We start from the raw sequence: 144,179 nt of genomic DNA, 5'->3' as shown, positions 1-144,179 counted from the left end.
AGATTACTACGTAAGTAACCAACGGCACTCCAGCTCCTCCAGAGTCTGTGACCACATGTGTAGCATCAGTTAAATAAACCAACACCGCCCCTGTGGCTGTGTATAGGCCTTTATCTCCTGTCCCGTCGGTGTCCAGGTGATGCTGCACCTCTCCATGTCTCTATGTCTGTCACTGAGGCTGCTCACACTGGCTTACATAACAAGCTTTGTTTTCGGCTCTTCACAGGAAGCCAACGATGAATTGGACACAGCGCTGCTAGACCAGACAGTGGAGAATTACTTTAAAGTAAGTATCTTTCAACTCTTAGTGAAGATCATTCATTATGTTCAGTCCCGTGCTGCTGAACAGATACACTAAGAGCGATGGTAGAATAGGCTGCACCAGGAGCATCATGCAAACCAATCAAACGAATACGGATATCACATAACTATGTTGGCTGTTTGCTCCTTCATTAGAGCTCATACGGCTGCCATGCCATAAACAGCATACTTGACTTCTACCTGAGGACGGTTTTGCCGACGGCCATGGCCGGAGTGACGGAGGGCAACAAGAGCTTCAAGCCTCACATGGAGTCCATACAGCAGATCTTCGACGAGCTCAAGGGTGATGTCATCAGATGTGTGAGTATCCTGGCAATACATTTACAGCTACTCCGGTAGAAAATAGATCTAAATAGGTGAGTAGATGCCGTTGACTTGCCGGTGTCTCGCTCAGCTCAAGGAAGGTTTCACAACTTTCTCTGCGCAGCGTGCAGTGTGGGGCGAAGCACCGCCGACGCAGCGCGTGACGAGATGGACACATGTGCCTGATCTCTGTTATGTGCAAAGTCGCTGCTATATTACAGAGTATAGTGTAGTTAGTACGGATTGCATTAGTGGCGATATTTAACATATAGCAGGATTGAAATGCACCAGGGCGTCAATTCACTAACCAATAATTAATAGTGAAGTCCCTGCATCTAATTAAACGAGATCGAGTAGGCTAAATCTGAGTTGAGAAGTAGAGCAGTGACGGATGACTAGCAGGATATTATTATTTGGTTAGTGTGACAAATTATTAAATCTGTCATGCCTTACACGTGATTAGGTGTCATTGGGTTAAACGCCCTCAGTGCAACCATCAGCTCCCTCACACCATTAGTGTGACTAATTTGGACTACATCCAAAAATTCCCCACACCTTCGAGGGACAAGAGGCAAACGACAGGCTGCGACCAAAAGGGGAAGAGTTATGTGATGGCTCAGAGGACAGGAAATGGCATTGCATTAATCAGTGATTCCTAAAGTGAAGCACAGTGCATAATGGCACATCATCTGGTTCTGCAAAAAGGGGAAGGCGTGCAGCTCCTCATGATGTGCTAATGAAAGAAGTTGTAATGCCAGGTAACCTCTCTGTATTTCACTAGTAACCTCTTATCTCTTTTTTCCTCCATATAGAAAAATTACTTCTCCTGCCAGAAGCCCTTTGACATCAAAGACTTCAACTCCACTTACACTCAGGTGAGTATCCAGGTCACAGAGTGGAGGGTTCAAGCCCAACTCACAGCATTATCTTTGAAAAAATAAACACAAGTATCATACTGTAGCTCCACTACAATATGTGCCAATTCATCAACTACAAAAAATGTGTGTTTGTACAGTGTACCGGTGTGCACGCTTCTATTGTCATGGATAATGTTAATAAACTGCATGGTGTGTTTGTCCACAGATGGAGAATAAAGGACTTTTCAAGGCCATGGGCGAGCTGGATCTGTTCTTCAACTACATCGAGACTTACCTGGCCTCCAAACGACGGAGGCATTGACCTGGTCGCCCCTCTAACACAGATCCTACCCAATGTGACCTTATTCATCTCAGGAAAAAAAGACCATAGTCTCACATACACCCTTACACTCCTTTGCATTCACAGTCCATTGTTCCCTTGTGTCCAACAGAGGAACATATTGGTATGAATGTTGCTCGACATTGGTTTGCTTCTATGAGCCTGTTGAACTGCTATTCTAATGCTTTGTTGTGCTGAGGCTTTGATTTACTTTTTGTCCTGAGGACAAGTTTCTATGTTGGGCTCATATTGAGTCCTATAAGCACAGTTACTATTTATAAATTGTTTGTGCGCTGATATCTTCAGCGATGAACTGAATGAGCTTAAAGTTTAATAGTTAAGTATGCAAACCATTGAAGCTGAAATAATCAGCTAGGAAATAATTTTGTGCCAGGCAGTCAATAGGTACAAGGCTACTGAAAAACACTCCATGGAGTTGTAGGCTATTACAGTTGTATTTGGACAGCTAAGATACCCTGTTTCATGTCATCATGTTTAGAAGAAAAAACCCTGTCATATTTATTTTTACCAGCTATACTAATTTAAAATACATATTTAGTATTTATTTGAACATGTTTTGTATTGTAACAGATGAATAAATTTCTTGTTAATGATCAATGATTCTTATGTTTTTTTTTATACCATGATATGGCAAAAACAAAATGACCTGCTGCAACCATAAACACTCACTCAGATCACTGCATACTCCTGACACAGTTTTGATGTCTCATCTATCAGGCCGGGGCAAGTGGTAGAGTATCGAATACATATCACATCCTGCAGTGCTGCCGTCTACACGTGGGGAACCACTAGAGTGTAAACTCAACAGGCTAACCTCAAACGTGACCCATATACATCACTTACCAGCAGAAGCCGTGTAGTCTCTAACTTACCGTAACTAGCCAGCCTCACCCTCATGGCATACACACGCGCACACACAGACAAAGATACACACACAAGCATAAAACAGAACTAACGCCCAGGATAAAATACAGCTGCTCTGAACCAAAGACGGTTGAAATTACTACTCTATATGTGTTTCATTTTGCTGGTGTGACCTTCTTGATCATGAGGCAGACAGAAGGGCCGGTTGCAGGTGTTTCAGGAGTTTTCTAATCATAATTAGATGTGCCACAGTAAATGGACATCTGAGCATTCTTACAGCATTCTTTCAACAAAAATGGCATAGTATAGTGACAATATACTATAGGATATGTGCATTACGCATAGACTTTATTGATGTCAATAGAGAACACATTAAAATTTCCATTCTGATATGTCTTATCTGCTACTTGAGTTTAGTGTCAAGTGTCTACCAGGTTATTCCTGAGTTGACTCACGCCACTGCATTGAAACTACTCTAACAGTTTTCACCAGCAACTTGCTTAGTCAATGTGTGATGTTCTGACACTAGTATCATGATAGCAATGACAGTAGAAGATGCCATTCATGACATTTGTCTGGTTAAGCATGATTATCCTTAAATTACTGCCCGATGATAATGGCTGTAGCCTATCTTTAAGAATAGATCATGTTTTTAAGTCAGTGTTGTGCTTCAAAACTCTTCAAAACAACATTTACAGCTTTGAATCTTCAATCTGGTAACGTGATAGTGTTGGTAAGAGCACGTCTGCCGGTCTGTCATGTAATGACTGGTTAGTTCTTATCACAGAGCAGTGCGTTAGAGACTGGGTGGGAAACTGGAGGAGGGAATCATTTTCATTATCATCATTAACCAACCTAGCGAAAACTGATCAGATTACACATTATTTCCCAATTACAATACATTTCTGCATTGTATTGAATCATAAAACTAGCCTATATTAATAACCTCCAAATAAAATATTTATTGTCTGTGTTCAAGAATTGACTATCAGTGAACAGTAGAAAAATAACAACTTTATTTACATAGCACTTTTCTACAAAGTCAACAAAGATTACGCAAACATTACTACAAAAAGACAACAACACAAGATTACAAACGAGAAACAATTATTTGTCTATAAAAGTGTCTTAAGAAGTGCTTTGAAAGGAGACACTGACTTTGCTAGCCTAATTTCCTAATTTCCTAATTTCCTAAAACAATCGGCCTATGCTCAGGATACTTATACCTGTCATACCACAGTGAGGGAGCTGTGCCAAATTGTAACCAAACAAAGCAGTCCACATTCAAATTGTATGACCTATGTCAAAAGACATGGTAAGTCTGCTGATATGTGGGATTTGAGATGGTTACTTACTGAAAACTGTGCATGAAAATAGCTGAAATTGTTGTCCTAAATTTGTGAGTCTCCAAGGAGTCCATAACTTTTGTTATACTTGTTTTGTTGTTCCTCTAGTCATTGCTCTCATCTACCGTCCTCCCAAACCCAACCCCTCTTTTCTGTCAGACCTCTCGGAATTAATTACACAACTGTCTTCAATTTTACCATCTGTTTTGCTCCTAGGTGATTTTAACACTCCTAGGTGATACACACTGACTCCCCAGACTGCAAAAGTACAATAGAATTTTTTGGATATACTCAACTGTTTCAACTTCACCCAACATGTTAATTTTCCCACGCACAGCCGTGGACACATTCTGGACCTGGTTTGCTCCACTGGCCTCCACATCAGAAATCTCTCCAACACTGACCTCACCATCTCCAACCATCTGGCCATCATCCTGGACATTGACATTCCCACCCCCCAACCCAAACAAAATCACATAACTTTCCGAAATCTCAAGTCCATCTGTCCCATCTCCTTCTCCACCTGTATATCCAACATCATATCGGACTTCACCCTCCCTGTAAACCCAGCTCCCACAGACCTTGTCAACTTCTACAGTCACACGCTGTCTACCTGCCTCGACCACCTTGCCCCCATGTAAACAAAAACTGTCACATTCACTCACTCTGCCCCCTGGTACACTCCTGAACTATGGAAACTCAAACAACAAGGAAGACAACTGGAACGACTTCACAAGAAAACTGGACTCACCGTACACGCCCTGGCCTACAAAGAGCACATTCACCAGTCTGCACTCAACACAGCCCGCTCCACTTCTACTCCGGCATCATACACTCTGGTTCCTCCAACCCCAACACTTTGTTCTCCACCATAAACAAGCTCCTCAAACCAATGGGCAATATCTCACACTCCTTCACCCTGGAAAAATGCAACAACTTCCTGTCATTCTTTCACTCCAAAATTGAAAATATACACAATCAGCTAGCCACCTCCTCTTCCATCCCTCCCGACCCGGAGCCTGTACCTCCCCCGCCAACAGACTATAGCCTTTCCCTCTTCTCCCCCATAACCGTATCTGACCTCTCCAAAATACTCACTGACATCAAGTCCTCCACCTGCCCCCTGGACCCCATCCCCTCCACCCTTGTCAAAGCTTGTCTCCCTTGTCTTAGCCCACTCATCACTGACATTATAAACTCCTCCCTCACCTCTGGCACCGTTCCCTCTCCTTTCAAGCTTGCTGCCATCACACCCATCCTCAAGAAGCCTGGCCTGGACTCTGACAACCCCAACAACTTCAGACCCAAACCTCCCATTTCTTTCTAAAATACTGGAACGTACCGTCGCTACTCAACTCAAACAATACCTCCACACCAACCAGATATATGAAACATTCCAATCAGGCTTTCGAACACACCACAGTACAGAAACTGCTCTTCTTAAAGTCACCAACGACCTCCTACTCTCCTCTGATTCCAGCTCCCTCAACATCCTCCTCCTCCTCGACCTCAGTGCAGCCTTCGACACCATCAACCACTCCATCCTCCTCAGTCGCCTGCAATCCTGCATTGGCATAACTGGTTCAGCACTCTCATGGTTCAGATCCTACCTTTCCGGAAGATTTTACTACATCTCCATCAATAACTGCAAATCCGACACCACGCCAGTCACCCATGGTGTCCCTCAAGGCTTGATGCTTGGTCCCCTCCTCTTCATCCTCGACAATATCCACCTAGGTCACATCATACGCCGCCACGGACTACAGTTCCATTGCTACGCCGACAACACCCAGCAACCCACTCCTGCCATTCTCTCCACCCTCACGAACTGCCTCACTGAAATAAAAACTTGGATGAACAGCAACTTCCTCAGACTCAACTGCAATAAATCGGAAATCATCATCATCGGCCCCAAATCCCTCCTCCCCTCCTCCCAGGACTTCTTTTTTTTTTTTTTGAATATTTTATTTTGCTTTTTCAAAACCAAACACAATAACAAACAGCAAATAACAAACAAATGACAGTACAAAGTCAACAAGACAGCAATCAATAAACAAATCAAAGTTAAAATCAAATAGACACCGTCCACAATAACAACAAAATAATATAACTAAACAAAACAAAACAAAACATTGAGAGACACAGGGCAACATCACACCTCAAGAATCACATGGTCAAGCACATCCTCAATACAGGAAGACTATACAGAGGCACAATCAATCTGGTGTGATGGGAGGTTTTCCATATAATCCACAAAGGGTTGCCATATCTTGTAAAATGTTTTACTCTTATTCCTCAACCAGTAAGTTATTTTCTCTAGGGGTATACAGCTATTAATTTCAGAGAGCCACATTCCAATTGGGAGGGGGGCATCCGATTTCCATTTTAACGCAATACATTTTTTAGCAATGGCCAGCAAAATTTCTGTGAGCCTTATAGCGTGGCTATTTTTAAGGTTGGAGTTAGTAAAGTTACCCAGTAAACAAACCTCCGGATCTAATGGAAAGATAACACCATGAATACTGGATAATACTGCCAAAACCCCTGAAGTTTAGGGCACTGCCATGTGGAATGTAGGAATGTTCCTTCATCTAGGCCACATCTAAAACAAAGGGGCGATATATTGGAGTTGTATTTGTGCAGTTTATATGGGGTAATATAGAGCTGATGCAGGAAGTTAAATTGTATCAATTTATATCTAGAGTTTAAAGTAGAGGTGACACCATCTCTGCACAAGTCACTCCATAGTTCCCCATCCAGATTAATTCCCAGGTCTTTCTCCCATCTAAGTCTGGATCTGTCCAGATCAGGTATCAATAAACTTGATATAAGAGCATCATACACTCTAGAGATAGTTTTAAATAATGGTTGGTCAGCATGGCACAGTCGTTCCACAGGTGTCATGGTAGGTAAATTCCACCGGCCTTTCTGGTTGACTCTGATAAAGTTGCGTAGCTGCAGATAGCTGAAGAAATCTTTATTCGTCAAGCAGTATTTCTGTTTAAACTGTTCAAAGGACATAAAGATGCCTTCCTCATAGCAGTGCTCTAGGTGACTAATGCCTTTCTCTGACCATAATCTGAAGTTACTATTCTGAAAGATCATTGGTAGTAGTCTATTTCTCCATAAAGGGGTTTTAGGGGAGAGGAATCCTTCTTGCTTGAACAGTTCATGCAGTTTGTACCAAATTTGAACTGACTGGATGATTAATGGGTTATCTGTTGCAGTTTTAATTGACTTTTTATTCCATTTATACAGCAAATCTGTTGATGTCTCCTCTTTCATCTCTATCTTTTCAATGTTGAGCCACGAAGGGGGAAGGCCATTATCAAACATCTGTGCCAAAAATCTGGATTGGGCGGCATAGTAATACATTCGAAAATTAGGGAGTTTCAGCCCTCCTTTGTCATAAGCCATAGTTAACTTGTCCATGCTGACTCTTGGAGTCTTACCATGCCAAATAAACTGTCTGATCAATTTGTTAAGGGAGGAAAAAAATGTTGGTGGGACATGTATCGGAAGTGATTGAAACATATACAGGAATTTAGGCAGGATATTCATTTTTATAACATTGATTCTGCCCAGTAAGGTGAGTGGCAAATCTATCCATTTTCTCAAATCCTCCCCAATCTTCTGCAACAAGCTGGCTAGATTGAGTTTGTAAAGATTTTTAAGGTTGCTATCCACAAAAATACCCAAATATTTGAAACCCATAGGTGACCACTTAAAAGGGAACTTATGTTTGACTTATGTTTGATTATAATCAAATACAGACAGTGGCAGAATTTCACTTTTGTCAAGGTTGACCTTATATCCAGAAAAAGAGCTGTATGATTTTAACAAATTCTGTAGATGAGAAAGGGAGCCTTCAGGATTAGTTAGATATAAGATAATGCCATCAGCGAAAAGTGATATCTTGTGCGTATCGGGGCCAACCTCAAAACCACCTATATTAGGGTTGCCTCTAATGGCCTCAGCCAATGGTTCGATGGCGAGCACGAAAAGGGCGGGGCTAGCCGGGCATCCCTGTCTGTTGCCCCTATAAAGATGGAAAGGATTAGAGGTAATCGCATTAGTAATAATCCTAGCTTTGGGAGATTTATAAAGTGATTTTATCAAGTCAATAAACACAGCGCCAAAACCAAATTTATCCTCCCAGGACTTCTCACTCAACATCGATGGTCACACAGTCACAGCTTCCCCCCTTGTCCGAAACCTTGGCGTCACTCACTTCAAGTCACACATCAACATCACCAAACGTCCTTTTTTTCATCTCCGTAATATTGCTCGACTTCGGCCCACCCTCTCCTTCTCAGCTGCTGAAACACTCATCCACGCCTTCATAACCTCCAGACTGGACTACTGCAACAGCATCCTGTATGGCCTCCCTTCCACCGTCCTCCAAAAACTACAATATGTTCAGAACTCAGCTGCCCGGTTGCTCACCCACTCCCACTCCAGAGAACACATAACACCCATCCTTCAACACCTTCACTGGCTCCCAATACAGCACCAAATCCACTTCAAGATCCTCCTCATCACATACAAAGCTCTCAATAATCTTGCCCCCTCATACCTGACAAACCCTCTCCATCGCCACTCCCCCACTTGCCATCTCAGACCAGCTGATGCCAACCTCCTGACCCGCATCACCAGGACCAAGCATCGCACCTTGGGGGACAGAGCATTTGCCATCGCTGCCCCGACCCTCTGGAACTCCCTCCCTTCACACATCAGAAACCCGGACTCACTCCCTTCATTCAAAAATAAACTCAAAACCCACCTTTTCAAAAAAGGTCTACAATATCTGACTCCCACTGCCTCTCCAGAACTGAAATGCACACTCTTGTCATTTTTACCATCTTCATTTATCATCATCACTTTGTATCAATGTTTTTTTTATGTATTTTATATTTATTTTACTTTCCCCTAGCTGTTGTAAAGTGTCTTTGAGTACTATATAAAGCGCTTACAAATACAATGTATTATTATTATTATTTTGAAGATGTGCTGTCCTGGAAGTATGCCTCTTGGTGTGTTTTTTTCCCTAGAGTACCGAGCATGCCTGTAAAGATCTTATGATTTAGGAGGGAATAAGTGGGAACAGTCAAGATACCTGGGGGACGCTTCTAAGAGCCTCAGTGGCCAGAGATGGAGAGATAGAGGAGTGATGAAATGTTAACCTTTCCAAAGCTGCCCAATACATCCATATTGATCCATCACAGAGACCCCTATACCAAAAATCTATTTAATTTGGAACACAGAATGACGAAGTGTGAAGAGATGATGAGAATGTAAGAAATAAGATGGCAGATAGGGCAGATGGTTGAGATCCCTTTCCATAATGTTGCTTCCGGGTGATTTTCATGTTTTGACTTAAGTTGAAGGATTACATGCTTCTCTATGAGCTGAGAAAATTCTCCGACCCTTGGGTTTATGGAACCCTTTCAAGACCAACAAACTCAAAAACGCCTGGTCATCAAGCTACAAACGAGGCTGCTTTCCTTCCTGAAAAGTTGACAAGGTTTCACTTGACAACAGCTATCAGTAAAACGGATGAGTCAAATACAAGATTAGGGCTCTGTCCAGTCAGGAGACTCCTGTACTGCAGACATATATAAAGCGGACGTTGCTTCAATGTAACGAAACACACCCATTCTAATCATGAACTGAGTCAGTTGATACAGAGCTACGTATAAGTCAGAAGCATGAGTCATTTCAGTCACTATAGTACACTAAGATTGGTTCCTTCTTTCTCTCATCCAGACCATTTTCAGTCAATTATCAGGGTGTTGAAAGGGTCCAGTTTGGCAATAACCTGTTCATATCACGTACAGTATGTACTTCACAGAGGCATTACATATAACAAACTCAGCTCCTCTGCGATACCAGTCTCCAATGTTTCTGTTTAATGGCTGCCACTCCTCACATCCTTCCTCTCTCTTTCACTGGAAAAGACGTGAAAGATATGATCACGCTGTGACAAAACAACATTTCATGAATATCGAATGTCCTTATGCAACAAGTAGGGCGTACTAGGGCGCTTCCTGAACGGACATGCCCATATTAAGGAGTTCCAAAAAAAGCACTGTTAGGCCCAGACCAGGGGAAACTAGGCGAAACTAGGAGCAACACATATTCAAATTTATTCAACAATTTAGAAAGTATAAAACTTCAGGGTGGCAAAGTAAACAAAACCACTCACTAGCTTCATGCTGATGCTGCTGTTTGCGACCCTTTGGATCTGTCTCCAAAGCATGCAAACGCTTTTTTAAGGCTGTAGTGGATGCACCTTCATCATCATCATCATCACACACCTACTACAAGGCCAAACCTGTACTGGAAATTCACAGTTAACGATAGCAATTAGCTTCATCAGTTTGCACATATCATGTACTGTATATGTGTGCATGGGAGTGAGTGTCACATTCTCACATGAGCTGAAAAATCTGCAGCAGCAGTGAATGAGCATCGCTCTCCTCTCCAACTGCCAGCAAAGTGCTTTTGAGAGCAGAAGAGCTGCTCAGTGTCCAGCAGTACTGTAACAGGCAGCTTTGTTTGTGTGATGTGTGTGTGTGTGTGTGTGTGTGTGTGACCTTCCCTTCTCCTGAAACTGCTCCTAGAGGCTGTAGGCTGCAATAAATAAGATTGTGTTCCTACTAAATTAGGGGCATCGGTTAGTGTTTGTCTGCGCATGTTGTTACAGTAGACTGGGAGCTGGCAAAAGAACAAGAAAAAAAAAAATCAAAGTAACCGCAGTCACCACAACATAGAGTTTTACTTGACAGTGGAACTAATGTTGTGATACAAAGATACAGTGAGAGGGGTTTCTACACAAAGGCCTGATCAGGCTTTTCCAACACGAACACCTTGCTGGCTACCTATTGCTAAGCAAGTATACTTTTCTTAGATTAGTTGACAAGGTCAGGGAGAAGTCACCAGTATGAAATTACACACCAAGCACAAAAACAAGTGGATTTCCAGCATGTTAAACAGCTTAGTGGCTATAAAATACCCAATGAGAGGCGTTCTGTTATGTTCTACTCATGTCTGAAAACCTTGCTAAGGTGCACTCTGTGCTGCATGTTTCTCACTGAGGTAAAGTGTGGCATCTCACTATTACTACCTGTCTGGGTCAGGTCCAGCAGCTCTGTCACATGTCTGAGAGGATGTGTGTTTGTGTGTGAGAATAAGGATGGCATGCCACTTCAAAGAACTCGGAGCTGTATGTGTGTCACCACCTCAGCTGAGAAGTCGCCATCCTCCACACCTAACCAATTTCTCACACCTTCAGAACGACACACACAAAAACATGTGTTTGTATCTGTGAATTGTTTTTTTTAGGTTTTGCCCCACTTTCTGTGGACTGGTGACATCTGTGGAGTGGAACTTGACTGTTTAAAGAGACAGTGATGCAGAGAGGACGACCTAGTGATTGTCTTCCCTATAGGGCTACTGTAAACCCTAATTAGCTTTACACCATATATTCCGTGTTTTCACTCTGGCCTGTTTACCTCTTGCTAATTAAAATGCTTAAGGGATGAGTGCCCATTCTCCTTTTTTTGTGTGGTGGGGTTTGTCTCGGGCGGTAAAGGGGTAAAACTTTAGCAGGGCTATTATTAACAGGGACTCTCCTGAAGCCCCATTTACCCCCATTCACACATACCTGACACAGACATACATGGCAGAGCGATATGACTGTTGGTTTCGTCAGACTCAGAGCTGGAAGCCGAGTGCCCGCCACTGCCTCGCACCTGAGGAGAAATACCCCCCTCTGCATGGGCGGGAAACACAAATATCAGTGCTGACTCAATACCACCAAAACTGCGTTGGTATGCAAATATGTGTATTCCAGGAGTCACTCATGCTCGCAAGGACTATTAGACGTTGTGTCACAGGTTGAGTCTGTACCCAGTGTCTCCAGGCCACAACGAAACTGCCTGATTCAAAACTGAAGGCGCCAGGCAATTATGGAAATGTGTTGAGATTAAATATCAAATATGGAGTAATATCCCCTTTCCTTCCCAAACACTGTTGTAGGGTTTCAATCAAGATGTTCAACTTAGGAACAATTTGATTAATAATGCAGAACAGGCAACATACGCACGCACACTACACACACTAGACACTATACAATTAAAAACCATTAAAGCCAATCTGGATATATAAGAAGCAGACTGTCATACACAGAATTTATTCAATTTCAATTTCATTTTAATTGCAAATATATAATATTTAGCTCAGTCTTGTGTCTTCAGCTCTATTATGTAACCATTTTCAAATCAGACTATAATAAGGATACTTTTAGTTATTTGGCACCAACATTGCCGTAACACTAATCAACCCAATAATAAAACCAATGATGTAATCCATCACTAATGCTTACAAAGTATTGTAAACATCAAGGTGGCGTTACTGTTGGGTCATATGATGGAAACACCAAAGACATTTGGCTAAAGATGTTTTTTCTATAAATGTCTACCACTGTGCCACAGTGACTTCCCTCATTTCAAAATGTTTTAGCTATCCAATAAATTATTTACCAATCTCATTTTGCTTGCTATAATTTAATACCAATTACATGCTAAAAACTTAAGTAAATTTCAAATAAACAGTATATGAAATATGAAAATTGCTGGCAGTCTTGTACTTTTCACATAAGGTTCTTGTGAAATGACATTTTGACCCTTGAGGTACTACACAGTGACATTGTACGTTCATAATTTTACATTTACAGGTAACACAGATGCAAAACCGGTTTTAACAGCAGTTGATAATTTTTTTAGGATAACTATATTTTGTCACTGTGTCTTACCTTATGATCAGACGGACAAGCAAATTTGCTTGCAGTTAATATACTTTGCATAAAGATCAAGTCTAGAAATTTGGAGTTATTTTAGTTTTCACAATGTATAAAACTAAAACATTCTTCATGTGACTTAGAGTTTTGAAAGAAACAAAATATATAGATATATATTTACTAGTAGCAAATGTGAGCTATCAACTTTACCAAATGCTTAAAAGTAAAGGATAGAATTTCTACCAAAGGAGTATCAGAAATATTTAACATTACATGTGAAACTGTACAAAAAATAAAAATAAAGGTTTGTATGTGAAGTTAGCTTGTTTTTTCATAACTTATGTATGGCGTCTTAAATTTTGACTGCAATTGTTTTCAAGCCATATTGTGCAACAAGGCCTGATAATTATTCCCGATTCAATTATGACACAGTGATTCTAAAGATTTGTTTTAGAGATGTACCGATCAGTTTTTCTATTTCTCTCACACTATGGAAATTATTTCCATATTCAGAAGAGGAGATAGAAGAGCAGGTTGTGTTTTATGTGTGTTTTAATCCAAAGCTGAAGCAGACAAAAGTACAGCAGTTGGACTTGAACAAAGTAATGACAGGAGAAAAAAAGATGGACGCGTCTGTGCTTCCACTACAAAAAGGTGTTGGGAGGGTCAAGAGAACAGAAACGGTCACAAACATTCAAAGAACATTCCCTTTACTGTGAGAGATTTGTGGGTGAGAAGGGACAGGAAACGTGATTTTACAAAGTGAGGTGAAATTAACTAAACTCAGCGACAAAATAAACAGACAAACAATAATTTCCCATGATCCCAGGTGAGCTGGGAGGTGTCCTGTTGTGTCAAGGTGTCAACAGAACGTTGTAGAGGAACCAACCATCACACCCTCTCCGAGTGCGATGACAGCTTGCTGGTGGTAGTTCTTAAGTACTCTCTACTTCCTATCGATCCTCCAGGAAGTGTGGAGGTGCTGTTCTCTACAAGAGAGCTGGAGAACAGAGGCTTTAAACCACATTAGTTCACAGTCCCATCGAGCTCTGCTGACTCTGAGCTGCAGGTGAGCTGGTGCCATCATGTCATCAGGCAGACCTCAGGAGCTGGACCAATCAGGTAGAACCATGTGTTCCCTAGTAGGTGCTGCTGCTTACATAAACACACGCATAAACATCCTACTGTTGCTACACATCTCTCCAACACAACATTTGCAAACAGAAATCAAAACATAAAAAAAAAGGTCCTAGAAGAATTTTAAGCTGACAAACACAATCTGCATAGCATTAACCTGAAACGTAATGTGGCAAAGTTATAAGTTCTAAAGCACAACATTGGTAAAAGCTTGAACCAAAAGGTGGGGGTTAAAAGTACTTTGTTGCTTTAGATAACAGCAACAACAAATAAGGCCTATGCTAAAATGTAAAGTCCCAGAAAAAAAAATACAGTATCAGTATGGCTCCCACTCTCCTATGAGCTACATGCAGGAGAAAGATTGGCCAGGTTCGTTTTGAAACATGGCTTCTTTCTCTGCCCTAAAACCTTGTACCTGAACCAAGCTGTGTGGATTAAGGTAGGAGAGAAGGGCCGTGAGTGAGGATGCTCCCTCAGAATGGGACATGGCCATCTTGTGAGTGCACAGGCCTCTGGTCGACATTCACTGGAGACAAACTTAATCTGACAGACACTCCCAGTCCCTGGCACAGAATGAGATTAACATCTATTTCCAGCTAAATCCAACAGTCAGCGACCGAGTCCTTACATTCCACTTGTCAGTTCAAAAATACATCTGCTTACTTTGCATGTATGAAATAGAAACATCTTTCCCTTGCTTTATTTTTGGGATTTAGCCATTTAATTTAACATTCACAGGTTTGGGGGCTAGAGCTAGAGCGGGGCTGAAGGGAGGAGGAGAACTACTGCTAATGCTAAGGCTCCAACATTCAAGCCCCTACGAGTACAACCTGATATTTGGGAAAGGAGAGGAGAGAGATCTCATTTTTTTCTCTCTCCTCCCCTTTTCTATAAGTAATAATCTCTTGACTGCTGTAAAAACATGGATTAACATCCTCTCTGTCACAGCAGAGTGGTGGGTTTGTTAAAATGGTTGAGTAATAAAAACAAAACACTCCTACAAAACATTAGAACTTGTCATGAAAAATAAAACACTGAGAAAATCCATGCAACGCGACTCCCATGTGTCGACAATTATTGCTTCCTTTTTACAACCTGTGTGTTTGTATGTGCGTGCATGCGTGCATTTTTCAGTGGGCAGGAGACTGTGTGTCCGCCATGGCATTATTGGCTTTCTTCCTCCTTTTCATTAGAAGTGGATTGGTCGAGTCCTCAATGGTCTTGATCTTGATTTGCTCATAGTCGACCCTCATCGTTGCCAAGGCACTGGTCATTTCCTCCTGAAAATAAATGCAGACAGGACGTTCATTAGAAAACTTGCAGTAGCCAGCCTGAGAACACCGTTTTCATCTTAATAGTTAGTCTTGTTTTGCCGGGCAGCTGTGCATAACATTATATGCCTACTGGAGACCAAGAGAACCAGGGGTCTAACCTTGACATCCTCCCATGCGTCCTTCTCCTCCTTCAGCACACGGCTGGTGTGGAGTGGCGTCTGGGGAACCTCCATCGACTGCTTCAGGGAAACAAAAACATCTCAATCATGCTCTGCTGCAGGGATTACAGCCAGAGTCAATGAGTTACACGGGTGGAGAGAAAGTGAGCTAGCTAAAGGGACGGTATGTGCTTACATTGATCCATGGGTTATTCATGAACTCTGTGATGGTCATCCTCTGGGTCGGCTCAGTCTTCAGGAGGGTCCTAATCAGTTGTTTAGCTACATACAAACCAAAAAAAAAAAAAACACAGTTTACCATTTACATCCTTAAAAATAAACTTGACTAATAAAAGTACCATTTCAACAACCTTCATTTTTACAGAGTGGCATCCTGGTATATAGGGGCAAATTAAAGTTTAACACTGAAATTCTACAGTACAATATAAATCAGAATAAACTACACAGAAGACTAGAATGTCTTCAGTCAAAAATGTAGCTTGCAAGCTGTAAATTCTTGCTGAATTACAAAGACATTTACTATAAAGAATGATCACACCTTTAAAGAGAGACACTGGGGTAATATTTTGGCCAAGCTCTCATTGCATTCAATAAACAAAGCTGGAGATACATGGCCCTGGCAGGTGTATGAAACTAGACACGAGGCAATTAAAACCAGTGTATTTCTCAGGAAATTGGACACATAACTTCTACCAGTTTCATTTTATTAATGAAAAAGAAAAGCAAGGCCAGAAAAGGTAGCTTCTTCCTCACACTTAGGAAGCATATTTTGTAAACGGTGCATGCAGGAGTTTCCAAAAAAGTTATACTATCATAAAACTTAATTCCTGAGTGATATAAGGCTGATGTTTTCATGTAAGGCCTACTTGTAGACAGCAAGTACTGTCCTATCAACAACAGTCAGACCAACCATTGACTCATGAGTTAATTTAGTTTTCATACATTACTTGTAAGGGGGGAGGAGTTTCTTTAAAAATTAATAAATAACATGTCCTCTGAATGGTTTTGTTTGACCTCAATTTCAGAAAGAAGAGTCAGCCTCAATGGTTTGCCACTTGCCACCCCATACCCTATTCCCACATTCTATATATTCATATCAACATCTCAGTGAATTTGTGCCCAGGCCAGTTTAGACATACAGCCTTACCTTCCTCCGATACATCAGACCATTCAGGGTTGGGAACTCATATTGGCCCATCCTGATCCTCCTCTTCATCCCAGGAGAGATGGCTAGACCATGGTTGGAATAAAACGGAGGGTACCCACATAACCTGGTCAGGGTTGGTGGGGAAATATTAGATATTGGACCCATTAAATAATGACAATATGTAGATGAGTGGGAGAGAGAGAGAGAGAGAGAGAGAGAGAGGAGAGAGAGAGAGAGAGAGAGAGAGAGAGAGAGAGAGAGAGAGAAGAGAGAGAGAGAGAGAGAGAGAGAGAGAGAGAGAGAGAGAGAGAGAGAGAGAGAGAGAGAGAGAGAGAGAGAGAGAGAGAGAGAGAGAAGAAGAGAGAGAGAGAGAGAGAGAGAGAGAGATGAGAGAGAGATTAAGAGAAGAGTCTGCAATGTAAGACTGACTTACAGGATATACATAATGACACCCAATGACCACATGTCACATGACTTGTCATATTTCTCTGGACCCAGAACCTCTGGAGCTGCAGGGAGAAAGAAAGGGATTAGGGGAAAGCAAATGAGAGAAGGGAGAGGAGGAGGGAAGGTAGTGTGTTATCGGTCTGTTCAAACTGTTTCTTAATAAGCTAGGAGAGGGAAGAAAGTGTGTGTGTGTGTGTGTACAAATAGATCCTTACCCACATAGTAGGGTGTGTAGCAGGGAGTGGCTAAGGAGTTGTGTGAGGTGGTCTCCTTGGCGAAGCCAAAGTCTGTGAGTTTGAGCAGTGCATTGGGCCTCTTGGAGGTATACAGTAGGTTCTCTGGCTGCAAGGAGGAGTCGGGAAGCCAGCCAGAAAAAAACACGAGGAAAGAAGAATACCCTGTTGGTTACTCCAGGTATGGAAATTGCTCTCTCTCTCTCTGATGACTTTCATTTCTCAACCAACAGTAGAGAAATTAGGTCTTCACCAGTGTATTAATGATATGACAATTCAAAGTTCACTCGTTGCTTTGAATGATGTAGGTGTTCTCCATTTAACACAAACCTTGACATCTCTGTGTGCAATGTTGATTGCATGCAGAAACTGGATGGCCTCTCCTATGCTCTTCATGATGTCAGATGCCTCTAAAGTAAAGAGACAAAAATCCCTTTTAACATAAATTAAATTCACAATTCAGACATTCTGCACATACTTACAGCAAACTAACATTTGTTGTGTTGGGTGTAGATAATCTGAAAACTTCTGGATCCACCGTGCTACACAACTGTTGGCCTAAATATCTCAAGGTGTACATACTTCTCATTGTTTTTAACTTTAATTCCCATTTTAATCTGCAAAACAAATCTGGGCAGCAGGGTGGTGTAGTGAATAGGGAGAGCAGCAGACCTGCTTCAAGCCCCAGTGTTGGCAAGCATACACCCTGGTAGGCATATTGATCATACATCTTGCCTTTGCACACAGAGCTGCAGATGCAAATGTATATGTGACAAATGTGGTTGGTTGATGCTTGGGGAACTTCAAAGGGATTTTTAGATTTCGCAGTTGTCAGTGCGTGCCACTTGTATGTGTCTGTGTAGATGCATGTGTATATCTGGGTTAGCATCGGCTGCGTCAGAGTGTGCTGTGTGATCAGATGAAAAAGGTACAGCAGTAATAAATGAAATGCCCCAAGTATTGCGGGTCAATATAAACTAGTTACCTCTCTCCGTGAAGGCCTGGTCTCCTCTGTCCTGGATTCGACTAAACAGCTCTCCCCCATCCATGCTGGAAAACACACAAAAAAATGGGGATCAGGCACGTATCGCTTGTTATGGATCTGATACTGTACTTGAATTTCAAAACACCTGAATGTTCATTTTTACCTAGTCTCTTAGTTCCTGGGAACATAAAGCTTTGATTTTGTACGGCCAGTGCACATGAAACTAAACAAGACTAAGACTCCAACAGCCACACAACATTGGACTTTGTGGAAGCGTCCCTGCAGGGAATCAATGCGGCACACTTTCACCCATGTGACCAAAAGTGGTGAACAGAGCGACCAACCGACAGACAATGCGGTCCATAGAGACCCTACTGTTGCAGGGCTAGAAAGTGAACAGGCTTTCAGTTCAGCAAGCGCAATTTATATTGGGTAAACAAACATCAAACAACATCATCTTTGCATCAAGGTGGAATTGAATCATGACTGAAGATTGATGGAAGTCATCGTGTGGTTGGTCTGTGGGCGGGGTAAGCAAAACACACATGTTGGTGGGTTGTAGTGACAAGAAATTAGACAGAGGGGAAATTGAGCCCAGTCTCATTCACTCAGAACAGGAAACTAAAATTGCAGAAGAAGGCACTGTGTAGTCTGAAATGTTGCTCTGTTGTACTTTCATTTAGTCCAGTTTGGAAACTTTCTGGCTCAGTCCTCCTGCTGCCACGAACCGCATAATATCAAATGCAAAAAATGTATTGGATTTGATTAATACCACAAAGATAATTTCCTATTCAACATTTGTATAGAAAATTGGATAAAATGTCAATATCAAGACAAGTACTTGCAAAAAACAAAACAAAAAAAACATTAGTACACAGTTACACAACAGGGGTAGAAAAATACTGAAACATGGTAATAGAAATTGTAAGTGCTGTAGAATGTAAAACTAATGATTACCTGGATTCAATTAGGTATGAGAAAATCTTACTTGAGTTACTTTAAAATCAGTTTCATTTCATCGCTTTCCTCAGTATGACTGTCAGTGGTTAGTTTCAGGTGCAATCATCAATGCCAATTTGTGTGTGTGACTAAACGTGCATGACAGCATAGACTATATGCTTCTTCAGGCATATGTGTGTGATAGGCTAGCAGGAGCTGCAGTCTTAGAGCCATGGGACAGCCCTGCTAAACCACAACACACTTCGAAGTTCTCAATATTAATCACTCACACTCCATGCTCACACACATCTGCATACTGAGCAACAGACATTAGCACAAGCCCTCACCATATTATGTTATTAAAACGATCTGCAGTGTGAGAAACCTTCCTCAGAAGTGAAGCCCTCACACATTATTCTGCTGATTGCTGCAACACTGCGGCCTGACGGGTACAAAAGTTCTTATGTGGTTAAATGTAAGCTTGCGCTCTCTCTCTCTCTCTCTCTGCCTCACCCTCTCCCTTTCATTGGTTCTGGAAATGTCCAGAGGTGAAGGTGTGAATTCTGAGCAGGACAGATACTTAAACAGTGATGATGATTTTGATGAGTATGGCAGTGTAAGGGTGTGTATATCACAGCAGCAACTCTCTGAAAAACCCTTTCACGTTTTCAGCCTACATCCTTTCACATCTTTGCTGCCTGCCTCACCCACATCACAGTTGTTGAGGGAGTGTACTGTACAATACTGTGATAAAATACCACATGCAGCTGTAACACCCACTATCGATGTAAATTGCAGCGTGCGAACAGAAAAGGTAGACAATAGGTCAAGCCATTTTCAATGGCTTCATCTACGGCAATGCAGTATGTGTGATGCATGGGGGCACAAGATCACAGACCAAAAAAAAAAAAAAAAAAACATATTTGGAATTTAACCACAAAATTGATTTCTTGTAATAAAAATCAGAACAACAAGTAAGTCTATCGAGAATATAGAAAGTTGCGTCTTTTTTTATTTTAGTTGGATGGGGAACGATGCTTTAGCCACTATAGAGAGTAGAGTGGAGGACAGCAGAGACATTCCTGATCCCTCTGAGCCATCAGACCGGCCTTCCCCCACTGAAATAACTGAAATGCACTGAAGGCCCACATCCCTGAACAGAAGAAAAGCAACAGGTGATTTTCTTAAGCTTATACTGTTTTCATTTATTATCCAGTGGGGAATGAGTTGAGCGTGACCGGTTAATGTAGTCAAATAAAACAAACAATGTCTATTACTTGGCATGCAAACCTGTGTGCTGTGTGCAAACATGTAACAAGTCCAACATTAACACCCGCCAAATGTGCCAAATGCTGGTAAAATTTGTCTTTGGTGGATAAATCAATAAGGGTCACTGTGGTTGGAAACTTTTTGAGACAACTTTTGAATGCCTTGGTTATATTTAATTCTGTTGCACTTCATTATGAATTACAAGCTTGATCTACTGTGTGAGATCGCAAATTTTAAATTAACACAGTACAGATCCTTCAATAAACTTAACAAATTCCCATGTTACATATTACCCATCACCCTCATTCACCCACATCACCTCGCTAGATAAAGTCTAAAAATGGCCCCAAACCTTTTCAAAGGAATCCTGTGTACCTCTAACAATGTATGTTATCTTTTCCATAGACAGACATGAGGTCATCTCTCTAAGCCTCTTTAGCTTGGTATTCACAGTCTGCGTTTAAGCCTGAGAACAGGCCATGCTCCATTCGTCTAACAAGTATGGATGTGCAAAAGTCTATTTTTTTAAGGTTGACTAGTCGGTGGGTTGTCTGGAAAAATTACTTAAAAAACAATTATTAACTAATATGAACCATAAAAAATGATCATGAACTGTATATTTTGATTCACGAAAAGGCATTTTGTTGCAGGAATAAGCAATAACAATTTAAAAGAATGCTATAGATGACATGGCAGAAACACATGGAACTGGTGAAGAGTTGGGACTTGTAGGTGAAAGATGGAAAAAGCTTAGTGCCAGACTATCCAAAAGATTTTTCAACATGTAACCAATAGACCTAAGAAACAATAAGGCTGAAACACAAACGTGCAAAAAAGTTGAAGTTACAAACAAATGTTGACATCCTTATGAATGAGGATAGGCACATAATAGGCACATCCCTATTAACAAGATGTCCTCATGTACATCTTCCTTCCAGGAGTTCAATTTGCACACAGATGATTCAGTTGAACCACAAACCAGCATGTCATATAGAATATAGATATTAATAATAATAATAATATGATATAATCTTATGTTCTAAAGTAGACAGTGGGGGCACTGACAAGAAACATGTATAGTGTATAAATTATTTTGGCCAATAAAAATTATTCCTGGCAGGTTATTTTTTAATCATTCCAGCCCTTGGCAAGGGAGCCATAAAATTAATTTCAGACACTTATTACACCACAGAGGGTGTAGCAGGACTCAAGTCCACAAGAGGGAAGTTGTACATAAGATTGAGAGTCACTACCACTGAATGGTCACTCAGCATCCACACCAAACAGAAGGTCCACTTTTGAGATGCACTTCTGTATTCGTTGATGAGAAAATGCAATTCAGCTTAGCAAGTGGCAATGTAGGAGAGGTATTCTGTGAAAGACTGGATAGAACAACCTACAACTCCTGTCCTGTCACCTTCACTAAATGTTCTAAACCTTGCTGTGTCTCAAAGTGTGATATTCTAGGAAACATCTTTGTTTCCTCAGAAGAACCATATCTATATTTGATTCGTAGCCCAAGCTGCACTCAGTCTGTCATGGAAATTAGTCATCAGCTACAGCATGTGTGCATGTGTGAGTGTGTGTGTGTGTGTAGGTGGACAGGTCCACTACTTCCTTGACACAAAAGCAACCACAGAATTAATGAGCACATGTGTGACAAGTTGATGGGGTTTGGTGGTTTAATGTCTTGCACATGGAAAGGTAAAGTATAGGAAACACTACTAAGCTCATTTAGATGAAATGGGTCATTTTCTACTAAAGTTATGCAAGCAGATTTACAATAACTAGCCTGGCTGAATACGTTTACAAAAATTGAGAAGGCAAGATGCTCATGACTTCACCTTAGTTCATGGCAATCAAGGCTTACTCACACCTGCTCTCATCAGTCCCTCTACAAAACATACATTTCTTTGGCAACATTTTTTGAGAGGTTTGAGCTTTTGAGAGGGATGGAGGATGAGGAGAACAATAAGCTGTAGTTTCATATGGGAGTTTTATTCACTCCTACAGGTGTAAGAAATTGAAGGCATTCTCTTTTTCATTTAACCTGCAATGTTATACTTTCCCTTTATCCTGAGCCTTTGGTTTGCATAGTCAGAAGAACACAAAGTCTACCTCAAACTTGTATCTTGATATCTGAACACTTCCCAGTGTTTCTTTGTTGGTGGTGTTAAACCAAAACATAATTCCACAGCCCAGTGTCAAAAAGGCAAAAGGTATCAAATACATAGGCCATCAGTGAAAAAATAAGAGATCTCCATTTTACCAATTTGTTTTGGCCATGTCAAACAAACATAGTAGCATTTCGGAAAAGTGGCGTTCATTGGAGCACATGCTAGGCCATGTCAAACAAACATGCAGGTGATGAGCACATGCTCTGGTGAAGGTCACTAAGCCAAAAGGTCAGCATGTTTGACGTCATGGTCAAAATTAACTGGTTAAATAGAGTCTATTTTGTATTGAGGACTTGTGTGAGTGCCACCTTTTGCCTGTTGTACCTCCAACTTGTATAATTGTGATCATACTGTATAATGGGGACTTTTTAAACTTAACTATAGAGCTCTCGTGAAAAATATTCAAAAGGACTGATTTTATTTGGTGCTTACTGTGCTGATGCTGAGTTGAAGGTATGTTTATAAAGACTGGAATCCAAGCGCCCATGTTTTTCTGTTCAGAAAGTAAAGAAGGATGACAACTTCAGCATTTGCAGCAGTTTCTGTGATATGCAGAATGCTTATTATCACAGGAAGCAATTATATATGGCTCTTCATGTGAGATAGCTTTGAAAAATCTCATTTTCAGGTGTCTCTTTAGTGCCACATTATGAATTTTTAACAATTCCTGACATTTGACAGCAGTAAACACCGAAAACTCACACTCTCTGCCGCATTTTGCCTCTGTCTTCCTAATCTGTGTTTCTGTTTTTCCATGCCACTGTCAATGTTCATGTTCTTGTCACTGTGTGTCTCGGTACCTATTGCACGCTCAGCTGTCCCGGTGGGGGATCCCTCTTTGACTTGGCCCGCCCAAAGTTTCTTTCTCTGTGTTTACCCCTATTTAAAAAAAACAACAACCTAGGAACGCCTCTGATTGACTAAACGCATAGGGATGAATCTGTCTGTCCAGAAAAGGTTTGGATGGAAATCTGACAGAGACAGACACATCATCAGCCATGTCCGGATAACGTACAGCTCTCATTGAAAATGAATTGAAATGAATGGAGACAGACAAACACAACGGATCAGTGAGGCTGTGGCCTTAGGCTGTTATGTCTTGCTAAAATCTGCTTTCGTGTGTCTCATGCTTTTCCTGATCTTTGTCCTATATCACTCTGTTCTATGGTTGATTGTTGATCAGTTAGATCTAGTTAGGCTCATTCTCCTTTGAGACATCTGTGTGATAAAAGGTATAGGCTATATAAATTAACAAACTTGAACTCTCCAATTTTAGACAAAAGTGCCACAAAATCAAGCATTTTTGGTTGCAATAGTAAAAAAAACCCTGCAAAATTCTGGAGGTATGTCTTTCTGTATCCCCCACATATCATCTCCTATTCACTCACAGTCAACAATGGAACTGGGGCCTGTAACAAAAGACTGAGTAGATCTGCCAATGTAAAATTGATTGTGTGTGTATATGCGCACATGTGGGCTGGGGGTTTGTGTGTGTGTGTGTGTGTGGACATGCACTCACCACTCCATGACAATAAGCAGGCACTTCCTGCCCTGATAGAGGTTCTCATAGACATCAATGATGCGCACAATGTTGGCACAGGGTGACGCCCTCCAGTGGAGCTCCACTTCCCTACGGGCCTTGGCACAGTCCTGCAGCATCTGGACAAAGGGACAGAGGCAGGGAGGGATCACAATTACTATCAGTTATAAACATGACTGCTCAAGGAAGTTAACACTGAGCACTGACTTACCTGTTCCATTTCCTAAACTAAGTTAACAATTAGTGGGCTGAAATGTGCACAAAATGGACCCCAGGTCAACATCTAAGACTAAGGGATTAATCAGGTATAAAGGTGTGACCTGAAATAATGTCTTGTACTGGATTACAGAAAACTAATTCCAGACCAGTTGGAAATCACTACTAATTCACTAAAGGAGTAAACATAAAATGTAGAAGTGCAGTGCTGCCATCAGCTGACAAAATGTTGAAAAGATGCTGTAGACTCTTCCCAGTCCAGTCTTGTGCGAATGTAGCGCCCTCTTTGTGCAACACTCTGCTACTGCACCAATCAAGAACAGAGCACTTGTAATTTAACAGATTGTTCTATTTATGCATGTGCTACTTTATTGATCCCTGATGGGGAAATTCAATTTTGCTTGTCCCCCTCCACAGGGGGGTCAGAGTGGAAGGTCAGATACAGAGCAGCATCTCTGGAGCGGGTAGGAATTCAGTGTCTTGCTCAAGGACACTTCAGCAGGGTGGATGCATGCTGTCTTGGGCCTTTGAACCCCGGCCTTCTTGTGGAAGGATGGACTAAGCCACACTGCAGGCAATATTGAATTTAAGTAATAGTCTCAACAGGGTAGTCCAGTAAGCTTGTTCTCTTTTATTATACCCGAGTGTACTATGCATCTCCTTCCCCAGGCAGGCCTACTGGGCCTCTAGCATATCTTTCTCCCAAAATCTAATGATATCTTATGCAAGAACCCAGCGAGGGGTAGTTAACCTACATGCCTCGACAGGATCAGTCGGGCAGCAGGAATACCGGCATCAGGTGTCAGTCTGGTAACACACTATCATACTTGTACTTGGTGAAAGCCACATATAGAGAAGAACTGAATATTTGGTCAGCAGAAAAAAAAAAGGTACTGGTGCACCTCTGGACTGGGTCATGTATTCTGACCTGGCCTGTTGTAAATCACACAGAAAATGCCATGGAGATTGTCACAGGAAACTCGCTGACTCCCTTACAGTAGTATAAGAGTTGCTAGGTCAAATTTAGGCCTGAACTACAAACTTCAGCCCATCTGAAAGGGAAAACATAGGCTAGAGTTCTCTGACTCCACCAAACAGAGGGAAGCTACTGATTAGACAACTCAGCCTAAATGACAAGAGAATTATCTAAATTGCTATGAATTTACAAATTCAAAATGTGAATACGATCCTTTTTTCCATCTAATTTAGCCTGGACACTGCTGTCACCCCATAATGCTATCAAGCATTGAGTTTCTTGTTGGCTCCAAGGACCAGAATCATAAATTTTTGGTACATCATCTGACAAGCCAGTAGAGAGCAGAGGCCACGGTGATGATCACATTTCTACCTACGGTGATGAAGTTTCCACCTGCGGTGATGACGTTTCTACTCTGCAGGTGGACACTTTCTCACTAATGCAAACACACCATACAGCTGACTCTGGCTGAGATCCGAGCTGATAATGCGAACCAGACCACCTCCGATCACAATCTAATCGCAATGTGTGCTTTGTGCATTTATATCTTGCATTAACATGTGTTTTTCCTTATACAGATAAGATATCCCAATACAAATCACATTTAAATACCAGGTGTAAATGCAGTGTAAGTTTTTTTTTTATTAAAGCAGAGGCTAGGCTCAGTGGCCTGGTCAGGTCCCTTGACCAAAAAAGTAGTTGGCCATTTACTGAATTGAATAGTAAATTTAATAGTGTTTATTTACACCAGTGTTTCCCACACGTAGACTTTACTTGGGCTGGCCGCCCAGGTATATTAAACGGCCACCAAAGTATATTCGGCGACCCATTTTAGCATTTTTTATTTTTATTATCCATCCGAGAGAACGACGCCATCCGCAATCGATTAACTAGTGGACAATCTCCCCTCGCTCTACCCCTCCAGGGTTTCCCACACATAGAAAACTTTGTGGCGGGCCGCCACAATATCAGCACTGACCGCCACAAGTTTTCTTTTTTTTCACTATTTAATTGTAGAACTGCGTGTAGCGCATTGATTCACTCAGCCCCTTATTCTCTCTCTCTCTCTCTCTCTCCATTTTTTCCATGCCAAGAAGACGGCCGACTGAATTGCACGCTGTATAGCCTAGCTGCTAGTCAGTATCCACTGAGTGGACTGATAACGTTAATATTAACTTTTTAACTCTGACTCTGAATGTTTGCTCCCTCAATCCAGCTTATTATTGAAAAATATTTTCAAAGGAGGAAAAGGACTCGTCCTGAGGAGGAGCAGGGACAGTCTGGACCAGAGGAGCTGCTGAGCAGTAAAACAGAGTAGATAATAATGTCAAAGGCTAGTAATTTAACGATACAGGTGAGACTGACAGTACAGGGAGATATAGCAGGGCAGAGGGGCAGAAAAGCAGATTTCTCTGTAAAAAGGGTCTCATTTCTATTCTTCATCTTGTAGACAAAAGCAAGCAACAAACAGAACAGCCTATATTAGCCTATATATTGACAATGTAAGAGAATACAAGAATAACTAGAAGGGTACTCTGAGAGCGCAGACCTCCGCCAAGGTTCGTGCTTTTATTGCTTGTTCGTGAGTCGGATCCGCTCCAAAATTTAATGGGTTCTTCCTACCAAGCACTGGGCCAACATGCCGTTTACCCCAAAGTCAAAAACCTGAGAAAATATTTGACAGACAACGGAAAGAATTCTGCCTAGTAGCCTTCACAATGAGCCATCGTCTGTCTATGTCGTTGTGTGTATAACATTCCAGCCCTGCCCACGGACGCGACACAACAGTGGGCCTGGTTCCAGCGGGCGATGAGAGCTGGGAGAGCCAGAGTATCCAGTCTGTCATCTGGCCCGTACCAGAGTACCAGACTCTTCGTCCCAGCTCTGGCCCCTCCACCCACCTCTAGCCAAGGTCAGATTGTGTCTCTTCACCCAGCCTACTGGAAGCACTACTCCACCCAGTTCAACCAGGACACACTTCAACCTGGAAAGTGCCTAAACTTTAACCCAACCCAGCTGAAACCAGCCAATGCCCAGTAGAGGCCCTGCTATAAAAGCCTTATGCTCTCTGTTGTCATGATTGCATCCACATAACTATTCCAGTTTTAAACAAGAGTGGTTTGGAATTTGAAACGGCTGGTCAATAAAGCTGTGTGCTATTATGGTTTGAATGCAAATTACACATTAAATGATGAAAACAATGAAATGGAATGTTTCTAAAAATAGAGTTTAAAAATTGAACCTAAACCGTTTCATTTTCTGTCTCACAATTACATTTGGCTTGAGGGCATACAGCAAGCTTCATAATTATCTGCATGTCAATTGTTACTTTAACTCCATATTCTTATTAAATGTATTTTAATTTTGTTTTTAGGAGGACAATATTCCTCTGCTTATTCTAACAGGCATAAGTCTTTCTTAATACCGTTCAAGTACAGTTGATTCCCTCACTGTCACTGAACTGTTGTGTTTGGCATCAATGTGTGGTGGTGTGTGTTTGAGACCATAGTGTGACTCTGACACTGACAAATGTCTTGTCAGTGTCAGAGTTATCTGTGTGTGTTTGTGTCCGTGTCCTATCTGTTCTCCATACAGGGAAATGTATGATCTGCCACATATCCTCTCAGACAGGCACGGCCACACATTATCAAACACAGTAACAGAGCCAGAGTTACAGTACATGCTGAACCCCATGCCGGAGTCGACAGTTCAACTGTCCGTGATATGATTTAGCAGGGCGTTGATGGAGAAGGGCATCCGTGCTCAACCAACCTGCCCTAGGTAAATAAAGGTTAAATAAAATAAATAAAATATGATTTAGTCACATCCCTGGGATCATTGGTTGGTTGGGAGGTAAAGGGCTGGAAAGACCCACTGAATCCAATATCACACTTATGTTATAGAAACACCACTTCAGCTATCAAATGTATCAAAATGCAAGATGGAAATTTCTATCATAATTACAAACTCATACTTCACCTTATTATTTGTTACCAGCATCGTTTGTGCTTTTAAATGGAGAGGAGTGAAAGAGATCATTTTTTGAATGAAGTTCTAACTGAGCACTTGGAGCGCTTCCTATGTTTTTCAACCAAGCTTCACCTTCGAATTCAAGATGGCATCCAGCTCAATAAGATCGACTGATCCTCACACAATAGGAACTGTTCCTTGAAGAAAGCAAAGACAGGCCTCTGGGCACATACCATGCATCAGACACAGAATCACATCTATTTACCAAGTAGCCTACATGTACATGGAATTTGATTTGGTGTTAAGCGGCGTTGAGATACATATCAAAAGTAACAAAGTTCCACCATACTGTCTGGCACACATGGCACAAAGACGTACAAGACCTCACTCAGCAAAAGACTGTGCAACACGACATTAGGCATCAGGACATCAGGCATCTTCCAAGTCAATACTGGAATGATGAATTGAGAATGCAGTCGTACCCAAGATAGTCAGGGAATGGCACGTTGATGAGGCTGACTAATCAATTTGCTGTTGATAATCTCAGATGATCACATTTTGCTTTTAGTTGGAAATAGTAAAAACTGTAGTACAATATGAATTAAATGCATTGCAGTATCACTAAGAATAAATGTAATGCACCTGGTTTTAATAACGGTTTTAGCAGTATGCAAGTTTTGTCAAAGTTGAAACGACAAGATTCGGTTTGATCACATCTTTGCTAGTTAATGCTCAGAATATTTTGCAACAACTAACATATGACCACATGACTTTGTTTATAAAGTTGTTTGTCAGTTGGCAATGAGAACCATATAAAAAGTGTAACAATGTCACTTCTGATTCAGATCAATTTAAAAGTATTGGTGAGATAATATATTAGTATATACACTCACCTAGCACTTTATTAGGAACACCTTACTAATACTGGGTAGGTATCAGCTTTCAGCTCAGTGTCAACCGGCTACCAAAGTGCCATCCGCCTCAAGGTTTGCTGTGTTGCATTCTGAGATGCTTTTCTGCTCACCACAGGTGTAAACTCTAGAGACTGTTGTGCGTGAAAATCCCAGGAGATCAGCAGTTTCAGAAATACAAAACAAGTTACATAAGCTTTAATACTGACATTCAAACGAGTGTTCAGTTGAGAAGTGAGTGAGTAAATGACCGGGGTAAAGTGACTGTCTTTGTTACCAGGAAGAGCTGGTATGGGATGGTGCTGTATTGCTCTCTGCTTTATCTCAGCGCTGAACACACAGCAGAGTTCAAGCACCCCTTGGGACAGAACAAACAGGGGTGGGTCCTACTGCCTGCGTCACAGCAGACATCTGAGTGAAAAAAACACCCAGATACTAACCAAAACATAAACCTGTGTACACACATACAGACTAGAAATGGGACGGACAATTGATCCAGTTTAATACTGTCACCCACTACAGCGTACTGACATGTTGTTGCCAAGTAGCAATATTTTGTTTACATTTTAAGGCCACATGAAATAACACATAATGTTGGTCCATCAAAATTATTTGGAAAATGAAAAAAAAGGTCATTGCAACATGCTTGAATCTATGCCATGAAATAAATCTAGTAATCTATTCATGGCAAAAGTGTACTATTTTACTACCCTAAAGTATATTACTATCACTTAAGATAAATTAAAGAAAAACTAGAATTGCATAATTCTTATCTATGGCTCAAACATCTTGCTGATTTAATATAATTCTCACCTGTATAGTACATGCCAGGCCATGATGCCCACACCCAAACTCATTTTCTCTGTACTGGCTGTTGCATAATGTCAATGAGTGACCTGTCCAATAAATTATGGGTGTAACTCCCAGTAGGGCCATAGCCAGAGATTGAGAGGGAAAATGGACCCTGCTAACCACCTTGCTGTAACTCTAAAGCACCGCACTAACTAGGGCTGCAACTAACGATTATTTTCATTGTCGATTAATCTGTCGATTATTGTCTCGATTAATCAATTAGTTGTTTGGTCTATAAAATGTCAGAAAACGGTGAAAAATGTGGATCAGTGTTTCCCAGAGCCCAAGATGACGTCCTCAAATGTCTTGTTTTGTCCACAACCCAAAGATATTCTGTTTACTGTCATAGAGGAGTAAAGAAACCAGAAAATATTCACATTTAAGAAGCTGGAATCAGAGAATTTTGACTTATTTTTCATAAAAAATGATTTAAAAAAAATTATCAAAATAGTTGGCGATTAATTTAATAGTTGACAACTAATCGATTAATCGATTAATCGTTGCAGCTCTAGCACTAACCACTGGTTCACAGCACTGCACTAGAGCGCTATGGACTATGTGTGACATTAACTTGCATCCCTCTTATTCTGTGTATAATGCAAAACTCACAAAGTCAGAAAATATGTGACTCTGAACTATAAAAAATGGCTAGTATGAGCTAAAAATACAGGAGTTAAGTCCCACATTTTTCCACATAAAAAGCATTGCTAACTTAACACCGTCTATATGGACATCACCAACTACTAAACAATAAGCTTGCATCTGGGATTGGTTCAGTTATGCAATGGCAATGTAAATGACAGGAATACTTGACAAATTTTACCCTGCTGTCCATCTGTCAAAGAGGAACTATGAAGTAGATCTATGTGCATGCATGTGTTGGAAAAATGGAAACTAATAATATCTCTTCCAGATATAGCAAACCTCCCTCCAAAAAAAACAAAGACCTCACTGTCTCCTTAGCATGCGCGCGCACACACACACACACACACACACACACACACACGCGCGCGCGCACGCACGCACGCGAGCACCCCATCTGTTGTGGGCCCTTTGAGGCTAAGCAGTGAGCCTTGTGGAGGAGGGAGATGAGGGGGGGCAGATGGGCATACAATGAGCCCCCTCTAGCCAAAACAAAAGCCCCAGAGCCTGGGGCAGGACCCAGGGAGGTGATGGGGGGTTGCCGGGCTGGAAGAGCATCCATCCTCCACCTGCTTCTTGGGACCCACAGAACGGGCCACGGCTGATTTACAGAAACTAGAATAGGATGCGAAATAGAGAAATGGATTGTTCAGTACAGGGTGATGGGGCAGTGTAATGTTGTGCAGGGGAGATTACAGAGGGTGATAGGGGTTAAGTTTGGGTCAGTCAGAAAAGCCTCTTAACCTGACACAAAAGGTTAAACAACAACCTACCAATAAAGCTGTGTGTGTGTGTGTGTGTGTGTGTGCGCCCATGTGTGTGAGAGAGATTTGCTCATTGTGTGCTGGCTTCTCTGTGAAGGAGCAAACATGTTTGTGTGTCAATGGGACATGATCTGATTAAAGACATCTGCCAGTCACATGACAATCAGATAAACATATGGGGGTGTGTGTGCGTGTGTGTGTGGAATGTGAATGAATATACACACCATGATGCAGGGATTCTGACTGTGTATGGTACCGTTTCTGATGCTTCAATGACGTTGTGGCCTGAGGTACCATGACCTCTAACCACGATCTGTGTGTTTGAGCTCTGTCAATCAGGCTCCCATGGTAACATTGTGTGTTTTCTTAGCAAACCCTCTATGCAAACTCACAGAACCACTGTGATCACTTCAGTTGAGTCAGTCATGGTGACATCCTGGTTCTCATCCAAGACAACTAGTTGCAGGCATGTATCTGTTTAGCCAGCAGGTGTCCTAGTGCACAACACATACAGAATCATCATTACAGAAAAAAAGAAATAAAATCACACACACCAAAACAGTGACAGACACTGGGGAGGGAGCCAGAGAGAATGAAATGCGTTCATTCAACAGAGAATGATTATGTCTGTAATGCATGAAGAAACAGCTGTCTCACTTGCTGACAGAGGCTGAGAGACCAAGGTGCAGAAAGAGGGACGGGTGTCTGATTAAAAGGAGGAACAAAAAGAAGGGAGTTGTTGAAGAGGGAGAGAGAAAGAGAGAGAGAGATGAAGAGATATCATATAGATCAGAGTGCTGAAGAGTAAATAAGTGACTGATGGTAGAATTGGATATTTTGGCATATTTTTGACAGACTGTGTCCCTCTCTTCGGCCAGCCTCAGCCCCTCCTCCCACCTGACATTTCCTGATTCATGGTGTGAATCCCCCCCTGCATCAGATGATACTTGCGGCTTCATCATAGAAATACACAACAGACTGGTGTGTTATCCGTCTGCTGCTTTAAAATGACAAGGTGGGGGGGTTTCCGTGTCCGTCTGGGGTTTGGTCCTGACCACTGGTGTGTATGTTTTCAGAAAAAAGGCCTGACACCAGGGAAAGTCCACTGATACATAATGCTGATAGTGCTTCCTATTCTCTTTTCCTCCATGTTAACAGTTGAAGACATGCTGCGTTAGTAACAGCTGATAGCTCTGATGAATCTTTGACTTAGGTGGATGCATTCAGTAAACAGGACAACTAGCCTGGCCCCAAGTTAGTGTAGTAATCTAATCTTTTGGTTGATATTCCTACAGAAGTATTGGTTTACCACAGTGTGATACCTCTTAGCAGTTGAGCTGAATGATGCTAACTTTGGAACAGAAAAAAAATAAAATTTCACTTCCCTTTACTGATAAGACCATTCAGCACCATTCAACCACTTTACTTCCTTATTAGGAACATATCACGAGGGAAGAAAGACTGGCACAGGCAGAGAAAAGATGCTCACAAAGAAAAACAAACTGAAGAAAATGGGAGTTGGGGGAACAAGGGGTACACAGAAAATACTAAAAGATTGGCCTCAAGTCTGCTGAGAGCTCATCAAGGAAGTATGTACCTCCATTCATAAAAGCCCTCCTTCAGCATCACTCTGGGTGTTACATCAGCTTGGAAATCACTCTGTACCAGAGTTAAGTTTGCGGAGAGCGAGTGGAGGCAGCTAGCTAGTCCTGGGTGTGTTTGTCACAACCACAATACCACATCCTGCCAAACACTCTCCCCCCAACAGAATGGGAGGTGACAGAAAGAAGAAGATGTGGTCCAAAGGGCTGGTGGTAAAAACAATATGAATGGGTACTCAACAGAATCCCAGAACGGCAACTCTGTAAATCACATTTGGCCAAAGGAGCTTACAAAACCAAGCTAAACCGTTACTAAAGAGCTTTTGCTGCAGCTAATCCGTCTGTTTTTGGCAAATATGTAAAACAAAGTCACAACAATAATCTGAAGGGTGAAATGAGATCTTATTGTGTTAAGTGACCTGTCAGTGTTGTACCATACCAGTGACAAACAACACAGACTTTAACACCAGAGGCTGTAACACAGATCCCTTCACTGATCACTGGTTAGAGCCAAATGCCGCTTTTCCACTGCATAGTACTGGCTCAACTCGCCTCGACTCGACTCTACTCGCTTTTGGTAGTACCACTTTGGTTTTCCACTGCAAATAGTACCCCCTCAATGTGCCCCACCCCCCAAACTGGTCGTCATAGCGACGCTGCGACACTGCATGAAACACGACACACAGCTACAATGGAGGATATCGAAGCGATGGTGTTCTTGATTCTCGGTATGTGGCTGTTAGTCACAGCAAGGAGACAGATTTTTATTTCAGAAGAGGCTGAAGGCAGCGAGACAGCAGACTGCTCTCTGGCTGCTCAAGGCGACGCAAGAGGGTAATCTAGCCTGGTAGCTAACGTTAACATATACGTCCCGTGTCGCGATGACGATTCTCTGACCAATCAGTGGTCTGCAGTGTTTTTACGTCACCTTTTGGTATCGCCTCAGCTCGCCTCAGCTCGCTTGGAACCTCGAGGGAGGTGCTATGAAAAAAAGTACCAGGTACTACGTAATATGGTACCTGGTACCTGGTACTTGGCCAGTGGAAAACCAAAAAAGGCGAGTAGAGTCGAGTCGAGTTGAGCCGGTACCATGCAGTGGAAAAGCGCCAAAAAACAAGTACTGGGCATAACCACAACAACCAGTGCACTAGGAAAAGGAAAGTACAGAGAAGGAGAATAAAAAGTCCATGTCCCTCAGCCAACCTGTATACAGGCCTGTTTGTCTCAATTCCTCATGTACAATCTGCATGGCTGTCAAACTCCTGGCCAAATACCTCTCTTCACCCTGACTGAAGATAAGACTCACATTCCTGTACAACACAAAGCACACACACACACACACATGTGCACAGTGCTTTCCGAATCTAAGCCTTGACACAAGGACATGGAATTGAGAAAACTGACTGGTAAGAGTGAATCCTTTATAGCGCACTTGGAATTCCTTGAACAGCTTACAACCAGAATGCAGCAAATGTACATTTGATGCTGCCATTTTTCCCACGGTGCAGCCGAGCCAATTTCAGGTCAGACAGTCAGTCAGACATCTGTTGCTTCGTTAGAAGTCGCTTCGTGAGATGGCCTCTAGAGAGCGTCTTTGACTAAAGGGCAGTTTATAGTACAATTTTATTTATTTTTTTATTTGTTGGTTTATTTAACAGGGACAGTGCACATTAATAAACATTGCTGTAAATGCGCCAGAGTTAGCCAAGAGGCTATTTTTCATCTGTAGTCCCTGGACCGATGTTACAGGGTCACCCTAAAAACAGAATATAATATAACATAATGTAATATAAGATAGAATTTACAAAATTATTGGTATCATTTATAAGCATGCAGAACAATAATAAAAAAAAGAGAGAATATTAATGTTAATCATAGACATAAAAAGCATGCATAGTGTATAAAATACATAAATCAGTCTGACATGATAAAAGCAAAAACCACAATAAGACAAGCAGGTACATGAGGGCAGACTGGCAATACCAAGATAGCAACAGGTGACAGCAGACAGCAAGGGAAGTTCAGCACAGACAGATTGAGGGCAGTGAGGTGCAATTGAGTGTTAGTGCTGACAGAGCTGAGTACTAATTAACCATGTCTTTAAATGAGCTCTAAATAAACCGTATGTGTCCAATTCTCTAATATTTGCTGGGATGGAGTTCCATTCTAGTGCAGCTTTAACAGAGAAAGCAGACTGACTGAAAGTACTTTTCCTGAGTGGAATAATGCAATCCCCTCGTGCTGCACCTCTGGTGAACCGATATGCAGTTGTTCTTATGTTGACAAACTGTCTGAGCGGAGGAGAAGTCAAGCCATGTATAATCTTGTACATAAGACAAACATTTACATATTTAATCATGTTTTCCCAACTCAGCAAGTTATATTTTTTTAATATTGGGCAATGATGAGAATATACCGATTTCTTGTCAAGGATTTTAAGTGTTCGTTTATACAAAGACTGTAATGGTTTTAGAGTAGTGATGCTAGCCTGTGACCAGGTTGTTAAACAGTAAATGATATGGGAAATTACCATAGAATGCATGTACATCTTAGCCGCCTCTGTTGCCATGCTGACAATGATTTATGATCGCCCGATGGACATCGCTACAAAGTCACCAACATTCCATCATCGCTCAACTTTGATTTTGGATGCTGTTGCTCATAAAAAGTATAAACACTAGAGCGATTATAGAACACATCGCAGAGGTTCAGTCATTTGCTCTCATCAAGTTACTTTACTTTGTTACTATAGTTCTAAATAGCAACTAGTTACTTTACTAAGTAAGTCTTTATTAAAAGTAACTCAGTCAAGTGCTTTCAAGTTTAAAAACTTAACAACTTTTATGTCTTCTGGTGATGTTCTCACTAGTAGGCTACAGAAATCATCACCAAGTACACTGCTGTTATCTAGGCTACTTAACAAGCAGCATTCATTTATTCGGGGTCTGATCGTCTTTATGGTAAACTAGTATGATCACAGAGGCAGCCTTGATTAATCATGTCTGGTCTAAAAAATAAACAGCGGATAGCGCTCACAACACATTGGCAAGTGCTTTCAGTTCTCAGATGTACAGGTAACAATAATGTTCTTACCCTTTTCTTCCATCAGTTCAAAGTAATGCAAATATTCCCAGGTTGTAAAGTTTATTGTTGTGTCCGTTCTGAAAGCGAGTCGGAGCCTAAAGACTCCACCGTGCGTCAACCAGCTGCTGCATTCTGCTTTTAATAACGCCATGTAACAAAATATATGTTCTTAATTGCACTAATTGAAAATGTAACCATTTGAAAGGAAAATAATAATAATAGTTAGTAAACCAGTCTGCAGGATAGCCTAATGTACCTACATGTTATGTAACTGCTTTTGCAATGTTATTTTTCACTCTTTCTTTTTAAATAAGAAGTTTCATTAAAGTAAATCTATTGTCTTTGTCCAGGTCTAGATAAACAGCATAAATTGTCTCCTCAGTGTACGTTTTATTCTACAGTGTATTACAAATCTACGGTCTTCCAGAGCTGTTGAGTACCGTTTAATTTGAGTTCAGAGAATTAATCAACGTTAGGATAAGAGAGTTCCATAATGCTGTCATGACAACTGAGCCATCGATGGGATCAAAGTTCAATCCAATTTAAGTCTCAGCGATGGGCGCAACAACCATCGCAACAATGACAGATCGCCTGTCGCTGGAAGTATAAACAACATGTCATTGCGACCGACGATAGAATATGATCATTGCCAGTGGTGACGATCATAAATCACTGGACTATAACCTGCCCTTAAGAGATGGCCTCTCGCCTATGGGCTAAATGCCACATTGACTCCCACTCTCCGCTGATTTACAGACATCCACGTCTTCTGCTGCCCTGCAAACCTTGACGTAGGTAATGTTATTGCCTTGTGGTATTTAAGTTGCGTTAATGGAATTAGGTAATTTAACCGTGGGGCAGTGCTTCAGTGCATAGAACTGAACCCACGCGCCGTGGGTCTGTACAGGATCTGTGCTTGTTTCCTCTACGGACCACTGAGGTCGCTTGAAGAGAGAAGCTGGCAGAGCCACACATATATTAACAACAATACATTCTCAATATTTACTTATAAGTGCACTGTATGATTGCCTACATTTCAAGGAGCTGGACTAGTTTCCAATATTTTTTGCCATATATGTAACTACAGTAACTGTCAGACCAGGGTCAAACAGTAAGTGAAGATTGAATCTGTGCTTTACTAAGCTTGCAGATACAGAAATGAAACCAGGAATCTTTCCAATGAAGTTGTTTTTGGTGCTTTCAGAAATCCAATCTGAAACTATATTTAAAAAAAGACAGCAGTCCGGAGTAGTCCTATAGATAAATACTCCAGTACTGATATATCTGAGTATAGATACATTACAGGAATTTACAAATGGCTTCAGATAGCACGTTATAACAAGAGGAAAATTAAGTGTCAGCTACTTTTATGCTCTGGCTAGTATACAAATTGAAAAGTTGGGCCTCAGAAAGTTGTGGAATGGTAACTAAGTTGCTACCAAGCGTAGCTGGTCAATTTGGCTCCCCTAATCCTACCCAGAATCCCACATTTGGCAATCAGAGTGCTAACATGGCTCGTACCCAGACATGATTGTGTCTGATAAGTGCACTTGTTTGTTGCTTTCAAATTAAACAATTGCAGAAAATCCTCAGCCAGAGGGCCCAGACCCCAGACCAGAGTGCCCAATTAGCTCCAGAGTGTTATCTTACAAATTCAAGAAATTAAACAGGACAAACAGAGAAAAAATGCCCGGCTGAAAAAACAGCAGTTGATTGAAAGTTGAAATCATGTTGTGCTTAGTAAAGAGAAGGGGTAGAGTTATGAGGGACAGCCACCAGAGAACCTCTTCCTTCCTCTCACGCCCCCTCTCTTCCTTCCTTCCTCTCACCATCTCATGACTGGGGTATGGGCCTGGTTCTTCCTCTGTATCTCTGTGTTAACCTTTAATCACACATGTTGACACTGGGTGAGCAGTCTGGCCTGGCTTTATGATGTGCATGGAGCAGTAAAAAGCTTGTCTCGAAAGCCATTGTTTATTGGGGGGTTTTTTGGGAGCTCAGTAGGGCTGAACGATTTTGAAAAAAATATCTAATTGCAATTATTTTGACTGATATTGCAATTGCGATATGATTTGCGATATTAGGGAATGATATTTTTACATCACTATTCTCATTTTCATTGAAAAACGTATTAAAATGATTATGGTGTGATTTTTGCGGGGATCTGTACCAAACAAAGATGCTTTCTTAAGTCTGTAGAATATGTGTAGGCCAGGACATCTCTGCAGCACAAAAATATTTAATTTAAAATGGTATTTTGACACACATTTCGCCTTTAACAAATATTGTGCCTCCTGCAATTTGAAAATTGCAGTAGGCCATATTGCGATTTCGATAAAATTTTGATTAATTGTTCAGCCCTAGAGCTCAGTAAGACTTTTAAACCACTTAGGAGCTGGAGTAAAGCCTAGGCTAAATCTTTGTTTTTCCATTACAAAGTCTAGACTTGCTATCAGATCACAGGTGAACAGGTATTTTCCCTTAAGGCCCCCTGCATTCTTAAATACAGCCTCTGTGTGACTTATCAAAACACAGAAAGGTGGGATGAAAAACTTCCACCATTCAGCTGGCAGAATGCATAGTTTACATTATCCTGCTGGCTCAGAGAGGTGTCATCCCATAGACAGAGAGGATCAAAAAAGAAGGATCATCCCATCAGAAGATGTCCAAGCAGCCTCACTCCAGGGCCTTTTCAGGCCAGCTAAACAGACCTCTCAAAGAACTCACACAAAAAAGAGCAACTGTGAACATGTGAACAGAGATTGGTCTACACACACACATACACAGAGGCATGCATGCAGACACCAAAAAAATGACTAACTGGGCCTGTTAATGACAATGACAGTCAGAGAAAGGGTGAGCTGAGCTACAAGTCACAGCAAGGAAATCAGAGTATAAATCCTAATGTCAACACACACACACCCACACACATGCACAGACACAAATAAAGCCAAGTTCAACCAGGCAGCATACAGGGGAGCTAATTTTATGCCATTTCCTAAACAGCTCAAAACAGCAAAAGCTACAGCCTTATGTCTGATTTTGTTATAGCAAAACCCAAGGCCCCCTGCACAGACCACCAATATTGGATTTCTCTTTCTCTCAAAAAACACATATTGCTGCACGTCACTTCTTGTAATATTTAGGCTACCTCCTTTAAAATTCACTGTAAAATTCACCTCTCACTCTCCTGCCACAAGTATCCTGACAATCCATTTTTGGCAAGTGCATTTCCAAGGTGCCTGCCACCTGATTGATTTGCAAGTGCTTCCAGGTTGGATCCACGCCTGAAAGTTTATTTTCTTTTAAGTAGTCAATGTATGTTTGGAGACGCACTGCATTTTCATTACTAGATTAACAACAGTTTGTTGTTGATTAACAACAGTTTGTTGTTAATGTAGCCGAATGCTGCACCTCCAGAAGTGGCTTGGGTTTGGTTTGCTTTGTTGCTGGTTATTTTCATTAAGTGTAAACACATCTTTGAGTGCCAGTCTAATGACAGTATGAAAAAGTTTTACTAGGTAGTATTTTGTCGTGTCTGCACACAAATACTGCATGTACCTCACCTTGTTAACTTTGCAACACGGTTTTGACAAGCGTGACAATGAAATGGATAGTTTAGATAATCTCTTCTGAAAAGTATTAAAAGTTGGAATGGAATATCTTCATTTATTAGTGCTCTGCACTAATTATGCATTTTGGTAGTGCTCTGCACTAATTATGCATTTTGGTAGGACTCCTGCTAATGCCAGCTGTGAAATGGATGTAAAGTGTGTATCAAACACTGAATTTCTGCACTCAGTGCTACAAGCACACAAGCACAATATCATCAGCCTTCAATTAGGGGAAAGGTCATACTCTGCCCTTATTCTAGACTGGGTTAAACAGAAAGGGATGTAGACTGAGTGACTAATGCCTAGTTCATACTTTCTGTGTGGCATGATATGTGTATGCTCTGTATGAACGCAGAAACACCGTCCATGTACATAGGCATTTTTGCTTCTTCCACTTTAATGACGACTGTGCGCCTGGATACTCCAGTACTTAAGTGGTGCTGTAGGAAAATCCAGCTATCCAAATTCCCCCAACAAAAACCCCACTGGGATTGGCCAGTGGCCCCGGTTCCTCTTTGCTCAGCCAATCCTTAACGGAGCTCATTTACAAAACTGCAGTGCTGTCCGCGTCATTTCAAATTTCAGATATTGTACAAGCTCTTGCGTGACTCACAAATGTGGGCAACACCTCGAGTCATTCTGATTGATAAAATCACTTAGGCCACACACACCGGTTGTTTCCGCATGAAGCATGAATCAGTCTAAAGGAGGTCAGCGGCAAAGAAGTCTGAAGGTTCAGATGTGTTGAAATAAATTGGGTTAACTTTTCACAGGTGTGCCAAGCACTGTTGTCATGAATGTCAGTGCATTGCTTGAACAAGCTGCTTGCCAGTCCATTCTCAGTGACTTTTTGAACAACTTGTCTGAACGTGCTTAACTTGATAGAGACACTGACTTGTCACAAACCGAAAATGTTATTTTAAAACTACCCAGTATGATTAGAATATTATTCTAATTCAATATAGATTTATTCATATAATTTATAATATAGTTTATCAAAAACAAAACAATTCCCCTATCAAAAGACCAGTCCTGTGGTGATATAACCACCTCCTCTCATCCTGCATCTTGTCCTGTGGTTGGGGATGGGGGTGGACAGTTGAAGGTGACTGAGAGTCCAACAGCTGTTTCACCCTCTCCCTCTCCCTCTCCCACTGATTCAGCTGCAATGTTAGCACAAAACTTGGGTCAGGAGACAGGCAAAAGTTCTGGGAGGTGATGTCACCTTGGGATAGACAGGCAGATTCCAAGCTCTTACGTCTACAGCAAACTAATGAATGGGATAGATGGGAAGGGGCTGACTCAGCTGACGTCAGGGACAGAATAGCCAGGACATTAGCTCATGCAGCAGTCAGCTAAGTCATCAACCTATAAGGCTACAGTTTGAACCTTCTACTCCAGCATGGGGAGCAGTGGCTGAAATTAACATTTTGAATCACCTGCCAAGGGCTGGTAAACAAAAACAAATGAACTGCCAAGTAGGACTGAACGATATTCACAAAAAGATCGAATTGCAATTATTTGACAGAACATTGCAATTGCGATTTAAACTGCGATTCATATTTATCACAAGTTTTTCTTGTCATACATTTTATAGAACTTTAAAATTGTTTAAAGAAAAAAATAGATGTCAGTGTGCAGGATTTACTGAGTTTGAGTATGATGAAAGGTTTTCACTAATACTGAACTTGATCCATGGACCAAAGATTACCTGCAGCACTGAAATAACTTCTTTAGAAGTCCATTTTGGACTTAAGCAATTAATTGCAGCCTCTGTGATTTGAACATTAATTGCAGAAGTTCATATTGCGATTTCAATTTTTTTTTTCGATTAATTGTTCAGCTCTACTGCCAAGAATACTTTTTTCCAGCCAAAATAATTCATATACATTTTATACAGAATTATGTCACCCTACACATTTTCATTTCTATTTTGTGTATAGAATCAGAGGATACATAATTGGCAGGTCCCTTCTCTCATTCTCCATGATGATGAAGCTGACCCACATCAGCTCAATTTCAAAAGGCTGCATATTCCTGTGCAACAAATACTAAGAGTAAGAGCAACAAAGCTCTCCAAAAATAGATAAACAACCTGTGGAGAGTATAAGAAACAACAGACAACTTGTGGAGAGTTTTAGAGACAATAGACAACCTGTGGACAGTGCCAGAAACATTTCCTTGATACAAATGCCAACTTAAAAATTGTGTGAACTATTGAGGCTCTCCAATGTACAATGGGCTGTCTGCTGATATCCAGTCAAAGCAGCTTTGGACACCACTGCGGGTCTGCAAGCCACATTGGTGCATAAAAAATGATGGCAAATGTTTAACAAATATTTAAGTCTTTCCTAAAGCCAAGAGAGATACATGAAACCTCCTCTTGTTCCAAGTCTGGCTTAGCAAAAATTCACAGTACCTTACTGACCTAGATCAAAACTGTTACAACAGAAAAAGAACCAGCTGTGATACACTACGCTTTATTAAGGCAATTGTCAGACAACTCAACATATTCAACTGAACACATATACATATAGCTTTGTATGCACAGCCCTGCTCTAATTGTGTTACAGTGATGTTTAAATTTGTCTCAGTTCATTTTTTTCATGTTACTACTTAGGCTACAAGAATACTACTATTACAGTTTTCTGAACAATACATCCAATAGAACCCTAAATAAGACCCAATATATAAAAATAGTTGGCGATTCATTTAATAGTTGACAACTAATCAATTAATCGATTAATTGTTGCAGCTCCAGTTGTAGCGTAACCTATGCTCAGTTTGCATTAGTTATTTCTTCATTCTGAGCGTTGTTGTATTGCCAGCCTTTAGGAATATCATTAATTAATTTTACTTCAGTCACAGATGCTGAAACCCTTGCCTTAATAAAGGCCTGTATCAGCCATAACAACTTCAAAGCACAATCAAGTCAACATTTCAAGGTGTTTACGGAGTTGTGTGGTGGTTCTTAAGCTATTATATACATAGGCTTATAATCAGATCATAATCAGCATATTAACCATAACACAGAAGTCTGTCTTTCAAGAAAAAGGGATATGAGACGTTTTTAGCCAGATGATGTTTTTAATTCAACATGTTTTAAACTTAAGAATGATGATATGTACAGTAGTAGATTTGTAGGCCTAACATGCCTATCTTGCATGAATTTAACAATTATTTTCATACAATCATACTAATTGGGATTCATGTCGATAAATATGAGTGGACAGGAGGGTGAGCGTGAGCAACCATTCTCAATGTGACAACCATTTCCTTTCACTTTTGTGACTAGTAGCCTATATTCCTTTTTTATTTCAATTCCAACCTTGGTGATGAAGCAATATTTTTCACCGGGTCGTCCACGCTTATATAGCCTGCATGAAACAACACGGTAAGAACGCACAGGGCAAAGTATCTAAGATGCGCTTTTAGTAGTCCATCTTCGGAACATTGTAGTTTCACACGGCAGACCCACGTCATTAACATCCACCGTCACATAATTACGTACCCTAATGTAAGTGCAGTCGGATTCTCTTAGCACCGCGGTTGTCTTTTCCTAAGCCCTTATGAATTCTCCTTCACATCTTTCCTTGACCTCATGACGTTTTCCAACGAGGTCAAGGAAAAGTGGTTAGGACATATTTTTTTGACTATTCGACCGCAGCCCCTGACTCTCTACCTCACTCATTTCACATCCCACACAGACTAGCTAACTAGGGATGTAAACCATTATCCAGGTGCTCAGTTACCCGTTTGAAATTAAAAACTCAGATGATGCAAACAAGTACCAAATAGCTAATTTCCATAAAATTATTATTCCCATGTGTTAACACTGCACCACTGTTGTGTCTAGCATTGGTATCTATGTTGGCTAGCCTATTACCAGTCTGTCTACTAACCACACACAAAATGCAGAGAAACCAACGTAGTGTTTCACACAGTCCAACGACACTGCAAAGTGCAAATTTTGCAGTATTGTTTTAAAATACGCGTGACAACCTAAAAGTAAAGCATCTTACTGTCCTCACCCATTGCTGCTCTCTTTAACTCAGACTGAACCCTCACACACCGGAAAAAATATGTAATTGAAAACTATTCGGTTAGAGAAAATTAGTACTCACTAAATTACTCATCGGTTATTGTGTCTATTTGAATAATTCTACTATACACCTTGATGTACACCAGGGCCCCTCCCCCCCATGCTTCTGAGAAAAACCCAGTCAGTGGTATGCCAAGGGAAACAAAAAAGTCACAGGGGGGCAAACAAGGTCACTTTCCTTAGCCAGCTCCCAGCACGTCATGGTAGGACCCCTCTTGACTCACTCGGAGGTAGGAGGTAAGTACGCTATTGGCTATTTGCAAGGGATTTAAGGATGCAAGTTTGGTGGCTCAATAGCAGAATGTGTCATGGAGAAAAAACAGTGTCACCCATATCTTCAACTATATCTATCTGAATTCATGACAAGACTTGCAATGTGACGTTCAATGCAGCCACTTCAAGCGGTTGCAAGCGTTCGACATACCTAAGCGCTGATACAGTGTCTAATCTTCAAAGAACCACAGAAATCATATGACAAGCCACTTCACAGGGAGCAGTGATTTGATGTATCCTGTAAAGAGACTTCCTAAGTTTCACGCTAATTATCCAAGGCTTACCAACACATGGCTCAACAACACAGCGTAACACCAATCAGGTTTGAGTAGGAGTGTGTGTCCATGTCTGATACATACACACACAAACACTCTCGCTCTCACTCACACACAAAGCTGTGACCCTGTATCTAGTGTGAATGTAGGCTAGGCTCTGATTCACTTGGCAGAGATATTGTGCAATAGCTTGTGACTTATCTACAGAGTGTCACAAACAGGTTTAGCATTACAATCCCATCTATAATGAAAAAATACTTAAGAAGCCTATAGTAATAGTTTAATTTGGCTGTGTGTAGGTCACATGTCTGTCTGTGAAAAGGTTGACGAGTGACGTTTGTCCTTTATCAATCATTGACCAATAGAGAAAATGATCTCTAGAGATAGTTCCTGAAACCGCAGTGTCATTTTACGGCCCCATATTGTCTTTGTCTAATTCCCAGGATGTCTGGGGAGTACCTAAATTCCACAAATATTATCTGCCTGTCTACTAAAGACTGAATAGTCATCATCAAATAGGATCTCATGGTAAAAATGAGTAATTATGGTCAGTGACAGGTTAACATAGAAAGGTGGGTAAATCATCATCTCCAGTGTGACCATCACTAGACACAGAACCACCAATCAAAAAGTACTTTCAGAAAAGCGTTCATTCATGTTTGTCCCTTAATGCATCCCATCTTCATATAACTCACACTTCTTTACCATATGAATTTATTTCAGAAAGAATGATTTATGTCACGATCAAAAGGTGGGTAGACTGAGTCGAGATGGTTTACCCTGCACTACATTCTTTATTATGAACCAGTTGACTAGTTTACGTGCCAAATTTAGCCTACCTTCAACGCGTACTTGTCTCCACTCTTCTTCTGGAAGATCTCCAGCACCTTGCCATTTATTCCCAGACCCAGCACCTGACTGGTGACCTTGTAATCGTCTGTTATGGCGTTCTTCTTGATCTGTAGGCTGGGTCTGACATGGAAGGGTAGGAACTGGCCGGCGGGGTTCTGCTGCCCGGCGGGGTTCTGTTGCCCCGTCGGGTTGGGGAACAGCGGCTGGTTCTGTGCGTTGGACAACATGCTCCGACTGAGAGATGAACAACAGCCACCTCTCAACAACACTCTACTCGTTACTTATAATTCACACCGACTCCTCTTCCTGGGTTAGCTGGTCTCTAATAAGTTGTTCAACATATAACAACCAAGTCCAGTGATTAAACAACGGTGGTTCTGACGTTATAGTTTAGTAAATTACTAGGCTAGCTGATAGTGTGCTACATTAGCGGTTAGCATGCTAGCTCGATCCTATTCTTGACCTGTGATTTTCGGCTAGCAACTCAGCTATCGGTTAGCTTCTCCATCTCAGGGGGTGTCCGTCGTCCACCGGTTCCTCAAAGAGTGTTTCAGGAAGTTTACTAAAACATTCCATAAAGCAGCTATAGCGCGGACTTTTAAAAAATTATGTAAAACTTCGCGACTGGGGTTAAAAATGACAGAAACACTTAAGACACAGACAACAGAGACAAACTCTGACGCCAATAGCTCGCCAAACACTTCACTTTCCGACGGCCAGTCCCCGAGCCGGAGCAGGTTTTACTGTTGACGTCATGGCTGGGGCTTCACGGCGATGCTTAAAGGAGAAGCACGATGGAGGAAACGCTGGATTTATAACATGGGGTCATTATGCTTTTAAATTGAGGAGGTGACGTAGAGATAAATGAAAAAGGTGGTTAAACTGCGGCATCCAGTCAGTGGTCACTTTAAAGCAAAACGCCACCAATATATATGTATTTATATGTATGTATTTTCAGGAAATCTTTTTTAAAACATTTTCATATTTAGGCCTACATTTATTTGCATTTATGTCAAAAAGATTTATGCTAGCCTGAAAGGTGGGTAAACTCTATTCGGCAAATAAAGTGGCTAATTTGACTTTAGGTGGGTTGACACTCCACTACATACCTGGAAGACCCATGTTCAGTGTTGTGATGGTCTAAAAAAAGATCAGGGGCAAAAATAGGCCCAATAATCTCTAACCAGAGCCCTTTACCCTGGGTCTAAGGAGTTTCTTTGATGTAGCCCAGTGGTTTACAACCAGCCCCCATAAAAATTCAATTTAGACATTTAGCTATGCTCTGGTTACTTTATTGGTGACCAAAATGCAAAGGGGAACAGTATTCATAATTTAACAATTCATATATTGTGTAGTCGCATTCCATTAAATTGAATGTTGTTCCCCTTTAAATCTTTGGTAGAGTAAACTGCTCATACTTGAGATTTTCTATATATAAAATCAGCTCATGGAGCCATAAAGCTGCCCCATTGACAATGAATTCTCACTTTGTGAAAGTCTTCTACAGTTTGTCTAAACATTAATATTGAAATGAGTTTTATATTTTAGTAGTGTCATCAGATCCAAATTATAAAATGAATAGTCACCTTTTACAGCCATCTTTTCCAAATATCCCAAAATGTCTGGTTCCTGTGGTCCTAACCCTACAATTGAAATGGAGATATCATTTCTGTCAGGTTGAGATGCACACACACACCTCTGATATTCTTTCACTCTATTTTCAGTCACACCCATGTTGCTGTTTCTAAATGTATTACTCACACTGCACAGTATATTGCTCATTGTTAAGTATGTCTAGCTGTAGTAAATGCAGCACCTCTTCCAACCACTAGATGGAGGACCAGCCTAAATTTTCATTGCACTGCCCAATTCAGTGTCCTTGATGGACAATCAGAGATCTGCAAATCATCTGCAATCAATCATGGGTTTTTTTAAACCTGCTTGGAGTAGCAGATGAATAAGGTTTGCTACATAGGACAATACATTGAGTGCCAGAAAGTTTAGACAATCACAGTAAAGTATTTGAAAGTACAGTAGCCTACACTCTATTGTTGTTAACCACTTGTCTGACTGAATCTGATATGAATTGCCCTGCTGCAATAAACACCACCCCTCTGTTACTCCGGCCAGGTCAAAACAAATGGTGAGATTGATTGATCCAGCAGGCTACTGTTTTCCCCAGCTTTGAGGGACATTGGTTGATACATTTTCACTGTCTTGACTGTGTAAAGCATAGGCCTATTTGAAATGACTCAGTGTGACGCCTAATTAAGCAGTTATGTAGGGAAAGGTATTTGACTAAATCTCCAACAACGTGACAAATGTGTGCAGCCTCATTCTCTGAGCATGCATCAATGCAGTTTGGTTTAGTTTGTGGTTTAGGCAAAGCACTCAGGTAAGTCAAGTCAGGACTATTTGTTGGTTAACCCTTCATCTCAGTTACAGTCTCAAAGGGTTTCATAACCCACACATTATGAAACCATTATGCCATTATGAAAATGCCAGAACCTCAACTCCTCCTCCTCCACCTATGGGAAAACATTCCACTCCACTCCTTATCTTTCTTCTTGACCGCTAAATTGTGAAATTTCATGTCCGCAATATTTCTAAAATGTGGTCATCCCAATAAACTACAAATTTCAACTAGATCATTCAACGAACACAGTTTTGAAAGAAGCTGATATAATATATTGTATATCTAAAGTAGTGACTCCAGCACATTTTTAGAAAGCTTTTGGTTAAGGTCAAGATGACTAGAGGCTCTTTATTTTGTATTCTTTATAGCCTACTATTGATATACTTCACTCCATCTTCACTCCCTCTCCTCTACAGTTTGCTTCACTTGGTTTACTTCATTTCAAAAGCACACTGTTACCAGTGTTGTTTATTCACACAATGCATTGATTCTCTCTCTTATCAAACTGAACAAAATGTCTTATATCAAAATGTTGTCATTTTGATATAAGACATGAATCTAAAAGTGCGATCCAGTGAGCAAGCTCATAGCCTAGGGTTTTTGTCTCAACAACAACTTGGTACATTGTTTTAAGAGTAAATGCTCCTGAAATATGTTGTCTGTCAGCAAGAAAAACAAAGAATCTGGTCTGTACCAAGATATCTTGTGTATTTCTAACAAAGCAGGGATTGCTGGCTCTATCTGGATGTGGTACCATTAGGCTTACTCAATAACATTACTTATTACACACACACACACACACACACACACACACACACACACGCAAACACACACACACACACACACACACACACACACACACCATTTATACTCAATAACATGACCTGATGACTTTCAATACTGTTCTGTGACCCTAGTTAGAATAAGATTTTTCTAAAGTATTTGTAATTTGAAGACTCTAAGCTTTATCCCAAATTATAACAAGTTACAAATTCGTTGTTTTTTTTTATATCAATTAGTTTACTGTAATATAGTATGTAATTCATGACTTCCAAACCTCCCCTGCCCATATATGAGATATATAAACCATACTGGCTGAGGGTGATTCTTCATCGCCTGACCACCTGAGCACTAGATGAGGAACACAGTCCTTTCCCCTGGTTTCCCATTGGACACATTTCACTGTTGTTATCATCACAGTTACGTAACGGGGACATCACGTCCTGGTGGGTCCCATATATACACGCGCCTGAGCACACCTTTCAGAACACCCATGCACTAATACACACACATACACACATACATTCATGAACATGCATATCCCTTACACATACTCGTACATGCACAAACACACACACACACACACGATGAAAGGGGTCTGAAATTGGAAACTGTAGCCTGAGGTTTGACAGCTTTCTGCTGATGAATTAACACTAGCGCCAGTTACGGTTACTTTGCATAGCTCTCGGCTTGCTTATAGCTGCTCCCCAGATACTCAGGACGACCTGTTCATTACACTGCTCTCCCTGGGGAGGATTAGGGTTATGGCTCTGTGGGGCTCTGACAACCATTATCCTCTGTGTTTCTGTAGCAGGGAAACCAGCACACTCCTGTCACACCACCTATACGCAGGGGTTCCCATCAATAACCGATGGGCTTCTCGCCAAGGTCCCAATGTTTGTCTCGATGTGGAAGGATGTATGTAGGATCAGGAATGTGCGGCCTGTGCACCCAGCCATAGAATCCGGCATGCTGACATTTTCTTTTTTCCACTCCTCCTCCTTATCCCTCGCTTCCCGGAACGCTCCCCGGCACCCTCTCCTGTTTCAGTGCACTTCTTTTAACTTCCTGACAGGAAGGAAATCTCAGGGGCAGGAGGTGCATCTCCCTCTCTCCTGTCCATCTTCCCTCTCTCTGTTCTCCATTAGTGTGAGAAAGTCAGGGCCGGTTTGGATCGGTTATTTTGGGCTGGCCAGAACCCGTCTCTCTCAGAATAATCCTCCATCGCCGCCTGGGGCTGAAACTCTAGCCGGGTCTTGATATAGAACCATGGTCAGCACTGGCTCTGATATAGGATTCTAGCACCTGAACACTCACAAGCCTCCCGCCCAACATGGGACCTGTTGAACCTGCTCACCCTGCTGATGCACGTACTCCGACACACACACACACACACGCGCATACACACACACCACTATCATCCCCTGCGATAATCTCTCACTCTCTCGTTGCTCGTTCCTCTTTGTCTCTGTGTCTCTCCCTAATTGCCATGTAGAGTCCCAAGAACCCTTATTTACATATGATCTCATTCTGCCTTGCTTTATCTGCCTCCTTCAACCACTAAAATGTGTTTGTTTACATGGCCTTTCTTAGCACAGCCTTAAAAGAGACTCAGAAACTAGACTTTGTCTGTCTGCCTGTGTACTTGTTGGTCTATTTGTGCTGTGGCTTGCTCCTGTCCTGCTTCACCTCAGCTGAGGCAGATAAAGCTCTCTGAGGAGGGGAGAGGCAATTTCCCTGTTCTGGTTTCATAGGAGACGCGTGTACGGTTCCTCAGAGACTACAGCTCCAAAGGACAGTGGCTGAATACGCTCCCTCTGTCTCCATCTTCCGTTCTCTTCTCTCGCTCTCTCCCTCTCTTGCTCATTTTCACACACACATACACAAGGTCGTAAAATCCCAGCTCTGTGTCATGAACGCTGTCGGCTCCATGGCAATCCGACGTTGTGATAGAGTGATACAGAGTGCACCTCCAATCTGAGCTCCGCAACACACGCCTCTGGAGGTGGAATTTCACTATGGAGATGATGGTGGTCTGTGTGTGTGTGTGTGTGTGTGTGTTGTGGGAGTATGTTGAATTCATCCTTTATTTATGCAGCTCATATATATTTAATTATGAGAGCAATGGCGGTTCTTTCACATTATTCAGATGGAATGCTTTTAGGCTTTATGTGCATTCTGCTAAAAAGCATTGAGGACTCTAGTGGCTTAAGTACAAACATAAATTACTCTCTCTCTCTCTCTCTCTCTCTCTCTCTCTCTCTCTCTCACACACACACACACACAAACACATGTGAAACCCAATGTGAAAATGCATACATAAACCTCAGGTTGCCTATAACAGTAGAAGTGCACAATGTGCCATAGAAATCTGCACATGCATCCACACAAAAGAAACCATGTAGGGTTTGTCATCCATGAAATGGCTGGCGTGCTCTATAGCCCTGCTGGGAGCATGTGACCGCCACTGGAATCTCCCTTTCATCTGCGAACAGAGCCAGGGCCACACAGGTCCCTGCAGAGGGGTGAGGGCCTGCGGTGGTCGCGTGTGCTGGCCTTTTCACACCGGCCCCGGGCCTGTGGAGCCGAGGAGAAAGGGAGAGAATGGGGTGAGGTGAGTGAGAGAGAGAGAGAGAGAGAGAGAGACACACACACACACACACACACACACAGAGACACACACAAACACACACAGTCTTACTTATGTCACTTTTGGGGTATTTACATAGACTTACATTCATTTCCTGGAGACTTACCCTAACCATAACCATAACCACTACTTGCCTAAACCTAAACCTTACCCTAACCTTAACCTAACCCCAACCTTAACCACTGACCCAAAAATCAGCTTTTTACCAATTGGGGACACGGCTTTTGTCCCTAATTGCACAACCAACTGGTCTTAAGTCTGGTGTGTGTCCCTGAAAGTGACTTAAGTCACACCCACACACACACACACACACACACACTCTGTACCTTTGGCAACATTGTTTGTAAACTTTCATGCCAATAAAGCAAATTGAATTGAATTGAATTGAATTGAATTGAGAGAGAGAGAGAGAGAGAGAGAGAGAGAGAGAGAGAGAGAGAGAGAGAGAGAGAGAGAGAGAGAGAGGGACATAGGGGAGCAAAGTAAAAAGAAACAGAAGACTTTGAAAACAACAGAAACAAAAACATTAGTTGGAGTGATTAACACTGTCCCTCCCTTCTCTGATGTCTTTCTCTGTCTGTTTGTTTGTTTGTTTCTGCCTTTCCCTTTGCCTCCCAGTATCTCCAATAATGGTCATCTTGTGGTGGAACCCTATTAGCGAGGTTAGTGGGACAACAAGTTGATTGCTTGTGTGTGTGTGTGTGTGTGTATATCAGAGTTGAGAGCAGTTGCTCTCACGTTTTAGTCACATGGGCATTCCTGTTCCCCTCTCTTGGCCTCCATTAAACAAGGGGCTGTTTGATGATGGGACGGTTATTTAGCCTACTTCTGTCGCCAGCTCCTCTTCTGCCCTACTCAGCTGGAAGGAATGCCCTAATTTCAATTTCACCCCCCCAACAAACAAACACACACACACACACACACACACACACACACACACACACACTTCTCTCTTTCACTCGCATACTTACAGCGCTCTCTTGTTTCTCTCATTTGCACACGTGCACACACACACACACTCACACATACATGCACACACACCCAGGTCGGATTCTGCTGACCCAGTGACACAGGCTGCAGGATGCTCCAGTTGTCCCACACAGAGAGAGTCTCTGGTCCTGAATGGAGTTAGTGGTGCTTTGGCACAGGACCTGCTTCCTCACAGACACAACAATGTCACACTGCTTTCTCTCCCCATGATTCACTCCAGGCCACTGACCCAGTCCTGGACACACACACACACTCACTCATACATACACTAGGATGTGTCAGTTGCTGTAAAACAGGCACACAGACTCACACAGAGAATATGAGGCCTGAGCTCTACTGAAAATAGTGTCTTCCATGTCTATGTACAGTACATACATGCACAGTGGATCTGGCATCGTAATATGGTTTTGTGTGTGTGTATGTGTGTGTGCATGTGTTCTATGTTTGATGAGTGACAGTGGAAATGAAATGAAGGCCAGTCTGTAAAAAGAGTCTAAAATGAGCATGTACATATAATGGATGCAGCTCTGTGTGTCCTTGACGGATTGACAAAGATCACAGTGAATGTTTATGTTTGGTAATGCAATCCAACTGGCTTCCTCTGTCTGCCTGTCAGCGCGGTGATGTCTCCATGACAACACACCTGTTCCACTCCTCCACTCGCTAGTCAAGTCCAGGTAGAATGCTGGTACTTCACTATCTATGTCAACTTCTCATGGCTCCCTATTCTCCTCTCTGTCCCTCTCTTCATTTCTCCTGCTTTCCTCCTGCTTTCCTTCTGCCAATCTTTAAATTCCACCTATCCTTCCTTGGAGATATTCTCTCTCTCTCTCTCTCTCTCTCTCTCTCTCTCTCTCTCTTTCTCTCTCTCTCTCTCTCTCTCTCTCTGTCTCTCGCTCTCTGTCTCTCTTTCCCTCTCTCTCCCTCTCTGTGGAGGACCTCCTAATCCAGTAATCCATCTTAATCCAAACTCAGATTATGTGAGGTGAAAGAGCCACTTTGTGTACAAGATTACCTTCCAATTTAAATCACTTACATAGTTTATGTTTGTGTGTTTGTGTGTGTGTATGTGTGTTATTGCATTTTTTTTGTATGTGCATGCATGCATGTGTTTTTCCGCACGTGTATGTATGTGACTGTGAGTGTGTGTGTGTGTGTGTGTGTGTGTGTGTGCGCGTGCGTGTGTGTGTACACAGGGAGGTATTATACCGTGCTGGGCCACCACTAATGAGCAGCTGTTCATCCTGACTCTCCTAGGTTCTCCACCCCTCCCTCTCCTCTGTACATTACAGGTCAGTCCAGTGCTCTTTAATCCTGCCAGTCTGATCCCTGTCACGTTTCACCTGCCCACACACACTACTGCCCCACTGCCCCTGCATGGCTGCAGCGTGGCCGCCCGGCTCCACCGCCGACTCTGACCCCTCTGGACTCCGCAGCCTACTGGCCCTGTGACACCTATCCAGCTTGTACCTGACATACTGCCCCCACCCCAGACCTGCATCCAGCTCAGCTCTCCCTCCCGGCTTCCCACCTTGTCCCACATTATAGACAGACAGCGCTCCGATAGGGTCCTTGGCCTCATCGCCATCCACTCTAGTCTCATCAGTCGTCACAAAGCCGAGAGAAATGAGATGTGAATTACTATTGGACTAGCGGTCATGTGCTCCTAGAATCCCGTGCAGTTGCAATCCTCCACTCCGGACTATTTTTAAGCTGTCCAGCTGGCATTACTGCCCCTCCCCCTCCCCCTCACCACCACCACCACAGATGCACACACTCACACACACATACACACACACACATGTAGATGTGAGTGCGCGTGCAGGCATGGTATGATCATCGTCTGCCTCCACTATGCCCTTGTACGGTTGTATGACCCACAGACCAGCATGCCCCCGCTGGTGTGTATTTCCATTCCTGGAGCCCACTCCTCAAACATATACCCCCCCCCCCCCCACACACACACACACACACACACACACACACCATACCCTCAGGCACTACCATGTCCCTTCACCCCTCATGCCCACTAGCTGCCCTACTCCCAATATGTAAGTACAGTGGCACACACACACACACACACCTGCTTATCTACAAGAAATGAACCCATGCCATTTTCACTGAAGAGACATAAATAGACTCCATTATGGACCCTCAGTGTATACTGCCCATATATACATAATATTCCATCCCAGCCACTGCCTGCCTCACGTTTCCAGTGTACATTTCACCAACCACCACAGGATTAGAAACATTAAGCCCTGAACCCTTGAACTCAGGACTCTTGCACTCAGAACACATATAGGATCGACATTGGCTACCACTGTTCAATCAGTGAGGCCCCACAAGGTTTTGTTGTGTGTGTGTGAGTGTGTGTGTGTGTGTGTGTGTATGTGTGTCTGAGCCAAGTCTCGACTCTGTCCTTGACCCTGTGCACCAACCACCATCAGCCAGCTAAGTTTCACCCTCACGGTATTTCCCAGAAGTGACAGTGTACACAGGTGTACAGGAATCTGTGGGACAAACAATGATGGGTGTTAACACTGGTGGCTGGAAAGTAAAAAAGAGAGAACAAAAAAAGCTATTTTGCACCCCAAATGTGTCTCTTATTCACTTAGCACTTCCAAAACATCTTGTAATACTCTCAGCAGCTCTGTCATGTTTTAAAAAGCAGGCAGCTTGCCTCTCCTCAACACCACTCTTCAGGTCTTAATATAGAGCAGACTTTCTGTGTGAAGCCACCAACGAAACATAAACATTAACGCAGTGCAGAATGGCTGAATTATTCATTCCCAGCTGATGGGCTGTGTTCAAACGTTTCCTCCCTCTTTCTCAGTGTACATGTAGGTGCGCATGTCAGAGAGAAACAGAGAAAGAGAGAGAGACTGATAGAGAGTGTTGGTAGCCCTCTGTGCAAAATGTGGTGAGCATCTTGGCCACAATTGAATATACAATGGCAAACTCTCCTCTTCCCTCCTCTCCTCTCCTCTCCTCTCTTCTCCTCTCCTCTCCTCTCCTCTCCTCTCCTTGGTAGGTCAGCTTGGTTCCTGTCAGAAGCAGACGAATACAGCCTCTTCAATCTGTTCCCGTCTCGCTCTGCCGTGGAAAAACTCTTAGCACAACAACTCACCCAGCAGCTGCTACAAAGGAGAGAGAGGGATGGATGAGAGAAAGAGGACGAAGGAGGGGACGAGGCAAGAGTGCACAGCTTTCTCAGGCAAAGGATGTATTGAAGATTTGACAGCCCCCAACACAGACACACACACACACACACACACACACACACACACACACACACACACATACAGACATATACGCAGAACTCTATTTTCTGCCCCATACACTCCTGATGCTATCTTATGCAAGTGAACATTGCCATGTAATGTGGTTCAGGGAACATTTCAATGGAGCTTTTATTCCTAATGACAAAGTACGGCAGTGTGTCATCTTCAAACTAGATTTACTATAATCAGCATTGAATTGACTTACCAAGTAGCCACTGCTTTAGGAGAACTGGCTGTTATGAGAGGACAAAAAGTACAGACGGCCTGACTGCAGCACAAAAAGGCGATTTCACAGAATGCGTTGTTGTTGTTTAATAGCAGTAGCGTATATTGGGTTTTGTACTTGGAGAGCAGTTTCAGCCAGAGTATAAACAAGATGGAGCATGTGACAGAAACTGTCGTCGGGTGTGTGTTTACTCTATGCATCCACTGATGCAAACACAGGCAGGAGTGCACGTGCTTGGGCCATGCACATACACACACACACACACACACACACACACAGTCTTACTTATGTCACTTTTGGGGTATTTACACAGACTTACATTCATTTCCTGGAGACTTACCCTAACCATAACCATAACCATAACCACTACTTGCCTAAACCTAACCCTTACCCTAACCTTAACCTAACCCTAACCTTAACCACTGACCCAAAAATCAGCTTTTTACTAATTGGGGACACGGCTTTTGTCCCCAGTTGCACAAGCCGTCCCCAATCAACTGGTCCTAAGTCTGGTGTGTGTCCCCGAAAGTGACTTAAGTCATACCCACACACACACACACACACACACACAACCACAACCTTGGAGGAACAGGCTAGTACCAGCCATTTACAACTTTTCGCTTTGGGTTTTTCCTTTACAAAGGCCCGCACTGCCCTGAACCGAAGTGAGCTAAAGTGAACTGAACTGAACTGTAGTGACCTGAGACCCAGAGAGAGAGAGAAAAATAAAACAAAGGTGATCAGATGATCAGAGGCACTGTCAGACGAGCAACCGGGGCCAAGGTTCACACCCATGGATGACTGTCTCCCAACCTCCAAAAATTCCCTGCTAGAGGTTGTCCTGTCTCCCCATGAAACCCGACACCAACCAGAAATATCCTGTTTACCCAGCAACAGAAGGTCCTGACAACAGCCTCCAGAGTGGAGGTGCCTTCCCAGACAATAGCAGTCCACCTCCCCCCAGACACAGACCAGCCCATACAGCTTCCCCACGGACACGCTACAAGTCCCAGTCTGTGTTTAGTGCAGTCACACATCTAGGACAACTCACTCCCGGTAGCATCCTACAGCCGCTGTAGCATCAGACTGACAGATTACAGGTGGACAGTCTGGTCGTCCCACTCACAGCATCAGAACAAAACCGTGGCAGTGTGTGAGTGTATGTGTGAAAAAGAGAGGGAGGGAGACAGACAGGGGGCTGGATGACAGGGAAACAGGGAGAGGGGGTGGGGTAATACCATACAGTAAATTGTGTTTTATGCAGTCTTGTGTGGATGGTAGTTTGGCGCTGCAGGGTGGAGGAGCTGTTTATGGCTTCCAGTGGTGACGGTGTACATATAAGGACACACGGCGACTCTGTCTCCAGCTTCCATTCTCTCACAGAGGTAGATCGGTATTGGCACATAGAAATACAACGACGACACACACCCAGCGCTAGTTAGTTCTTCTGACTCCCTAGTCCTACCTTATACTGCAATGGATGGAATACATAAGGAGGAATAGAGAGTATGACGTAGTAGGGGAGAGAGAGAGAGAGAGAGAGGTAAAGTGGTAGCAGATGTTAAGTTATTTATGAGAATTCCAGCTATAAAACTATAAAACTATTGCACATTTCCATGTTTTTACCTCAGTGTTTGTGCCTCAGCTTATAGCTTGAGCAGGAGAGAAAGACATGCAAAGATCATGGCTGCGTTGTTTTTCTACAGTATATTGATCAGGGCAGGTGAAAAAATGTAATGATACTAGCCATGGGTTATTGTGAAAGAATATCTTAGTCAATCACGAGGAACACTCTGAACTACCCGTTTTATAATGAATGTATTCATCTCTCCGTTTGTGCCTCTCCATGTATACAGGCAAGGAAGAACCGAACACGGCAAAAACTGTCAGCAGAGCGTTTGAGTGGGTGGGTTAACACAGATATTGCGAAATGATTGCTTTGATGTGCCCTAGGAGCTCTGTGAATCTTTCTTCCAAGAGTGTTGCTGTGCAGATCTACTACCTTGAGGCTATAAGAGAACAGGCCTGACACAAACATAAAAACACATACACACGTATATACAGAGAAACAGACAGTTTCTCAGACAGTCAGATTCATCTCCGCAGACAGGGGGTGAGTGAGTCATCCTCTATTCCAGTCCCAACTGTGACCCAGTCAGGCCATGTAAACAAGACAAGGAAACAGAATACCATGATATGGGAACCGTGGATACAGGCAGCAAATACAGTGGCAGTGGGGACTGACACGCAGCTAAGGTTAGAACATGCCAAGTAAAGGAAAAGCTCACAAAAACTAAAAGGTGACAAAAAAAACAAAACCTCGCTGTCATATGCATGCACACGTGCAAAGCTGCTCTACTCTGCAGCCTGTGTGGAATGCAGATTGGTGGGTTGGGTGGGCAAATGTTCCTGGAGCACAACCCCACCTCTCCCAACGATCTGCATCTGTTCAGCCTGTATAGACATGTGCTCAGCTGTGCATTTGTGTGTGTGACTGGTGTGAGCTCAGCTGTGAGTGTGTGTCATTGTGTGCATGAGTAAGAAACAGTGGGCCGTAGTCTGCCTTTGTGCATGTGGGGGCATGTGTTGTCTCACTCTGTGTGTGTGTGTGTGTGTGTTTGTGTGTTTGTGTGTGTGTGTGAATGCAGGAAGGGGACTAATGTGGCATTCTGCTGCTGCCTCCATTGCCTGGTTCATACCACAGTCAGCTGTCCCAGTGGACCATCGCCAGACGACACACATAGCTCTGGTGTGTGTCTGTGTACTCTGTGACCCAGGGCCGTGTGTGTTTATATCTGTGTGTGTGTGTGTCGTCCCCGCATGAGAAACTTTCCAGCATCAGAGAAAAAAAGGCTTGTATAAATGGAGGAGTGAAGTAGAGAGGAACCTGCGTCGGAGCAGTGAGTCATTGTTCTGGTTGAAGCTCCAGTCTAGAAGACACGAGTTCCTCTGGTGTATCACGACTCTCGCTGTGACATCACCACCACCGCATAGAGAATATCAAAAAAATGTAAATATGTGTGAAAGGTGAACAAATGGAACATTGTATACACACTGCTTTGGAAACAAGCCCTCATTGCAGCACTTCAAGCTCGCTAAGAGATATCAATCAAAGTGTTTTGTTCCTGAATGCAGCTTGAGTGAAGTTATCATTCATAGAGAATTTACAGGAAGAATGAAGAAAAATTATTTTGGGTTGTTTTGAGTGCAAATTTCTATTTTTGTGATTTTTGACAAGGATCCTCGCCTTCAAGTCGGACACTTCATTTAAAAACTCAAAAAAGATTTTTCAAACATTTAAAGGGACAATCAGTAATATTTTACTGGCTTGTTGCACAAAATGGGGGTTCGCAACTGTTGTTGATCAATTCCAGCCACTCTACTGTTTCCTCAATGGCTCCTGAGATTTCAGGCTTTCTTCTTTCTGTTGCTTAAGCGGCTAAAGGGTATTGGGTAAAGTTGGTTAGTGTTAGCTACAGCTTGGCCTGCTGACCTCTGGGTTGGCTGACAGCATCGCTAGCAACTGATTGCATCTTTTACTTGACTTGCTGTATAATAGTAACTGTAACTCTGTGGGATATTCTAAACATATGTTTGCAATGGGATATCTAGACAGTAACTTGGCAGCTCTCAACTGTAAGGCTACTTGGCTAGGTGGTGTCTCAAAACGTCACATAATGTCAATTTCAGGCCACCGTAGCTCATGGAGGGGTGAGAGGTTGGGGCTGAGCTGACGGCTTTGGCTGAGACTTGTGGACAAGGACACGTTTGCCGATGTTGTTGTAGTTCCTTTGGCTGCCGTTAGATGTTACTTAAGAGTCCATATTACTGATTGTTCCTTTAAAACAATATGAGTGTAACAATCTTTTAGATTTATTTTCTTAAAGTGTAAGATTTGGCCCTTGTTTTGTTTCCAGTCTGCTAAAAGACTAAATAGCAAAATTGAGAACCAATGAATTAGATAAACTTGGTAGAACATAGAATCAGCTAACTGAAAACAGGCTTTTTGTTATCTAACATGATGGTCCATGATTCACCACAAACACAATGAGCAGCTGGCTCCAGGTATCTGACTAATCACAACTAATCACAGGTATCCACATCACATGACATCATCATCAAAAGGCAAGAGAGACTCTGGAGAGAGAAAGAGAGAGATGCTTATGATGTTCTTTGAGCCAATCATGCAGCACCTTACAGATCAAGATGTCTCAACCCACATAGTGAGCACTGATCAGAGAGCTGTCACCAACCTGCCCCTCCTTGTCCACACACACACACACAGCTTGAAATCCCGCTGTGGCTCCATATGGTCTGCAGGCTTAGACTCTTCTAAACCTTCTCACATAAAGGAGAGAAGAGACACGGGGAGGGGAGAGGAGAAGGGAGGAGAGGAGAGGAGAGAGGAGAAGACAGGAGAGGAGGACAGAGGAGAGGAGAGGAGAGGAGAGGAGAGGAGAGGAGAGGAGAGGAGAGGAGAGGAGAGGAGAGGATAAGACATCTATTGTGTGTGGGTAAGGTTTGGTTTAGGGAATAGAAGTCAGTGTGCCAATGGGGGAGGTGGGAGCGTCAGTCCATATGGTCAGAAGGTGACTGGGTTGGTTTCTAATGGGATTGATCTAATCTGCTTTTACATTAATAGAGAGAGAGAGAGAGAGAGAGAGAGAGAGAGAGAGAGAGAGAAAGAGAGAGAGATTAAAAGAGGAACGTAAAGTCAAACTACTTAAACCAAGCAGAGTGCTTCAACGCTCCAGTCCCATGAAGCTCACCAGAATAGGTTCACATCTCGTCTCCCCACTTAAGCTGACTGTCTCCTTGTTCAAACTGATCTCATAGTAATGTGAATGATCACAATAATGAAGGCATGTTGACTTGTTGATGGAAAGACTGAGCCCCGCCCAGCACATGGCTGACGGCTATCCAAATTATTTAACCACCAGGTGTTTTTCTTTCTGTGTAAATCAGGTGACTGGAGATACCTGAGCGAATCTCTCCTACACATACCCAACCACCCACTTCACAAACTCAGCCGCCTCTCTCATCTCGTCTTCTGAATGATCTCGCCCAACCGGTTCCTCCTCTCTGTTATGTGCGTGCCTGGGTATTTCTCCCCTCCGGGCATCAGCCTTCAAGTGTAAACATCCATGAATCATCAGTGTCACAGGAGATGATCCGTCCATCGTCATTATCGCCGTTGGCATCATCATCTTCTTCTCCCACTCTTGTCTTCACAGGAGTATTTCTGGTAGTGTACCCACAGCTACGCATCTGCTGCTCCACCATACAGCTGGGAGAGAGAAGAGGTGGGGTTAGATGGGCGAGAGGGGGGGAGCAGAAGCCTATGGTGAGAAGAGGAGGTGGGGAAGTGTAGAAGTACTTTGACAGATAGGAACTAAAATAGCCTTGGTGAAAACAAGATCAAATTGGCTAACCAAACCCACATGCTCTGACTGATCTGGACTGATTTGATTACATTTTTAACACATACACAGACACACACAGATCATTACATAGTGCACCAGAAGAAAAATAATACCTAGTCTATGCAATGACACACAAAATGGCCCATTTAAAACCTTAGTCCATGTTGTAAAATGTTTATGGTATGGTTTTAGCAAACACAAAGTACAAAGCGGGCCTTAGATGTTAGGTGTCAAACAAAAACAAAATAACTTGGTTCTTGTCTCTATACCACTGGTTCCCAAACAGAGGTCCAGGTGCTGCCACAGTAGGGGTCTTGGAAAAATGGGAGCGCAATTTGATTCCATCCAATAGAAGTTTGGTGAGAATGTGGAAGAATGATTACTCTGAACCAAAGTTTTACTTTCTCCATTGTCTCTCGCCATCTCCCCACTTACGGTACAGGCAGCTATCAAGTTCTGTACTAAATAACATCCAACAAGTCTCAACTGATAGAGCATCCACGGAACAAAATCTTATCGTCTCGCTGGCTGGATTTGTGGGTTCTTGACATGAAAAAGTTTGGGAATCCTTGCTCTATGCCATGCTTCACATGGATGAAATACACGTATGTTTTTCTGATGCAACTTACCCGTTTAAACACTTTGGTCAATGTGTGTAGCAAACCAGAAATCACTCCGGGACAGAACATTTCAATTAATAATCATTTTTATTTTCTTTAGAAAAAGAAACTATCACAAGTTCATTTGGTTACTGTACAGTTTCTCTTCTCATAGTCACTCAGTCTGTATAACAGGTTGTGATCTCATGCTGGAACACCAAACACCCTCCTACTAACTCACACCACTAGTACAACATGACAGCATACAACTTTCTCTTTTTCAGCTTCTGCATTTACATCCTCTGATCTTCTTGAGCGAATAGCAATAGAAACCACTTCTATAAAAAAAAAAAAAAAAAAACGGAGACAGAGTAGAAATCCCTGACAGTTTCCCGTGGAGAACGAGAGGGACGAGAGAAAGAACAGAGGGGTGGCTTGAGGTTTTACCCTGAACTCTTTGAGTGGTGTGGTCCATACAACATGCACCTAGTGTGTTAGTGTGTGTCTGTGTGTGTCTGTGTGTGCGTTTGGACAGCACCATAATTCACGATGTGTGAGTTTAAGAGATTCCCCGCCCTACATGACAGAGTGAGGAAACAAGAGAGAGAGAACGGGTGGGGGAGGAGAGAGAATCTAGGTCACATTGTGGAGCATGCAGACCCCCTTTTTGCATTCTCTCGCTCTCAGTGGGCAGAAATGCATGCATGTTCATCCGCAGTCAGGACAGAGGACTGCAAGTAGAAGAGAGCTAATATAAGGGTAGGGGATGTATCAAGTATGTCTCCCTGAGAAACACCTCTTTCTTCAGTACCATAAAAACCTCATGCTCCACCTGTCACTGGCCTGTCCTACCAACTCCTTTACACCCCACCCACCTCCAAATCCTGGCTCATATTTGACTCATACTGCTCTTCATATTATCCCATGATCTTTCTAGCCTTGCACTTTTCCTCCAGTAGCTTTAATGAAAACATTGCCAACATCATAGCAGCCAATAGCGGGCAATGAAAGGGTGGCATGCGTTCACACTTTACCCCTCACTTTCCAGCGCCAACTTTCCTTGCAATCATCCCACAGGTGTGTGTGCGCAACGACTTGCAAATCTGTATGAGTTTATGTGTGAGCCAACCTCACACAGCAGTCTCATGCAAACCACTTTGTGAAGTACAGAGAGTGAGGGCGACACCTTTGTGACAGAGTTAGAGTGGAGTTACTGTCCCTTCCCCCACTCTTCTCACTCAAATGGTGGAGGGGGCTGTAACAGGCCGTCCCATACCCTCTCTATGACTCGCACAGTAGCACCACATACCAAAAATACGCACACAGACACACCAACGCCACATACTGAGCTGACATGCAAGCACCAGGGATCAGGAAAGGTAGAAAAAGAGCGCAAATAGAAAAAATGAGGAAGTGCAGGCTTAATTTATTGCTAAAAAATATTTTCCTAATCATTCACTACACAATGCCAATCCCTCATTATCTGTGTAAAGGCGTGTATGTTGTATGTATGAGTGATAATTATGTTTGTGTGTGCAGGGCCTAAAACTAGAGCATGATTCGTTCTCTATGAAATCAAGGTGGGTGAACAGATCTTTGCTACCTGATACATGAGTCATCTCTGTAGCCCTTTTCAAGTTTCACTCTTAAAGATAAACACTGCCCGAGAAGGGTGGTGAAATATGAGTGTTGAGAGTGTATGAAAGAGAGACAAGTGACAGTGCAGGTGTGCTTGAGTGTGTGTAACTCAAACACTCACGTGAGAAAACACACAGGTAAAAACATTTGCTCATGTACAGAGCTATCCACTCACACAAAGAGTTTTTAAAAAGCAATGTCTAAATCAAACCTTATCAATGGCTGTAGACAGAAATCACACAGCCGCTCAAGGAAACTGCTGTATAAAAACTTGTAGAGCGTTTTTTTTATTGTCTCTCTCTCAGTTCAGCTAATATTAAAAACCAGGACCTGGGGTGTCGACACCGCTCAGTATAAAACAAATAAAAGAACAACCAAACGAGTTTTAAAACCTAGGCTCCACTCATGTCCATACTCCTACCCCTCCTGAGGAGTGGAGAGGGGATGAAGTGGAGGGAAAGAGGAGAATAGAGGGTCTCTCTCTCTCTAGGAGACAAGTTTGGGTAGGACCGTGCGGAGAGGTATGGCCTCTCCTGAGTCTCCCATCATGTTGCTCCTCAGTTTGTTGTTGGTGGCTGTGGTGCCCAAGCCAGGCCCCCCCTTGGCCAGGATGGAGGGGAAGGAGGTGCTGTGGTGCTCGGGGAGCCTCTTCACCGTGGCCCCCTGGCTCTTCTCGGCGCCGGGCAGGGGCTTGGGCAGCCGACGGTACAGCCAGGGGTGCCTGAGGGCTTGGCTGGGGGTGAGGCGAGACGAGGGGTCCCAGTCCAGACACTTCTTTATGAAGTCAGTAAAGGTGGGGTCCTCGCAGCCCTTGAGCGCAGCACTCCACTCCTTGCTACCTGGAGGGCCTCTCATCTTGCCGCGGCGGGAGCGAGACCCTGTCAGCACAGTGGCCCCCGTGGGCAGGGTGTTGGCTCCGCAGTAGCGCGGGTGGCCCTTGGAGTTGATGAAGTTCTTTGCCCGTTTGGCCTGTTCCAGAACCTTCTGTGGAGGCATGCCCAGCAGCTCCATGACACAGGCCAGCTGGTCACCCTCGTCCTCCCCGGGGAACAGGGGGTACCCAGTCAGCAGCTCAGCCAGTATGCAGCCGAAGCTCCACATGTCGATGGGCAGGCCGTAGCGCGAGCCAAGGATCACCTCTGGAGCACGGTAGAAACGAGACTGGATGTAGGTGTACACCCGCTGGTGTTCAAAACAGCTGGAGCCAAAGTCTATCACCTGGCAGAGACAGGGTGCAGAAAGCAACAGTCAGTGAGTGTTTGAGTGAGCATGCTCATCAGATGTACATGACTTATTGTAAGGCTTGTACACAATAGGGCAAAGCCATAGTCTAACCTCTGCATGGATAACACACCATCATGAATGTGTCGCATGTCCTACCTTGATGCCGCTGCGTCCCTGCTGTTTGAGCAGGATGTTCTCTGGCTTCAGGTCACAGTGGATGATTCTGTGTCTGCTCAGGGCCTCCAGACACTGCAGGATTGAGTGGGCAAACTTCCTGACCAGCGGCAGGCTGAAGCCCTGGAACTTGTTCCGCTTGATCAGCTCGTACAGGTTCATGCTCAGCAGCTCAAAGGTCATACAGATATGGTTGCGGAAGGTGAAGTTCTCAAGCATGTGCACAACGTTCATGGTGCCGTTGCGATCCTGCTTGCGCAGGTGCTCCAGGATGCGGATCTCCTCCTGCGCCTGCCTGTGGAAGCGTTTCTCGTTGCGCACCATCTTCAGGGCCAGGTGCTGCTGCAGTTTGTGGTCGTATACCTTGGCCACCTGGCCGAAGCTACCTTTACCGATTACCTGAAGAGGGAGAGAAAGAGAGAGGGAGGATACTGGGTTAGCTAAAACCAAGAGAACCAAGGTCATTGGTTTCACAGACCCATGACTGTAAATATGTTGGTCAACAAACACCAAGGAACAGCAAGATAACTATGTGACCGACCTTGAGGAACTCATAGCGGTAAGCCAGGTGGTCATGGGGTACGTGGATGTAGCCCCCCTGCTCGTCATCATAGCCGCAGTTGTTGTTGCCCCCAGCAACGGCGGGCCTCTTCTTGGCGTTGGGTCCCAGGAAGTAGATGTCTGGGTATGAGTGGATTTCCGTCTGCTCCAGGGTGGTCAGTTGGGAACGGTACTGTCTCAGAGCCTGCTCAGGAGTGAGGGGGCCACACAGCTTGCCACTGCCTGTACCGTTCCCTCCAGTCCCAGTTCCCTGTGGGCCAGACGATTCGCTGGAGCCCTTACTGGAGCCCGTGCTGTGGCCAACAAGCATATTATTAGAACCAACCTGGAAACAATCTTAATAGGATTAATGATAAAAGTACTGAACAAATGAACTGGACAACAGAAGCAGTGTCTTTCTAGATTATCTTGAGTTTTTGTGCAGTTTAATTACGCATATATACACAGTTGAGAGGTAGTAACTGCAGATGGAAATACATTTTTCCCAGCATTATTAATGATAAATATTTAGCTGTCATGGGCCATTAGCAAGGTATTCTTCTACCAGTCTCAGAATGACAAAAAAAACATTTATGTAGCTGGCCACCCTTTACATTTATGCTTAAATTACAGACTGGGCCATTGAGTGTGCTTATACACATGCACTTCTAACCTGTCCACACTGCGCTCCTTGGACAGGCTGGAGGCTGGGGCAGGTCTACCGGGCGCCTGACCAGTGGTCCCGCTGTTCTGAGTGGTTGCTGTGCTAACAGCATTGATCTTCCGATTGTAAGTGGAGTCTTCATACAGGTACTTGACCTTCAGCTGACCACCTCGTACAGTCACCTGATCCCTCATTACACCCTTGTTACTGACCACCTATGAAAGAAAGGCAGAAACAGACAGTAGACAGAAAGAGATGGGCATTAGAAAATGAACTGGTAAACACTGGCCTGTAGCTTCTATACAGTCTATGATTGGGTGTAATTATTGCAGTTCATTGTGTAGAAGACATGTAGTCCATTGTGTTGTGTGAATGTGTTCAATAGAGCGAAGAGAGGACCTCTGTGTGGATATGCGTGTCTGTGTGTGCTTGACCAGTGGTACTAGGTCTGACTACAGACTAGTGGCACATTGTGCAGAATAGGGGCCACTTGTAACCTGCAAAAGACTTAAACTGAGAGGCAAAACATTCATGTACAAAACATTTCCTTGATGCCTTCAAACATGTCAATATTATACAAAAACTATAGTACAGAGCTAACCAGTCTGGCAAGCGCATTTTGCAAGCAAAGCGGAGTGCTGATGGCAAATGTTCAAGAGGTTGACTGTGAAAACAACTGTATCAAGGTGGCCCCAGGCTAAATCTATTCACATAGCACTGCAACACACCCACAGATGGATCAGTGGCAGTGAATCTGGATCAGGCTGGAGCAGAGACATCACTTAAGACATCACTTAAGGAGTGTGTGGCTAGCTAGCAGATCTAGCTCAAGCTTTCGTATCACAACATCCAAGCCCAAATATCAACAGCTGTAACTTCTGAGTCAGGGCTGGTGAGCCACTAGCAGAGATGCAGCTAGCTGTGGGTGAACCAGCACAACAGGATCTAGATCCTGTTAGGGAGAAAAGCCTGGGGACTGAGGCTAAGGCTGTGTTCACATTGCGGAGCTGTTTCTGCTTGAAATCCGCGATCCGCTACAGTTTTGAAAAAAGTGGCAGAAACTAAGCAGAGCGGTAATGGGTGGCGCTCAGTTTGTTGCCAGGCAACCAACGTAGCGCCGAGCGTGATCACGGTAAAATCTGAGATCTCCCTAGCAGCCGGTGGTGAGTGCGGAATCCGCGCCCTTCCAGAGGAAATAATGGCATTTTAGCGGTCACCGCATGCGTGTGCATATGCACGTGTACACACACACATGCACATACACAGACAGACACACTCTGACCCCCCAACCAATACACATGCATGTGTGACCCACATCCCTGTCTGGCTACTATTTTGTTAACCAGCTGTTTAAAATCAAGTACAGTTATAGGCAAGCTTTGTCTCAAGATTCCTATACATTTTCCATTTCTAAAAATTCCAGCATTTATCTTCTTGAAAGGATTTAAAGATTTTGGTTGGGGTTCATTCTGATGAATACAACAAATATCACGTTATATGAAATGACAGTGGGGTCTACAACTGCAATTAAATGTTGTGTCATGGGGATTGTATGTGTATTTAAACGAATCTAACTAAACAATTACATTGCGTCATACTTGTCCAGAATATTTGTCCAATTCCCAAGTTTTAACACCTGGAAATGATCAAATTAATTTTTCCATTTTTGCGTAGAAACCCTGTTGTCTAGTCAAGCCTAGTCTGCTAGTGTTTCTGCGATCTTTGAATAAGGCCACCTCTGCTTGGGAGGATGAGAAAGCAGGCTAGACGTGTTAGAGGAAAACTCTACAGTCTGGCTCTGGGCTGCCAGTAAACAGCTTCGTTTCAGCAACCCCAGGAATTCATTCCTCCTCCCTCCCTCTCTCTCCCTCTCTTCTTTCTCTTACCAGCGGAAAGAACCTTCCACAAGATTATGGAGCAGAAGGGAAATGACAGTCATTAAAGTTAGATTATACTCTCAAGCTCCTGAAGCAGTGTGGCTGTTAATAAGACACACGGTCATACACTTCGCCTGAGCTTCTCGTGCAGATATGCAACAGAGGCATAAATATTAAAAGCGTCGTTCTCTCACTCTCTCTCGTTCACATAAACACTCCTTATTTTAGTGGTAGAGTGGTTTCAACCAGCTGAGGGAGGGAACATCTGGACACTAATGTTTTCTTTTTTTCCCATTGCTGAGCGTGAAGATTGCTAGGCTGTCCTGTGGAGCCTCTGCCGATCTAGGGGCAGAAACCAGGTCAGCTGATAAAGACAACACAACAAGGAAACATACTCTTAAAGTAGGTGTTGATATGTTCCACTGACAGAGGACCTGACTTGGTGTGTGTGTGTGTGTGTGTGTGTGTGTGTGTGTCTGTGTGTTGCAGGCATGATCCTAAAATAGAGGTGGCATGCAGGATGAGTTTCCATACATGTAACCATATAGTCTTAACTTATCACAAAAGCCCCATTGCAGACCCAGGGTCATATGCAGCTGTTGCCCTGAATGTTGTACTACAAACACAGTGGACTACATTGATTGAGTCCCTTCACCCACACACACACACACACACACACACACACACACACATACAAATGCAGGCATAAAAATCAAAAGCTTTCAACATGTGGAGTTCCAACCGTACTGGATTATTGATTGCCTGGGCTGGGGTGTGATCAGGATAACACATAAAACAAGTGACAATTAATGGGAAGAGAAGCAGGAGAGTGTGAATCTTATCTACTGAGGGTGGAGAGTCCTCTGTGTGCAAATCTACACAGTGCAACAGATGGAGAAGAGCTAATCTCTTTGCCGTCAGAGAAACACCTAAGCATGCTTTTCTCCTTCTGTCAAACACACACACACACACCTCTCTAGCACACCTCAACACATGTAGCATACACACAGACTTTTGTCACACACACCTCAGGAAATCCTGGTCATCAAGATATAAATGCTGGGTCATAACTATCAGAATTGATGTTGCTGGTGGTGTTGATCTCTCTCCATATCTCTCACTCACTCTCACTGATTAAAAATGTAGGAAAAAACAGAACTGAATGCTACTATATGCTGTTAATTTCATTTGTCTGCCTCTCCCTCGCACAAGGACCAGGAACGACTTTATTTAAATGGTGTAGAGCACAAGACAACTCGATGTGTACTGTATACACAAAGACACACGGGACTGGGATGAGCTACTGGCAGTCACATTCAATTGAGGATATTACCTCTGTGAGGGATGGAGGGAGTGCAAGAGAGAAAATACAAAGGAGGAACAGGACTAGAAAACTAGGCCTAAGCTCTGTGTAGGCGAGGCGAGGAGAGGGAGAATTGTTGATTGGTGATTTTGTTTGTGGGTCAGATTTTCAAGCCCAATAAATCTTTACAATCTATCAGACCAGAATATCCTGTGCTACATGTATTTTCTGCCAAAGGGGCTATTCAGAGAGGCAACCTATGCGGCAAGGTATTCTGCTAATCCTTTGTGGCATATTTATGTGCATCTACAACCCCTGCATCTATTGATCAGCAAAAAAAACAAGGCAAATGACAACAATATATGTGGGTCAATCCACTGAAGCCTATGACCTCCACCTTACAAATGAGTCTCATTGGTCTAATGGTATCCTCACAAATATTCATAACTATGGGTGGGCTTACAGGTCACAATGGCTTGTGGCACTTCTGAATTACAAACATTCCCAGGGCTGGTTATACCTCAGCTCTCTTCCTTATGTATTCACTTTGGCTGGAGGAAAACAATGGCCACTTCACTGGTTACCAGCCAATCAGAGACAGTTATGGAGGATTACCTGCTGCGACACACACATTCTTGCATATCCTCTGGCACAATATTAGTCATCACATCTTATTCCCCTTGAGCGCTATGACGTCTTAGCTGAATTACATAAGTTGAAGATAAGCTCACCTATCCTGTCATGCAATACTGGAGGCTGGATTGAGGAAAGGAGGAGGGGCGCAAACGGGATGAATAGAAACAGGGCATGAGTAGGGAGTATCTCTCTTTGGAACAGGATGTCTGGACACAGTGTGTTTCAGCACAGGAAATAGGGCTTTAGTGACTCTGTATGTGTGTATGCATGTATACACTTACCGTGTGTTTGGGCATCGGGGGCAGCCCAGAGGGACTGTTTGTATCCGCTTCGTCTTTCAGGATGTGGTCTGTCCTCATGTACGAGTCATACAATCCATCGCCATGGCGTGCTAAAGGAAGTAAACAAAACCAAAAATATAAAAATCAGTGGAACCATCAAATCTACACAAACACACACTCAGTGAGGATGGGGTTCAGAGGACAAGTCTCAGGAATGCAATCTAATCTCCTCCACAGAGATGGACAATCACCCCGGTTCTTCAAACCAGTCAAAGCCCCATCGATTATTTCATCAATCAACCTATCCATTCCAGTAACTCCCCAAAGACCAAAACAAATAATTTGATGTGACCACACAATTCCCCAGAGCTAACCTCAGCAAGCTAGCCCAAGTCCACTGCTCTCAGTAGGTGAGTGGAGCTCCTACTACCACAGCAACATAGCTAGGGATGCAAATTTTCAGAACTTTCCTTAATCGATCGTCGGTCACGTTAATGACCAATTAATCATTATGTAAAAAACAGCTTTTGACATAGAAAATACAACATGTGTGTTTTTACACCTGTCTTTAGGCCTACTCAACAAGTTACTCAACCAAGCATAATTCAAAAGAGTCTGAACCCCCGACAACGGACGTCAGTGTTTCCCACAGGCTGAAAATTTACTTTCTTTAGGGTTAATTACTTTTTGGGTGTCCAACGGAACCCAACTGGCGGAATATGCAATGAAGTCTCTGCACTGCACTCGTGTTAACTTTCTCAGTGTTGAGCAGCGCTAGAATTGTCCTATTGAAAAGTATCAAGTAATGCGAAGTGAATTTTTCGCACAGCGCAAGTACATACAAAGTCAATGCAAAGATGCGAACAGACGTGATTTTGCACCGGGCGACACGTATGATACGTGTCGTATTTTGTGACGGCGAAATTCACCTCAGACGCGTATTCGCGCAAGTTGAAATTTTTCAACTTGAGCAGAAAATTTGCGTGACGCTGTGTCGCGAAAGCCTATCAGCGTTGAGATTCTCCCAACGTCACTGATGTCCCGATGTCCTGACGTTGAATCACAAAATGGAGGATACGCTAATAGCAGCCGTCTGTGGGCTCCTGGAGCTGTATGACACAAGTCTCCTGGCATACAGAGACCATAACAAAAAGGAGAGGGCTTGAAGAAAAGTCAGCGAGGAAGTTGGACTACCTGGTAAGTTCTGAAAATATGTGTCTGTTACTTTATTCCAGCTATCGGTTGTACTTTACTATGAACCAAGTTAGCACAAGCATTAGCCCCAGTTAGCACAACTGTTAGCACAGCTGGCTTTCCCGGCATAATGTTACTTGAATATTCATGGGTTGGGTACTCGCGTTACTCGAGTACGCGAGTAAACACATGATCCCGCGGTCAAACTCGCGCGAGTAACGTGAGGCAAAGATTCGCTTCGCGTTTGGTGTGAACGCACCTTTACAACACATACGAGTTCGGAGAAAATGTGGAATTTTATTCTTTTTTTAAGAAGGTTTTCAGAACGGGAGACGGACTGTCAGGTTGAGTACAGAGCTACTGCATCACCAAATGACAGACATGATGTGATGAGCAGTTTATGTATTGGAAACAATGGCACGACAATCTACTGGTTTATTTAAGAATAAGAGCGTATCTACGTGGTCAGGGGTGAGTCCAGTGCGCAGACTGGTGTCAGTCAGTCCATCCACTGAAACACACACTCCGGGGGAACAGCTGTCCCGGGTCGGGAGGCACAAATAGTGTTGCACCAACTTCGCCAGCCGGGAGAATGCATTCTCTTTCATTGTGCTTGTAGAGGTGCTGTATTTCAACTTTGTATTACAATGTTTACAATGAACACTGTTGTCTTTTCGGGTGTAATGCTTCCACCCGCTTGCTTGGCTTTCTTCTTCCTCTGTTTAGGCGGTGAAAGTTAAATTGCGCCCTTGTGGCGATAAATCATTTCCGGAAAAAAATGAGAAATAGCACATAACATACATTATCGATTAATATATGCTTGATCGATCAAATTGTTAACAGTGATTAATCGATCATCGATTAATCTAGCCCAAATTTGCTGGCGCAAAAGGCCAGTATTAACAGACCCAATACATTGTACCCAAGGCCAGGGCTCAGAACTGACCAGCTTAGACAGGGCTTAGGGTCTCAGAGCGCTAGCGTTGCAAGTGGTATTATTGGCCTAATGGGAGTAACAGATGCCTCTATGACGACAGCATCTTTCCGTCTGCCCATCTGTCCATTCAGGCCGAGTCATGTACTGGACACACCAGGTGTGTTCAGAAATAGAGCCGAGATGGAAGGATGAGGATGCTTGTCATTCAGTAATGCTGTACGCTCTCACCTCAGTGGCAGGCCGCCAAACACATAATGCAAGATGATACAGAATGGGTGAAAGAAGATGTCTGTGGGAGGAACCCAGTTACTCAAATGACAAACCCCATCACCCAGCTGTTCATCTCAACAATCATTTTAGTTTACACACTGGTTGCTTCTGCTACTTGCTGATGCAAGTCAATAGAAATAAACTGCTGGTATTAATCTCTCTGATAGCTTGTAATGGGGTTGAGTAGCCTGTTGGCACAAGCCATGTGTAGGGATTTTGGGCTGGGTTAGCTTGTTAGCAAAAGCCCAAAAGAGTGATAGGTTTGGTGTTGGCTGTGGCTAGCCCAAGAGAGTGTTGTAACCATGTGCAGGTGCGTCAGAGCCCTTGTCCCTAGTGCTAGGCTGTCAACAGACTGGCTCCAGGACAGATTAGACCTGCTGCCTGGATACAGAGGCATTAGACCTGCACAGCACAGCAAACAGAGGCATTAAGGCTCCACACACATTATTAGGCAAGCACATACCCCATTAGTCCTCTACGAACTCCTAATCACACACTGGGGGCTCAGCACTTTCTGCACAGTATCTGGCTCCATTGCCCAAGCAAACCTTCCAAGAACATTAACAGAACAGAATCCAAACCTATACGCAACCAAACATCTAGCCTACTACACTCAGCTGGCTTTCAACTCTCCACACTGAGAAAATCCTCAATGAAGGACACACAGCAGAGGGTAGAGAACAAAGTTCAGGCAAACAGACTTACAGCAGATCATATATCATAAAACGTGTGTGTATGCATGTGGTGGGGGAGGCAAAGTGACAGTTTCTTGTCCTCCTGTTCCCAGTATTCTGCACAAAGTGTCCCCTTACAGACAGAGGCTACTGCGATTGTCAATTTTTGGGCCAAATTTGATGTTGGGCGTATGGTAGTGAACAAAATGTACTTACATGTATGCAGTATATGCATAACTTAAAAGATCAGCTATTACCCCTAACATACAACACACATAAACCCAAAACAAACAGAACCTAAAAATGAATTCAATACCAAATAAATGTATAGTACCATTAAATTGATTGTGATAAGCTGTTATCAGCGATGACAATGCCTTGGCTGTGGTATTACAATTCAGTTGATCAATGAAAATAAACCAGCACGGGTTAGGAGGGCTTATCAAGCACTGATAAGACAACGCTTACTACAGAGAGTCGTCGAAACCTGGGCAGAGCTTTCCTGGGTGTCTTCCAAAGTACGCACAGATAGAGGAGTCTTGTGATTGACACGAAGTTGCAAGCAAAAGAAAACATGTTTACAACTCGCGTCTTGTAAAATGGCCGAGGCATTGTTACATTGCATGTCAGTCGTCTGTCCAGAGAATGACACGACGTGGCATTCAAGTCAGCACCAAATAACAATTTGTCAATCAAAGAGCTTTTAAGAGGGATCTACGACCGGCCCAAGATATTTCTGTAAATGCCAGAGTTCCTTGAGGGCGAAACCAATGCCCTGACATGACTGGCAGCTAGTATTTGTGTAACCTACAACTCGTCTTCATTCTGTAAAAAAGAACTGTGGCAAATGCATAAGCAGAGCATACATGTTTGGACAACATTATAATACAACAAACAAAGGGTAAAAATACAGTAAGACTTCGTTGTGGTTACCTGTTGCTATTGGGCCCTCTGGTTTTCTGCTTATTATCATCATGATTGCAATTTATATTTGATGCCAGCATCCGAAGTGTAAATATAAAAAAATCTCCAGAACAAGAAAGTAGGAAAAACAATGGTTGTAACGTGCGTTTACTAGCTTACTTAGCTATTAGCATAACTTTGCCCTAGTAACGTTAGTGTTAATAAATGCAGTCCAAGTGACCATTAGGTTGAACTGTCGATTTAACTAACTCGATTCTTATCTTTACCTTGGAGTTAACTTTTTTTGTGCCACCTACTTATCACTATGTAATCCCCCTTGTTCTTCAAAAAATATGCAGTTGTGTGTTCAGTGTGCTCTCACACTCGCCCTGGCTATCATTAGCCTTGGCTGCAATTTGAAAAAGTTGAGCAGGCGGTGGGGGTCGTTTCCCTACGCTAGCTAGCTAGCTCGCACAGCCACAAAAACACTCGTCCGCCTGGGCGCCGCTCCCTCTGTTAAAAATAGTTTGAGTCCGAAAATTATAGCTTGGTGGTCTAACCCGAGTGCCCCTCGCCTTTCTCTGTCGATGGAGAGTGTCGATCCAGAGCACCATCCCCGTGCTTATTCCCGGTTAGCTGGCTTGTAGCAAACAGCGATGCTACCACTCGTTAGCTGTGCTTGGCTCCGGATGAACCCGCAAGATTTTGTCCTCCGGTGGGACAGCTCGGGGCTGCTTCACTTGTCTTGAGGGATGGCTAGCCAAAACAGGCTAGCTCGCTAGCTGTACTCGGGCCAATCATGCCCCATGTTAACCGCAGACATAACAGCCGAGGGCATCCCCTTGGAAGAAAACCTTCACCTGCAGTCAGGACAATAAAGCGGCAGTGTTTAATCCGTCTTCTCTGCGGTAGGAGTATCTTATTCGACGTAGCTCGGTGTGTTGTTGCTAAGGGCGTCTTCTCTGTGCTCAGTGTGGTGGCGTCATCAGACAGACAGAGGGGGATGAAGGAGGGCGGTGCTTAGCGTCCATCTTTGCTCAAGGCAGAAGGGCGCCCCGCAGCGTCCAACTGGAGCTCTGCTTTGTGGTCACACGTGAGAACTGTGCGTGCTTAAGTAATGCAATTTTGCTCCTTATCTGAAACTCGCTATAGCATAAAGCCTGCATTTTGTGATTTATAAATCCAAATGCATTGTGCACGGCCCAATCATTTCGTAGGTTTTCACTGCACAAAGCTTGGGACAGAAGGGGATTATCTCTCCTCAGACACACAGTGCTCTTGGTCATTCACTTAGTTTGGCAAATATAGCTCACCCTTGCTGGCAAGTTGAACCATGGTCATGGATTGAAACAGGAGAGGGTATGGAGATATATACAGGGCTAGATATAGTAAGGGGCAGGGCAGAGGACAGGCCGAGTGAGACAGGGCAGGCATGAGATGGGGGACAGGCTAAATTCAGATAGTGATATGTGGTCCGGGCAGAGGGTGATGCTAATCTTAGCTCTTTCTCAGAGGTGAGAAGAGGGGTCTGTCTATATTTGCTGCCATAAATAAGCATACTGACACAGTTTCTGGCTGACCTCTGGGCAGCAGCCAGTCCCTAAGGCCAGCTTGGCAGTGCTGATTATTCTTAGATGGTGGTGTATAGAGAGAGTAGGGTGACAATACCTTTAAATTGATCTGCTTATTGCACTTTCCTCTCAAAATGGTCCAAGGTATTAGTGTGAGGAACAAGCCCAGGTCTAATCACTGCCAGTGAATTTACAGCCACAGCAAAGCTACCTATAGGTCCTTGTGGGGGTTGGGGGCTCCGTCTGTATTTGGTCTCAGATCCTGTGACAGACACTGACACCTGTGGGTTTATTGGTCTAACACTTCACTTTGGATGCCCTTTGAAATCAGAATCTGTCTGAAAACAACCATAGGAAAGATACAGTATTGTTGTGTAAAGCTGTTGGAGTCACAACAGAACTGAAATCATTTGTTCTCATATCAAGTATATCAGAGCTTCTATGACAATAAAATTACACAGACAGACATGCACAAACATGCATATGCACGTGCGCGCGCACACACACACACACACACACACACACACACACACAGTCTTACTTATGTCAGTTTTGGGGTGTTTACATAGACTTACATTCATTTCCTGGAGACTTACCCTAAACATAACCATAACCACTACTTGCCTAAACCTAACCCTTACCCTAACCTTAATCTAACCCCAACCTTAACCACTGACCCAAAAATCAGCTTTTTACCAATTGGGGACACGGCTTTTGTCCCCAGTTGCACAAGCCATCCCCAATCAATTGGTCTTAAGTCTGGTGTGTGTCCCTGAAAGTGACTTAAGTCATACCCACACACACACACACACACACACACACACACACACACACACACACACACACACAGTTGTTGCACTGACTGAATCATGTAAATGCAATTTAGATGAGGTGTTGCCACCTGCTGGTGACTTGAAAGCAATACAGTGGCTACTGTTGGAAAGCAGAGAACTCAGCGCTCACTCCCTGGACCACTACCAGACAAGGATGCTGCAAATCACTGCCCCTGCACCCCTGCCCCGCGCTCATAGTTATAATAGGAGGAAATTCTCGCTCCTAGAGCTGGTAGGAATTCTGTATCTTGCTCAAAGACACTTCAGCTGGGCGGACACATGCCAACCTGGGGACATGAACCCATGTTCTCCTTGCTCACTCTGCAACCCTGCCACACCCTATACTAAATAAATAAATAAAAACCTAGCCTATCAAGATATAACTGAGAGGCATCTCTTCAAGGCACCTCCTCTGCTAGGAGAAATCCTGTAGTTCTTTCCTGACTTAGAAACACAGTTCCTGTGAGTGCATGAAAACAACATGAAACACAACATTTTATATATGATCTAATTTACATGAAGTTAGCTTTCTATTCAATTTAGGGATGAAGACCCATACATTGGGAGCCATAGGTCTCATGAGTTATTGAGAGGAACACTGCAATTTTACAGACAGCTCAAAATGAGAAATAGGTATTTACTAAAACCATATAAGAACCAGGAACATGAGGACAAGAGAATTCCATAAAGGGATGACCTTTTTATTTTGATTATCTGTACAGTTCTACTGATATTTTTATACACACTTCTTCAAATAAAACAAAATAAATTGCAGAAAAGCATTAAGTATTCACATCCTTGACATATTACCATGTCGAGGGGGTGAACCATGAAATAAATTACACGCGCGCGCACACACACACACACACACACACACACACACTTCACGGAGGGTTGTAAGGACAAATGAGTGTTAAGGTTAGGGTACAGAAGGGGGAATTACATATATAACACCAACCCCAACCCCAACCCCAACACAGCACCCATACATGCAGCCAGGCACATGTGCACTGAAATACACACACACACACACATTCACACACACTGTACATACACAAGGGCGCATGGAACAAAAGGCACTGCCAGCAGGAACAGCATGGACACTGAATGGTGGCCTAGAGCAGAACAGATCTGAAGGTTTGTGTTTGGGAAGAACACTGAGAATCATGTGCTTATGGACAACGGGCCTCATTTATCAGTATTTCTCTATGGATCAGATGATGCAAGATGAAGGTGTGTGATGGTAAAATGCATTCAATATATGAAACATGCATGCCAAATGTTTTTCCAAGACTCATTACTATCTGATTTGCTGTTGAAATGTACTATATTACATGTGCGGTCCATCCATTTTCTGTGGATCTTACTTGATAAGTGAGGCCCAATGAGGGGGAGTTGATGACACACAGACTCTTTATCACACACTATTTACATTATCCTCACCGGTGAGCACACACACACACTAACCAGTGAGAACGATACCAAAACAATAAGGATATTTATATTCATAATAATAATAACAACAAAGTTAAACCTTTTCACTCTTTTTCCAATGTCTACATATATATACATATGCATCGCAAACACATCATTGGTACATCATAGTCATTATCATGAGTTCACTTGTTTGGGGAAAAATAAAAAAAACAGAAATGCATGCCCCTTTGTTTCTACAGAGCTGTGGGCCGTTCAGTGGCCTGCATCTATATGTGCAAAACAGAAGCTGGTTTAACTTTTAAATATGCCACCTTTAATTAGATACAGCTCCTAACGTCTCTCTTCCCTTTAAACCCCGCTCAATAGATCTGTCCCTTTATGCTTTGGTGTAAAAATCCTTTCACATTCAAATACAACCCATAGGTGATAACAGTGTATGTTAAAATGTATCCGTAAAGGTATGTGGAGTGCCACGCTCAGTAGGACAGCAGCTTCCTTTCAGGGTGGAGTTCATGCATTGGCTGGGTTGGTTAGGTCAGAGTTTAGGGAGGGAAAGTAAAGAGAAAGTCACAGTTAACATCCCCTTATATGTGAGAAAGGAAGGGGTTAGGTTTGTGTGTGGGTGTGTGTGTGTGTGTTTGGTGGGGGCTCTTATGTAGAACTGCAGTCAGGGAACAGTTGTCTGATTTGAAATCTTTATATCAGTGAAGCATCTGACAGCATCTCCATACCAGTGAAGTCTTCTAACGTGGCATTAAAGCAGGACACACCCTGTGATAGTAAGAGATAAACAAGGCAGAGATAATGGGACAAGGCGGGCTAAGATGGGAAGGGGGTGTCTCTCTCTCTTTCTCCTCCTTTAGGTTTCCTCTTAGCTCAACATGCTCCCTGAGAAAAATCAGAGAATGGATATCACTTTCTCTTCTTTCCATTCCCCCCTGTTCTAGCATCCAAAGCAAAACACAACCCTCTGCCTCCTACCATTGCGTCAGCATAAGCACTGACAGCCGGCACTCCGACCCTGCCCCTAAACACCTCCCTCAGCTTGAAGAGATACCAGCAATATAATGGAATATGTCAAGGTGACGCCTTATACATCAAGTTATCAAACACTCCAAAAGATACACTCAGTATGATTGTCCTTCCATCCCAGAAAGTTGCTGTGAAAAGTAATCATGTCTTCTGTTTTTAATTCTAACTGTATGTGCGGGGGCGGGACGAGCTGAGAGAGACTCATGCATAAGTAACACTTGCAGTAGCAGCAGCAGCAGTAGCAGAAGAAGAAGAAATCTTTAAAAACACCATCGGATCAGACCGTATCACATCAGTCCCGGATGAAATCTCAAAACCACAGTCACAGATCTTCATCTGTGCGCGTCCTTGGCGATGAAAACACACCATTTGTCCACTCCGCTATTAGACCACACACACCGTAGCCTTTCACATCTCTCTCAACCCCTGATTTCTCTCTTCAGAGGGCAGATGCATGGTTGGGGGGGGGGGGGGGCTGTATGTGTCCTGAGAAAAGGTGTGTGTCTGTGTATGAGTGTGTGAGCGTGTGTGTAGGTGTGTGGAGACTGGGAGGCAAGTTCAGCTCTGGCTCCGGTCTCTGAATAGATCCCGGGCCCATGAGGGGTCAGCGTTCAAAGGTCAGTCTGTCCCTGGGTCGGGGTCATAAGGTAACAGGTGAGGGGTCAGGGGTCGTGTTGTCGCAGCGCCTGCTGTAGTTTCTGTCGGTACGCGGCATATCTCTGCTCCACCGTCCGCACGCGCTCAGCTTCCTCCTTCCCCAGGATTACCAGGAAGTTCTGCAGCTCTGGGACCGAGAACGCATGCCACTGTTGGAGAGAGTGAGAGAGAATGAGAAAGAGAGAGGGAGTATTATACCACTGCTGATACTGACACTGACACTTACTGATTTTTGTTTAAAGTCACAGTGAATCACAATGCATTTTGAGAGCATCTTGCTTCCTTAATGTGATGTATTAATGTGATGTTGGGGCGGGACATAACACAGGGAGGGATCATTCAAAAGTGTAAAAAATGGGATAAATAGGATATCAGTTTGCAAGAGAAAGGTTTCAGTTTTCCAGGATGTAAAAGTAATGAGATTTTGATATAAAAATACAATTAAATGTCTTTTTTGGCATAAATTGTCAAATAGGTGTATGGTATGATAGTTAGAATGAGATAAAAAGGCAAAAAAAAGGAGTCATTTTTAATTTCAGCGTGACTTAAATTATTATGAGCCATCTGTGAATGTCTGCAATATTACATCTATTGAAATAGTATATTGCTTTGGCAGCGTCAATTATTTTCCTGTCATGCCAATAAAGCTTATAAAAATTGAATTGAGTGAATTGAGAGAGAAAGAGAGATAGCAAGTGCTTGGTAAGAATGACTCAGAATGTGCCTACATACCAAAAATGTGTGTGTGTGTGTGTGTGTGTGTGTGTGTGTGTATTTGTGTATTTTCTCACCTCTACCTCTCCAGTCTCATTCTCCTTGAGGACAAAGCTGAGTTGCTCTGGGTCTGGTCCTGCTATCAACCTCAGAAGAAGAGGACGCTCACACAGAGGAAGCTTCTGGAACAGATCTGCACACAGAGGAAAAACATGCTGTTTCAATGGCGGCTCTACATACAGTGTATTCAGTGAATGAGACAGTTCGTCCTTAAAACAATATTCCACTTAGTTTTAACATCGGGGTTATTTGGCACTTGACCACCATGAAAACCAGAATATAAACTAATCACCAAGATCGGATGCAGCTGGGACGAGTTTATAGCTTTCAGATTTTTACTTCCCATTCATTTGAATGAGGCCACGAAAATAGCCTGAAAACTGACATTTAACACGTTCGTGAACAGATTCAACAACAGATCCTGCTTTTCAGACAACAAAGCAGTCCTGGGTCCATCGTCATTTTGCATTTCTATTCTTGGTTTACACTAAAATTATTATTTAAAAAATAAAAGTAGATCCAATCTCCCAAACAGGAAGTATATCTCCTAAATGGTATCCCTCCGCTATGTTCTCATCAATCAATAAAAATGTTATTCGAGAAGAAATTCTAAAACATTGGACCCACACTCAGTTGAAAATCACAGCAGTGGGATCTGTTGTTGAATCTGTTCATGAACGTGTTAAATGTAAGTTTTCAGGCTATTTTCATGGCCTCATTTAAATGAATGGGAAGTAAAAATCTGAAAGCTACAAACTCGTCCAGCTGCATCCGATCTTGGTGGTTAGTTTATATTATTACATGCCGCTCAAGTTCCGAATAACCCCCATGTTAAAACCAAGTGGAGTATTGCTTTAATGTGCCATAAGCCATATTACGCATATTGGTGACTATTGTTATGTGGCCTTACACTGCCCGTCACGGTGTGTCTGCCTGTACAGGGCGAACTTGCGGGGATTGTCCAACACCATGAACTTCTTCAGCAAGCCCTGGATGACTTCTCTGGCTGTGGTCGCAGAGCTGATGTGGAGCTGCTTCACGCAGTCGCACGGCAGGTAGAAGGATGTTCTCTTTTCATTCTGCCCGCAGTCTGTCCCTTCCTGGCCTTCTGATGCTGGCCGACCGCGTCTGTCCGTCTGCCTGGACCCCCCCTCTGTGCCCGCCCCCTCCACAGCGGGGACCGTGACGGGTCGACTGAGCCTCAGGTTGACCTTGATGAAACCTGTGTAGGACCCATCTGAAGCCTGAGACGGAGAGAGAGTGGAGGGACACTTCAGTCTTTATATGTGCACTATAGTTGCTGTATGTGGATCCTTAACGTTATACAGTAGCCACCTACGACACATCTCTTGGAAACTCACCAGTTTCATGCCATTCTCAGAGACTTGAGAGTTGTAATCGTCTATCCTGGTCCGCACCTCTTCCTCTGACAGGGTTTTTGTCCTTCCCTCCTCTTCCTCCTTTGCCTCATTCTGCTGTAAGGTATAGATAGAGACATAGATACAGAAAGAGAGAAACAGAGAGAGAGAGAGAGAGAGAGAGAGAAGAGAAGTAACCGGTAAGTACTGGTAGTTTACTACTGTAACCAGCAGATGGTGCTGCTTCAAGCACAAGTTGCGTAAATAACAGATTCTCTCTCCTCCTCCTTTGCTCAAGTTAATGCATGGATATCTGAAGTGTAGCTGAATATCAGCCACTCAACACCAGAAGGATAAGACACTCAGCATACACCCCCCCACCGACACACACACACACACACACACACACATACATCCCCAAACTGTTGACTGACTCTAGAGCATCTCAGGTTGTACACTTGGTCAATGACGTGACTCGCGTGACCACTTCCTTTGATTTTTTCTGTCAGCACCTCAGCCAGATGTTGCTCTCTGTGGTCTCTCTACATGAGAAGTACTACTGTGACTGCACCTCCCTCTCCCATCCTCCATCTCTTCCTCCTCACTATGGTTGCACAACTCTGCCGCTCTTTTGCTCCACATGGGGACAGGAAATCTTGTGAATGGAGCAGGTGACACATTCAGCGTTACAGCATGGGCATATTGACAAGTACGGCTTCTCTCTCTTCATCTCTCTCTAGCTTATCGTAGGAGGGAGGGAAGAGGGATAGTAAGCGATGAATGGCGGTGAAGGAAGGAGGAGAGGGAGGTGAGGGGGTAAAGAGGGGAGGCAGTGAAGGGAGCGAGAAAGGGGTGAGGAATGATGAAAGAGCGGCTGCTGAGCCAGCCTTAGCAACACAGAGTTTGACTGGGTTATTTATAGCAGTGGGATGCATCCTCTCTATCGCACAATGGCGATTTTTTTCTGCCTCCTCCTGTTCATTTGCATTTTCTGGGGCAGAGAGAGAGAGAGAGGGAGAGAGAGAGAGAGAGGAGAGAGAGAGAGAGAGAGAGAGAGAGAGAGAGAGAGAGAGAGAGAGAGAGAGAGAATGCAGGGCAGGAATCATTTATGTATGGGAGTCCTCAGGTTGTGTGATAACAGAGTTAGCTGAGCTTCATTCAGCACAGATGTGGTAAGTGCATGTGTGTGTGGGTGTGTGTATGTGTTTGCATGGGCATATAGACTGAGGTGCCTGGTGGTAATAAACAACACACACACACACACACACACACACACACACACACACACACAGCCTGAGCATAGCTTAGCTCATCCTGGCTGGCATTCAGCAGTGGGACGTGATAACATTCAAAATTCAAGGCTGAAGTCTAGAGATAGAGATGCCAGGACTGAACCCACTATGCGTGTGTGTGTGTGTGTGTGTGTGTGTGTTTTTATGTGTGCATGCGCATGTTTATGTGTGTGTGAATGGAAACAGCAAGGACAGGATGTTGTGTCTGCTCTCCTCTCTTGTCTGTCATCACAGCTCATTCTCTTTCTCTCTGCTGCCTTTCTTTTCTCTTCCGTACTTGTCTTCTTCTCCACTGTGCAGTTAATAAGGCCCTATTACATCATGGCTAATGGTCATATTTGGGTGTTGCAGTGGAACAGCAGTTAATGACGCTGACGCTGCTGTCGGCACATAGGACTGAATGTCACAAACTCAAACAGCATGAAATCCCTCTTAATTAGGGTGCAAATACGAGTGTTTCTATTAATATTACTGTTAACAGCCTTGGTCTCGCCCAAAACCCATACAAACTATTAATTCATCTGGATTAAAAAAAATAGTTATTTTACTGACCTAACTGCGTTCATGTCAGAACACAATAAAAATCCATATATTTGAGCAAATACTCTGAAGCAAAGGAGGACAATCTGAGGGATAAACCCACATAACTACAGAAGTGAAAGTGTGTGGTACAACAGAGGGTCAAGAAGGGAGTCAGCGACGTGGGAGGAATTCATACATCTAGGATTCCTCCCAGTCTTTAAGCAACAAAGTGAAAAGAACCTCGCAGGAATTCCTGTGTTTGTATCCAAGCTGCTAAATATATCAGGCAGCGCCCTGCCCTCCCTTTCTGCATACCAGTGAGAGTGGTCAGAGGACAATACAGTGGGACAATAGTCCAGCTTCCGCCCCTGCTGGGTCCACAGGGCGCTGTGCTGGGCAACCGCCCTGACCGGACCAGACCATGGGGAGGCTATGAAATAGATAGACGTGAAATGTCTTGAACAGTGTGCCCAGAGAGAGCCGAGTGCTTAAAGGAATACGCAAATAATACGTTTTTGGAAGATTGGCCAGCTTACCTGTTAAGTGACAAGAACATAGACACCGAAATCATCCATGTGACCCCAGTATTGTTGGCTCCAATGCTCTATGCTAACTCTTTAGCATACAGTATGTTGAGTGATAGTTGGTGATTAGCATTATCTAAAGTAAGAAGACTAACCTTACAGTATAAACATATAAACATTACAGTTGCATAGTGATTTTTAGTTGTACAGTCTTCCATCACCCACCATATTCATTTCGTATGTAAACATGGAAACTACTCGCTGGTCGTACAAACAGTATGTTATTTCAGCATATTTTGTAAAGATTCTTCCAATCTCCTACACAAAACTGTCAGACATGGCGGTATCATATCATTTATGATTTCATTTACTTACTATTTAACTTTAGAGCTCCTACAAGTCCTCATTTTTTCTCACTTTTGAGAAAAAATGCTAGTCATCTGCTATCACTCAACGTGATAGCAGTGTATGCTAAAGTGCTAGCATGAAGCACAAACAATCTAAGAGGAACCCATGGATGAGGCAAGCGGTGTGTGTGTTCTCTTCACTTAATGGGTAAATTGAGCAAGGGCCATTCCCCCAGATTAATAAATAAATAAAGAAGATTTTAAAGGTGAGTGGATTGTGAAAAACAGCCCAAGAGAAAGGCAGAGAGAGAGAGAGGTGCAGGCCATGCCAACCAATCAAATGGTGTGATACAGATGGACGCAAGGCAGCTTGTGTGTATAAGATATCTAGAACTGTTACATAAGGATCACACACACATGTATACGTGCCATGCTTATACTCACACACACATAAACACTCACTCACACACACACACACACACATACCTCAGGGTGACATGGGTAAGTGTTGATGCTCTAACTCTGATGAGATCAGACAGGGGAGGTCATATGTCTACTTGTAATGTCTCTGCCAAGTAGAGAGTAATAAACCATGCGCCAAACTTTATGTGTGCGTGTGTGTGTATGTGTGTATGTGTGTGTGTGTGTATTACCTGACCACCTATCCTTAATTTGAACTGACTCTTCTGACTCTTAACTTTATTAGTCAAACCCGGGAGTGTGACCATTACGACAAAGAGGTTGCCTGCGTCTGTGTGTGTGTGTGTGTGTGTGAGACAGAGTGTGTACGTGTGTGAGAGAGAGAGAGCGTGTGTGTGTGTTTGTGTAATCGTAAGGTAACACTACACTCTGGGGTCTATTACCATTGGCCATCAAGGCTCAGGAAACTGGCTACAGACGGAAAAGAGACACCTCGTCCTAAACTGGGTAGTGAGAGAAAATATGTGAGAGAGAGAGAGAGAGGGAGAGAGAGAGAGACAGAGAGAGATAATGGCTTAGAATGACTACTAAAACCGCTGCCACCATTCCTATCTCACTGGGCCAGATCAGAATCTAGAGGGTATGTGGGTGAAGTTAGAATGCATCTCTTTAGATCATAGTACTGAAATACAGAAAAACATTATGACAAATTACCTTTCTGTGATGTGCAAGAAATGCAGACATAATTTAACAATCACACATGGACATGCACATAACACCCACCCACACACACACACGCACGCACGCACACACACACACACACACACACACACACACACACACACACACACACACACACACACACACACACACACACACACACACACACACACACACAAGGAATAGTGTGTGTTAGCTCAGCACCATTAGTAGGTCAAGTGTTGAGGATGAGAAGCACAGTCCAGAACACACACGCTGATTCCATTTCACAGCTCAGAGACCTGGGTCTGCACACACACACACACACACACACACGCACAAATCCTTGTTTCGAACTAATGCTGCCTGCTGTGTGCTGTGTATGGTGTGTGAGACTGTCTATGTAGTGTGTACGTGTGTATGTGAGTGTGCATTTCAAGTGTTAATTATAAACAACAGTGATTTAATTCATTCATTATCACTGCATCAAAGAGCAGACCAGAGAAAAGTGTACATGCCTACAGACACAACACACACACACACACACACATGCAAAACACATTAAAGCTGGCTGGCTTATCTGGAGCAATGGGCTCAGCTCTGGAAATAATTACAGTAATAAAGAAAAGAGGATCTGAACCTCTACCGCTCTTATGATGAACATACGTATCTCCCTCTGTGTGTGTTTGTGTGTGTCTGTGTACGTACATGCACGCAAGCATGGAACTAGACTGAACTGGACACCTTGATATATACTAATGTCTTATACACATACCTTCTAAATGTGTCCATTGACAGTATTGAGGTGAGAGAGCTGTGAACCTGCTAAGGATGCCACACAGGTCTTTGCATGTCTCCTTTTCATATTCAAACACAGGAAAAGAACAGACACTTTCTCTGCACTGGGAGATTGCAGGGCAACTTTTAGTGCTCTGCCAGTAGACACAATTCAATTACTATTGAGGACTCAGAGCCCATTCCTTCCCATGTTCAATAGCTGATAGTGCTGCCATATTATATTTCATGCCATTTTGCAATGGCTCTGCGGTGCCAAAGGACACCACCCAAATTAACCCCCATCAGCCGGCAGCTTCTCCACTGGCAGGCCAGACAAGCTAACCCCAATACCCTTCTGTCTTAGCACTCCGCAACCTTAACTCCACACTCTGACAACACAGCTGGTCAATTATTTAGAGATTATGCTCTCTCCAAATCAGATGCCAACAGCACTGCCAGGTCCAAGACACTTAGGAGAGGGCTGAGCATGTTTACGTGGATGTAGATGCAGGCCTACGTAGCTTCAAGAATTTAATCTCAAGGCAATCAGAAACACTTCCCTTCGTACTATGTATCTTTCTCTCATTCTTTCTTTCCTTCTTTCTCTCTCTCTCCCTTGCTCTCTGTATAGAAAACATTAATCACGCACAACATGGGACAATCCATAACAATAGAATAAGCAACATCGATCACTCACAGGATATATTATATGTTATTATATTACATAATCATCTATTAACTAATCAAATGGACTGTACACCACGACCAAATCTCTGGAAGTGTCCACAGAGTGCAAATCTTGATCATGTGTATCCAATTGTGTGTGTGTGCGTGTGTGCATATGGATGATGATACTAGTGGATAGAAAAATGAAACAGTTGCTACGGTAACTAGAAAAATGGCTTGTAACAGTTAAGTGGTTGCCCTCCACACACACATACACAAATATATTGGTGTAAAAGTATCAGCCTCGTTTCTACGGAAACCTCTCCCACGCAATCTAGAGAAGAAGCCTCTAGTGCATCAAAAAGGTCAATATAGTCTCATTAACAGCTACGCACTACCTCTGCTAAAACATAGTAAAGAGCATTTTCTCTCTGTGGACTGTTGTTATGCCGCACCTAAGCCACAATCTGAGATGGGGCCACGGCATAAACAGCAGTACAGTTAGGAGCACTCTTGTCTCCAGTCTCCAGACAGTGTTTTCAGGTGCAGTATGGGTTGGGGTTATGTTATCCACTCACATGACACAGAAGCTGTCAAAAGGCATCGTTGCGCAGCTCAAGGTTAATGAGCAAGGCTGAGAGGGCCGCTGATCAATGTTAGAAAACAGATGGATGACAATAACACCCCCCCCCCACCTCTTACACACATCCACATACACCTAAAGGGCCCACTCAGGCACACACAAACAGCACCACTTCCTCTCGATACTTCTCCTTTTCAGCTGAATGTTCCTGACATGACCGGCAGATTGTTCCCCACCCCAACCGAAAACACCAGCCATAGACCCATCTGAGTTCTTCTTACTCCCCACCCCACCACAGTCTAATCGAGCCTAACCCCAGTGCTGTACCTTAGCCGCGTGTTTGGGCTTGCGGAAGAAGGAGGTCTTGGCTGTGAAGAAAGTGAAGTCTTCGCTCTCGTCGTCCAGGCTGCAGTACCCACTGCTCATGCTGTTACTGCTGGTCATGGAGGGGGTCAGCACCGTGTTGACAGTCATGGAGAGGTCCAGGTCCGGGGCCGGCCTCCGGCACGATGACAGCTTTAGGAAGTGCTGTTTTTCCTTGAAAGGCAGGGCTGATGTGACACCCGGCCACGATCAGAGTCTACGAGCATCTAACTGTCCCCTACTCATCCAGAAAAAGGCAGAGCTCCTCAGCTGATGCATCCAGAGAGCGTAAGGCCCACCTGCAGGGGTGAGGAGAGGGTGAGACAGGTGAGGTCGGCTCAGATTCGGCGCTCGGCGTGCCACCGGAGAGGGACCAGGAAATCCGAGAGCGAGCACAGACGTGTCACTTCCTCCTGTGACGCTGGTGTCACACACATGCGCGTGCACGCACCCTATATGCACATAACACGCAGTCGTGCACAGCTAAAAATGCACACAGGCATATGCAGCATGTAACCGCCTCTTACGTGCGCACGGGCACGCACACTGGTGTCATGGAGTCAGATTACAGCTGGGTTTCAAGTTAACCCCGCTCACCTGAGAGCACCTGTCATACCCGCAAACGAACACACATAGAGGCAGCCGTGCGATGCCACACACACACACTGTCCTCACTCCCTCCTGTGCTGAGTCTCTGTATGATGATCAGCTGGTAAGACGCACAGCTGTAGGTTCAATTCAGAGAGTCCAGGTTGCAGCAGCTCTGTTATGCCGGTGTTTATGTGTGTGAGCGTCCGTCCGTCCCTGGAGTCCAGAGTGAATAGTGGTGGAAGACCTCTTGGCTGCAGCAAACAAGCAAACCACACTGAGAGACGCTCACCGACTTTGTGCTCCTCCTCTCCTCTCTTCCTCCTTCTCCTCTTCTTTTCTTTGCCTTGGCAGTACTACTACAGAGACAGATGCCTCCCACTCAGCCTCTCTCTCACTCTCTCTCTCTCTCTCTCTCCCTCACTCTCTCTCTGCACCCGTTCTGCTCCCTCACTCTCTTGCAGCCTTGCTCAACCATCTGTGGTTGAGTGTGTTATCAGCCTGCAAGCTCTGTGCTGAGCCACACAAACACCCTCCCCCTTCTCCCTCCATTCTCTCTCTTCCTGCTAGCTACTGCACCCTGCAGAGCCTAGCCACTTCCTCTTACAGAAGGCGAGAGAGAGAGCGAGAGAGAGAGAGAGCGATGGAGAGGGGCATAAAGGCGAAAGAGAAACACTGATGAATGAGAGAGATGAAGCCTCACAGCTCCCCGTTTTAAATAAGAGCACTTGATTTGCAGTGGCAGGGAGCAGCTAAGAGACTGGGGAAGATGGCTGCTCTGCCGTGCTAATGACGTTTCTTCTGCAGCATGTTATGGTTGACTAGAAACCTGAGGCTAGCACCACAGCAGCTGCATAATATGGAGCTTATATGTAGGACCACACGGCATAATTAGAGAGAATGAACCCAGATCGATGCCCATCCATGGAAGCAAATGCAGGGAACAGATACAAAAACACAGACCTAGCTTCCACCCAGCTTCACTGCTGCCTGTGGTATAAGGGGGGAGCCACAGTGCTTAAAGTAAGATTAACAGCATATTGTGTGATTACCCTCAGGCTAGGGATTACGGTGACCCCTAACCTTACACTGACCCTACTAGCTGCCCTCTGACCCTGGCAGTGACACCCTCATCAAAAAAGCAGCTAATGCTCCTATCACCACTGAGATGGATGGCAATGTGTGTGTATGTGCATCTGTGTTTGTGTCTGTGTTTGTAATATGATTTGAAATATTCCCGGACCGGATTAAAGTAAACCTCTATATGACACTGCTGGAGCTGGAGGACAGCTAAACAGCATGCCACCCCTTCTGACACAGAGTGTGTCTCTCTGTCAGGTTTGAGGCAGCCGAAGACAGATTACCTGCAGCCTCGGCCCTCGCTTCCATCAGTATAATCACTATTGGAGAAGGCAGTGGGCTGGGGGTGGGATGTTGCACACACTCACACACACACACACTGAATGACGCTGCTGCTGCTGGCTTTATGTCGATGAAGCCCGGTCAATGCTGTCGGTGCGCTGCATGTATGTGTGTGTGTGTACTGAAGAAAAAGGGAATCAATTTCTGCTGATGCACACGCAAAGAGGACTCTTAAAGATAGAGAGGAGAGAGAGCGAGCGCGCACGCGCGCACACACACACACACGCACGCGCGCACACACACACACACACATAAACACACACACAGGCACAGGAACAAAAGAGCAGAGGGGAGAGAGGAGGACCGTAGGACATAACTCGTCATCTCTCCTCTTGTCTGCAGTACAGTGCGCTCTCTGAACCAACAGAGTGGACAAAGACAGAGTTTAACATGCCTCCAAGACACATATTCAACTCTCTCTTAATTCTGACTTTAGCTCATTACTGTCAACTAGACCGTTATTATACTCGAAAAACTGAGTGTGACAGTGTTTAGGCTCTGACGACTCTACATAAGTATATATGCTAATATTTTTATACCAATAGATGTGGAATGTGGAAACATTCATGTCTCAACTCTTTCTGGAAAAAATTGCCTCAATTCTAGTTTGAGCAATTGTTAAAATTTACTGTATTTATCCCCCTCCCCTCTTCCATCTTTGCCACCCACTGTCAGTGTATTTCAGAGTAGCATGCTTGTGTGATTACATGTGTATTGTGTGTGTGTGTGTGTGTGTGTGTGTGTGTGTGTGTGTGTGCTCTGTAGAAGCAGTGTACTACCTGGCACACTACCAGGGGTCTAATTTTGTGTTATCTGCCCCCTGGGCATGGCATGACTGCCAACTCTCTGCTGCAGGCCTGCTGGGTATCCATCTAGCTCTCTGAGTGTGTGTGATGTGTGTGTGTGTGTGTGTGTGTGCGTGCTGTGCCACACTGCGTGGGTGACTGAAGCTGGGATGCCAAGTGCAGCACGCAGACTCACTCACTCACTCACAGGCTCCTCTACACACACATGCATATGCACAAAGAGTGGGCGAAGTACTATTTTGAGGGAGCATTTTACATAATTACTGTATCATTGGATAAACTGTAGCTCATACAGTATGAGAGTGTGGGCGCAACAAGACCAGAGCGCGTTTGCACGAAAGCAGGAAGTGAGCTTTGTTTTGGGTTTTTTTTTAATGTAGCGGACCATGCCTTGAATAAACAGCCACAGATGTCTAGTTTCTACCCTGCTCCCTAACACTTGGCTATATTGTGTTAGAGCAGAAACATTATTTGCAGGCTAGATCCTATTAGCATTTAGATAGCACATGTAATGGGAACACAAGGTGTCATCTTTAACAAACAGCTAGTCCATATTAGAGGCTCCCTAGAGAGAAAATACAGCTTCTGAGGTGATGTAATTAGTTAATATTCATGTCCTGTGATAGAAGCCGAGGAAATGAGGACAGCAGTGGCACTGGCCCTACCGCTGATGGAATAAAACAAGCCTACACTGCCAGGGAGTGAAACAGGAGGGTGGGGTGTGGTGGGTTGCCAAAGGAAGAAGAGGAGAGCAGGCGGAGGAGAAGGACACAAAATGGCTCTAATAGCTGTACCCTTCACTGAATTCACTACTCAGGAGTATCAGGGTAATGCTCACCTTGTGTTGAGGGGCTGTGGAGCAGTGGCTTCTGGGAGATGGAGTTTCCTCAGGCTTCCTGTCCCTCTGGTTGCAGTCCAGCTGGACCTGGTCCTCACACTCCAGGTGACAGGTGTAGCTGCAGTCTGACAGACACACAGACACACCAATCAGTGAACCGCAACAAAATGACATGCCATCATTCAGCTATCTAACATCTTGTGTTTGCTCTACTCTGCTGGGGTCGTTCCTGTGAGAGAGTGAGTGAATTATTGATTAGCCAGCTGATTAAGTGGCAGATATTGTTGATAACCAGAGATAACTCTGATTCAATACCATAACATATGCAGTCACACCATTAACCTCCTATTACATAGCAAACTGACTCCACCTAGTGGTTGATGCCAGACATACAGCTAATGGCTATTAGCCAGAACACAGAATATTCATTAACAACAAAACACAACTGACCACAATGTGTTTGTGTATAGTCAGACTGAGTGAAAATAATTCCACCGACCTACAAGAAACACCTATCATTATAGTGTGCAAATATAGGCTGATGATCAAATAGGATACCTGTCAAAATCCAGCATCTTAACTTACTAATTACACCTTTGAGATCCTCTTCTGTTGTTACATCAAGCTCAATCCACTAGATGGCATTTAAGAGATGCATCAGAATCAGAATTGCTTTATTTTGCTACATAAAGAATATGATGATTTGACATAATAGGTGCAGCACAGAACATAAGAGGGCCTCACATATTATACAAACAAGACATACTGTATAACAATAGATTAAACACAGACACACTACACTTATACATTCAAGGACAAAGAACTGTACCAGTACAACAGTGACATGGTCAACTCCCATCCACTGTTCGACAGGGAAAGAATAGATCTGGGTATTTCCCCAAAACTTTCCAAAGTAGTCTACTGTTCCTTAAAGTTTTAGCTGGGACCACATATGACGGTTTGTTTATGCCTTGCAGACTTTGTGGCCTCAGCCAGAGCCTTTCCACTGAAACACACAACCCCAAATCTCACTTCTCCTCTGTCGGTGAGATAGTCCATTTTTAAAGGAAAGAGAGAAGGCTCTTAAACCACATGAGCAAAGAGAAGATCAGAGTACAGAGAAATGGGGAAACTCTGAGTCAGATCCTCTTTATGGTGCTCGTGCAGACACACTTCTTTAAAACTACTGTAGGTTACACCCATTCATCAGGGTTCAGCAACAACAACAAAATATTGTGCTGAAGAGAATACACACAAGCTAATCCCTCACTGATAAGTTGAAGGACCCCTATAATACTTAAAGGATCCGGCGCACCTCTTCATCGCTGCTGTCACTGCGGTCATTGCTGGATAAATAAGTTGAGCTAAGCTGAGCTGCCACCATGCTGTTATCCTGTTCCTCATATTAGCCGCTCTGTCTGTATCCAACACAGAGAGGGTCACCACTGCTTCTCTACTCAGCAGCAGCATGGTAACCAAGGCAACAGGCCCTCTTCTTGATGCAGAAAGAGACGCAGGCCTCTACTGTACTTGTATGATGCTTAGTGTCAGAGCTGTGCATGCTCTACTTTCATAAGGTGGTTTCACTGGTGGATGGGTTTCATTCCAAAACGATAAACATGTAGCCAGTGCTCAGTATTTAAAAATCACATATGTCACATATGATTGCATCCTCTCAAATGCTATTATTTTATAAGCTAAGGGCTCAAGCTAGCTAAAAACTAGCTAGCTAAAAGCTATCTAAAAATGTTCATGTCAGTAATCATGTGGTTTCCAATGGTGGATACCTTATTTTGTATTCTATGTCAGCATGGGATATAGATATAGTAGGCCTGATAATTCAAGTAGGGGTGAGAGCTGAAACAGGAACTGGAGTAACATATACAGTAATAGAGAAGCAGGGACATGGAGGAGTGCGTAATGGACAGTGTGTGGAAGTGTGGGGGGGCAGAGAGAGAGAGAGAGAGAGAGAGAGAGAGAGAGAGAGAGAGAGAGAGAGAGAGAGAGAGAGAGGGCAGAGCAAAGGGCTGTGATGCCTTGCTGACAGGTGGGATGGGTCTAGGAAAGAGGAAAGGGCAGATAAGGCATACACTGCCCATGACAATTTAGAGGTCACCACAGAAATAGAGGGAGAGAGAGAAAGGGTGTGTGTGTAAGAGAGAGACAGACTGGCAGATTGGTAGAGAGAGAAGCCAACCCAAACAAAGATGGAGGAAACACGAAGGGAAGGGAGAGGAGAAACTCCCATCCTGCCCTGCCTTCTCTCATTCCCTCTGTCCCCCCTCTATCTGGATTAGAGATCATGCCTCCATCTCTAACTCAGGTCAACCTCACAGTTCTCTTACTGTCATTCTAAAGGCAGAAAGCAGCCTGGTTATGAGGCCTTGCCCTTTGGCTTTAGCCTACAGTGTGTTTTGAGGACAGGAAATTCCGCTAGGAGGGCGGCAAGGAAAATGGGAGGAACGCTGAGAGGTGGAAACTTTCTCTACGCCCCACCTCTGATACACCACTGTCAACAAGAGAGGTAGACCTGGGATCCTGCATCATTCCCACACTGATAACACTCTCTCTCCCTCTCTCACACACACAAAAAGAAATCAGTCAGTATCAGTCAGTATGTCAGTTTCTTTTGATTGGATCAAGTTCTGCTGCATGATTTAAGCAGAGTAAGTACATGACTAAACAAAACCCAGTGCTATGATTTATTTGTGACCACAGGGTCAGTGGGTTTTTAACTATGTGTCTGTGTGTGTGTGTGTGTGTGTGTGTGTGTGTGTGCGTGTGCAGTGCAGTGGGGGAACACTGATAACTGCTCTAAACAAGCTCTGATGGGATCAGACTGGCCAAAGCTCCCCAAAGACCCCCAAAGCTCCCCTTAATTCCTTGGTAAGACTGTGTAAGACCCGCAGAGCACACTTAAGGTTCATTAGTGACCGTGTTAATATCCTCGCCCCTATGCTGTAGCTACTAACCCCTGTTACCCCCCCTTTACCCCTCACCCAGACAAGCTGAGAAGACAACATGTCCCTCCCTCCATCTCCCCGCCATGCGTCTGTCTCTGTCTGGTGCCACACACACATCCTCCCTGACCTGAGAAACAGTGCTAATCTGTATCTGTCCCCCTCCGCTGTCTGTCCCACACCCACTGTTACAGAAAAACAACCACCCACATCCCCCATCTTCCAGGTCCTCTCTCTCTCTCTCTCTCTCTCCCCCACACACACACAGCACTCAGTCCAGTTCTCATCACACGCAGGAACATCTCGGGTTACAGGCGCCGATGCAGAAACTGGATGATTTTCTGGCTCCTTGAGCTTCCGAGGAGAATGAGATTGGAGAGAGGGAGGGAAAGAAAACAAAAGAGTGAGGGTGAGAAGATAGACAAGAGAAAAACATGACAATGGAAAAAATGACACCAAGCAGCCTCCACCAAGAGAATGTGAATGGCTGCTTTTGGGAACTGGCAATCAATCCCATCATTAAACTCTCTGCGATCGAAGCTCTCCCTCGCCGCCGGTGTGATCGACCCTTGTGCAGCAGAGGAAGCCTAGAGGGAGTCACCAATATAGATCCTTACTACCGGACAGGCCGGCAACACGGCTTTGTCATTCTCTTTTTCAGATTATCTCCTTCTATCTATCTATCTGTCTCCCCCCTTTCTCTCTGGAGGCAGTGGCAGTGGAAATGCAGTCAGACTGGAATGACGGGATAACAGAGATCCTCTCCTCTCCTCACTGAGAGCCGTCTCCTGTACTGTGGAGGAGTAACCAAGGCCAGTCTACCATGATGCCACATGACACCACCAGCCCTTCTCCTGTTGAGACAACAGACACAGAAAAGGATCGAGACATGGTGGCTCTCTGCAAGGGAACAGACACTGATGACTGTTTATGGCTCAGCTTCATCACAATCATCTCTGGGGGTCCTGGCCCTGTGTGTGTGTGTGCGTGCGTTTAGTGTCATTACTTGTGCACTCTAAATTCAACTCTTCTAATGAAAGCTGACCATCAGTATGCCAGTGAGGTCAGTAAGTTGAGCTATAGGCCAAGACCCCATAAAAAACCAGCAGTGAGGAATCTCCACTGCTCGCTTTAACCAAGTCCAAGCAACTTCCCCATTAGAGAGTCTGAGTAACACTGTACTTTCCACTGCACAGCATAGGGAAACCCCTGCAGTCCCTAACACGGAGTCCAGGGTGGTAGTGGGATGGGGTTAGAGGACGCTGAGACTTCTGTTTCCAGGAATCAAGTCTCTATCCATCAGTCCAGCTGCCCGTCACACACACAAAAACCCTTCCAATCTGCTGACTCCGTCTTCCACTTTCTCTTTCTCTTTCAGCCTTCTCCCTCCCTTCTCTCTCTCTCTCTGCCTGTGTCAGCACGCCTCTCTGCCTGCATAACCTTGAGACTCCCTCTGGGTCACTAGATCACTGCTGCAGTTCCTCCGCCTGCTCATCAGCACTCGTATATCCCCGGCACCGCATCCCAAGGAGGTACACCTGATACTAGGCCTGCACACACACACATACACGCACTAAATCAGTGTAAGGGAAAGCCTGAATACACTCGAGTTTCACATTTGACAGAGCCACCTTGTAGCCACAGAAAACACACATACACAAAAATCCTTGCACTTCTATCTTTATGAGGACCTTCCATTGATTGCATTCATTCCCAAACCATAATCCTAACCTTAGACCTAACACTAAACTAGCTCCTTGAAGAAGTGAGGACCGTCAAAAATGACCTCATTATACAAAAATGACCTCAATCTGAAGGTCTAAAATCTCTCTCACACACACTGACCAGGATAAGCATTTCACATGCTGACCTACCAGATGTTGCCGAAATCAACAAGTCTCTCTTAACCTGGATAAAATCTGGCCTCATTCACTCTGACACACGTGTGTGTGTGTGTGCGTATGTGTGTCTGTGTGTGTGTGTGTGTGTGTGTGTGTGTGTGTCCTGGAAAAATAATTTGATTCTATATTTGGTACTGACATGTATCATTCTCTTACCTCCATCTCTACAGTATCTCTGTCTTCCATTCCTACCCCCCCCCATCTGTCCATCTAAAGACGTCCCCCTGAATCAATCAATCTATCAAACAAAGAGTAGGACCAAGCTTTAATTCAGCCTTCTTTGAAGGACGTATTCTGTCCAATGAGCAGCCAGGGTTATGCAATGCTTGGTAAATGGATGTGACTGAATGCTTAGAGGGGTATCTCCTCTCCGTCTCTTGCTTCTCAAGAGCATTTCTGCGGCTGATAATCATATCGTCGCTGTTGGGCGAAAAGCTCATCGTGCTAATTTTGATGGCTTTCATGTTGTAAATTCAGTTGAAGGATTAGATGCTCCTTTTCAAAACCATTTAGATAAAGTCAAAAATGCAAGGTCGTCCAGCTAAAAACAAGCTGTCTTAGCCCCTGAAAAGCTGTCATTTTGGAGATACCACCATGAATACAGCAGGACACAGAAAGTAGTACTCGGTGCACCTCACTTCGTTGTAAAGTCATCTTGATGATTTTTGCCACCTGATTTACAACGGTCTCTCCTATAGGCGTTATGTGCTAAAGGCCTTTAACTGGTTGACCGCCTGTTTAGCAGGTCCTGTCAATAGCATCGTCTGAGGGAAATATGTAGCTCTGTCAATAACAAGAGGATAGCCTAGACCCTGGACACATTCTGCCCTCCCCTAACACACATTATCCACCTCAACCACCTTGCAACAAAACCACTGCCACCGACATATTATATTCATAGTAGTTTTCAGGATTTGAGAAGAATGCAGCCAGTCAGCTTCATCCCAGATAATTACATGCTTTGCAGAAATGATAGAAGATGTGGTAGAAGAGGGACCGAGGAATCTGGTTTGGCCCGGTTAGTTCTTAAAGGATTTACTGGGCTTCCTTACAGGGGACGCGATCTAAAAATATCCATTATCTGGCTCCAGCGTTGATGCTGTTTACGAAGCTGTGCAGCATGACGTCACCCAGGTGGAGTGGTGAGCTCTTGATGAGCCGCTCCCTGAGTCATGTTTGGTCAGGGTCTTATCAGGCCCTTACAGGCAAGTGAGGGCATACACACACACTGTCTCTCTCTATCTCTCACACACACGCACACCCAAACAGACACACACAGATCCTCAGAGCAACTTTTGTTTTATTCACCTGTCCGTATCTTGCTGTAAATTAATCAATAATTCTGCAGCACCCGGCCATTTTACTTTCTGCCTCTTTTTTGCCCCAATTGCACATTGTGCTAATGTTACATTCTGTATTCATCACCCAACAAAACTACATTAGCCGGTCCTCTCTTTGGAGAAAACGTGGGAAAAATCGATGCTTTATTGCCATGCAGCCTCCAGCAGCTCACTCTCATCTCAGATTCCTGCTACAAATATGAAAGTCAATATGATAATCCACTCACATAGGGTATTCTCTACAGATTAAAAAAAACACTAGAGGTCTTTTGTGTGTGTGTGTGTGTGTGTTTGTGTGTGAGTGTGTGTGCGTGTGAGAGAGAGCGACGTTTATCTGTAGCCAGAATAAATTGTGGATCCCACTGCTTTCATCTGACCTGTTTACTGGAGTATTCTGCTGTTCACACCAATCTGCAGCCTCTGTCTCACTATTCACACCCATTCTGACAAACACACACACACACACACACACACGTGCACACACACAAAAGCGAGAGGGATAGATCAGCCGATGGATAGAGAGGGGGGGCAGGGGGGCAGAGGGAGGGGGAGACATAGACAAAGAGTAATGGGGCTTGAGGGCATTGCAGTTCACAGATAGACGGACAGATGCACACAATACCCAAATATTTTGGCCCATAGCCGGCCTGTGAGGCCAAACCTGCTCCAACTGACACAAGGCAACAGCATCTACTCATCATCTCCTTCTCCTCCTCAACACTGACTCCTCTTTTCATCACCACTGACCTCTGTCTTACCAGGCACTTCCTTTCTGTCAATTCTTAGATACCTTTTTAACTTTTATCTCTTTTATCTATCATTTCTCATTTCCCAATCTCTGTTCTTTACTACTTCAGCATTCTCATCTCTCTCCTCTCCTCTCCTCTCCTCTCCTCTCCTCTCCTCTCCTCTCCTCTCCTCTCCTCTCCTCTCCTCTCCTCTCCATACCTGAGGTGGGGAGCAGCGATCCATTGGAGGAGGTTCGTCGGAGGATCCGGAGGCTGTCACTCCAGGAGCGAGACTTGGGCAGCCTCTTCAGCAGCCGCCCCAGCCGACGGGACACCTGTCCGAAACAGGCGCTGCCCACCACCCCGTCCTCCCCTTCCGAATCTCCCCTGACCTCCTCCAGATGCAGAGACACCTGGTTGAAAAACGCTCTGCCCACCCCGACGCCTTCAACCGCCCCGGCCCCCGCCTCGGTCCCCACCTCTGCCTCCCCTTTGGCCACCCCGCGCCCCGGGATCAGGGGTGCTATCTGTGCCATGGATGGGGCATGGTGGCACCATCCGGCAGGCACCGTCCTGTGCGCGTAACCCTCGCTGGCCCTCCTCTCCTGCCCCCGGCCGCCCCTGTCCCTCTGAGGACTGCCCCAGCGCCAGCCCCCCCAGTGCCCCCCTCCGCCATCCCAGCGCAGCCACTCTGCCACCGGTGCCACGCTCCGAATAAACAGCCCCCTCTCCGCTCGCTCTGCCACCCCTCCACCTGTACTCCTCACTCAGTCTCTAATCCTCTCGCCCCTCTCTCTCTTTTCTTCTCTGGTCCACACCTGTCCGCTCTCTCTCACTTTATTCTGTGGACATAAGCCCCGACTCGCACTCTCACTGCCGGCACGCAACCTGTTCCTCTCTCGTTCCGCCGCTCTGCTGTTGTCAATGTTCCCTCATCCTCTCTCTCGTTCCCTCTCTCTCTCTCTCTCTCTCTCTCTCTGTTTCTGTCTCTCTCAGCTCTCTCCGTCTCTACTGCAGCACCCACACACTCTGCAGTAACAAACAGCCAGCTTAAAGAGACAGAGACCCCCAGAACAGAGACACACTCCTGGCTTCTCCCGTTTCCCTTCTCTCCTCTCTCTCCGACCCCGAGAGCCTTCCCTCTTTTCCTTCCCTCAGTGCTTGTCTCGGCACACTTCAGTCAGTGTCCGAAGACACGGTGGGATCTCCATACCGTGTAGAGGAGAAACGTCACACACCACTGCAGTGCTGGCTACTGATGCTGTCTCAACTTCCTCCGGCTCTCTCTTCTCCCCCCTTCTCTCTCCTTGGTGTGAAACTCATAGCCTGCTGAGGGGAAGTGAGTCAGCCATCCTATCTGACTCCACAACGGTGAGAAATCATATTAGTCTGAGTGACATGCATCATTGACTGTGTGTGTGTGTGTGTGTCTGTCTGCTTGTATGTCTGGGTCTTGGTGATGCACGGTCCGTTGGTTATTAATATGCACTGTGGAAGAGAGAGGACTGCTGGGAGTTCTCCTGCCCTACTTCTCCAATTGAAGAGTTTGGAAGCACAGGATGTACCTCATCAATTTCACACACTCTCTCTCTCTCTCTCTCACACACACACACACCAATGTATGACATAATCATGTGCAACACCATGAGAACGGTACGGATGATGCTCTGATGTCATGTAGTTATAACATCACACCTCTTTACTCGCCGCAGTGCATGTGAGGTTTGTGTATGGTGGGTTTCACATCATGTGTGTGTGTGTTTGTTTTTGTGGCCAAACATGCCCTCAGCCAAAGTGTGTGTTTAAGAGTCTCTTTGTCCTGTCCTTTCTACCCAAACCACCTCTTCCTCTGCAGTCCTGGTATCACTATCCACCAAGGGCGACCTAAATATAGCCTGGCTGAAAATCCCCACTGTTCTGCCATACATACAGCCGAGCAGCGACGCACAGTGAGGAAAGCACATTACACCACACAGGTCTTTCTATGAAACCATAACCATTATCTGCATGACCAAGCTTGAGACTTATTTCCTATGAGACAAATTCATCACGATCAAATAATGTCATTTCCACAACATGTATGAGCCAAGAAACCTTGAATATCTTTGCTAAACTGATCACATAGTTGTAGTAGCTGCTTTCCCTCAGATGTGTGTACAAATAATTTCAAAGAGAGTTGATTTGATGAACATGTATTCAATAGGCCTATTCAACATTCATTACCACTTGGCATTCAGATACATTCAGATTGGACATATGAGCTCTGAAGGAATGTTTTGGCTGAAGTCTAGTTAAAACTATATCCATCCCAGGTCTGGCAGCACAGCAGCAGTGGTATGCTGGAACAAGAAGGTTATGAGCCATTTAACACAACCCTCCTCCCTCAAACCTCCTGTTTTCTCCTTCCACAGTGAATGGAGCTTTGAGAGGACAACCGAGAAACTGCTGAGGAGGTTCCCAAGACAAGGCCTGCACTGTGTAGACCAGGGGCAGAGGTAGAATAAGGGATGGGGGGGGGGTATATGAAGGACACTGGGTTCAAGAAAAAATCTCTAGAGAGAGATCAGGAATGCCATGGGGCATAAGGAGTACACTGGGAGGGTAACTGTGTGTGTGTGTGTGTGTGTGTGTGTGTGTGTGTGTGTGTGCGTGCGCGTCCGCATGTGGGTCTTCCTGGCGGTCATGTGTCAGTGCGAGTATCCCTCTCTGTCTCCACCGCGGATGCAGTGACCAGCAGACGACCCCACACATCTGCTGCTCCCCTCTGCATGGACACAAGGAGGACAGAGCTCCTCTATAAACCACACTGTAATAACAGGGATCTCTGCTCCGCTTGTAATTATTCAAGCACATATACCATTAATAGTGCCAAGTCAATACTGGAGACTGTGTCAGCTGACATGGCTCAGATAAATTGCTCATGAACACCGGTTCCTGGTTGTGAAATCATGGTTAGGACAGCAGAAACCTGCTCTGATCTCTGGGACATTCACCTTGTCTTACAGCAACGAACAGAGACATACAGGCTAATGTGCAGGACCAATAACAAATCAATAACAAACATGGCCACTTTGAAAATCACTAGAGTACAAAGACATTGAAAGGCATTTGCCAGCTTGGCAATGGTTGTATCTTAAAATACAACTATTCTGTGGGAACTAATAATGTGAGGAACAAAAAAAGATGTATTTACTATAAGGGTGGCAGGGTGTGGCCTAGTAGTTTGAGGGCCAGTCCCATAATGGAAAGGTCGCAGGTTTAATCCCTGCATCACCATACATCTTGTTGAAGTGCTACTGGAGAGGATGGTCATACACACAAAGATCTGCATCTTACAAGCATGTCAAGTGTAGTGGTTCACCAATAGCGTAGTTCCCTGAAAGCCTTAATTAAATATTAATCTGACGTCTGACTCTGTCTGCGAGTCTGTAATCCCAACCACTCCACTCCTGCGACATAATCCCACGCAAGAGACACTGGGGATTAAGGAGGCTGGCGCTCCCTCCTTCCCTCCCTCCCTCCCTCCTCACTTCCTTCCCTGGCCAAAGGCACAACAGTCCGGAGCAGACAGGGGGAGGAACAGGGCAGCCAAAAAGGGAGAGAGGAGAAACAGGCTATCAAAACGAATCATGGGGAAAGCGAAAGAGAACAAACAGTGATGGGAACAAACAAGAGGACGGGGGAGGAGAAGAGAGAGAGGGAGAGAGAGAGAGAGAGAGAGAGAGAGAGAGAAAGAGAAGATGGGAGAGAGGAGTAAAGCGTTCTTTCCCTAAATGAGCCAGATTAGTGTCAGTAAGACAGACATAAGGAGATGTCTAGTCTGTCACACTTATTAGACATGTCGGTCATATGTCTTATTGTGTTATGCCCCATTAGGCCCTGGTGGCACATATGGCTCTGGAGTGTGTGTATGTATTTATGTGTCTTTGTAAGGATAGGGGGAGGGGGGGCTGTAGCATTGAGAAACCACATATAAAACTCCCTAGGGGAAGAGTAAAGAGTCAAAACCAAAGGAAGAACAAGAAAGAAAGCAAGAAGGCTTCACAGCAGCCTATGGGACTGTGAGCGCTGGCCAGAGTGACAGATTCCAGTGTAGGGCAAGGCCACATCACAACACTGCCTGCAACCGCTCCACTGTCCCAGGGGGACAAGCCGCATAGCGTTTTCTATAGGCTTTCTATCCAACAATGCCAAGGCAGTCGGAGGGATGGTGATAAATTAGAGACAGACAGAGGGAGGGAGGGATAGAACAAGAGAGAGACACAGGATGGCGGTTGTTTATGGTTGCAAAAGCCTCCGTCTCTCACTCCCTGTCATTTGCTGGGTGTAGTTGAAAGAAGGTTATGGAGAAAGAGCGTTTTGTGCATGCGTGTGAGTGTGTGCCGTTTCTATTTTGGCAGTTTCGGTTGTTTCTCTCCACAAAAAAACTCCTACATCTGTACTCCTCTGCATAATGCCTCGGTGACCCCCACTAACTGTACACCACCCTCACCTCTGATGTTTTCCAAGAAAAGGGAGTGGCAAAGCCGGAGTACGCCCTGGAGGAAAACTGCTGACAGCACAAGATACAGTAGGAACTAATTAGCTTGATCCACAGAAAAACTGGTAAAAAAAATGACCTCCATGAAGTTCTTCAGAGGTTATAAAGAAACTCGTGATAATATTGTATTGTATGTGTGTGTGTTTGGCCGTGTATGTGTGTGAATAGCGCTCTAGTAATCTCTCCTCTCGCTCCACTGAGCTCCTGCTGATAGCACACTAAATCAGACAGCTCTGCAGTACTGGACGAACTCTCTCTCTTTTCCCCTATCCCTCATTCGCATTGGCTCTCTTTCCGCCCCCCCCCCATGCCTCTTGTTTTAGCTCTCCGTCTCTCCTCATTTCTATCATCCTCCCTCCGCCTCTCCTCGGCCTCTTTCCACTATTTTCTTGTCCCTTCTTCCAACCACTTGTCATCCTTTCCTTTTCTCATTCTATTTCCCCTCTGCTCGGCTCGGTTCCTGTGTATCTCCGCCTGTCCACTCTTTATCTGCCCCGTTCTTTTCCTCACTTTCAATTCCTCCCCTCCCTTATCTCGCAGCGCTCCGCAGTCGCAGCCTCCCCATGACAGAGTGCTGCTGACACACTGCCAGCTCAGCAGCCGCATGGTACTCATGCACACACACACACACACACACACACAGACACACACACACACACACACACACACACACACACACACACACACACACACACAAACACACACGCAAACAGATGCATGTATGCACACACAGAAATGCATGCCCACATGCAGGCACAGAAACACACACACATACAATCCATTTGGGCTGAGCTCAGTGTTTCCAGCAAAAGGTGTGAGTATGTGTATGAGTGTGTGTATCCAAGCCAAACTAAACACAGTGCCAGGTCAAACTGGCTTGGTCCAACGTCTCCGTGTCCCACAGCAGTGCAGGTGGGGGTTATATCATCACAATCTGAGCAGCTCTGTGTGTCAGGTTGGTATGTAAACCCAGAAATACATACAGCCAGAATGACTGGATAAAGTACTTCATGTGGCGTTAAATAGGCCATTGCAAAATCCTGTTTTTTAGAGTGTCCTGTATTACACCTGTAATGACTCATTGCACAAATATTAGACCCAACACATATCCACCTCTCACATCCTGAGCAATCCATAACACCAAAAGCTAATCCATTCAGATACAGACTCACCATTAACTGTGAGCATTAAAGAGGCTCGCACTGTGTTTCTGAATTCCACAAATGCACCACTGTGAATTCGGCTAACTTTCCCTCTCTATCTCTCTCTGTTTCACTGGCTTGAGCCCAGGCTGCAAATCACAGAGTGACACTATAAGACTCTGGGAGGCGATGCTGGGCGGACAAGATAATGGGGTTTCCATTGGAGGCCTTTGGCTGCATCTCTGGAGCTGAATGCTTGGCAATGTCATGCTCTGAGTGCTCCACTCTCCTCTCCTCTCACACACTTGCACACTCACATAGGCACATACACACTGTGGTGTCTACCCACGTATACACACACACGCACGCACACACAGGCACGCACGCACACACACACGCACACACGTGCACTCAAGCACCACTATGGAGAGTACAGCATCCTGCTATTTCCCAGTGCTTGTGTCATTCATATCATAACCCAACAGTGTACCAGCAACATGATCCAGACCATGATGTCAAAACACACTGCCCTAACCAAGGTATTATGCACCCATCCCAACAGAGAAAAGACAATAAACAGCCAATGACCCTCAAATCCTATTTGTGTAGGGATTCACAGGCATGTTTTGGATGTATACGCTACAGGAAAACACAGTCATACCCATAATAAAGGCAGGCAGGCAGGCTGCTGATTCCTCTTCTCCCCTCACCAGGGACCCAACAATGGTAATTACACTAATCACTCACTTCCCTGGGGACAGACGCGAAATGCTGTCCCCTAAATCTAACATCCAAATACTTACTTTGACATTTAAGTGCCCGCGAGGTGATCTGGCGGCTACACACGTCACACCAGTCCTGCGTAACGGGCTTGGACTCGAACCAGTGTCCTTCGCCCTTCTCTGTCCTCACCCGAGGGTCCTCCTGGGGGAATATGGACCAGGCCTCTCTCCGGGGAGGCTCCGTGCGGGTCAGCCTCACGACTCCGGTCCTGCCCTGTGTTAGCCGCTCCAGCGGCAGCCCGCCGGTCTCTCCGTCCGGTGACCCGGTGGAGACGCTCTGGTGTCCGCTGTTGCCGCCCTGGGACGCGCGTCTCCCGGACGCTCCTTTATGTCCATTGGCAACCGATGCGCTTGGCATGACATTGATGCCAGTCCTCTTGAGCAAAGTCCCCCTCCGGCCACCTGTGTTATGGTTGGAGTCACAGTCGACGTTGCTGTTACAGTCACTGTTGATGTGTCTGGTTTGACTTTCCCGAGTCTCGGCGGCGGTGCGCCTGTCGCAGTCCATGCTGCCCTCCTCTCTGTCCCGGTGCGGGCTACGTGGCGCAGGGGCGGCCGGAGCTCCGCATCCTTCACCGGGCATCCCTCCTCCACTCTCCGCCGTTTCTACCGCTCGTCCCGGAGACAAGGGGTGAGTTACCGCTTCCCCCGGTGCAGCTTCAGTCGTGACCGAGCCGCACTCCCGGTCGGTTCCCGAGCTTCTCCTGAACATCTTCTCCAAGGAGGATTTCCTCGGCATTTTCTTCATCCCGCGGCTGGACAGTTTAAAGTCCAGCCGATGCGGACCCGGGTGCTGCCCCACCACACTCGCAGACGCCATTGTCCTGTACCCTTATAATGCGTGTGTATTTAGCAGGTCGAAGTGTGTATTAGTGTGTGTGTTTGTACTCCGTGCCGTGAATGTAAACTCAACTCACGCCTGAGCCAAGCGTGTAGTAGTGACGCAGGGGATCAATGTGACAGCGTTTAAATGTCGTGGGCGCGCTCCCTTAAAGCGGCAGGAGCGCGCACTAATCCCTGGCTCACAGATTTGATTTGACAACATAATCTCTCATAGATTAATTATTCACCACTGCATCAAATGACACTACTTATTTCCTGGAGAGTCACTGTAGTGTACGTTGTTTTAGTAGGATAGGCTACTATTGCTACTGGGGACACCACTCCTGCTGCAGTACTAATTGTAGTCCCAGTAATAGCCTACTAAAACCACTTGAACTAAAAGTAGACTACAGAAAATGAGTGGCATAAACCAGAAACCATAATCACAAAAGATCAAGAACCTGTGGAGAGTTCATAGACTGGATTGAGAGGTACAGGCCTATGACACACAGAAAATCAGAATGAGAAAATGGGTTGCCTATTTTAATACATAATCCTATCCCAAGAGAAAAATATGTTATAGCAAAATATTAAAGGCCAATAGTCTTTTTGTTGGGCTGGATGGGAGTTTATCGCTCAGATCCACCTCAGAATCTTGACTCTGGTACAATAGAGTAACCTTTACAGATAAGGATAAGTGATACAGTTGGGTGTAACACGGCATGTTCGACTATGATGATTTTTGTGGGTGTTTAAACTGGTTTGGGGTATTTTTACATATACGCTGGCACACTTATCACTGTTCAAGCAGCACAAACAGCAACCAAATATCTCAAGGGTAGAAAACCTTGTAAAACGGGTCTAAGATATTATCTCCTCATGTGAATGCAAAAATAAAACTCATGTCAGAAGTAGAAGTTATCATGTCCTTTAAGTATATGCTGATTATTGTGGTAATGTGCCATCCTGCATTAAAAACAATCATATAATATAATCAAAAACAGTGACAAGGTCTAAATGATGAAAACATAATATCATACTTGTTTGTGTAGGCTAAAAACAGGAAAGTTATCAAATTTTCCACTTCACTGAGAACACATCATATGAGATGTGCAAAACCACAGGACCAACTGAGCTTGTTCCCTTAGCAAAGAAGAGAAACCCCCTGAGGACACCCACACAACTTGTGCACAGCCCGAGCTAAACTTTCAATTTCTCATTCTCTAGTTACTTCACAGTCACAACAGCTCACTTGTTTCCTGTTTTCTGTGTGAAACTTTTCATCAGCCCACTCCATTTATACCCACACATACTGAATGAAATGTTAAAGTCATCGGAGTATAGACTGAATATGATAGTGTGCCGTCATCATATGTCGTCATCCTCAGCTGTTTTGACCCCCCAAAACAAGGCGATTCATTCTCAGGACCTCCTGATTCAGGTGTAAACTTACAGAATCGTGAAGTTTGGCACCAAATGATCCTTTCTACTTTCCCCTTTCAGCCTATATTACTTGATTAAGTATTGGAATAAGTCTAGAGTCTGCAAACATTCATTATTTCCCAAGAAAAGGGCATGAAAGATTAACAACATAACAATAAAGCTGTGTATTAAAAGTTTTTTTTTTCTGTTCTCATAAATAGACCTTGTGACCCCTCCAAAACTCCTCTAGCAATCCATGGTGTGTCCCGACACCAAGCTTGTGAACCACTGCTCTAATGTCATGTCACTGTGGTGCCAATTTGCTGTACTGTCCTCAGACAGCATCAACCTTATGTGGTTCTGCTTGAAAGTGGAGACTGTGGTGAGTGGTGAGTTTCCCTGATGGTGTTTCCTCGCTGATAGAGAGAAACCTCCCACTGTGATAAAATACAGAGCACGTCAGAAAGAAACACTGTATGTGAGTATAACACAATTAGGACTGTGTGGTGAGAGAAATCACTTTATCACTGCAGTTAAACATCAACAGAAACAGAGACAAATGCTACTTCAAAGCTACAGACTTATTGTGTGCTTGGAGATGCTGACAACCAATGATTTAATCATCCATTCATTTAAATAAGTTACAATGATATACATAAAGCACTCCTTGGAAGTCATGTGAAGTCATTTGAATGATCAACCATTACAAAAAATTGCAGATTAGACGACCTCGACCCTTCCCCCAACACACATGCAGACACACAAACACAGACATACACACACACACGCACACATACAAAGACAATGACCCATTCAGCAAGACAGAGTCAATATTAATCTTGTTGATTTATCATTAAAGGTTCTTCAGATTCTGCAGCGCTGCTTCCATGCAACGAGAAAGAAGCGAGGCAGAATACTTCAGCAGCTGACTTGAGATTCATTTTGCGTTGCCATAACAGTCCATCACTATGGCAGCCTATTAGAAATACAATAACACTAAAGGCATTAATGAGGTTTGTATTGAACTGCTGTATGGAGCCGCCCCTCCCCACACACAGTCTCGCTGGCTAAACTTCCATTCCATGGAGTTTCCTCCTTCCCTATTCTTTACATCTTATCCCTACATTACGACTCACATTTTATTGATTATCTTCAGCTGTTTCCTCCACTTGCAACATAGAATGGAGCAAGCCCTCGCAACAAGAATCAGTATAGTATACATGATCAAATGAGTTGCAGTTAAAATGGAAAGATAGGATCCTCTTGAATATGTCAGGTCAGTAGCAGTGTGTTTGTAAATCATTGTAATATATATACATATGTTGTGTGTGTGCAAGTGTGTGTGTGTGTGTGAGTATTTGCATGTGATAAGATGCTAAGATGCTGCACTTCAGTCACAGTGTAGAAGGTCTGGCCAGACTGGGCTCCAGAGCCGCTGCAGAGTTCACTGCTCCCAAACTGCGGAGCATAAATACAAACATTGCAGTCAATCAATATCATACAAAGGGGCGTGACTTGTGCCTTAGAAACACAGAAGATGTATCTAGAGGAAGTTGGCTATTCAACTGACCTCTCTATAATGCTGTTGTTACACTGTAGCTCCCTGACTAACATCTCCATTTCCTCCTTCAGATGGTGCATCCTGGAACAGAGGGAGACATTATGTGGTCAGCTGTCTTTCCGTCTTTCCATCTTTCCATCTTGTACACACACACACACACACACACACACACACACACACACACACACACCTGGAGACCATCTGGCCCTTGTCCCTGGGAATGTTTCCAGGCTCCTGTCCTGTTCTCTTGGACTGCAGAATTAGCAGGACACTGTCCAGAGCCTGAGGAGGAGGGAGGAGGTGTTACATCACTGAGACGTTACATGAGTGACCTCACTAAGATGACTGGTGAAAACATGCACTTCCAAATGTAGTGAAGGTATGGAAGACGGAGCTCCAAAAGAAGAAGATCCAAAACATTTGCCACAGATTAAGACAAGAGTCTACAGTGGCCAGTTTGGAGCCAGGGATGGAAAGTGAAATTTTGACCTTGTTCTGGTGCTGCTCACACATCTCCAGGTCTGCCAGCAGGCCTCTGGAGAAAAAGCTGAAGTCCTCCAGTCGGGTCTGCATCTCCACTAGGATACTGGAAACACAGTAGGGACACACTAATTCAAAGCTGCCATATCTATGATGTGTCAATACCAAAAACATATTTACTATTTATCTTTAGATTTATCTTTAACTTGCTAATTGTATCTTTAGCTTCAAATAAAAGATACATAGCAGGTAATAATGCTTTATTGAATTTTGGAATATATTATAACCTTTATGTCCACATGTATGGATTACCCAATCTGTATCTTTGGGAAAATAGAAGACAAAAATAAGAGAGTAAAAATTATGAACATTTGTTGTCAGAAGTTAATGTCAATATCACTTGCCAGACAAATATCAAGTGGGGAATCATAAGCCAGACTGCTAACTTAGCCTGTTTGAGTTTGAATAGCAGCGTCCTACAGTGTTAGTCTTCTTCAGTAAGCTTCCATGAGCCCTGTGCATGGAGTCAAACCAAACATACAATTATCTTAATGTAATTAGTCATGCTTAAAGACTGGGGAGGGATAAGCTGCCCTCTGTGCTGTGTCACTGGAAACTTCAGTCTGATTGTGGGTTGTTTCCCGGTCAGATATTTTTACCATAATCAGTCACATTATCTCTGAGAAAAACAATGACAGTGATTTTTTACAATTGTGATTGGGAAACCCCAACTTGGAGTGAATCTGGTCAAATATTTGCACTGTTTTTTTCCTCCTAATACTTGAACCCAACTTTCTATCAACTGTGTTGTAAAGGAGAGTTGAGCGCTCCTCTGACCTGCTCCATGTCCTTGTTGAGGCCAGAAGCTCTTTGTATCTCTGCACACAGTCCTCTCTGAACAGAGACTTCACTCGCTTAATATGGGACGACAGGTGGATCCTGGGAGGGGAGAGTGACAAGCAGAGCAGCAGATCACAGAAGAGCTCAGAATAACATCCTCTTCAGGCCGGGTGAATAGGACGGCAGGTATGTAGCAGACACACAGTCACAACTAAAGACACATACTCACTTCTCAAACTTGTGGATTTGCTCATCATTGTATGCCAGCTCTGTGGTGAAAATGAGTATGAGTTAGGAGAGTGTTGTAAATATACGCATGCAAACAGAACAATATATATATATTGGACAGACAGAAACATACGGAGACACACACACACAAACATTATACATACTGCCAATGAGTCTGTCCTTGCGGTAATGCTGGTGAATTGCCATTATCTTCTCCAGCAGCACCTCCATCTTCTGACGGCTGTGGGAAGCAGAGGTCAGAGTTCAAATACCACATGCACATCATGGGCACACCCTGAAGCTGCTGTTTCCCCAACTCAGTGTACCTCTTGTCGTCGGCCAGACTCTCTGCCAGCTTGGCCTGTTCTATGAGCAGCTGGTCCAGTCGGTTCTGAAACTCTTGGATGCCGGTAGTGTACACTGGCAGGTGCTCTCGGATCTGCAGGGACAGCAGTCAAAAACTCTGATACCTGCCAGCCCAACAACTAGCCAATCAACAAATCACAAGCCCACTGAACTTATGACTGATCTGTGGACTACTGTAACATTTACAGTATTAAAGATGTCATGAGTTTGAGTCTAGCTATGTTGGATATAATTACCCCCTCTCTGTCATGTCTTTCCTGTCACTCTTGATTTTGCAATGTCCATTAAAGAAATTGAAATACTGAACAAGAGGTACCAGAGCTGCCTAATGTCCCACGATAATCACTAGGCTATATTAAACATAATCAGTTATGCTAATAAGGTAATTATTTAAGCTAATTACTGAATAGCGAATATTCCTGTGTCAGCACATGGGCAGTACTATTATAAACTCTGTGTCTTAAAGCATTAAGGCGGTATAGTAGTTTAAAGAAAAAACAGTTTTCCTCATTAATATGCAAGTTTATGCAGCAAGGAGCTCCAACATCTAATCAGATCTCAAGGACACTTCAGCAGGACAGATGCTTGCCGACACAGGGCCTTGAACCCCTCTGGCTGAAGGACAGTCTCCCTCCTCACTAAGCCACCCTGCTGTTCATCACCTTTGTTGGATGTCATCCCCTCTCTCATCCCTCTTTCCCATATTTCCTCTCCGTCTCCACTGCATACTGACTAATGAAGGAGAAATGACATAACAATGTGGAAAAAAAGATCTTCCACAGCGCCACCCCCTGCACCACATCCCGTCAGTCAAGCTGGTGTCTGTGATGTTAATTGGCGATGGGACTCACCAGCCGCAGCCTGTTGCTGTTATCAGGTGAGCCTGGGGTTTCTGGAGCGGAATGGCCTCTGAGAAAGATAGATAGAACAGATATAGGAGGAAAAAGCACAAATGCACAAATGATAGGACCCACTGAATTCATACAACTACAGACCTCACTCCTATGGTGGCCAATTTGAACTTACATCACACTCAGGGTGGGAAACTGTACCTGGAAGAGCAACTACAACCCAGCTATGTCCTACTGTTGTGTACCATGATGCACTTCATACAAGCTTTCATTATTTCGCAAATTCCCCACTGAAAAAGGTATTAGAAACAAATTATAATATAAGATAAGATAAGATATACTTTATTGTTCCCTTGGGCGAAATTTGTCTTGGACTCTGTGTTGCTTTATGCATACATCATAAAAAACATACACATGCATACAATTTAACAAACATATTCCTACCTACCAATACAAAGAACACAAAGCAACCACTGCACAGCCCCATCGCATCATATTGTGCAACTAATGCACTAAACACACAACCCCTGTAGCCTATTACTATTATTCCACTGGATCCAAAGATTTCTTAGGTTGTACTGTATATTTTTGGCCCACTATAGCTAGCTACTGGAATCTAGCCTAGGTATCTAGTAGCTAACTAGCTAGTAAGCTAGCTAACTTCCCTGCTATTCAAGCAATTCTAGCCGTTGTAGTTGTTGTTCCCAAGATTGCTAGTTAATTTGATAACTGCTACATAGCTAGTTACATAGCTAGTTTTATATATATGCCAAACTTCCCAGTGGAGTTTCCTATCTCGAATGTGACTTAAGTTCAAAAAATGGCCACCGTAGGAATAAGGTCAATTTACTTTCTCTCCCTCAAAATGTACTAGGTGTGTATGGATAAACTCACAGTGAGTGAAGTCTATGTTCTGAGGTGAGGCAGGACTGCAGTCTAATGGTGATCATTGTGATACTGAGCATGGCTTCTCCGCACTCCTTACGCAGCTTCATCCTGAGGAACAGCAAGGGGGAGGAAAGAGGTACAGAGAAATGACCGGATTTGACATGGGTAATTAGCTTGGGTAATTACATAGCCAGGTAGGGAGGTAAAATACTCAATGTACTGAAACAAAAACTCTTTGTCTGAGAGTGTATGTGTGTCTCACATGTAGCTATAGTATCCTTTCAGTAGCAGCTCTCTGTGTGTGTGCAGCAAGCGCACTATCCTCAGATACTGGTGGACCACTCCTACTATTACCTGCAGAAAAAAAGATTGATTAAAAGAGAGATAAAAGGATGGGTTGGAGGATAAAGGGAAAGGTATTAAAATAAATGAGATTAACTTCATAGACTGTTGGAATGGATGGAATAGAAAAGAGCTGAGAGCAGCAGCAGTACCTTGGAGAAGCTGTAATCTGCCATGACGTCAAACCTGGACGGGATGACAGGAGTCTCTGCTGCAGGAGAGAGAAGGAACACATAGCCCAAATTTGCACTGAAAATAATATGATACTTTACAGAGCAGCACACCTGGAGCTGATAGGGATTCAGTGTCTTGCTCAAGGACTCTTCAGCAGTCAACAGGGGCTTGAACTTCGGTCCTCTGGATGTGCAACTGTCAGCTGCCCTGGCACCCCAAACGGGCTTATGGGAACAGTGTGTGTGTGCCTGCACATTATTAATTGTATGCAGACATCGTATGTAACCTTATTATGTCAAATATAATTTTCTTCCTTTTTTGCTTTTTTAACCAACCCTAATTATGTACACATTTTGAGCAAATGTAAATAATTTGCCTGTATTTGGGTTTGGCAAACATTTTCTGTCAATGAAATCTGCATAAAAATGCTGATTCAAAAAGATGTTTATGAATGTGTGTGTGTGTGTGTGTATGTGTATGTGTATGTGTATGTGTGTGTGTGTTGTGTGTGTGCGTGTGTGTGATGTAGGGTATTGTAGCCTTGAAACACCAGATAAACTGCCTTCTATCTCTCTAGGGGAACAGTAAAGGATAAAGCTCAGGAAGACTTCACAGAAACAGACCAACAGTGTGTGGTGTCTGTGTGTGTCTTTTTCTTACGTTCTCTGAAAGGGAGGCTGGTGTTTGCTCCAGGCCCATGGCTGAGTAGTAGGATGGGTTGGGAGGGCGAGGTGCGGGGGAGGTTGACCACCTTCATGTTGCCCTCCAGAGGGAGGTCATAGCCCAGGTAGAGCAACTGTTGTTGCTGTATTCCTACTCCAGTCTGAGATGCCACCTCCTCAAAGAAGACTGACACCCTAGGTGAAGAGAGAGGGGGGGAGAAACAGGGAGCGAGAGAGAGACGCTCCTGGTCATCACAAGTGACCCCTATCCCTGCCTTGTCTTCAAGTTTGTGTATCCGTATTACAGAAATTTTCAGGATTTTAAAAGTTGTATAGTCTGTAGGCAACATTAATGGGGTATGATCAGAATAATGTGTGTGGTGATGTCTGTGCAGACCCACGTGTTGTAGTGGTGTATGTAGATGCAGTGTGCCATGGCTTCTTGCAGGGAGAAGAGGTAAACAGGCTCCCGCTGCAGCACGTCTGTGGTGGCTGTGAAGAACTGGTCAAAACCCCAACACCGCTCCTGGTCAGCCTCCAGTATACCTGCTAACACTGGAACCAGCTGCACCTTCAGACCCCTACAGAGAGACAGAGAGAATATTATTTAATGAATATTATGCATGTATACAATATGTTTAGAAGAGAGAGAGAGAGAGAGAATGGTATGAAGGGAGGGGAGCTGGTTACAATGCAGGTTTAATGGGGGTAAAATGAATTTGAGAATGAAAATGAGAGAAAGAGAGAGATAAGTAAAGGAGAAACAAGCATCACTGCCTCTCATCTCATGCGTTCTTACTAAACTCTCACACACACTCCAGGTGGTGACGTACTGTGAGAGCTGGCAGTTGTAGGGTAGATGGTAGCTCCACTCAATTGGTCCGTTGTCCTCCCTCTGTATTCCAGCTATTGCCCCCACAGGTTTCTCTGTAGTTATCTTGTACCTACCAAATAACACACAAGTCAGATGTACAGGTCTTTTCATCTTCTGCCTGGTAACTCAGGCTTCATGTGTCATAGAGATAACATGCACCAAAACATCCCTCTGTAATGGGAGATTCTAGGTACTGCCACAATTAAAAGGTGTGATTTCTAGGTATTGCCACAACTAAAAGGTTTGATTTCCATCACTGGGTGGAGCAATGCCCTTATAGATAAAATCTGTCTATCTACTGTTCAATATAAGATCGTCATAAGATGAGTGGTTTGAGACCAAACACAATATCAACATTTTGAAACTGAAGGTTAAGTGGGATTTGTGGTTTAACCTTTCACACCTACTGACTTACATGGTGGGCTTGTTCCTGCGGGGGCCTCCGTAGGGCGTGAAGGGCAGGCTACCAGTGGCAGCATGGTAAAATGTCACACCAATACTCCACAGGTCTACACTCACACCATAGACCTTCTGCTGGGGCTTACGCAGCACCGCACGCTCATACATGTCTGGATGCTACACACACACAAACACACATACACAGTAAGACTAGTGGTAGTTAAAGAGGTGGATATGCTGTGATCCTAGATTCATATGTTGAATACTAATTAAGATTATGAATACAGTGGGTATAATCTAAATGTCAAGAGAAAGCTGAGTTTTAGCAGCAACTTGGAATATCTTGCCCCAGGATTCACTCTTTCTCTCTTTATGTAGCAGGGAACATCACGTCAAACTTAGCAGCATGCAAAAATTTACCACTTTAACAACCTGACAGCAAAAGTCACGTGAGCTCACTAAATATGCTGCATCCCCTACTCCAGAGGACACTACCTTGAATGACTATAATAGGTGTAAAACCAGTTTTGCTGAGTCTGTCAAGACTACTTTAATTACAAAGTGGCTGACTGAAAGACAAATGTTCATGTCACACAGTAACCGTCAAAGGACCTCTAGATATGACATATACTGCACTATTGTTGTCTAAAATTATAAAATATTATTCAGGCAGACATTTACATGCCACATTACATTTGCATCATACAGACCGCTGTCAGCCAAGGCTTCCTGGTCCCACTCCCCAACAAACTCCCAATGTGGCTCATGGGATACAGTATCAGGTGCTATACCCAACACTGGCATGTTCAATTACTGAAATAATTGTTATACCCAAGCTGTATATTCTTTTGTCCACTAGAGGGCTACCCAGTCTTAATCATGCAGGCTGGTTTGAGGTGTCAAGATGTGGGTAAAAGTTTAGACTGGAGCTGTGTAGCATGCTGAAAAGTGTTTCTGTAACATGCAAATACCGTAGGATAAATGTGCAAAAAGAGACAATAGGAATGCAGAACATTCTTCTTAACATCAACAATATTTCAGACATTAACAAAATTATTACACTTGGGAGACTGAGAAATCAGAGCTACCTTAACGACAATGTGGAACGGCAGACTAAGCAGGAAATGTTGAGTTATGTTATGCTTATGCTTGAGTTATGTGGGTTGTACTGTGGGAATGTAGGCTGCAAAATGCTCAGTGACAGAAACTGATTACCCTGTAACTGAGTAGGTGACAATGAAATTTGTTCAAGTCCAAAAGACTTCAACAACATACTTGCTGTGTTGTGGTGAACCCCGTGTCTTACCAGATACTCTTCAGTTCCATAGATAGACACAAACTTCTCATCGTCCTCCAGCTCTCTTGCCGCTCCAAAGTCAGTCAGCTTATAAATGGACTTGCCGTCTTCCCCAACCTGCCGCATGATGTTGCCTGGCTTGATGTCCCGGTGCACCACTCCGTTCTCACGTAGGTGGTTCATCCCCTGCACTGAAGGGATTAGGTGGGGGAATGGCACATTTTAGGTATGAGGGGAAATGGGGTTATTGGGGAATATCCTGTTGGGGTCACACACACACACACACACACACACACACACACACACACACACACACATACATACACACACCTACACACTGCAGTACGGTGAGGAACTCTGTCTCAGGCAGGCCAAAGGCATTTTCTGGCTCCTCCAGCAGGCTGAGCAGACTTCCTCCTGAACAATATTCCATCACCAACACCTTCTGTTTAGAGGGCAGCTAGAGAGAGAGAGAGAGAGAGAGAGAGAGAAGCAGACAAACAAACAGCGGAAGGAGAAAGGATCATTCATTTTCAATTCAATTCAATTCAATACGCTTTACTGACGACTGTTAAAATTAGCAATATTTCAGCAAAACTCTGTGTGCAGGGTCTCCACTGAATTCTTATCCCTAACATGGTGGTCAAGGTTGTGTAGACGGATCCAGACTTCACTCCCATATAAGGCAAAAGGTTGTATTACGCTTTCAAATATTTTCAAACAAATCCTGACAGGAATGTCTATATTTAAATGTTTCTTTTTGATAGCATGTACAGCAAGACCATATTTGTTTTTTGCATGGTTACTGTCAATGCCAAATTTCTGCAGTAGTCCTAATACAGTGATTCTCAACCTTTTTCATATCAAGGACCCCTAATTTAGTCCACATTAGGGCCATAGACCCACATTTGATGAGATTTTGTCGCTCAAACCCAAATCTAAGAATATTTTTATTGTTAGATATGATTTTGACAGAATTCCATGACTATCTATATTGTAGGTAGAGATAACAGTGAAAATATGACCAAAATAATCATTCTTCTACATTCTCTAACTTCTTGTTTAACAAGTTTAACAATTCATCAATTTGCCTGGGACCCCCTGGAACCCCCTCAAGGACCCTTGGTGGTCCCCGGACCCCACGTTGAGAACCACTGCTCTAATATATTGAGGTTATGCTGAAGAGTTTCTTTATTTTTTTGATAGGACGACTAGATCATCAGCACATAGTAAATATCAGATCAGTGTCTAACAGTGTAAAAGCTGTTGACGGGTTCGAGTGCTTTGCTAATCCATTTATTTGTTAAACAAAGTTGGAATGAAGTTGCAGCCCTGCTCTCTCACATAGTGATGATTATTATCTTATTTCAGTATCACCTCTCCTTTCCATTGCCTTGTTTTGTCTTTCCTCCTCTCTTCGTAGCCTTACCTCCTCCACAGCGTACAGCCTGACAATGTTGCTGTGGCTGAGCCTCCTCAGCATCTCAAACTCCCTCATCTGGACCTCATGGGGACGGCTGTAGCTCACCAGGTTAAACACCTTCACTGCTACCTGCTCACCTGTCCTCTACACACACACACACACTTTTACATCAGTATCACATCACATTATCATATCACTCATCCTGGCATCACATCTCTACCAAGATGGGCAAAAACACATCAGATGGCCTCACTGATTGAGAGGCGACGTTAGGTAAAACACACCTTTGAAGAGTGTGTCATAATAATAAAATCATTTATGGTAAGGCTACCTTGTTGCGTGCCTTGTAGACGCTGGCTGTGGCCCCTTGACCGAGGACATCCTGCAAAGACCACAGGTAGCTCACTGTACTGGCTGTCATCCCTCACACACTGGGCTGAGAGAGAGAGAGAGAGAGAGAGAGAGAGAGAGAGAGAGAGAGAGAGAGAGAAGAGAATTCAAAAGAGATCTCAATAGAATTTGAGAGAGAGAATTAAAAAAACAAAGTGGCAGACAGAGAGAAAGGCAGACAGCAAGAGAGAGAGGGGGAGGGAGGCAGACAGAGAGAGAAAAGTATTTTGCCCTTATATTCTGTATGAAAAAGAACTATAGAGTAAGCTATCCTAATACAAATACCACTGCAAAAACGCCAATGTAAACCCAATGTGTACCACAAATACACTATAGGAACACAGACTATAGAAGCCTATAGTGAGTTTTCGATACAGGGCAGGCTAAACTAATACCTACCGACAACATGTTTATGGAGTGAATACGTTCAAATTAATAACGCAACAATTAACAAACCGCCATGTAGTTTAATTTATGTCTGAAATGTTTACTGTAGCCTACCTTGACTGGTGGTCTCGAGCCTCTAAGCTCTCGCACGGCTGGCTTACCTGTGAAGCCAGGTGTCAAAACAAATGTTAGCTAGTCGTGTCAGTTTTTGCCCAATCTCGTCCATACTGTAACTCCAGTTGTGTGAAAAAAGGCCTACGAGTGCAACTTCTTCCGTGGTTAATAAATGACAGCCTACCTTTGGAGGCTGGGTTGTCTTGTGAAAGAGCAGGACGGACGGCAGGGAAGCGGTCAGGGCTACGGAGAGTTTAACTTGTGTTGAAGTCCCGTTTAGCATCGAAACATTACTGAGTAAAAACAATTTTCTCCCCTGACAGCTGGTGGCATCGCATAGCTGTGCCTGGACTGGGTAGTCTACACTGGGCGGACTCTGGAAAAGATGGCGGAAACAGATACAAAGTGTAACGTGCAAACAAGTTTCATTTTCGCCTTTACTTCCTAGTAGTGTTAGCTGATGCACGGCTAACTGCAGTGTTACACACACACACACACACACACACACACACACACACTGTATCAGACCCATTTAACAAGATTGCATCCCAAGGAACTGAGAAGATTCGTGTTGCCAGTTTTGACTTGGTAGTTTATTCGTGTCTGTAGGTGGATAGTTACCAACAGACAATGAAACCTATGATGAAAACAGTCATCTTTATACATTGTCTCACTGTGCTAACGTCTACGTAGTGAAATAAGCTAATAGCCTACTTAAATTAAGCTGGTCTGGGGACCCCTAGGCGGCCCCAAACGCTCCCATTTTGGGAACCACTGGGTTGTAGATATGAACCACTGAGAATCATTATTAAAAAAAACAAAAACATTACCTTTAGGCCGGCCATACAGTTTGATAGGAATACAAAGGAACTTGTTCAGGCAACAGTATTTTAGGCAAAAGTGTAGATAGGCCTATATGTAAAGCTGCCATACACAGAAATAAAGAAATAGACGAGGATGACTGGACAGTTTATTGTCCTCTGGGATATAAGCGAAGTGGTTCTTAAACCGTTCTAGCTGTTTTTTCCAGTTCCGCCTGATTTTTTCACTGTTTGTTTTTTCCTCCAGTCACTTAATTTGCTGTGAGGCGAGATGCTGTGAACCTGAACATGATAGGGGATGGTAAATCCCCTATAGCTAAATCAGGTCGATATGCAATCTGAATATGACGTCAATTGGCCACATGGGGAAGCTAGGTTAAGAGTTGAGAAAATGAATACCTCCTACAGTTTTTCAAATAGTTTTGAAGCTTGACACAGGTATGGCTATCCTTACTCCACATTAACCTTTCAAATAGTGACTTGGTAGAAGTGGTATGATAACAACGTGGCAAAATAACTAAAAACATCATTACAGTAACTCACAATCCCATGGTGCCCCGATCTATATTTCTGGTAGGTTATCGGAGTTCAACAGAAGCTGTCTCAGTGCTGAAGAACAAAATTATTACTTATTGGTTAATTTACACATGGCTCTTAGAGAGGGCACATCCCTCGACACACACTCTCTCTCTCTCTCTCTCGCTCTCTCTCTCACTCACACACACACTCTTACACATATGCATTACATCAGTGAAATCAGAGCATAGGCTCACCTGTGTCATTGCCTTGCTCAAGGGCATTTGGGTGGAACTGTACATGTAATGCAGCCGCCCTCCAGTTGTCAGTTCACAGGTGGAAAACCTTTTATCAGGGCTTGGACTCAAACCAGTCTTCAGTCACTGGTCTGCCTCTATATTACAACCTGCCACCCCAAAGTAGGATTCAAAGGCTTTGCCAAACTGCCTCAAGGTGTCTGTTGTTCTAATGTTTGACTCAGTCACTTACAATGACTTGGCCTGTGTTCAAGAAAATACAGTCCCACACATTATAACAGTATAGTGCCCCCTCTGGTAGACTAATATTTCTACTAATTCTTCTAATCTGTACTGTGTATATGAAGTTTCATGATTTTATTGCAAAGTGCAATAAGTGATTCAACCTTGTGTGGGGCTCGGATTCATGGGACAAAGACTATGACTAATTACATATTTTCGACAGATACCAAATTTAGTATTGTATTATCTTTATCATCGATATGATCATGGAAGATTTTCTGGAATAAAAAATTCTCTTTACTGTTATAACCATCATCAGACCAAGGCAAAAATCTTTATAGCAAGCAATGTTTATTAAAAAAAAAAAAAACATATCTACTACAAGAACTACACATAGAATTATATAAGGCCTATTTGATTAAACTACTATTGCTATTACTGTACAATATTGTACCAAAAAAAAGAGTGTACCTCTGTAATGTACAACATTGTATATACAAAGTACATCTGAACACAGGATTCTCCAGTAATACAGAGACAACTATAAATAGATTTGACATTACAGTCTTTTTTTTAGTTCTGCTGTTTTCAAATGGACACAAAAATGCATATTTAACAATATTCAATTCCGACAGATCATCCCCACTCAGTCAGTCCACACGCAAGCCAAGTCGTTCAAGTGCACGATGATTGATTTGAGATCAAACTGACAGGTGGCATGGAAACAAGAGGGTCCCAGCTCCTTCACAGCACAGCTGGGACAAAACACACCAACCACCCACATGCATGTCTGTGTGTGTGTGTGTGCATGTGTGCGTATAAGGTGAGTTAATGTCTCTGCACTTAATCACTCACCGCAGAACACACACACGGACACAATCCCTCCAGTTGTCATGATGAGGTAAGAGCAACACAAATACATCAGGTAATACACATACAGTATACAGAGATAAAAACCTTAACAATAACAATAATCCATTACCTGGTAGAGAGCGTACAGGAATGAAGTATGTATACCTGGGAAGGAGGAGTAAGGGTTGGGGAGGAGAGGAAAGAGAGGGTCAGAAGGGAAAAAGGGCACAAGGTACCAGGTGGACAGAGGGGAATAGGAGGACAGACCTGGTAAAGGTGAAAAACAGTTCTATACCTTTTGAAAACGTGAAATACGACGAGGAAGGCTTCATTTAGTTAGGCAAGTGTCCTCTTTTGAAGCCGTGTCAGTGTTTGCAAAATGAATCAAAATATTCCCCAACTTATTGACATCTGTGAATTCATTGTCATATCTAGTTTTGCCCAGGTCTGGATGAGGAGAGAGAATAGAGAGAAGATGATACAAGATGATGTCTTGGTAAACTCTATTCTCCCTTCTGGGTTTCTCTGAGCTCCTATAGTTTAGTTCCCTGGAGTTGTGGGTTATTCCTCTTTGCAGTTAAAGCTGGTCTGCCACTGGTGTTGGTAGAGCAGTGACTGGAGACAAGGGAGTATGTCGGGTATCCCTGCTGGTCATTTATCTGGTCACATGGGCACAGTGCATGTTATTTCAACACATGAGGAAGTGCTGAACTCTACTGAACAGTGTTTTTCCTTTCCTCACCTCCAGACAGCTGCTGTTCCCTTTATGATGAGAGGTGTACCCTAAGATCTGTTAGCTACAAGGTTGGGTGGGGGTTGGTGGGGGGGGGGGTGTCACACCTGGGCGTGAACGTGCACGCACACACACACACACACACACACACACCCTCACACGCATGCATACATACATACACGCATGCTCACACAGGCGCACAAACACGTGCACACACCCAGACGGCTACACAATTCAACATTTCACCATTATAGATTCTGAGCATTAATAAACAACTGGGAAAAAAAAGTAATAATAAAAGTAATCTTTGTTTAAGAATGCATTGGATGAGGCGGTTGGTTGTGCTTCTATCTAAACACACTCAGGAAGATCCTCAGCTCCATGCTTCCAGTTATCATATCATGATTATTAAACATACATACACACCATTAGAATAATAAAACCCTTTTTGCTGTTAAGTCTGAAGTATATAGATAGAGGAGCAAGCTATAATTTTATTCCAAGTGTCCTAGAGCTGTATTTGACCTGTTGATAGATAAATATTACTGATGCAATCAGCCAGCTTGCCACTATGGCTGCTGTCTGTGGCCCCAGCATGCAAGGAAAACCTGAAAGGCGTTTAGCTGCCACAGAACACCAACACACACAGCTTTGGGGAATGTGTGTGTGTGTGTATGTGTACATTCCAACATTACATATATAAATGCTGGGTTTCAACGGTCCTCTACACACTAATAGAGCTGCAGGAGAGAAGCTGCGTAATGCCTCAAACTGCCAGCTTTTATTATTTTTATTGCTATGGATTCAGAATTACTGTTAGGTATTGGAGAACACCTTGTTATGCTCCTGTTATGATGCTAGTAACGAGCAGTAATAGAAAGAATCGGCATTGTGTTCAGTTAGCAAGAGAACACTGGAGTAAGAGAGAAGATGAAAGCTCTTAATCACACACGTTACACTGATATTTGGCCCAGTTTTTTTAGTTTTTGCCTCTTCCTTCTTCTCATCCAGCCAAGCATCCATATTTCTCTCCAGTCTTCACACGTTTGAAGCAGCAAGTCAGTGTATTGAGTTTGTACAGAGAGATTAAGAGAGCTTAGCATTTCACAGTCTATTCTCAGGAATAAAACACTCAATTCCAGTCCTGTAGTCAAGGGGGTCTTAAAAGTAACTGTCCCATCTTCTATACAAAATCAAACAGTGCTCTTTGTTCCTCACTCAGATCTGTGTGTAAAGGTAAGTAAAACTCGTGCACGCCCACACAAACTCACTCTCAAGCATCACAAACTAGTGAATGTAGGCTCCAGGTGCTGTAGGTCTGTATGTGTCCATCCTGAGTCCTGTTCCCTTGTGTGTGGGTTTGAATCCAGTGATCCCTGGAATCTCTGAGGTGGCATAAGGAGGGGAGAAGACAGGGGAGGAAAGGAGAGCGGAGGGGAGGAAAGGAGAAGAGAGGAGATCCCAGTGAAGAGTGTTTTCTAATCTAGGCTGTGTGATAGCTGACCTGTAGTGATCAGAGCTGGCAGGAGGGGGCAGAGAAGACTCCTAACAGTCCAAAGGGAACAGGGGGTCAGAGAACTTGTCTGGACACCGATAAGTGAATGCTACACATGGGTAGTGGGTTAGGTGGTCCTATGTGAAATAAGTGAAGTGCTTTCAGCACCTGGGGGAAGAGCTATAAGAATCTAACAGGATGCAAGGATCGGTTTTGGGGGTTCAGATTTGGGCCGGGGTGGTGGTAGTGAGGGGGTCCTAAGCTGGACAGGACTTGTCGTTAGACTGGGGCGGAGGTGGAGGAGGAGGGGTGTGCGGGAGAGAGTGTGTGTGTGGCGGGGGCGGAGGAGGCGGCGTCAGGGGTATGGTGGAGGTCGGGGAGCCCATGGCGGGGCTGCCTCCCCCTCCGCCCTTCGGGAACACCACCGGCTTGGGCCTGGTGGCCGGGGGGCGTGGCTCTCTGAAGGAGGGCACGGAGGAGGACAGGGAGGAGGAGGAGAGAGAGGGGGAAGTGGCGGAGGGCAGCGGGCTCCGCGGCTGGCTCTTGGCGGGCCGGAAGGACGAGGGAACGTCGCTGGCGGAGGAGGCGCTGCGCTGAAGCGGGTGGCCGTGCGTGGAGCTCCCCTCGCTGTCCCGCAGCAGACGGGAGTGAAGCGGACTGGAGGGCTCCGAGGCCCCGCCTCCTCCTCCACCACCACCGCACACACCTTTCAGCTGCTCCAGTGTGTCCAGGACCACGTCGGGCGCATGTGTGTGTTTGGAAGTGCTCTGTCTCTCCAACTCCCTCAGCTCGCTCAGGGCAGAGCTCATCGCTGCCTCGATGTCCTGCGACACAGGAGGCAGACATACAGTGAACATTAGCTTGTGCACACACAAAGATACAGATAGGGATATGCTTGAACTGCGAGGTGAGAGTGGTACCTGTGAGCTGTGCTCCACCTGGGCGATGACCTCAGGGTCCAGTGGTCTGTGGTTGCTGAAGCTCTTGGAGCGCCCTGCTGCAGTTGTCTTGCGTAACTGCGGACTCTCCACCTAAGCGTTCAGAATGGGCTCACAATAAATTAAAAACGCTCTTAACAGCAGTTTACCAGATACAGCAAAACATTCCATCCACTACACTAACTTTTTGACAGTACCTTGGTCTTGAGTGAGGAGTGGCGTGTGACTGAGTTCAGGATGCTGTGAGCGCTGACGGGTCGTTTGTCTCCGGTCTCTTTCACCAGGGCCCCCCCGACAGGAAGAGAGGCCGTTCTCACCCCTCCTCCCGCTCCGCTGGCTCCTGGACTCGTGCTTTCACTCTCGGAGCCCCGGAATGTTCTTCGGATGCTCCCAGACTCCGGACGCTTCCTCATCCTGAACGAGAGAAGTATTCAGTGATACTGTTTCCATCCATGACAGTCTTGTTTTGACTCTGTTCAAATGGTCGGTCAGTGCTGTTGTTGAAACTGAAACTCTATAATACAAATACTCTGTATGTGTGTGTGTGAGCCTACTTGTTCAGGTTGGCTAGGTAGATGTCAGCCACATGGGCTCCAGTAGGAGAGGCAGCGCTGCCTCTAGTGGACACTCTCTCCTCCAGCATGTCCCTGGACTCCACGTCAGGCTTCGGACTGCCCCGGCCCCCGTCAGACCTGAGACAACCCAGTAGAATACAGTCTACTATAATTATAGGCTAGGTGGGATATAATTTACTCCCATGTATCTAGTCTCAAATAACACATAACGTACTGTGCAGGTGGATAGATTACATATTGGCTTCTACTAGTCAGTACTAGTGAGCCAGGAAGCGGTTGTTTTCGGTGAAGCCAAGTTTCAGTGGAACAGGATGAATATTGTCCTAACCAGTTCCAACACACACAAATGCTAATCTAATGCCAGTAAAGAATAACTTAACCCTCGTCCATCCCAGCACAGCAGGGATGGACTCTCATGTTAATACATTACTTCTGAAAGGCAGAGCTGACTACAGGCCTGATGCTAGTAGTGTTACATTATTTCTGACTGCCCAAACCAAATTCAGGCTCTTGACATACACATCCAAACTGGCCACAGTAGAATGACTGTTATGAAAACTGGCTTCAGGCTGCACTATAGGAATGAACAATAAGAGGCTACATCTATTTCTCATATATAGAAGTGGTCACTGTGTGTGGAATATATCTTACATGTCTTGGACCACGATGTACTGATGCGGCACCAGCCCATCCACTCCGTTGTGTCGCCCCTCCCACCAGTCGTCAGAGGCTCGCTGGAACAGGAGGAGAGAAGCGCCCTTCTTAAACGATAGCTCCCGATTGGTCCGGCCGGAGTAGTCGAACCGAGCGATGGCTTCGATTGGGTCTGACTCTGAAACAGCCAAGGAGCCTGAGATTCAGAGAATGGTGGATAGAGACAGAGAGTAACAGAGAAGCGGGGGCAGCAAAAAATAAGAGCGAAAGGGGAGGTGGGAAAGAGGGGAAGCCAGATTAGTGCCAAGCAGGTTAGTGCTGCTATAACTGGTGATTGTACAGATGTTAAAATTGCTGAGCAGTAACAAAGCAGCATAATTAACAATTTACTGGGAGCAAGGTATGAGTTGGTCTAAACAGGTTAGAGACAGAAGCACAGTAATAGCTGAGAAAAGCAGGGTGAGATCCATGGTGAGAGGAGAAAACTGGCTTCATGAAGGTTTTCTGTGTGTGTGTGTGTGTGTGTGTGTGTGTGTGTGTGTTATGCACCGTCATCGCTGTTGTGGCTGACAGAGACAGTGTCAGGCGCAGGCTCTTCCACTAGGGGGGGCTCACAGTGTGGACTGTCACTGAGGTAGACACAGAGGGCAGAGGAGGTTAGAAGACACAGATAAACAGAGGTTTGAGACTGACTGGCTACATGTGTTGATGACTCACAGCCTGACCTCATGTTCCTCTATTCAGTCGCCTAAGCTCACACACACCCCAGCACTGCTTGGTGCTGAGATCATAACCGTCTAGCGAACTTGTGCACTCCTCACAATAACATTTTTGTTCAAAATGGGCTATCTTTCTCAGTGTGTGTGCGTGTGTGTGTGTAAGATGAGCTCTCCTACGCTCTGCTTTGAAGTGTTATGAGAACTGGGCTTGGGAGCATCAAAGCCAAGCCGTGCCAGTGTGATAATCTATTCTGTCATACACTCTCTACAGCAGAGATTAGGAGAGTCGTTCCTCTAAGAGTGGGACTTATGTTCTGAGTAACTGCACTGACTAGCAGTAATCATAATAACTGGTCCCAAGGCTTGTTACAGTAAAATTGGAAGTTGGTTGTTGTGTGCATGGGAGTGTGTTTATGTGTGTGTGTGTGTGCTGGGCTCTCCCAGGCTGATGCGGTCAGGCGGTACTTTAATCTCCTGTGTGACGGAGGGTAAGCTGATCCTCATGGCCCCCTGGCCCAGACCGGAGCGGACAAGCTGAGCCCCCCATCACTCCGCAGCAGCCCCTAAATCAAGCCCTTCTGACCCATCTCCACCACCTCCTTCTCCTCCACCGACCCCCTCCCACCCAAACTCCCCCCCCCCATCTCCGAACCCCCTCGCGTCAGATAACTTGTCTGACCGAGACACCCCCATCTCTCCTACTGCTCTTAACCCCCTTCCCTTCTTTAGCTGGGCCCCAGTTCCTTCCCTACCCAACTGATGGCTCAAACTCTCCTGTCATCTCTCTCTCTCTCTTTCACACACACTCTCCTACTGGACCCCCTCCCTCACCAGAAGTCGTCTCCCGCCCCGGGGATGGTGTAGACGGGGCCCTGCAGGTCCTGCGGCCCGGGGAAGATGCTGTCGTGGTGGATGATGATGGTCTTGATGAGCTCATTGACGTGGGCCTGGCAGGAGACCTGGTCGTGACCCTCGGGGACAGACATGAGGGTGGGGCCGAAACAGATGGCCAGGTTGTAGGGGTCCATCATGTTCTCCTCGCTGTACTGAGACAGGCTGGGTGAAAAAAAAGAGGGGGGGGCAAAGTCGTTTAGAGCCCATTCTCTCATCCCTCTCTTTCTCACATCAACAAAACCGACTATGCACATAAATAACCGCGACACGCCATTTGTACCGTTACTCCCACCTTGTGAATAAGCTGTGTGTGTATATGTGTGTTGGATTGCAGGAGGGAAAAATAGTAATGTCTAAACCAGCTGGTACCCATACATCACCTCATTTGTGAGCTGTGGGACGGAGAGATTGTGATGATGTGTGTGTGTGTATTTCTGTGTGAGCACCGGGGTCACGGTAAATCACTTAACCAAAAGGAGAAGCTCCCTTTCTGTCTTCACATGAGTTGTCTGGGACCACTTCGTTTACCCAGGGGTCTCAAGTTTCAACTCACCCACATCCCACTTCTTTTTGTCACTCATCCCCTCCTTTACCCCCCTCTCCCCTCATTCTACCTCCTTATACTAGAGGGCTTTGTCATGGATTTTAGGGATGGATTGTAAAGTATGGATTGTGTGTCTGTGTGTCTAAAACTGAACTTTTACAGTACATTGCATATATTCAATAAATACTGCACCAAATTAGCACAAAAAATATGTTTTCAGCAAAGACCTTTGAGAAGATTATAATTCTTTGTAATTGTGATTTAGTTACTTCAAAGTTGAAGTCCTTTTTCATGTGCTGAGTTGCTATTTTGTCTACTCCCTGTATGTCATGTAATAGGTTTTATATGTATGCAAACTTTCAATATAGGCCTAAGAATGCATAGGACCCACACTAATAAATCAAAATTTTTCCACAAGATCATATTCTTCTTGACATATTTATTGTATAAATTGCAATAAATATATCCTGAGCCTAGGGTAGGCCACAACATTTTCACTTTATACAATAAATATGTCAAGAAGAATATGATCTTGGTAAGAATTTCGATTTTGTACCTACGCACCCACAAGAACAAACAAAGCAAAGGCGCGGTGAGTCACATTTGATACCTTGAATAGCCCTTGGTCACAATCACTACCTGAGAGCAAAATGTTTGTCTGTCCTGCTACTTACTGGTTGAGGAAGGCGAACAGGTATCTCATGATGATGAGAGTTTTGCTTGGCAGAGACTGAAGAACTTTCTTAATGTGGACTGCCCTCTCCTGGAGGCTCTCCATCGCTGGAAGATGAAATACCCATGATACGCATGAGATTACTCACTCAGGCACACACACACACACACTCTCACACACAGAGACAGAGGATGTGACACTCACAGACACAGGATATGAGGTCGTGGAAGACTTCCTTTGGGAAGAGGGCGTGGTCCAGTCCTCTGAAATAGAGCTTCAGGACGCCAGCGATGGAGTCCATGTCGTGGTCATTCTGGTCCCCCGCCAACGGGTCCTCACCTACAGCCAGACAAGAAAACAAAGAAGGGAGGGAAGAGGGAGTAACAGAGATTAGGAAAGACAAAGAACGGGACAAAACACATTCTGATCGGTATTTAATCTTCCAGCGGTAAGAGGGAGTAACAGAGATTAGGAAGGACAATAAAGTCCTGGACAAAACACATTCTGATTAAAATGCTCCTGTTGCCTGCTGGATGGTTTAGTCCTACCTCTCTCGAAGGCATTCTTGATATCGTTGACTTCCACCTGAGAGCCTGACACTCTGAAGATGCCCTCATGCTGCAGTCCTACACACACAAACACATTTGTTCTAAGTATTGTTGGAATACAGGAGTCCCCACACACATTTTAATAAATAGGCCTGAAGATCTTGCATCTTTATAGCTTCAGGTAAGCACTACTGGTGAAATTAGCAGTTTAATTTTGTCCACAACCAATCACACTTGACATAACAGCATAACCAATCAGCGCACAGGACACCTGATGTTAAACCAATCGCTACGCTGGAGAATTTCCTCACCATGGCGACTGATGAAGCGGATGCAGCTCTCAACCATCAGTGGGATGCCCTGACCCGAGTCCTAAACAGAGGAGGGAAGAGAGGGATTAGTCCCGACGGAAGGAGAGGGCAGGAGACGGGTATGGAAATAAAAGAAAGCCCGGCACACTTCTTGTCAGCAGGATTTCTGCACACGCGTCTGCACACGTACATGCATCGGTGCACACACATGTAGCGAGGAATGGGTATCAGGCATGGTGGTGAAGTGGGGAGAGAGGGTGGGCGCAGTACCCAGCTGTTGCTAGGAGACAGCTCCTTTTCTATTCCCTTTGTTTGTTTAGGCTTTCCAGAAAGCACTGGGAGGTGAGGCCGGGGAACGGGGGCCATAGTGTGCGCTTGGTACATGTAGCCTAGCCATTGCTGTGTGGAACCCATTGTGGTTTTAATATGCTCAAACCTGACTATCATTTGAAATGAAAAATTGTATGATTTCTCCGGTGATAGTTGATGGCGATGGCACAAGCCACCCACAAGGGGGAGCCACACATTAGATTCCCCAATGAAGTGGGTATTTTGATCACCAATGTATTGTTTCAGTTGGCATCAGAGCAAAATGGCATAGGAACTATCAAAGAGATGGTAATAATTATGTTATACTGTATACATGTATATATATATGTGTACCTGGATAAAAGACATGAGTGTGTTGTGTGTTATGGTGATAATGACCAAAATGCTATCAACATGTAGGTGCCGTACTTCCTGTGGGTGGGGGCTACAGTGAGAAAACATGTGGCTTGAGTTAGCAACAAAGCTACAGTGACTGACGGAGAGGCTAACAGCCACTCAGGCACAAACATACACACTCAAGGACAGATAATTACCTGCTTCCGTACTGCAGAGTTTCTCCGTCCACTACATAGAGAGAGAGAGAGAGAGAGGGGGGAGAGAGTAGAAGAGAGAAACGGTACTCTGTCATTATGTCTCCAGAGAGAGTCTATTTATACACACAACTCTGGTAACGCTCTATTTGTATACACAGGCACATATGCACACGTGTTGAGAATATCTATAAACAGTGACAAGGAAAATAATACCCTTGGCTGCCAACAAATCAAGCTTAAATGCTGCTATGGTATCTACACGAGGGTGTGTGTGTGTGTGTGTGTGTGTGTGTGTGAGTGAGAGAGAGAGAAAGAGAGAGAGAGAGCCTATTTCCTTCCTTCACCACACCTACCTGGCAAGGCAACAGTCAGTCTTCTGACCTAAAGGAGGGAGAGACAGGAAGAGGGGGAGGGGAGAGAGAGAAAGGGAGGGGATGAAAGGAGAGAGAGAGAGAGAGAGAGAGAGAGAGAGACAGAGAGAGGGAGAGAGGGAGAGCGTTATAGTAGGAGCAAGACACATGAGGAAATGACCACAGCTGGACAAAAACAGAGACACCAACTTCCCGCTAAATCCATACACACACAATTTCAGGAAAGGTTTTCCGGTGAGACGCTGAGCTCCAGATACACATTCAGTCCAGAGGAACCCCCACACCCTTAAACACACAGCTGCATCCACATATGGCCCTGCTACTGTGACTTAGCCCTCCACACACACACACACACAGCTAGACTCATCCTGCTCCCCTGCGTGGGTCCTTGTGTGTCCCAGCACGCGACTCATCTCTCCAGCTTGTTCTCTATTCGGTCTCTGGGCACCAGGCCCTTCCTCAATCCAGCACCCTCCTACTGTGAGCCCTCACACAGACACACACAGACACACACACAAACACACACACACACACACACACACACAGGACACAGGGAGGATGTCTGTAAGATATGAAGGACACTATGACAGTTTAACTCACTCTCTCCCAGGGTCTTCTGGATGAGGTCATGCTTGGCCTCCAGCTTAGTGATCAGGTTCCTGCCTTCCAGAAACTCCTTCAGCTTCTACAACAGAAAAAACACACACATACTGGAGTCATAATGAGAGCAGTTTATGGCCATAATATAACTACAGTAAAGCGTATGACTAGAGGTTATAATCCACTAACACGCCAAGGAAATCGGCTAAGCGTTGAGAATTCAGAGAATGTGTATCCGTGTGATTGGCTCTAACCGTGAAGTAAAACTGCTCAGTCTCCTGCTGATTGGCCCGTCGCTTGGCCAGGCTGGGCTTGCTGAGATAGGATTCGCTGACAGTGGACTTGACCGACTCCATGCTGTTGCTGTGGTGGAAGCACTCGGAGACGTCATAGTCCTCCACCGTCACCATGTCCTGGATGGTGGAGAGAGTGGCCTCCATGGTCTTCTTCACCTGGGCGGGCAGTAGAGAAGATGAGTTAAAACATTAGACAAAAGCTGTAATAAACAGCGGGATAAATATACGGGTGAGACGTGGATGAGGAGAGTAAGATGATGGGGAGAACACAAGGGATGGAATGTATAGCTGAAAGATGAAGTGGAGAAGACAGATGGACAGCTGTAGGGGATGGAGTGATGAGGTGGAGGAGAGAGGATTACTATTATACAGTGATGAGGTGGAGGAGAGAGACACAGGAGGATGGGGTAATGAGGTAGCAGAGAGAGCAGGTCTGACCTCTTCATTCTCGATCTTGAGGGTGGAGAGGCGGGACTGGAGCTGCTGACACCTCTGGAGCAGCTCGCTCTCCAATGGCTGCTGGGCACACATCACACCCATCTACACACACACACACACACACACACACACACACACACACACACACGTGGAAACACGGAGGCAGTTAACAACTTCAGCATGCATATCACAAAAATACAGTCCAACATACATACAAAATTGCAAACTGGATTCTCTATAGTTTAGAGGTATTTCATGATGAATTTAAGGGATTGATGTTTTTTTTCCAAAATAGATATCTAGCATTTTTCATTAGAACACTTCTTCTATGTTACACACACTTAAGTACAAGTGCACTCACTCCCTCACTCCCTCACACACACACACACACACACACACACACACAAACACTCTACCCCTCCCAGCACTGTACCGTGTCTCCCATGTGGGACTGGAAGTCGAAGCGGACTGGAGGGCAGAAGACGTTGTTGTAGGTCTCCATCAGTTTCTGTTTGTCCCCGTTGGGCTCCAGACTCTCGGCGGCTCCCTCCAGTGTCTCCAGGCCGGTGTGTTTGGACGCCTCTACGTTCAGCTCCGCAGATAGGTAGGTCCTCAGGGCGCGGTGCAGGCTGGCGTGGTAGCCCAGGTCACAGCACTGTCAAACACACACACACAGCATGGCATGTTAATAGTCAGTAGTAGAAATTTACGGAGAGGAATCACTTTCAATGCAAAAGAGAGATGCAGTCCCCCTCAATGCCCATGAGTAACAGTTATGTCACCTAGTTTTGACCTGTAATTGTAGGGTCCTCCCATGAGCTAATCAGTGTAATTTTGAAAATGCTGGAGTGCTGTGTTCAGATGCATCATTTCCCCAAGTTTCATGAAAGTCCAATCTGCGGTGTTTGAGATGTCACACATGACACATGGACAAAAAAACAGTAGTGTCCCCCTTGGGGTAACTGAGGTAATTTCAAAATTGCCGGAACATGGTGGTGAGATACATCATTCCCCAAAGTTTCAACAGTGGTGTCTGTGATATCATTCTCTCCTTCATTTTCTACTATTTGCCTCCTTGAAAACCCTTTGCCCTTCTTCACACCCTTCATGGTAGCATTGTCTCTAGTAAAACCATACCATACTGGTAACAGGGTAAAACAACATGGAAAAAATATGAACACGCACGGGCAGGTACAGCAGACAAAATTCATAACTCATACAATGAGCTAACATATTGAACACCATTGACTTTCCACCAGAGCACAATTTAATCAAAAAGTGTGTCAGTGCCATCAATCAGCAGAGTGAGAGAATGATAATCCGCGGTTCATTGGTCCATCAATCCAGCAGGGAGTGAAGTGTTGTTCCCTGCTGCTCTTCCAGCCAGAGGCTCCGCCACATGCTGCCTGTCTGTGGTGCCACACAACACCGCTCTGATGGCAGGAGCGTTGAGAGGCGGAGAGATGAAGGAGAAAACAGAGAGAGAGAGGCGGATGGTGCACAGCGAGCGGTCCTCATTAAGAAAGCACTGAAATTAATGTGAAGGGACTGGCTGAGGGGCCACCTTCGGCCAGAACGCAGGGACAGAGGGACACACACATATATATATATATATATATATATGTTGTCCAAAAAGCCAGCTGGTGCAGGGCAAACCAGAGTAAACCAAAAAATCTATATTCCAGCGCACACCAGGATATTAGGATTGACACTATTTTATTAACAGATTACATTCAGAGCGAATCTGATGAAGCAACATGCGAAACGCGTAGTTCACACCTTTTTGTTTTTAATGTAATCTGTTAATAATATAGTGTCAATCCTAGTATCCTGGTGTGCGCTGGAATATTGAGATATATACATATATATATATATATACATATATACACACAAAGAGTAACAGTGTGCATTTACACTCACGTTAATGATGTCGGAGAGGTCGTGGATGTAATATTTGAAGACACAGCTGTTGGTGGCCTCCAGAGCTAGCAGGTACTCATTCCTGGCTTTGATGGCCTTCAGCTTGTTCTCTGTGTACTTAGCCTGCCTCTGATAGAGTGAGAGAGAGAGAGAGGGAGAGAGGTCATTAGATTCATTCAAGAATGAAAGAAGCCAGGAAAGAAGGAACAAAGACGCATAATAATAGGAAAAGAGAAAGAAAGAATGGAGAGGGAGGGAGGGAGAGGGATAATAGGTGTTAGAGTGAACACGGTCCAGTATTGATTATGGATAATAAGAAGTGGAGAACCATGTTGCTGTGACAGGCCCCAGCTGTGGTGGACAAGGTTAGCAATAAGCCAGTCATGCACTCATACATCATTCATAAGAGGCATATACACACACACACACACACACACACACACACACACACACACACACACACCATAAGTCAGCGTGACAACAGGTGGGACACTCTGGTGGAGTGAAGCTGTCCATTCTGCCCTCCCCCTTAACCAGCCTTCCTGTCTTAATCGTTGCCCTCCATTTCCCCTCCCCCACCATGCCCTGCCCAGCTTACCTTCTCCTTCATCTTCTCGATTTTCTTGACACTGGAGCGTCGTACGTGTTTCTCCTCGGTCTTGACGCTGGCCAGGGTGTCCGGGGAGCGCGGCGTCTGTCGGTCGTCCTGCCGGCCCGAGCGTCCCATCTGCTTCTCCTCCTGCTTCTCTGCCTCCTTCAGCTTGGACTCGGCGTTGATGCTGTCAGTGTTGTACATGTGGTACGTCTTCATCACCTAGGAGTGGGGATTGGAGGGGGAGGGGGAGGGGAGAGAGAGAGAGAGGGAGAGGGAGAGCGCGTGAGAGTGTGTGTGTGTGTGTGTGTGTGTGATTTGTGGGCGAGTGTGGATGTGTGGGTTCCGCTGCGTCTCTTGCTTGAGTTTTGGCTCCAGATCAAAAGTGTCTGTCTGGATTAAACCAGTCAGCATCATGGAGACAAAGTGGAGCACTGCAGCTGTGAGCCTCTCTCTCTTTCTCTCTCTTACAAACACACACACACACACACTTTACAGGCAGATTTGTTGGAATGTCTGAATCTCCACGTTCCATGGAGGCTTGGAGCGCTGGCATACCACAACACTGCCAGGGAATGTTGCGCAAACACACACACACACACACACACACACACACAGCCTCCTCATTCTCACATATACACACAAATATACAACATGTGTGCTTGCGCAGGGTGGTAAAATATGTCATGAGAGTTAAACACATGAAACGACTGAGTGTGTGTGCAGTGTCAGCCTTATTCCACTGACCACCACCAGAGCTGTCATTATATTGTTCTGCTCTAATGCCTGTCTCCTCCCCCAACACTGGAGACACATACACCAGTCTGTCTGTGAGTGTGTGTGTGTATGTGTGTGCACACGTCAGTCAGGCTAGATCTATTTCTATCTCTTCCTATATACTGTAATTACAGCATTAGACTTGCTTTTACGGGCCTGGCCGCAGTTAAACTATACAGTTGGAAGTCTGCTGTTCAGAACCTTGCTGTAGGAAACCTTGCCTACACACACACAGACACACACACTGAAATGCAGTCTGACTGCCTTTGGGCTTTGGCAGTAGCCTGGACATGTGTAACCAGTACCCATGATGCCCTTGACAGCGTGAGAAGACCAAGACAACTGACAGCCGGCGATGACGTCTGACCTTCAGCTGTAATATCAATCATCAAACCGGACTGCATAATCAATGAGGAAGTACACAGTGCCATGAATGCACACATTTTAGCATGGGTGGGAAACAAACGTCTACCCATTAAGCTACACAGAACACAAGGTATCACTACAGAACTAGTATGTAAGATGGTAGATGTAATGGCAGGTGTTTCGCTTACCGTGTATAGCTCATTGAGAACTTTCATCAGATCCTCTTGTAGCTGAATGCCGACCTCTTTGCTCTGGAGACACAAGAGAAAAAGATAGAGAAATTAACTTAAAAAAAATAGTCCCAGTCATTATCAACATCGATCTGCCCCTCCATTTCTCCATCCATCCAGCCCCCCCGCCGATCCATCAGGACCAAGTTATCCAGCGGAACAGGGATGGAGGAGTTGCCAGTCCAGATAAATGAGCAGGGTGGTAGTGGACTTGATGGATGAGGGGTTAGAGGCTGAAAGCTATGGGCTGATTTCTAAATGATGGCAGGGAGGCAGAAAGAGCAAGAGAGAGAGGGCAAGAGGACAAAAGAGCGAGGGAGAGGAGAAGAAGGTTTAGGTTTAGGTTTATGCACTGGGGCATGTTGGGAGATTTGGTGAGGGGGTGAGACAGGAAGAGAGGGAGGACAGGGAGTAATGAGGGCGCTACCATTCTCCAGACATCTCTGTCGCAGGCCAACACTGACTGATGACTTCACAGAAGACTCAGACAAGTGTACCACACACACACACACACACACACACACACACACACACACACACACACACACACACACACACACACACACACACACACACACACACACACACACACACACACACACACACACACACACACACACACACACACACACACACACACACACACACACACACACACACACACACACACACACACACACACACACACACACACACACACACACACACACACACACACACACACACACACACACACCTCTTCTTATACTGGGACTATACCAAATACAAAATGTCCACCATTCGCTGGAGTGAACATTGGTTTTGATGAGGCAAACAGAGATGTGCGGTAGCTGCTAGGAGCAGTTTGTGCACACACATAAATACAGACAAGACACACACACACACAAACAAACAGGAGACAGGTGAAAGGAAGCAGAGGACAAGCAAGGGAGACGATAAAGGAGGAAAGACAAAAGAGAGGAGACAGATAGTCAATCGAGAAAATGAGCTAAGCGATGGGGAATGAAAGCAAGATGGAGTAACAGATTTCGCCAGCACATGTTGAGCATCTGTCTTCTACTAGAGGAGGGCACAGAGGGAGGCGGGCGGGTGGTGGTGGGTGGGGGGCTGTGGGGGAGGAGGGGGTCAGGAGGTGAGCTAGTAAACGGGGGGAGGGTGCTAAGGTGAAAGGTGACTGGTGAAGAAAGGGAGGAGGAAGAGAAGGGAAAGGGAGGGAGGAGAGCCTGTTTGCATGATGATGGAGAGGCGATCAGAGGGAGCTGGGTAAAAGGTTGAGGGTCATGGAGGAACAGAGGACAGAATAAGGCATGACTCATCTATTTAAGAGAATTACAGAGAGTGAGAAGGTCAGGAATGGAGGGATACACATTACGGAGGGAGAGAGAAAGAGACAGGAAAGATTCAGGGGAGTGGAGCAGAGAAAAGATGTAACAGGATAACTGATCTTGTCCCGCCTTCCCTCTCTTAAGTGCTGTAAGAGGCGTGTATTGGGTGACAACCAACCAGACCACAGCTAGTCAAAAAGCAATCAGCCATGGCAGAACCCTCCTATCTATCAGCCATGGGGCTTGACCTTTGGACCCTTTACCCTGTCTGTGGTTGTCTGCCTGGCTCAACAAACCCGCCAAGGAAAACGGAACAAAAAAATGAAAACAGAACACTACGCTAGTCCAGATGTCTATTCTCCGGCTCGTTTTGTACCTCTGGAGTCAGTTTTTGTTCAAATTCAACTCCTCACAGTCCGACTGAGTGTACTCATTAAAGCCGTCGGACTCATTAGTGCTCTCTCTGTGTCAATGAACAGTCTCTCTTGACGACATCACACACACTCCCCCACTGAGCAAACAGCATCATTCTGCACTACTTACCACAGTGGATGGAAGTGTGTGAGCTGAATGTGTTGAGTTCTCCATCATGGGTTGTGCATCCCTGTGAGTGGTGCAAGTGTGTATGTGCGTGTGTGTGTCTGTGTGTGTGTGTGTGTGTGTGTGTGTATGTGTGCGCGGGCATGTGTGTGTACTATAGACCCACAGCCCCTGGTGCTGCTGGTTTTTATGCCACTGACTGAAAGTGTTCTAATTTAACTAATTATCTACTTAATTAGCCATCAGAGCAATTTGTGTGTATGCATATAGGTGTCTGTGCATGACCCGGACACATGATGGAGACGGCGCTCATGCCAAAGTACAACAACAGTATTTGGAAATAATCAACTGGCCTGTGGCTCAGCCAAGAGGGGGAGAGATAGGGAGAGAAAAAGAGAGAAAATATGTGTTTGTTTTGCATTGGCGTATCACAGGGACAGTGAAACAACAAGGGTTAAAGTGTGTGTTTGTGTTCTCATTGCCTGTGATCAGACTGAGCCGAGTTCAAAGACGGCCTATCAGGATGGAAATCAGCAGGCTCTGCCATGACATTCCATACACAGGCTGCTTCATTTTGCCTTACACACACACATACACACGTTTGTCTTACTGTATTTGTGAGGACGTTCAACTGACTACATTCATTCCCTAACCCTCTTCATTAGATTCCTTACCTTAACCCTAACACCAACCTAAACCTAATACTAACTTCAATCCTACACTCAAATCCTAACCGCTAGCCCCTTAAAGAAGTGAGGGCCGGCCAAAATGACCTCACTTCACAAAAATGTCCTCACTCTGAAGCTCTAAAGCTCAAACATGCACACACAGAATTGCTGCCTGTACCTGTTGACTGTGTGATGCACTTTCTCTCACAGTTTATGTATTTGGTCTAAAATGTTCAGCCTGGAGATGAATGGCTGTTTCCCAGGGGAAGACTCAGTCTTGGTATTTAACTCACTCTACAAGGTTAGAAGTAAGCTGTGATCCAGAGACATTTCTCCCTGGCCCTCTCGCGATGCCCCCTCTCTATCCCAGTTCCCTCTGTTCTTTCTCTCTTTGTTATTCTCCCAGAGTTCCTCCTTCTCTCCCTCAGTCGGGCTCATCTCTTTTCCCTCAGACATGCAAAGGAGAGATCAGAGGAGACGAGAATGAGGCTACTGTATAAAACAGACAACACATTCTCCCCCGGGCCGGAGGATCAGGTGACTGGCTGTCAGTTACTAAATCAGCCAAGACAGACAACAGATGCTGGAGAGTAGGATGGACAGAGCAAAATGCTGATGTGGATTTAGGCTACTGGGTTGCAGTTACTGATGTGATATCAATAATCACTGCTTTGTGAGAAAGACTATAATTTCACAAATAGCTACTCTCAACAGCTGCTCTCAAACAATGCCAATATTATCCATCTGTTCTGTTCATTATAAAATGCATCATCAACTTCATAAGTGTTTACAATATGCTATTTCACCGGGATTTTTCACAACCATGATTTACAAGAGAAGAAGAAACTTTTTCAACAACCATTTAATCTAACCAGATTTGATTTATGTACTTGCTCTACTATTCTTTCTTCCTTTTAGTCCTTACAAGCTTGTTCCTCTGCCTACTCAAGTTAAACCACCCGTCGAGATGACTGAAGAGTGGCCCACTTCCCATTTTTCTCTCACCCTCCTCCAATGTTTGATGCTCAGTAAGGAGCACCAATTTACCAGAAACATCCTTTCAAAAAACCCTTTTGCATATGCAATAACATTTGAAAGAGGTGTGATCAATATATTGCAATATTCAGATTCAGATCCAGACCAATACAGGTAATCTCAATAGGAGGCAAGACAAGATCAAAACACACTTTGTCCCCCCATCAGACTAAAGCCATGGTGTGTGTGTGTGTTACCTTCTTGAAGAGGCGTCCCGAGTCCTCGCTGACCTGTGCAAAGCGGGGGATGATGTTGTTGAGGTAGAGGTCGGACAGAGTGGCGTGGTCCCGGCTTTCCCTCTTCACCTGCACCAGCAACAGGTTCCAGCAGTTCACTGGAGATAAAATGCTCTGCTCCTTCCTACAGAGAGAGCGAGATAGAGAGAGACAGGAGTCTTATAATGTATTCATGCGCCTCCGGGCACATTTTTTATGCAAATCACTAGATCCAAGTCTCCAAGTCTCTTTCATCTTCAAAATTCTTTTTTCATTCATCAGTGGCAACATGAGTCTTCATTTGGCAGTCAGATGTTAATGAGATGGAAATTAGCCAGCTGATAAAACAGCACAGACACAAACCATTTATACTTTGCTTTGGCAAAGCGGCATCAGCTCATCAAACTACACACACGTGCCAACCATACACTGGCATGTCGAGTAAACCCGATGACCTACATTTCTCTCTCTCTCTCTCTCTCCCCCTCTCAGACACACATACAAACACACCAGCTGCCCCTTTTGGTATTCCTGGGACCATCCCTACAGGAGACATGAGCTTGAACACATTCCTCATCTGATCTGTCTGTCTGTCTGTCTGTCTGTCTGTCTGTCTGTCTGTCTGTCTGTCTGTCTGTCTATCAACTGACGTCTTGGTAGTGAGTTGATTTAGGGATGGGATGCTTCATAGCAAGCTGGGGTGCAGACTGACCTGAGTTTGAGTTGGCAGCCCAGCCAAAACAGCTACTTGGGCTATTAGCCTACTGGGAGAGGGAGCTGAGAAAAGCCTGCAGATTTTCTCTCTTCTAAGTGTGTTATTATTTCTGCCAGACTGACAACAGAGTAAAGCTAATGGTAAATCATTTACATGTCCAATGAGCCTCGTCCAACCTTGGCTAGTACATTGATACTCAAAGAAAAACAACACATGTAGGTCAAGCATGTCATGATAGCAAGGTGTCCAGCCAAATTCTAGTTCTAAACACACACACACACACACAGGGATGAGATCTCAATAGATTTGATTTCAAACCTGACACACACATACCCACAAACGACACACAAAACACACACACACAATCACAACACACTGTCCTACTTCATGTAAAACTTAGACATACTGTACAGAAACACACTATTCACAAGATGAGGCAAGACACTGGGATGAGGGGCAGGCAGGGCAACAATGTCCAGACGGATTTGCGCATACACCCACCCACACACACACACACAGGGTCAGCGAGCCAGCCCAAACAGAGGATTCAGCCAGGGTACAAAACCCAGCGGGAAGAGACAGGACTCCCCCACAAGAACAGCTGTCACAGAGAGGAAGAGAGAAAGCACGGAGAGGAGAGAGGTTGGAGGGGGCAAAGAGAAGGAGCGATGAAAGAGTGTAATGATTTTATTAACGGTCTAATAGTTTAATGGCTTTAATTGTCTTTGCTTCAAGTACCATAGAGCCATGACACTGAAAAAGTATGCAAGCCTGTCAATGCCCTGCTTACATGACAACACTGCCTGCTTCAGTGTGTGTGTGAGCATATGTGTGAGTGTGCGTGAGTGTGCGCGCGTATCTGTTATGGATGATCCACGGATGATCTAGTGGGTAAAATGGATTATGAGTGAGTGTAAGTGGATGAAAGAAGGTCTTTGTGCCCCTAAGAGCAGCTTTAACTGGATAGTGAGAGCATAGAGCTCCGAGGCATTTACATCGCACACACACACACGCACACACACGTCCACACACACACACACGTCCACACGCGCACACACACACACGCACAGGTCAGGAGAGTGGAGCAGCGACCCAAGCAGACACAAGGTCAGACAGACAGAGAACGTCTTTGACCGAGGGGTACAGAGTGGGGGTGGTGTCTGTGGGGGTGTGTGTGTCTGTGTATGTGTGTGTGTATGTGTGTATGTGTGGGAAGGGAGGCTCTGATGAGATGAGTCATAGAGTGATGTGATATGCTGGTACTGGCTGTCACGGCTCAGATGGTCAGATGACTAACCGACAGCATGTAATAATAATAACGAAGCAGAGCAAAAAAAAACAAAAAAAAAAACATATTGTATTATTAAAGCCAATATATTAATATACTGGAACTTCCCACTCATGGTATGTTTCACGGAGGCTTGAGCAATCACAGTGATCATGTGGGCATAATGTGTGTATCCATGTCTCTCTCTCTAGTCCAACTTCTCTCTGCTCTGTCTGCCTGTTTCGATTTCTGTCCGTCTTTCTGCGATTGCCCAACATTTGCCTAAAATACCAGAGCTGCAGTTCCTCTATTTGCTCCAAAATGCCCCCGCTCTCCCTTCCTTCCCCTCACACACACACACACACACACACACACACTCCATGTGACACGTCACCCTCCGCCCACCAAAAATCACCATGGTAATAGCGCAGCGCTGCCCTGTCCCTGGCACTGTCTGAAATATCACCTGACTACCTCGGAGGCCTCAGCTATCACAAGATAAACACTGAAATGTCATTGGCCCCCCGAAGGTCACATGGCGCACACTGGGTGACATCATGGAACTGAGTGAGGGTTCAAGTCAGGCGCTGCTGGTGGCTCGCACTGGAAGGAAAATGTTAAATGGTGAGAGTGTCATTCACATTCAGGATCAAAGCACATAGCATAAAACAGGGGATGACTGCGGGGAGGTTTGCACTGCTGAGGCAGACTGAACAGTGGCCAGACCGCTCATCACAGTAAATAGTTCCTACACTGAGTGAAGAAAATATTGGGACCACCTGCTCTTTCCTTGAAACAGGCTACAGATACACTTGTTGTTTCAATACGACTTATCATTTAATCACACCAAGATGTGTTAAGTGACTGGATTCACAAAAAAATAGATCTAGCTTACACTGCTATCAGAAATGAAAAACTAGATATGGAAGAAGTCAGGCTAACATTGTCTTCGTAATTCATCATAGTCTGGATACAATCCAGGTGCGATGCGCATAGAAACAAAGTAAAGAGATGGAGAGGAGGGAGAGCAGGAACTGATTTTAATAAAAACGTCCAGCCACAACAGACACAAAACAGCAATTGTCAGGCCAAATGTGGTGATACAGCAGCGTGATGTGAAAATCTGATCTTTTGAATCAGATAACAAGAATAACGTTGAAATAATAAGCACAACTGTAGCCATGGATTGTGCAGCTCAGTAAAAGCAAAATCGTCCCAATATTTAGCATAAGGGCAGGCTTTGAATCAGTGTGCAACTTGTGAGGGCTTCTCAGTGTGGCCAATCAGCCTCAGGGCGCGCACGCACACACACACACACACGCGCAGACACACACACACACATACACACACACACACACACAATAGGGTTAAACCATGTAGCCCGCCCCCCCTACCACCACCGCTGTACACAGTCTGCCAAATAGCAGGAATACCAGGGGTCTCCATGGGATCACCACCACACACACACACACACAACCCCCAACCCTCATACCCCACACTGCTTAGAGCACCATCAACGCCTGGCTGTACAGAGAAACAGCCACACACACACACACACACACACACACACACAAGGCACACACACCCACACAAGCAAAAATACACACTCATAACCGGAAAATAGCTGAAATTCCAGCGTGGCACCCGGACTGAGCTGCAGCAGATGCAGGGAGACTGTTAAATACACAGATGTTGGAAGGAGAGAAAAGGAGAAAGAGAGAGAGACGAGGATGGAGAGAGCAGAAAGAGGTGAAAAATACAGAACACACAGAATAAACTTCTCAATCAATGAACAGGTATTCCTTACTGCCTTATTATATCTGGATAGATCATGAAGTGAGCCTAAACAGACGTGGTGTAACGGCTGCACCAGCTGACCTCCTCCTCTTCTCTCCTTCCCTACTCTAACCCTCCCCCAATATCCAGCAGTGGGGAAACACACCCTCTGCAACTGTCTCAGCCTTGATCTGAGCTTGAGGGTGTGTGTGTGTGTGTTTGTGTGTATGTGTGGGGTGGAGATTGGGAGGTTGCGGGGAGTACGTCCTGGTTGGGGTGAGGTTTCGTTTAGAGGACCTATGGATTGCAATTTCTGCTCTGTATGGGTCTCTGTCTGTGTGTGTGTGTGTGTGTGTGCGTCTATCTGTGTGTGTATGCGTGTGTATGTCTGCATTCAAACGGGTATACCCCCAGCAGATAAGTTAACAGAATGTGGTAGTTTCTGGAAAATCGCATGACGCATAAGAAAAGAGAAAGAGGACAGTGCAGGGGGGGGATAAAACAGGGAGAGGGAAGTGACAGCAGGGGAGGTCAGGGATAACAGGAAGCCAAACAGACAGAGACAGAAAGAAGAAAAGCAGAAGAGTGGAGAGTCCTGGAGACATTCCCCCCTACAGTTCCTCTCGCTGAGCTGCGGTTAGTTCGGAAGGTCCAGTCTATCAAACAGCCAGCCAGTGTTTCCTCTGCAGGGACTGATGCACCACCACAGCAACAACAACACCACTACTGCTGCTGGAGAAAAGATGAAATGACAAATATCAAAGCATCTAAAAAAAAAACAGCTCAGGCTTATCTTTCTCCCAAACACATATTTATATATTCAGTCATTCCCTTAGCAACAAAATCTATGAACCAGCAATAAGACTCACTCTGCAGCTTTGCAACACTAACAAATGAGCCTGTTTTTATGGCTGCTTTTGTTTGTCTATATACCGCGTTTATTGAATGATCTTTTTTACTGTTTTTATATTGATTGATGAGCCCATATCAAAGACAATCTTCTGTCCAAGTGATAGA

The 144,179-nt window shown here is 44.4% G+C and overlaps 6 protein-coding genes across 17 annotated transcripts in view; 1 reads left to right on the top strand and 5 right to left on the bottom strand.

Annotated features, from left to right (window-relative positions):
* il10 (interleukin 10) overlaps positions 1-2,347 on the top strand; it is a 2,502-nt gene extending 155 nt beyond the window's left edge. Inside the window, exons 1-5 of the mRNA XM_071517810.1 lie at positions 1-10; positions 227-286; positions 457-621; positions 1,437-1,499; positions 1,708-2,347. The exon at positions 1-10 is cut by the window's left edge and continues 155 nt beyond it. Of these exons, the coding sequence (XP_071373911.1) occupies positions 1-10; positions 227-286; positions 457-621; positions 1,437-1,499; positions 1,708-1,803 (394 nt within the window). The 3' untranslated portion in view covers positions 1,804-2,347. The remainder of the gene's footprint in view (positions 11-226; positions 287-456; positions 622-1,436; positions 1,500-1,707) is intronic.
* A 9,928-nt stretch (positions 2,348-12,275) lies between these two features.
* Positions 12,276-46,029, bottom strand: mapkapk2a (MAPK activated protein kinase 2a). Its single transcript, XM_071517814.1, is given in 11 exon segments — positions 12,276-15,269; positions 15,422-15,502; positions 15,618-15,703; positions 16,590-16,625; positions 16,628-16,713; positions 17,023-17,098; positions 17,252-17,378; positions 17,600-17,679; positions 18,255-18,319; positions 24,159-24,298; positions 45,299-46,029. Coding segments are annotated over 11 exon segments (1,167 nt in total). The 5' UTR covers positions 45,539-46,029; the 3' UTR covers positions 12,276-15,119.
* Positions 46,030-61,796: 15,767 nt separating this feature from the next.
* Positions 61,797-74,944, bottom strand: dyrk3 (dual specificity tyrosine phosphorylation regulated kinase 3). 2 transcript variants are annotated; one of them, XM_071517822.1, is made up of 6 exons: positions 74,025-74,944; positions 70,017-70,126; positions 65,929-66,134; positions 65,257-65,569; positions 64,698-65,114; positions 61,797-64,535 (listed from the first exon to the last, which is right to left on the bottom strand). In XM_071517822.1, the coding sequence occupies exons 1-6, from the start codon at positions 74,065-74,067 to the stop codon at positions 63,804-63,806; spliced, it is 1,821 nt and encodes a 606-aa protein (XP_071373923.1). In that variant the 5' UTR covers positions 74,068-74,944; the 3' UTR covers positions 61,797-63,803. The 2 variants fall into 2 exon arrangements, with proteins under 2 accessions (XP_071373923.1, XP_071373924.1); XM_071517823.1 differs by having other exon boundaries at positions 65,929-66,119.
* Positions 74,945-77,093: 2,149 nt separating this feature from the next.
* On the bottom strand, positions 77,094-105,744 carry rassf5 (Ras association domain family member 5). 5 transcript variants are annotated; one of them, XM_071517807.1, is made up of 7 exons: positions 104,918-105,493; positions 91,504-91,628; positions 89,521-89,526; positions 81,660-81,773; positions 81,209-81,542; positions 80,316-80,431; positions 77,094-79,673 (listed from the first exon to the last, which is right to left on the bottom strand). In XM_071517807.1, exons 1-7 carry the CDS (start codon positions 105,477-105,479, stop codon positions 79,530-79,532), a joined length of 1,401 nt encoding a protein of 466 aa, XP_071373908.1. In that variant the 5' UTR covers positions 105,480-105,493; the 3' UTR covers positions 77,094-79,529. The 5 variants fall into 5 exon arrangements, with proteins under 5 accessions (XP_071373908.1, XP_071373906.1, XP_071373907.1 ...); XM_071517805.1 differs by lacking the exon at positions 89,521-89,526 and having other exon boundaries at positions 104,918-105,744; XM_071517806.1 differs by lacking the exon at positions 89,521-89,526 and having other exon boundaries at positions 81,660-81,770.
* Positions 105,745-107,652: 1,908 nt separating this feature from the next.
* On the bottom strand, positions 107,653-118,776 carry ikbke (inhibitor of nuclear factor kappa B kinase subunit epsilon). Of its 3 annotated transcripts, XM_071517798.1 has the most exons (22): positions 118,601-118,776; positions 118,417-118,463; positions 117,857-117,961; positions 117,532-117,669; positions 116,433-116,562; positions 116,112-116,293; positions 114,822-114,982; positions 114,366-114,476; positions 113,934-114,113; positions 113,531-113,727; positions 112,849-112,907; positions 112,617-112,708; positions 112,361-112,462; positions 111,467-111,524; positions 110,576-110,688; positions 110,414-110,490; positions 110,251-110,290; positions 110,019-110,120; positions 109,191-109,287; positions 108,892-108,983; positions 108,711-108,782; positions 107,653-108,598 (listed from the first exon to the last, which is right to left on the bottom strand). In XM_071517798.1, the coding sequence occupies exons 3-22, from the start codon at positions 117,944-117,946 to the stop codon at positions 108,535-108,537; spliced, it is 2,157 nt and encodes a 718-aa protein (XP_071373899.1). In that variant the 5' UTR covers positions 117,947-117,961; positions 118,417-118,463; positions 118,601-118,776; the 3' UTR covers positions 107,653-108,534. The 3 variants fall into 3 exon arrangements, 2 of the variants coding, with proteins under 2 accessions (XP_071373899.1, XP_071373900.1); XM_071517799.1 differs by lacking the exons at positions 117,532-117,669; positions 117,857-117,961; positions 118,417-118,463; positions 118,601-118,776 and having other exon boundaries at positions 116,437-116,535; XR_011695052.1 differs by lacking the exons at positions 107,653-108,598; positions 108,711-108,782; positions 117,857-117,961; positions 118,417-118,463; positions 118,601-118,776 and having other exon boundaries at positions 108,932-108,983; positions 109,191-109,695; positions 117,532-117,683.
* A 1,839-nt stretch (positions 118,777-120,615) lies between these two features.
* srgap2 (SLIT-ROBO Rho GTPase activating protein 2) lies at positions 120,616-139,545 on the bottom strand. 5 transcript variants are annotated; one of them, XM_071517797.1, is made up of 22 exons: positions 139,387-139,545; positions 135,580-135,642; positions 134,255-134,470; positions 133,651-133,785; positions 132,170-132,391; positions 131,737-131,838; positions 131,257-131,454; positions 131,003-131,087; positions 130,385-130,412; positions 130,032-130,062; positions 129,169-129,229; positions 128,858-128,935; positions 128,514-128,648; positions 128,311-128,416; positions 127,030-127,254; positions 126,029-126,108; positions 125,477-125,657; positions 124,805-124,942; positions 124,448-124,664; positions 124,251-124,343; positions 123,838-124,136; positions 120,616-123,771 (listed from the first exon to the last, which is right to left on the bottom strand). In XM_071517797.1, exons 2-22 carry the CDS (start codon positions 135,604-135,606, stop codon positions 123,570-123,572), a joined length of 2,859 nt encoding a protein of 952 aa, XP_071373898.1. In that variant the 5' UTR covers positions 135,607-135,642; positions 139,387-139,545; the 3' UTR covers positions 120,616-123,569. The 5 variants fall into 5 exon arrangements, with proteins under 5 accessions (XP_071373898.1, XP_071373897.1, XP_071373896.1 ...); XM_071517796.1 differs by having other exon boundaries at positions 133,657-133,785; XM_071517795.1 differs by having other exon boundaries at positions 120,616-124,127; positions 124,233-124,343; positions 125,477-125,675; positions 133,657-133,785.
* Positions 139,546-144,179: the final 4,634 nt, after the last annotated feature.

This window comes from Centroberyx affinis, unplaced genomic scaffold, assembly GCF_046629955.1.
Source record: "Centroberyx affinis isolate AG114_WGS23_722 - 3 ecotype Tasmania unplaced genomic scaffold, CSIRO-AGI_Caff_v1 ptg000522l_1, whole genome shotgun sequence".
NCBI classification, from domain to species: Eukaryota; Metazoa; Chordata; class Actinopteri; order Beryciformes; family Berycidae; genus Centroberyx; species Centroberyx affinis.
The sequence above is the reverse complement of the archived record's forward strand: the minus strand, read 5'-3'. Positions and strand labels throughout refer to the sequence as shown.

Coding starts and splice junctions, on each gene's coding strand:
- dyrk3 (XM_071517822.1), bottom strand. CDS start 74,067: ATGATGATAATAAGCAGAAAACCAGAGGGCCCAATAGCAACAG. Junction 70,127..74,024: donor AGAGGGCCCAATAGCAACAG/GTAACCACAACG, acceptor TACTTCCTTTAG/CACGCCATGGCGATGGATTG. Junction 65,570..65,928: donor AAGGAGCGCAGTGTGGACAG/GTTAGAAGTGCA, acceptor TGTTGGCCACAG/CACGGGCTCCAGTAAGGGCT.
- srgap2 (XM_071517793.1), bottom strand. CDS start 135,606: ATGAAAGTTCTCAATGAGCTATACACG. Junction 130,413..131,002: donor CCAGAAGACCCTGGGAGAGA/GTGAGTTAAACT, acceptor TCCCTCCTTTAG/GTCAGAAGACTGACTGTTGC. Junction 124,344..124,447: donor ACTCCTCACTCAAGACCAAG/GTACTGTCAAAA, acceptor CTGAACGCTTAG/GTGGAGAGTCCGCAGTTACG.
- rassf5 (XM_071517805.1), bottom strand. CDS start 105,716: ATGGCGTCTGCGAGTGTGGTGGGGCAGCACCCGGGTCCGCATCGGCTG. Junction 91,629..104,917: donor GCGGGCACTTAAATGTCAAA/GTAAGTATTTGG, acceptor TGTGTCTGTCAG/ACTGCAGCTACACCTGTCAC. Junction 80,432..81,208: donor GACACACCGTGACGGGCAGT/GTAAGGCCACAT, acceptor CTCTGTGTGCAG/ATCTGTTCCAGAAGCTTCCT.
- ikbke (XM_071517798.1), bottom strand. CDS start 117,946: ATGACAGCCAGTACAGTGAGCTACCTGTGGTCTTTGCAGGATGTCCTC. Junction 116,563..117,531: donor GGCTGTACGCTGTGGAGGAG/GTAAGGCTACGA, acceptor CTCTCTCTCTAG/CTGCCCTCTAAACAGAAGGT. Junction 110,689..111,466: donor ACAGCAACAGGCTGCGGCTG/GTGAGTCCCATC, acceptor CTGTCCCTGCAG/ATCCGAGAGCACCTGCCAGT.